Consider the following 144,179-nt stretch of genomic DNA (forward strand, 5'->3'; position numbering starts at 1 on the left):
ATAGGAGAAAGAAACCTGGTTTTTAAATCAAAAAGACCTCAGTTCACAACTTGTCTCTGATAGGCAATGGCTGTTTGACATGTGAATTAATCTATGTATGCTCATTCTAACTGGGGGGGGAGAGGGGAGGCATGCTGGAACCAGCTTCAAATAGCTTGCCAATTATGAAATTTTCAGTGTGAACATTTATACTTTCAAAATCAGAAAACCATATATCAGGGTTTGAGTTGTTGTTTTGTTGATTGTCTAGACTTAAGAAGGCTAGGTAGAAAAATTAATAATACAGATTAAACTGTGTCATGTCTACAATACTTTTTTATTTCCAGAAAAGCTGGTTATTAAACATTTACTAGCACACTCCTGGTTCTACCCAACAGACTCCAAGTTGTAGAGAAGATGCCATACCTTACATGGTAGAGGGAGGTTTTTTCTTTTTTTTCTTTGAGCCTTCTGTATAAATGAAACCACAGGTGTTAGTCTAATATTTGTTAATATTTTTTATCTTTCTTTCCTTTTTATTATATTGAATTCAATAACATTTTACTAGACATTTTGTAGTTTTTCTAGGAATTATTTCATTATCATCATATCATCTATTTGCAAAATAACAAATAATTTATTAGAATGAATCCCCATATTTTCTACAATGCAAAAAATTTTAGGCAACTTTCCTTGTGATAGTCTATATGCTTATTATCAAACTGACAAATTTTAATACAGGTTATTCTTTAAAGCTAAAATATATAAATTACTTAAATACTTTGTAAAAATAGGAAACTAATTTATCAAGAGGAAATGCAGTTATCATTCTTGTTACTCTTGATGAGGAAAGAAAACATCCTCAAGATTCCAAATACATAATAATGATAAAGGATTATGTAAATGTGTACTGTTTACATACTTTTGATCTTAATAATCATTTCCTTTCATTTATAGGTAGAATCTTATATACATGCTCTAAGTTTTTTGTCTTTTTGGTATTATTGTCACATTCGATACATGGTGCTGCCAGATAAATACTTCTACAAAATTTGACAAATGGAAAAAAGTCTTTCTTCTTCAGCACCATGAATATTGCCTATATTTATAAATTTAAAAAAAATCCACGTGTATGCTATAATTTTTATGTCCTATTGTGAACCAACTTTTATGTTTTAGTTTTAGGTCTATTAACCAAATTAATAGTGTGACATTTGTCTGATTTATAGTTTTCTTTAGAAGATTATATTAGACTAAGTAAAGTAGAATCTTTTAAACAATTTTAAGGCAAAAATCATTGTCAGAGCACTTTATCTAGCATTCTTTTTAAATATGGTATTTTTCAAAAGTATAACTTATTTTAGTTGGATCACCTGCAACAATAAAAACAAAAGGTGCCCTATTGTCTTTTTAAGTAGAAAGGAGCTTAATTTACAGAGACTTAGAAGGCCAAGACTAGATAGTAGACTTGATTGGCTTTTAGTTACTTACAATTCATACTATGAGATTACATATTTAAGACGTTTTCTGTATTCAGCTGAGAAAGTGTTTCTTCCCAAGAAGTTAAACTTTTCTGTCAAATGCACTTAATCAAATGGACAAATTTGCTTTATAAAATGGATTCATTTCAAACTTCATATATAAATCATAGATATCACTAAAGATGTTCTTTATTCCATCTTCTTGTCTTAATTGTGAAACATAATAAATCTCATGTGGCATGCAGTAACAAAAGCAGAAACAAACCATTCATTAAAATTATCCAGCGTTTTCAGGTACAAATTTTTAGCCATATATTTTAATCTATTTTCATTTTCACATATTTTCAAGAACTGTATGAGCTATGACGTGGTTCAGGTAATGATGATGATACTTAGCTTCCACTTTTCCAGCTGGCAAAAATTCCTCTTCAAAAATAGGATTATCCTGATGGCCTACAATTGTAAAGTAGAAGCTTCCAGATTTTGTCTCCAATGTACAGATGTTTTGGGCAGGACAGATACCTTCACTGGCCATTGTAGACAGTCAGGATCCAACTAGAATTTCTATAACAGTGATTCTCCTTATCTTTAATTTTCATTTTAAAAAATGAATACAAGATGATTGAACTGGATTTTAAATTTTTAGTACATTATAAAGTAGACATTTAAATTCTCCATGGCTAATGGTTTTCACCAAAAAAAAAAAAAAAAAAAAAAAAAAAATGAGACTGACACGCCTGGATTTGCTGAAACCCAGAAGAGAATTCTGTAATTCCCAATTAGCCCTTTTTATATTTTAACATCCTTAGAGAACTAATTTTGCATATCTGGCAATGGTATATTGGGAAAGAAGGGACTGGTTTAATGTAGTGTATTATGAGACCAGTTATCTCTTCTTGGCTGGCCTCTGCCCTAATGTGGGGAGCAATATCTTTTCCTACACTCTTCTTTCAGGCATTATTTTTTCCTCTAGTCACTTCTTTTATTTCTGTACCTCGGATATGACTTAAATTTTTGTTTAAGCCCCACTCTCCAAAAGGGCAAAGAGACAAATGAAAAGAAATGTCCAATGAGGCTACCTCAAAAATGCCAGCTCTCTGTTCACAAATCTCCCCAAATTAGATGCTTGTACGATCATTTTTTGGTACATAATAGTAATGCAAATTCACATTTCCCCCTGATTTGGAAAGTTATAAAAATGTGAATCAATAAAGTCTAAATAGCTCTTAGCCCCTATTATGCCAGGAAAGAAGTAATTTTTTAAAAATTTCTTTCTTGGCACAAAGATGTATTCAATTCAATGCTTCATCAATTGCTTTATCTTAGAGAATCAATAGACCAGAAAGCAGAGCAAATTCTTAAGAAACAGGGATCAGAAAATAAGTTTATTTCTCTTCTGACTGCAAGTGAAGAAAAGGACAGGACAACATGAATTCATTAGCTCTGTTCTTTGCAGAATCAATAGTGGCAAGTCACTTTATATCTGTTCAATTTGTCTTTAGAAAACTGCCACCTGCTTTGTCTTAATACCTTGACTTTTACTTTCCTTTTCTCCATAGTGATGGCAATAGAGGCAACTTGGCATGAGGGCAGATTTCTGACTCAAGGTTCCCCTTTCTATTTACCCAGTTCACATAGTTACTCTATCTGATGTTATCACTTTCAATTCTCATTCTTGCTTCTCTCTGGAGTTACTCTTCTAAGAGTTCTCCTTCCTTTAGGATGAAATTAAACCTAATTTTTTCAATCATGGCCTTATGATTTTTAAAGCTCTCCAAGGATTCAGGCTGATGGTGGGACAATTTTTGTCCTCCACAGCAGAGATTTCAGTTATATGGGCCACAATATTCTTGAATGCCACTCCTACTGGATTAAATTGAAGTTTTTAATCTGATTCTAATGTACTGATATATTAATTAAAAATAAATACTTAAATGTCATTTTTTTAGTTTATATATGGCTTTCAACAATATTTGTGTACAGTTTTGTACACCAATTTCTATTTGAGTTTGACACATCTGCTTCAGAAGATGTCTCTGACAATATTCTATAAAATATTCACTTTTTGTCTATTCTTGCTTATAAATATTGATATTATATTGAATCAGGCTAAGGAATATCTGATTAAAAGAAATTCTTAAATAAGGATAATAGTTCATTTTTGACAGTTGTCATGAATTTGAACTAATTGAGGGAGGGAAAAAGTACTTGCTTTCTTAGGAAAGATCCAATTTGGGAGGGGAGGAATAATTTTCTGTCTTCTTTAATGAAATTTGTCAGATACAAAAACCCTTACAAGTGAACAAGAGTGAGATCTACATAAAATCTATTTTCAGTTATTCAAAGATGAATTTGTCTAGTTTTATATCTTGAAGATTTTTTTTATTTAACATTTTAAGTTGATATCAGGGACATTTTACTGTTATTCTCCCTATGATGAAGTGAGCAGAAATGAGAGACTTATTTATCTTTCTATTATTACTACTGCTTTGCACTGAATAAGGGTTTGATAAATGGTTGTCCAAAAGTGAATGATAGAATTTAGTTTATATTGCTACTTATTATCATGTATAGGAAAAGGTCTGATTCAAGTAGATTGTAATAAAACTATAATGTTTAATATTAAAGTTTTATTAGCCCTACAACTGTAATTCTCATACCACTATTTTAATAATTCTCACACCACCTCATCCTGATTTCTGAAGGCTGGTATCAATACCTTGTTCAGTCATTTTTCACTCATGTCTGATTCTTCATGACATCATTTGGGGTTTTCTTGGCAAAGATACTGGAGTGGTTCATCAATTCCTTCTCCAGCTTATTTTCCAAATGAGGAAACTGAGGCAAACAGAATTAGGACTCTGGTTTACTCAGGATCACACTGCCAGTATGTCTAAGGTTAGATTTGATTTCAGGAAGATGAGTCTTCCTAACTTCTAATACTATTATCACTTAGCTGCACTCAATATCAATATCTACATCTGGTCATTTGCTGGGTAATTTGCTGGATGAAATCTAAATTAGATTTTGCTGGAGTTTGGATTTCCTCTCCCATTAAACAGTTTACACTATGGTAGGTGTTTATAAAATAGATTGGTCTAGAATCTAGATTCTAGATTATTTTTTAGGTCCCTACCACCTTTTTGTGCTGTGCACTAAGCCTTTGCTGGCAAGGAGATTAAAAGAGTTCAGGACACCTTTTCTAGTGGAGATAGAGCTAATAATATGTCACACTTATCTGGTGGTATCTTATCTTACCTTTTTAACAAGTACAATGCTCAAAACCCCAAAATGGATATAAAGGATCATGGCCAGATATTCAGGGGCAGAAATTTACATGAGGGAAAGACAGATGACTACTGAAATCTTACTGCTTCCTCAGAAGAACAAGAGGCAACTGGGTTGAAGTGGAAGAACCCTGAATTGGGAGGTAGAATCTAGTACTAGACTATAGTTCCTGCTCTGTCATTAGCAAGTGAGTTGATGCAAGTCACAAAGCTTCTCTGGAAGTTATGATATGGAAATATAAAAATAAAAATAAAAGTGACCTAAGTTTTTGATCTGTTGTTTCTGCTGACTAGATAAAATATCTCTAAAAACTAAGATCTACTTTCTAAGTACATCCTTTCCCACTTCTATGCTTTCCTTCCCATGAGTTTGCTCTATGATTTCATCACAGCTGGCACTAGTTTTCTAATACTTACAGCATGGATACCATATTAATGTTTAATAATATAATAACAATAGCAACTTTTTCCTTTAAATCATGTGGAGGGAGTCACTTGCTCTTAAAGTTAGCGCTAAGAATCAACAAGGGTATGTGTATTTTTTTTTAAGTTCTGATATCTATTGCATATTATTGGCACTTTACCTCTTGAGCAGGTAATATTGCTGTGCTACCTTCACTCCCACCTCCCAATTAATAGCCTTTATAATATTTAACTTCCTTTAAGGCTGAGTTCAGATACCATTTTGCTCTACTTGAAGCCTTTTCCTGATCATACTAGCTAACATGCTCTTTTATTTTAAATTATCTTCAGGTAATTATCTATGTGCTTGTTGTATCCTTCAATAGAATGTTAAGCCCCTTGAGGGCAGAAGATAGTTTTTGTTTTGTCTTAGTATTCCTAGGGTTATAGCAGAGTATTCATAGTAAGCATTTAACAAATACTTTTTGAATAAAAATTCAATTATCTATCATTTTAGAGAATAAGCTCTCGGTGGGCAGAAATTCATAGTTGAATGGGACTTAATAACAACATGCTATGTTGATATGTCAGTTTGCTTTCATATTCAGTTCTAATCCTAGTAATCTGATACTTTAAAAATTATTTTTAAGAGAAAACATGGTCATTTAAGATAATATATTATATTTAGCAATGATAAGTACAACATTTATTATACTTATTTGAATCATCAAGGAAAATAAGCATCAGTGTTTATAAAGTATGGGCTAGCTCCCTGGAGGGCCTTGGGGTCAGCCAGAGTCAGGATAAATTAAAGTCCTTGGTCGTTAGAGGGAGAAGTGAAGGAAGCAGGCAAGCTGCCCCGAGGCTTGCCAAAGATGTCTCCTGGATCCTGGAGTCCAGAGTCACCAGCATCTCCCCTCCTCATTCTACTGCCAAGTGACTCTGGTCCCTCTCCCTCTGCCCTCCAATCCTTGCCTATGATTATCCTAACACCAAACATTCAGCAAGCACCAATAGTGAGAAGAGCCATTTCCCCAAATATATACTTATAGAGTCATTATCTCACATCGAATGGGTAATTAGCCTTAAGTGTTTGGTTGTCTCATTCAAGCATACCTTTTTGGAGTTTCAGCCTTCTATAAGTGTTAAATATTGTGGAAGTTTTTTTTCTCTTATTTCCCATATTTTCTTGCCTCCTTACTAGAAATGGAAAAATTCATGATGGAGTTTGAAAAATTTCCAAACAATTTAGGTTTTGACAAAGCCTCAAAATATCTTCCCTTTCAGTTTTTCCAACTAGAAAGTATTCAAGAGGAAATTTCATTGAAGTCTATTACTTTAGTATATTGAACATAGCTGGTATTCATTAAATATTTTGTTGGATTCAGACTATTTAACTAAATAGAGATCTGAGCTATGCTAAGGAAGAAAACCATGGAACAAAATTAAAGTTTTGGTTTGGTATGAAATGGTGAGAATTTGCCATTGAAAGAGTGTGAGCTATTTCTCTAATGAGTAATCATTTAGAATTCTGAAAAGTGCTGCTATAGCAAGTCTGTTCATATTCCACAACCTGGTGAATGTAGGTATTTATTTCAAGTACAAATCTTTTTTATTTTCATACTCTCCTTCAAATTTTACATTTAGATTCCATACTTTTTATTATATAGTAATTTTTATTGGAAAAAACAAAACCTGGAAGCAATATTATGCCAGTTATTGTTTATTAGTCATGTAGCTTCTTAAATACTTTATCTTGTAATTAGATAAATTTCATTAGGTTCTTTTTTTTTTTTTTTTTTTTTAAGGAGTTAGATGTTTCTTATTTTCTGGTAACAATATAAACTTCAGGTTTTATCTTGGTACTTTTGAGTCACTGCCCAATCTTTATTACTGTAAAAGCTATGGGTTAAATCATCATTTATAAGCAATCCCAAAGTTTACTCAGGAAGTATTGCTATCATGAGTTAGAGTGAACTTTGGATACTTACAAAAGATAGGAAAAGTGATTAGATAAGGCCTATGCTTCTGAATTAGTGATTCAATTTAATAGAGTTATATGTGATTGTGGAAAAATAATTCTACATTTCATCCTAGGGCGTGCTTCTTCTTGGCTGCTTTTGAGACACTTTTTATATGTCTTTTGCAATGAGAAAGTTAATTTTGGGGCACTTTTAGGACTATTAAATTTTCTATTTCTTGTTAATTAAATTACTAGAAAGTTCTGTGATTCAGTTTTAGGTAAAAATTAAAAAGTTACTGTTGATAGTTCTTAAGAATGACATGTGGATATGCAATTATAAAATAGTTTGATCACATGTAACTGAAAGACTGTATGAATAGCATGTGTATATTGTACATGTGGTAAACATGAAAGGGACCAGGGATCCTTCTACCCCATAACAATACCATTAGCTTAAGAACAATAAGTATCCAAAAGCAACCACATGATAATCATGCTACTTTATTGTATTGGCTAATTTTATCAAGAATCCTTGGTTATTTTCAGCTGAGGAACAAGCTACTTTAAATAAATTAGGGGACATGTAGGAAGTAATACATTACTAATATTGCCTTTTTATTAATCTTCAATCTCTCCTTACTCTAATTATCAAAGCAGTCATATTGAAAACATATATTGTTTGCCTCATTTATGTTTTGTCATTTAGACCCTTATTTTTATGTGCGCCTGAGGGAAGAGACATTGTAACGTATATTTGTAAATCCCCCATCGCTGTAATAATATGCATATGTTGAAGGGTGCCAAACAACAACATTGCATAAATTAAGGAAACACATTCAGTAATGTTTATTGATTTAAAGGGGGGAAAAGTGTACCTGTCATAAATGAAAAAGAACAGGTCTGAAACATGATTTTAAAGCAAAAAGAGATCAGAAAAGGTCAGAACTGAAAGAGGTCAAATAGGATTCTGTATTCCAACATCTTGCTGATAAGGAAACTGAGGCAAGCAACTGCTAATCTAAGAATAGAACACAGTTCTTCAGGTTCAATTTTCTTTCCACTACACCACTGATTAGGTATGTTTTCTTTTTCTTTTTTAACCATTAAAGCACTGTAGTTGACATACTAGGTAGCAGTCAAGATACATTAGCAAATGAGAATTGGAGACTAAAGAACTGTCAGATTGATTTTTAATTTAGTGGATCTCTGCTTATCTATGAGGGCACATAAAAAGTATTTAAGAAATGCTTTTTGGTTGAATGATTAGAACAGACTTATAGCTTTCTGATCTGTATGTGCATCAAATTGTAAGCAATTAAGCCTGAAACCAGAGGGAAGGGAGATGGAGAACGTTGCCCAATTTCATAATCTCATAACTGAACTAAAATTCTCCTTTAATGGAGGCAAAAAACAAACAAAAATAGTTGAAGATCTCAACCAACAGTAGTTAATTCTTCCTTGCTGCAACATTCAGGTTCCTTGTCAATTTTTTAAATATGAAAACAGAAAAAAAAAACTTACATAAAGTAGTTTTTATATGCATAAAAAGGAGGAATATCTTATCCTTTCTTAGCACAATTTTGTTTTTCCCTGGGGAATTTGCTCAAGGATGTGTGTGTGTGTGTGTTGGGTTTTTTTTTTTCTTGTTTTATTTTGTGTTTTTTGTTTCTTGGTCTTTGCTTAGTAACAAATTGCTTGATCATAAGCCGTGGTGGTTAAAGATACAGTTCGTGCCAAGTATAGGGTGATGGTATTGGCTTTTTCATGTAGCAAAAGGACTAAGTCTACAACTAAAGGAAACTGTAATAAAGCATTAAAAAATGTGGGTAAAGAGCAGAATCTTAGCGTAGTACATCGCAACGCTACTTTTGAGGAAGGGTGCGTGGGTGAAGGAACAAGAAATATATGATGGAAGAATGTTGCAACAGGAAATGCAGTGACGGCCTAGCAGCCGAAGCCTGAGATCACTTTCAGTGGCCCCGGCTAGCGGAATCCCGCCCCTTGCTGCTGGGAAAAAGAAAAAAAGAAGAAACAACTGTCCGCGAGGCTGGGGAGCACAGCCACCCCAGCTTTTTTTTTTCTCCCCTTCCCCCCCCCCCCGGCCCGCTCTCCTTTTCCACCAGTTTCACAGCTGCACTACTGAGCCAAGCATGTGAATACTCGCAGAGCATCTCAGCTGTGTCCCCAGCTGACCACAAGCCGATTGGCCTAGGACGAGGAGGGCTCGGGTGGGGATAGGCCGGCTTGGGAGCTTCCCATTGGTGCTTAGGGAACCGGCCTCCCCCTCAGGTGAGGAGGGTTTGCGCCTGCGTGCTTCCCCTCTCCCCCTCTTTTTTTTTTTCTTCCTTCTTTTTACTCTTCCCCTCAGCCTTACTGGCGCGCGCGCGCGCTCGCGGTCTTGCTCCCCGCCCACTCTTCCCCCGCCCCCTTCAGCCTCCGGTCCTCCCTCAGCCTCCGCCTCCCGAATTTCAGTGCAGCCCCTGTGGAAAGAGGAGGGAAGCAGAGAATCGGCGCTGGTGCGCGCCTGACCAGGCCGCGGTGACAGAAATCGAAGACAGAAAGCCAGACTCATACTCCTAGGATTTTGTGAACTCTCCCTTCTTCCGGATCGCTTTGGGTTCTTTATTTTTGGAGGGGGAACGTGGTGGTGGAGTCGGGGACCGCGTGTGTCCTTCCCCTCTTTAACCGCCGCCTCAGAATTGCCTCTCCATCTCTCTTCATTCTCTCTTTGCCTCGTGTGTGAGGACCCGGAGCTTAAACCGGAGCGGACCCAGCGGAGGAAGCGCCTGGTGGCAGGGGCGCTTAGCCATGGAGGGCGGCGAGGGTGCGAACGACAAGAAAAAGTAAGTAAAGGGGGATCTAGCTGCCTGGCGCCCCTAAAGCCCACCACGCGCAGCTGGGAGGAGGAAGAGGAAGAGGAGGAGGAGGAAGATGTAGATGTGAATGAAGAGAGGAGGGGGCTGCTTGTATTAATTTCTTCCTTTCTGCCCCCCCCTTTCCTCAGTCGGGCTCCCCCCCCTACTGTCCACGTCGCCATCTTGGTGTGGGGGGTTGGAGAGCCATTGAAAGTGGGAGTCCGGGACGTTTTAGCCCCTGGTCCCCTCCCCCGGCAGCCACCGCGCGGGCGCGCGCGCACTTCCCTCCTCCAGCCCCCCCCTCCTCTTTTCCTTGCGACCCCCGCCTGAAAATCCAGCCTTGGAAAATAAAGCTGCTTACGGTCACCATACTCTGCTCCCTCCCACCTTCCCACCCCGGGCTCTTTCCCACCTTTCCACCCCAGGCTCTTTCCCACCTTTCCACCCCGGGCTCTTTCCCACCTTCCTCTAGCTCGGTTCTGTTGAAAATTCCCTCTGGAGGAAGGGGCTGCAGTTATATCTGGCTGAACCCTGTAATTTTCTCCCGGGCCTTACCCTTTTTTTGCACTGCCGTGCTAGTTTGGTGTCAGTGTTCTAAAGGGATCGTGATTGTATCTTGCTAGGCCGTGAGTGAAGGAGCGAATTGCAATGGTTTTGTTATTTTTTTTTTTAGCACCCCAACTTATTATTTCGTTTTCTCAGCTTTATTTTTTTTCCCTGTCAGATCGGTAATGCTCAGCTGGCATTTATTAAGCACAGAGTGTCTAGTTGGAAGTGAGACATTAGCAGCATAACAGAAAACACCCACAATTGCTCTTTTGTATTATTATCAAATGCTATAGGAGAATCTAGATGTAACATTTGCCTCCTTGGCAAATCTTAAGGGAAATGTGATGCAAAGTTAAGTGTGCGAAGTGACCAAAGTGTGAAACAAAACAAAAGTCCTGTAAGCTCTGAGAATTATTGGTTTTCCCCATTTTCCGTCGGGGCTGTAGTTGTGTTAGTAGTTGTATGAAAATCTTTTAATAAAAATGTTAAAAGGAATGACTATTTTCACGTAACTTCTTGAAAGTGTGGGAAACATTATGAGCTTTAATGCGAACCAAAGAATTTTTAAAATGCAAATGTTTAAGGATTTGGAATAATTTTAAAATCAGGCACTTTGGCTCCAACATGTTATTTTCTTAGGTAAAGAAATTTTGTCTGTGTTGATGTGTGGATTCCAGCAGGAAACTTTTGTAAAATATTGAAATTATGTTTGCTCTCTGTTTTGGTAAACTGGTCTTTATTTCACGATAAACCTTTCTGATCTCTATCTGAAAACTATATGTTTGTTTTATATTATCTTTTTGAGGAGATGTTTTCCTGACTCATTTAGAATAGAAACTTTTTGAGGAAGGTGAATAAGGTGTAGATAAAATAATTCAACATTTTTACAATATAAAAAAGTTAATTCAAAAAATATTTCCTTCTCTGTAAAATGAGGGGATTGGACTAAGTAGCTTCTAATATGTTCTTTCCAGCTTTAGGTCTATCAGCCTTTTTAAGAGATCACCACAGAGGCTGTTATGGAAGTTGGTAGCAATGAACAGAAATAATTATAAAGCTTTTACCTGAAATGGATTGTACAACCCAGACTAGAGAATAACAATGTATTCTAAATGTAGTTTGCTAGTTTTGTAAGTGAAAGATGCATTAAGCAAAATTATATACATTTAGTTCCCTTTTGCAAATAATATTACACTCCATTTCACTTCTGTTTTAAAAAGCCAGTAATAATATTATGGAAAGAATTGTGTATGGGTCCACTTTCTTGAGCAGGGATTGTTATGACTGTTAATTTTTTTTTTTTTTTTTTTTTTTTGCCTTTGTGTACTCAGGGCCTAGTAAAAGTGTCTTTCTTGTAGTAGGGACTAAAAAAAAATGTTGAATGTATAAGTTCCTTTATGAAAACTAGTAATTTTTGCATGTTGAGATACTTGACCGTTCTGTATTTGTATTTGTATTAGGAATAAAATGAATCCATTTATACAAAATATAACAACACTTGGAAGATTATTATTATTTCCTCAATTCTAGTTTTGTGCTACTCTTAACATACACAATTGTTTAATATAATTAGGCTAAATAGACTTAGAAAAACTCTTACTTAAAAAGTTAACATGTCTTGTTCTCTGACTTAGGCAAATTATCACATCCTTTCTAAAGTAGTATGTCCAGGGTCATAAATATCTTTGTGGATGGGAAAGTCCATAATGTTCTTCTAGGACAGGTTTTCTTAATCTGGACTGAGTCTGTGGATACATTTCAGTGAGTCTATAAACTTGCATGAGGCAGAGGGAAGAAATCATTTATTTTCACTAACCATCAGTTTCCTTTGTAAAGCATCTATTTTATTTTATAAATTTAAAAACATTTTGAGAGTTAATAAACTTAAGTTACTAAAGAGATTCTTTTTTGCTTCTCCTAAGATACTTAATTTATCTTGAAACAAATTATTTTAGTTTTAAACTCATATCTTGTTCTTCATTGGAAATGGAAAGTTTTAATATATCTCTGTACACTTGAGTTTACTGTCAGTTCTAACAGCTTGCTATAGCTTCAACTTCTTTAATTTCCTTAGAGGTCCTTAAAAATGCTTTTATTACTCTGAATTTTATTCAGATCATCAGCTCAAAAAAAGTAAAATTCAAAACTATCCTGGGAATTCAAAAAAGGACAGAATCGATCCTTTTTATATTTTTCTACTTCTAACGCACTAGTATCTAGCTTCTTTGAGACTGGGTCTTTTTTTTTTCCGCCAAGTAGTTGGCTTTTTGGTTCTTAGCATGTTTCAGCTATTATGCTAAGCCCTGGGGATACAGAAACAAGTGAAAAAGCCCTTGCCCTTGAAGAGCTTACATTTTAATAAAGGAGTAGCATTTTAAAAAGTATTTATGTAATATATGCAAAATGTATACAAAGTAGTTTGGAGAGAAAAGCCACTAGTTAAGAGCAAATTTCCTGATAATTGCTCTAGAATAATTAAAAACATCATAATACCTGGATTCAAATCCCAGCCTTGGGCAACTTTTAACTTCTTAAAGTTTCAGAAATAGGTGAAATGTAATAGAATCTCTGCTAAATATGGTCAATTCTCTCTACATACCAAGTGATGTGCTTAATAACTAAGTCATTGAATGATAACAAACCTCACAACTTTTTGTATCTTTTAAAAAAAAAACTTTTTATCCTTTTTCTTCAGTCTTTTACTTGTTTTACAGGATTTGATATTATTTTTACAAAATTTTGACACATTCTTTAATTCATCATGAAAGCACACTTAACACACTAGATATTAAGCATAAATTTGATAAACATTCAGATTATAGCCATAGGTTTTCATTGAAATTGAAATTAGTCAAGTTTCAAGACCATTGAAGCATATTTATTTCCATTTCTTGGACTAATTTTTTAATCTTTTGTGACGTGGTACGAGATTGTATTGTAGTGTAATTAGTATAGTGTTCTATTTCATTTGATAATTTCTGTAATTCTAGAATAATGGCAGAATAGCAGCATTTATCAAGAGTTTACCAGTATCATCCGGTTGGAAGTAAAAAGTTCTAAAAACTTTCAGAGTAGATATTTTACAGTCTGATGAAGATTCCCAGATCTTACAGGTTCACCTGGATTTCTTCTGAAAACAGTCTTGGTATAGACAATGAGTTTTACCAGTAAAAATGACCTTTTCCCAATCTTTAATACTCTTGTCTTTATGTTGTCTTCACATGACAATGTTGTTATTAGCAATGGTTAACAACTGATTTTTACTAGTCTTTTGCTATTCTACCTTTAGCAAGCCTACAAGCACTTAAAAGAAATCTACAACCTTTTCAGCTGCCAGACCCTTTTGAACATATTTTGTAAAGATTAATGAGACTTTCACAGCAATGATATGTGACAGTCACATTAAGTGTGCTCTGTAATCCTTCTAACTATTGCACATTTCCTTGGAGAAACATCTGTTCTTAAAGATCACAGAATTTAAAACGACATGAGAGCAATGAAATTTGTATATTTGGCATAAAATTCAGAAGTACTTTAACTCTGAGAACTAACTAAAGATGGGAAACCAACTCAGTCTGGTTTTATCTGGTTAAAGTCAGACTTCATGGGTCAGATTACTCTTAGTAGAAAGACACAGATATAACTGTTTAAAAAAAAAAATATCCTTGATATTAAAGCAGTTTCTTTCCTAGAATTTAAAGCCTTCCACAATCTGGACCCAGTCTGCTTTACATTTCTACATTCCAGCCATGTATCTTCACTTTTCAGAGTTAGTTCTTAGTAACATTCAATTAAGACACCACCACCTCCTGTGTAGCCTTTCCATGCTTATCACCTCAAAACTTGAAAGGTAAATTGTAAAATTTCTACCAAGGTTGGAGAAGGAAATGATAACTAGCGAATTTGAGTGATTCATGTTTACTGATACCATCTGAAAGGTATGACTTACATCTTCATTATTTATCTTTAGGGGTTAATCTGCAGAAAAATGCTTCTTCAGAGATAAATTTGCCACAATTCTTTTTTTCTTTTTACTTTTGTTTCCAACAGATTAAGATTGTCCTTCAAATGTTTCTTAATATCCCAAGCATATTGATTCTCCTTTAGTTTATTTTAAAGGTAACTGTCATTTTGCATAAAGGTCATTTAGTTCCTCCAACTTTTAGACCCAAGAGTTGTGAACTTTAAAGATTTTTTTGAAGTTAATAGCTAAGTATGATATAATGATAAATTAATCTGGTATTTGAATATGACAGTAAAAACTAAGGAAACATTGTGTTGATCACTGAACGCAAGCTCCTTTTTTAAAGCTCCAATTTTAAATTGTTTTTGCTCAATTTCCCTAGCACAAGCACATTACTTGATATGTAGTCAGTCAGCAAGCATTTATAAAGTGCTTACTATGTGTTAGATATTCTCCTTAGCACTAAGGATACCACCCTTCCCCCCCCCCCCCCCCAAAAAAAAAAAAAAAAAAAAAGACCAAAAAAAGCTTTGCTTTCGAGAACTTTAAAGTCTGTCTGGAGAGACAATATGCAAACAAGATATAGACAGGATAAATTGAAGAAAATCAATAGGGAGGAAAGCACTACTAGTATTTGGAGAGTCAAGAATTGCTTCTGGGACTTTAGTTGAGACTTGGTACGAAGCCAGGGAACATAAAAGGTGGAAATAAGGGGAGGTAAGAGTTCCAGGCTGGGTTGACAGCAATTAAAAGTGCCTGGAGTCAGTAGATGATATGGCTGGTGTAAGGAACAAGGAGGCCAATGTCACTGGATTGTTGAGTATGCTGAGGGGAATGATGGAGTGAGAAGATTGGAAAGATAAAAAGAGACACATTTTGGGGGTTTTTAAAGCTACAAAAGATTTTATATTTGATGCTGAAAGCAATAGGGAACCTCTGGAGTTGATTGAATGGTGCGGACTGGAGAGGTATGGTATGGTATGGTATGGGCAGATTTAAACTTTTGTATTATTGATTTGATAATTCAGAGTGAACTGGCATAGCGAGGGAGACTCAAAACAAAAGACCAATTAGCAGATTACTATAGTAGTCCAGACATGTAATGAGTACCTGCACCAGAGTGGTCAAAGCTTCAGAGGAGAAGGCAGGATTATATATGAGAAATATTAGAAAGATAGAAAAGGGAGCACTTGGAACTGATTTAATGTGGAATAATGAGAAAGAATGAAAAGTCAGGGATATTTCTAGGTTATACTCTTGAATTACTAGGAATGCATTGGTATCCTCCAGAGTATTAGGGAAGTTGGAAGAAGGAAAGGTTTAGGTAGAAAGATGGTGATTAATAAATACTTGTTGATTAATAGTAAATTAAAAACTTAATTTTCTTCATTTGATAGAGATTATTTCACTGGTTCTTTGATATTCTTGATAATGGTATTCTCTTTTTCAATACAGATTGTAACTTGTAAATATATTTTTTATTATCCTGTGTGGGTTTTTTGGGGGAGGGGTCTGGTTGTTAAGTTTTTTTGTTTTTGTTTTTGGTTTTTTTGGTCTTCAGTAGATTCTGCTCACAGGATCCACCTAGGATACTAAAGGTTCTAAATCTTTTTCATTACTTGGTCAATATAAACAATAAATTGGATTATGCATCTCTTTTTGTTCTTGTCACATGAGTGTTCCACTTTTTATGAAGTGTGTCTCCTCTTTCTAGATTACAGGAATGTGAGGCAGGGATACTGTAGAGGAGGGAGTACCTCTTCAGGTATAGAATGGATCATGGAATGGATTAGATAATTTAAGACATTGCCTTCTTACTCTTAGATTCTGGCATTAACCTTAAGTCATTTTTGATATCATTGAAAATAAACCATACCCTTCTTGCATCATGTAATTTTACATTTTTCTAGGATTATCCTTAAGTTTGATTCTTCAAAAATTATAGTATTCGAAGAAGTATAGTGAATGTAGGGAGAAAATTTTGGGGGGACATTTAGGATTGTGAAAAGCAATGTGCATTTTCTTACATGCATGTCTCTTTTGGAAATCTTTCCTTTTGGATCCTGTGTTATTCAAATCCTTATTTGAATTGTTTTGCTGCTTAATATCTCTAATCTTAGGCAAGTTCCTTAACCTTTCTAGCTCTCTTATTTTCTCCAATGAAAGGTCAGGGAGTTTGACTAAATGATTTCTTAAATTTTCTGTCAGTCTAAGATTATATCTATCTCTCATACTAGAATATATGATTTAGCAGATATCTTGTTTTTATGACTCCCTTTTTCATTAATGAGTTGAACAAATAGTAATTTACCTGGATCACCCCCAAATTATTTTAATAGATTCAAGTTTTCATCCATATTGCTAATAGAAAAATATTTATTATGCATAGATCTGGTCACATATTTCCATGTTTAAAAAAAACAAAACAAACAAAAAACAGTGTTTCTCCCTTGTCTACCAAGTAAAATCGTTGGCATTTAAAGCTTTTCACAGTCTGGTGTGATCCTATCTTCTAGACTTATCTCATGTTACTGATGGCAAAACTGCACTAATCCCTGACTCCAGACTACACCCTATCCTCTTCTGTGTTGCTATGCCTGCAGTGTTTTTACATTCCCTCTTACCCCGTTGAATTGCTCTGCAAATTTTAAAGCCAAATTCAGATGTTATCTCTAATGTGAAATCGTCCTAGATATGCCCAGTTAATAATAACCTGTTTCATGCCTTTTAAAATACATAATAAAGTCATGAACTTTTTTTTTTTTAAATGTTTTATCCTTTTACTGGGTTGAAAGATCTTGAGATATAAAACTTAGATTCTTGTTTGAAGAATTCTTTAAAGTTCCCTTTAAATCAAAAGGGTCAGTTTTTTGATATATATATATATATATATATTTTTATAACTTACATACAATGAAAACATGTAATTTTCTGGTTGTAAAGATATGCTCCCTTAAAGAATAATAAGTGAAAAATTGGTTTTTTTTTTTTCACATTTTGTCAAATATACCTTCAAAACATATTGATCATTCTCATGAAGATATTATAAAGTTAGAAAATAAGTATATAGTTTGGTAGTTTCATTTTCTTGATATTAATATTGTCCATGATTTTTTTTTTCCTAACCATTTGTTGTCTTCCCTGTTCACAGATCTTAAAAAAAAATAGGCTATCAGAGTTTTTTAAGATCATGTCACCTCCATCACAGATTTCCTTAGTGTATACCTGGACTCATCCAGTCAATCAACCAACTAGCATTTATTAAATGCTTATTATGGGGATGGTTCACAAATTTATCTTAAGGACCATTTCCTTAAATGCTATTTCTTTTGAAGATTGCATTCTTCCTTTAAAATAATTTAGCTTTTCAGTTGATCTCTGGTCTCATTGGTGTGTGTGCTCTCTCTTAATTATGTCAATAGCAACCTCTTCATACTTTTCTCATTCTGTGTGATTTTTGTCCATCTTCCTAGAAATTTTATTCATTAAGTCTACCCAAAGTGCTTTCTCTAGCTCTTTTCACATTATGCAAACCACTAAGAATGTTAGAAGAGTTGATCATTGGTTATCTTTTATTCTTGCTACATGACTAGCCTATTTCCTTTACTTGGTCATATACTTCTTTGATGTTATCTCTTATGACACTTCTCTTCTACAATTTTCATTAATAATATACAACATTCTAAAAAAAATCTCGGCAGCAGGTTTCTCTGATAAAGTTCTCATTTCTAAGCAAGATAGAGAACTGCGGCAAATTTCTAAAAATAAGAGCCATTCCCCCATATGAATAGGAAATTTTCAGAGCACATCTTAATTTATCATCAGCCATATGAAAAAATGTTGCAAATCTTTATAAGAAGAGAGATACAAACACCTTTGAGATACCCTTCTTAATACCCCAATAGATTGGCAAAATGACATAAAAGAAAGATGACAAATGAGTTTTGGGAAAAGAGGGATATTAATGCATTGTGGAGCTATGTATTTTTGTCCAATCATTTTGGAACTGCCCCAAAAGTTGTTAATTTTTCCATAGCTTTTGTCCCATTAAAATCCACCTATAACTCAAAGAGATCAGAGAGAGAGGGAAAGGACCCACAGACAAAAATTACGGATAGCAGCTTTTTCATGGTGGCAAGAAATTAGAAAATCAGAAGCTGTGTATCTGTTAGGGAATAACCAAACAAATTATGAGGTGGGGGTAGAGGGAGGTCTTTAGGGAGTGGAGGTTGAGTGATGGAATACTATTGTACTTTAAGAAATTATGAAAAGCATGAGTTTGGCGAAATATGGTTATACCTGTGTGAATTGATGCAAAGTGAAGTGAGCAGAACCAAGAGAAAAAAATACAGAACAAAACATTATAAAGACAAACACTTTTGAAAAACTTGAGAACTCTGATGAGCACTATGGAAACTAATTGTTCAGAAAACTGATGATGAAACATGGTTTCCACCCCAGATAGATGATGGACTCAAAAGTACACATTGAAGCATTTTTTTTTCTTCTTTTGGACATGCTTAATGAAAGAATTTGTTTGTCTTGGTGATATATTTTTAATAGGTTTTGTTTTTCTTGATCATATATTTTTAATAGGTTTGGTTTTTCTTATTTTTAATGGGTGAGAGAAGAGATTTTGAACTGAAAATAAAATAAAATTGAATTTAAATAAATATATAGAATCCTACTGATGTCCACTGTAGCTTTTTAATTCACTTAATTAAGTCAATGTTTTTAATTAATTAATTGGTTGATTGATTTAATTAATTCATTTAGCATCACCAGAAGAAAAAGTGCTAATGGTAGACATTTGCTTTATAGATAAGCTTGAGGTTGTTAAAATCATTGCATAATTTCCCAAGTAAATTTCTTTCTGCTATTCAATTCTATACACATCTCATCTGTCTGTCAATAGTGTCTTATCTCAGTGTAATGACCTTCCAGCTTTGTGTGTGATCTCTTGGACAATAGACATTCTTCAACCACTTTCCCTCCCCATATGTAGGTAGTTAGGTAGTTCTGAATCACTTATTTTATTTTGGAGGCCTCACAGTCTTTTGGAGCTTGAAGTAGTGAGCCATGTCATCTGCAGATAGCATCTCTAAGACCTTATTATCTATCAAAGTATATGAACAACTGCCATCCTAGTTTGTTTTGAGTCGCCATTAAAAATATGAGATTACAAATTTTCATTGTCAATAAAAATTCATTTCTGTGTTTGCTTCATAAATGGCATAGACTAGTGTGTAGTTCCCCTGCCTTTCTACTAGCACTTAATATACAAAATCTCAGCTTTGTAAAATTGATAAAGCAGGTTGTGGTTTTTGAAATGCAAGATTATCTATTTTAAAAAATAATTATATATATTTTTTTCTGATTGTTCAGACTCCCGAAGGGATCATGCAATTAAGAACTTATTTAAACCTCTGGGCCTGGTGGCTTTTTTTTTTTTTTTTTTTTTTTTTTAAGAGTTCTGTCCATTATTTGAAGATTTAAGAAAACCTTATTTTTTTTCAATTACAAAAGCATCAAACTAGGAAGCCTGAAGTGTTATAGTATTAGTTCTATTATTAACTATTTCTATGACCTTGAATAAGCTAGTTTCCCTCATTGGGTCCATCCATAAAAGTAGGGGATTAAACTAAGTATTCAAGTTTTTTTCCAGCTGTAAAATTTTCTGAGTCTAGTGAATGCTGTTGGAGAAAATTAGATATTTTTAAAATTCTGAAAGAAAATAGACTTATATAGTTTAACCTTGAGATTTATTTTATTTTAAGCAATTGTTGATAATTTCGTTCTCTGAACCTGTGTTGAACTAGACTTCTAAGTTATCTATTCCAAGACATATCCTTTAACAAAAATTCTCTTTCACATATCTAATAAATGATTATCCATCCTCCTTTGCATAAAGAACACTAGTAAGGAGGAATCGTTGTGTAAACAAGTCAGTCATTCTCCTTTTGGAGTCCTAATTTTTATTAAAGTTTTCTTTATATTAAACTCTCTGAAGCTGAGCAGGAGTCCAGTCCTATTATTTTACATGACCTTTAAATATTTAAAATACTTAAAACTGTCACGGCTTCCACTCTGCTCTCTAAATTACCTCAATTTCTTTTATTAGTTTTTGTATGGTACAATCTCGCAATCTCAAAGCTCTTTTACTGTCCGTGTCATACCTCCAGCATGGCAATATTCTTAAAATGTGGTTGCTTAGAACCAAACATAGTATTCTGAATACAGGCTGGCCAGGGCACAGAGTATTTGGGACAGTCACTTCAGGTATAGTCCCAGAACACTTTGCATTTTATAGCCTATAGTCATATTTGCTTTCTAGGTTGCCTGTCACACTGATGATTTGCAGAGCTTTTAAAATTTGTTATTCTAATCATATTCTTTCCATCTTATACTTATGAGGAAGATTTTTTTGAACTCAAGTATAAAACTTGACATTTATCCCTTGTAAACATATTAGATTCAGTCCAATGTTCTAGTTCAGTGTATAGTCTTTTATTCAAAGTTATTGATGACTCCAGTATATACACAATAAAGAGTTTCAGACTTAACTCAGAGCTATTTACAGCCACATGTAGAAATATTAGAAGTAAAATTTAGTTTCAAAACACAAACTCTGAGGAATTTGGTTCAGTCTTTTATATATATAAACCTCATTAATGTACCCAAAAATGCTAGAGTGTAATGCAAAATCATGAAAATTTGTGGCTAAATTTCCCTATGTGTGCACAACATCATAAATGCACTAGCTAGTCATCCACATACGACAGTAGAAACTTAAAACTAATCCAAACCTGTGTGACCAAGAAGCATTGACATGTATTATCTTCCATCATTTGCAGACAAGGATCTACTACAAATATTTTGTAACTAAAAAAAAAAAAATCTTCCTCCTACAAATAGCCTACTGTGAATAGGCCAGCATAAATAAACCAGATTAAAAACTGGATCACAGACTTGAATTTAGGAGATTCATTAGTAAGGTTTATCACAATTTTAAGGTGAGGAACAAATCCTCTTACTCATATCCCCCTATACCTTTCTTAGACTGAGATTGCCCTTGCTGAACATATCCATCTATCTTGCCTTTTATGAATTTTGACTCGCTGAACAATTGGGATTTATCTTCTTAACAATTTAGGAACAATCATGGGATTTTCAAGATAAAAATTTCAAAATAAATTAAAAAATTTAGATACAGTCTGTGAAAAGCAGCCAATTTAGTCTTTTTAGATCATTAAAGCTGGAAGTATAGTGATCTTAAAGTTTAGTACTTGATAATAAAAGCTCCCACTTTGTGGTAATCTGCACATTGTCTCAAGAATTTCAGAGACAGCATGACATTCAAGTTATATACCATTTTGAAAATTAGGGTAAGAATTAGGTATAAAATTTACTTAATCAACAAATATTTATTAGCCATGTATAAGGCACTGTGCTAAAAACTGGGAAACACAAAAATGAAACAATTCTTCACCTAAAGGACCTTATTTTCTATCATGAGGGATCCACATACACAAATAAATATACAAAAATATATACAAAGGAATAGGGCGAGAACCTCTTGTAGTAGGCAAGTACTGAACTGAACTTTGATATACTATAGGGATTCTAAAAGACCATGGTAAGGAGAGAACTTTTCAGACATGGGGGAACAGCTTTTGTAAAGGCATGGAGATGTGATTTGTGTGAGGACCAGTGAGAAGGTTTAACTAGACAAACTAGACAGTGTTGTATTTGAAAGGAAATAATGTTTGATAAGGCTAAAAGAGGTAGGTTGTAAAAGGCTTAAGCCAAATAAAGGAATCTGTGTTCAGTCTTTGAGGTAAATAAATAGACACTGGGGTTTACTGAGCTGGTAATGTCATTGTTGAATCTGTCCTTTAGGAATTCTTTGGCATCTCTGTGGGGAAAGGTTTTACAAGGGGAGAGATTTGTTGTAGGCAGACCTAAATTAGATAAGTAGATAGGCAGGCAGGTAGACAGATTGATGGATTTAGATATGGTTTGCCAACAAATTCCACAGTCCACTACCATATATGATTTTCGGTTTTCAGTATTTGATGTTACTAATTCCGGGTTTGTAAAAATGAGTAGGTTTTAATTTTTATAATTTGTATGTTAACGATAGTATACAATATTAAAAAAAAAAAAAGTTTAACCCAAGAGAACATGAAAATCATCTAGGCAAGCCTACTCTTTCAGCTTTTTTTTTATTGTGACAACCCTAGAAGTAATAATAGAATAATAAAAGTTGCCACCAGTCTTGAATATTCTGGATGGGCCAGATTTCTTGTCTTTGAATTGCTAACGTGTTTTTTGTTGTTGTTGTTGTTGTTGTTGTTGTTGTTGCATATATACCCAACCCTCAAGATTTGGCATTTCACATCATGTAGCCAAACACCCATCCTTAGCACTGTCTCATAAAATTTTGGGTCAGAACAACTGTTCATTTGCAAATTAAATTTAAAAATTTAAGGCTAAATTGATATATTATACATTTAATTTTAGACAGATGTCAGTGTAAATTTATTCAGATATAAGCAAATATAGAACCAGAAAGATGATTTGAATTCAAGTCCAACTTCTGACTCAGAGCTCTTTAAGAAGACTAATTTATATGCTGTCTCACAATTCTGCTTCTTTTTCAAGGAAGGAGTTCTCAGACTTTTGTGTGTGTGTCATGTATCCCTTCTCAGATAATGTGATTAACAAGAAAACCAAAATTATTTAAAAAATACTTACCAAAATATTTTTTAAAACCAAGTTCTCAGACCCCAGGTTAAGGCATAGTATCCCTATTTCATTCTACGTAGCTGTCAGCCTTGGAGCTGACATTTTTAATGTAATGTAATCAATTCCATTTGTTTCCTTGATAACTGAAATACAAATTCTGACTCCCAGACACTTAATGAATTTGCTTAAAAAATTAATATTAAGATATCTGTCTTTCTTTAAATTTGCTGTAATAATATTCAAACTTAAATTATGGAGTTATTGTTCACATTGTAGGATGTCCTTTGCTCTATCAAAAGAATTTGGTAAAGGAGATCTAAGTACCTCCTCTGTTAACATTTAAAAGAATTTTTTTTCGCAAACTTTTTAGGTAATGGGACTAAATTCAGAATGCTTACACTTGTTCATGTTTTCCTTTGGGGAGTAGAAACTATTTATTTGGGCTACATGTAGACAAATTGTTTAATACATTTGGTTATAGTTTACTTATGGCTGCATCTTTATTTTATGCCTCCTTTTTCCTCAGTAAGCTTGCCAGCTCTTCAAGAATGAAGACTTAATAATTCTTTTGTATTTCTTCCCCAAGGTTTCTGTAATTTTATCGGTCACAACAATTTATTAAGCAGAGTGCAGCATGAAGGTCTAGTACTCTGTATAGTCAGAAAATCAAGACCAATAAAAATGCCAGTAATCTTTGCTCTTTCTAAATATTTTACAAATTCTTTGGACTCTATTTTAATATCACATTTGGAGGAAATAAGGTCAAGCTTATTGTCCTAAATTTTGAAAACTGCCTTTTCCCTTTCAAAGGAATTCAGTTGAATTTTTCCTCCCAACTAACCCATGAAGCTGTGGAAAAAAAGATCTAGAATCAGATTGGATATAAAGGTGATACAAGTATACTAACATAGTAGCAGTTTGTTTTTAGGCATAGTATGCATTAAAAAGTCTAATTTACTTCTGACAGAAGGGAGATTCTTTACTTTAGTTCATAGTATAACATTTTATCATTAGTATAGATTGTTTAAGCCTTTTGCCACTTGTAGTGTTTTTTTTACTTTGTGAGTTAACAGATTCTATTACGATATAGGATCTACAATTGGTGTGTTTCTAGTAACTTATGTCTACCAGCACTTAGTTTGTGAATACACAGAATTTTGTATGCAACTCTGGTAATTGTTTTAAAAACACTAAGACTTGTACAGTTCCTTAGTAAAACTAAATCACTTGTATATCACAACTGTATATGTACCATTTAATCTAATCATTCTACTCCTAAGCCTATACTCTCTGATTTATTTGGAGGATATATAGGATATATATATATATATATATATATATATATATATATATATATATATGTATTTTTTTTTTCTCTTGAAATCATGAGAGGAGACTAGGGTCATTCTTAGATCCCTAAAGTTTAAATTCTATTATAATGCATGAAGCTGCGTGGTACATTGAAAAGAGCTTTGTCTGAATTTGTTTTCAGAGGATATGAGCTAAAAAATCCCAATTTTTCACTTACCAAGTTGGGCAAGTTACTTAATCTAAGTGTCATTTGTTTATAAAATGAGGAGATTGACATAGATAGTAGCTTCTAAGTAAAATTAAATGTATCACATATATGACAAAGTGGTATTCCTAAAGTATAGGTCTAATCCCTTTGTCCTGCTCTTTATTTGTATTTATTTTTTTTAATATTTAGAAAAAAGAAAACAAAACAACTTTGGGTTCCAATTTCTCTCTTTCTAACCTCCTGCACCTAATGAGAAGGCAAACAATATGACATCATTTATACATGTGAAAGTATATAAAATCTATTTCTGTGTTATCTAGATTGAAAAAAAGGGGAGCAAGAAAATGAAAAAAAAAATCTATATATATATACTTGTGTTTGCGCTCAATTTTTTCTCTGGGGAGAGTTCTTGGAATTGTCTTGGATCTTTGTATTGATTAGAGCAACCAACTCTTTCCCACTTCCTCATTTCCCTTTTCAGGAAGTTTTATTGGCTCCTCTGCCTCTAGAATAAAATATATTGTCTCATTTAACCTAAATCTCATGACCAAAACCAAAATTTACATGAGAGAATTGAATCACTTCTTCATCAAATAGGTTTTGATTTGAAAAGAAGAGCCTTGTTTTTGCAATATTTTCAGGGAGAGAAAAAACACATAAAAGAACAGAAGATAGAAAAAAGCAACAAGTTAGAGACAAGGGGAGAGCCTAAGAGTTCTGATATTGCAAGTTGAGAGTGAAACTTGCTAGGTTCTATTAGGCCACTTATTTCTACAGTATTTTTTACCTGAAATGGTCTTCCTCTCTTACCACTTTTATCTTTCTGCACACCTGCAAACTAATTTCTTTCAAGACCTAGTTTGTTTTTCCCTAAGACTTCTTCAACTTTTCAGACCACCCTCTAGCAAAATGCTATCATCTCCTTGAATCTTTTAGATTCACTTAATCATTTTCTACCTTTAAAAAAGAAAGAAAAAAAAAAGATATGGCCTATCTCTAAAACCATCAAATTGTAAACTTCTTAATGTAATAATTTTTATCTGTGTATCCCCTAGCAGTGAGGATAGGCCAAATGTTCTGTTTTGGTGTATCTCCTTAAGATGGGCAGCTGGGTGGTGCAGTGGATAGAGTATTAGGCTTGTAATCGGGAATAAAACAAAAAGAGCCTTGCCTTCCAGATACTTACTAGCTATATGACCCTGAAGAAGTGACCTAATCCTGTTTGCCTCATTCTCCTAATCTATAAAATGAGCTTGAGAAGGAAATGGCAGACTACTCCAATATCTTTGTTCAGTTACATTCAAAATTTCATTAACCAATTTGGAGTTTTCTTTACAAACAATCTTCTTAAGGAAAACTTGGGTTTCTGGATAGTAAAGTTGTGATAATTTCTTGAAGGTAGCTTTCTTTTATGTGTAGTATAAACATTACAGTGAATCCTGGAGGAAGGCCCTTGAATTTTTGCTTATTCTTATAGTCAACTTCCTTTTGTGATGTAATGGAAAGAATACTGGTTATGGCATTAAATGAACTGGATTCAAATCTCATCTTTTCTACTTACTTATTAAGCTTTATGATCCTTAAGCCAAGGCACTTGAACTATTTGCTCAGCAATCTGAGTGGTTGGAATAGATGATCTTCAGAGTTTATGATTTGAGAGAAAATATTTTCTGCCTCTTCAGCTCCTTTCTATTAGCTTACCACAATGTCTGAAATTCACTACATTAAGTATCCTTTTGAGTCAAGGCCTTTCAGAAGTCCCAAGTAAATTTTAAAAATTTACAGAACCTCTCTTAAAGACAGTCTAGAAGTGAGGAAAATGTATCTGACTGGTTAGAGGTGAAGCATATCACCAACAGTGCATCAAGTTTTTTGTGAATGCTTCTGCTAACAAATCTCAGATTAAAAACAAAACAAAACAAAACATTGTTCTTCCTTTTTCTGATGGGGTGAAAGCATTTATTAAAGGTTATTTTTCTCTGAGAGAGTGTCATATATAGGCAAGGATGTGGAAAGCAGAGCTATTAAGAGAATCTAATAAAAGAAATAAAATATACATTCAAACCAAGGTGTATGATAAATTTTAAGTAAGTAGGGGATAGAAACTGGGCCTGAATACTCCCAGAGGAAGAATCTCTCCTAGAAATGCAAGTTTAGGGAAAATGAGAAGGTAAAGTGACTGGCTTCCAAGGTCATAACTATCAGCATGTATCAGAATCAGAACTTGAGCTCATTTCTTCCTGGCTTCAAGCCTAGGGCTCTATTTCCTATATCAGAGCTGCCTCTTAAGAACATAGTATAGGTACATTCTATTGGTAAAGTATAGGGGAATGAGAGAGACTAGAGGTTCCTAACCTTTTTTTTTTTTTTTTTTATCATAAACCCCTTCTCAGAATATTAAGTTTTCAAATTTATAAAGTACCTAAAATTACAAGAAAACTAAAAGTTAATGAAAATAAAGATGTAATTTTCCCCAAATTTGTAGGCTCTTCTGAAATCTATCCACAAACCCCAAAGGGTACATATACTCTAGTTTAAAAATTACCTTAGTAAATGGCCCATAATCCATAATAATTCATTAATTGCCTAATATAATATCAACTTTCTTTTTTGATAGATTAGTAGAACAGGACAACACCATAAATATAGCTTGTCTGGATATTAATAGCAAGATGCTATCAAAGTGATTTTAGGATGTCTTTGTGATGAAATAAAAAGACAGAGATGTCAAACAATCTTAATCCATTTAATTGTGTTAGCTTGATCCAATGTGTGACAATTAAGGGATAAAAATGAATTGGTCACTCTTCACTGGAAGTCAGTTTGAAATTTTGAATCACAGTTTACTACCACCTTGGCAAGTCATTTCACATCTCTCAAGAGATCTAAGATTTTAGAATTGGGCTAGATGTCTAGATTCCTTCTAGTTTAATAACCTGGTCCTTTTAATGAAGTGTTGCAGGGCTTCATCCTTGGTTGATCTGCTCCACATTTTTGTCAACAACTTGAAATCATAGAAAGTAGGCTACTTAACACATTTGTAGATGACAGGAAACTGGGGATATTGCTCTGGATAACATTGTTCCTTGACTTCATGGATTTTAGAATCTTAAGGGGAATATGATACAAATACACAGCTAAAACAAAATAAAATGTTAAGTTCAGTAGAAAGGGCACAGCATTCTGTGAATTTCAGAGAAGGGATAACTCCTAGTAGAGTATCAGGGATATCTCTTCATGGAGAACATGGCATTTTGAAAAATGGAAAGAAATTAAATAAGCATAACTGAAAGGAGGGCATTCTTCAGGCATGAATATTTTTTTTACTAAAAGCGTGGTATTCTTGTCAAGACATGCCACTTTTATGGTTTATATGCCAAATAGGAAGGAACCTCTTTATTCTACAGTAGTATAGTTTAACCTCATATTTTATGGAAGTTTCATATATTCCTATCTGACCTGTTTACTTGTACTTATTTAAGTATCATGGTTAGAAATTAAATGTCTTTTTTCATCTCTAGAATTGATTAACACCTTCTCTCCCTTGGAATATGTTTTTTTCTGTCCAGATCTGATTTTATGGAACTCCCAAAGAGGAAACAGATCAGCACCAGTTTTTCAGTTTATAATCTCAATTACCTAAGAGTACGTCGTGACTTGGCCAGAAACAAATAGCTATTAAGTGAGAGAGGCAGGACTTAAACCTCCATCATCAGATTGCATGTTCAGCTTTTCAATCCATTCTGCCAAGCTGCCTCTCTTTTATAGTTAGTAGAAGAATATGAGATTGTTATTATTTTTAAAGTGATAAAGGTGCACTGTTTATTTCAAATATGTACATTTTAAGAATCTAAATGAGCAAATGTTTTATAGGATTAGCTCTGAACGCCGAAAGGAAAAGTCTCGAGATGCAGCCAGATGTCGTAGAAGTAAGGAATCTGAAGTTTTCTATGAACTTGCCCACCAGTTGCCACTTCCTCATAATGTGAGCTCACATCTTGATAAGGCTTCTGTCATGAGACTTACCATCAGTTATTTGAGAATGAGAAAACTTCTAGATGCTGGTAAGTAAATACTCCAACTATGATTTAATGCGAGTGAAGGTTGGAAAAAGTACTACCTTCTTTGGACTGGTCAAAATTTTAAAGATGTTCTATTTTATTAAGGGTTTATTTCTTCTACCCAACTTTTGCATTTGAAATTCGTCTCTTTTTTCTTTTCATTGAAGTTATTTTGTTTTTTATTTTAACCTTAGAAACATTTTCAGTTCTTAAGTAACTTATTTTGTACTACTTTAACACATTAGCATGTGTTAAAAAAAAAAAAAAAGGCTTTTGAGATAAGTTTTTTTTTAAATGATGAAGTAACTCTTTACTTTCTTTTATATTGGTCTGTGCTTACATTACTATCAACATTTGTAACTGCCAACTGGCAGTTTAGATTTCTCAGCTTCCAGGCTTGTGTCTAACCCTAACCCTGACCTTAAATTCATGCTGTCTTTAAGTAGGTGTTGCAGAAAAAATAGTATTCTTTGAATTGCTTAGGAAAATAAACCTTAGAAATACTGAACATTAAAGGAAAAGGTATATGCATGTAATATTAAGTTAAAATTTATTTATAAAATTCTTAATTACATTTAATAAACTTAGAGTGCCCCCTCTCTACATGGTATAAGCATATTTGTAGTACATAATTTCCTTATTATTTCTTAGAAATATCTATATGCTGATGTCTTGTCTGTGCATTCCTGATTTCCACCATTTTTATGTCATTTATGAATAGGATATTTATATTATTTATGAATTAGGTATAGGTCTCTATACCATCTACTTCATATTAAAAACCAACATAGTAAAAAATGAGCTAACTCTTTCTTAGATAGCTATTGTGCATTAGAACAGGAATCTAGTTTCTCTGCCAATAAGTTGGACATAAAGGCTTCTCCAAAAGTCTTAGTGCAGATTTAAGTTTTTAAAATTAACTTTAACAGTTTTTGCTTAAGCTTAACCAAGTAGGAATTATTGCTTTATACTTAGGAAGAATTGTAAAATTTGATTTAAGATATTCTTGAAAAAAATGTGCCTCAAAAATAATTATATGGGTGCAATATACCAATATACATACATATACCATGCACCCACATACATGCATGCATGCATATACACACACATGTATGTTTGTTTTTGACATTCATACTTGAAATTTTTTCTATGGCAGTATAGAATCCAAGAAATGGAAAAGGATTGTACAATAGAAGAATTTGTGTACTTCTAGGTCCCAATTAGTGCAAATTATGAATCCCATAAGATGGTGATATTATATAAATTCATACCTTATTTTTTTATTGGGTTGAAATCTATTGCCATCTTTAACCCAATTATTACTTTCAAATAGTGCAAATTTAAATCTACTTTAAAAGATTCATTAATGAATCCTTCGAAATAGATGGCATGTGTGTGTGTGTGTGTGTGTGTGTGTGTGTGTGTGTGTGTGTCTATGTATGTATGTATGTATGTATCATACCATAGAAGACAACTGGTGTCATACTCAAATAGAACTAGATCCCTGTGGCTTTGTTTGACTTTGAAAAGCACAAATTAACATTGTTTATGTTGTATTATATTTTCTTAACATTTCCCCAATGATCCAATTTTTCTTTTTTCTTTTGAACTTCTAAAAGTAAAACTTATTTTAAGCTTTTGATACCTGAAAATAATAGCTTTTGATAGCAACATGCAGTATAGAATTTAAATAATACATTGTAGTTCAGGTAAAACTCAAGTTATTTTATTTTAAAAATCTTTTTTATAGGTGATCTGGAAGCTGAAGCTGAAATGGAAGCACAATTAAACTGCTTTTATTTGAAAGCCCTAGATGGTTTTGTTATGGTTCTCACAGAAGATGGTGACATGATTTATATGTCTGAAAATGTGAACAAATGTATGGGATTAACTCAGGTAAAAATATTACAATATTGACAGGTGTTCTATCATCATTATGCCCTTATTTCAAGAAATAGAACTTATTTTTCCCCTTGTATTTACAGTTTGAACTAACTGGACACAGTGTATTTGATTTTACACATCCATGTGACCATGAGGAACTAAGAGAAATGCTTATACATAGAAATGGTAAGAAGAAGAAAAATTGTTTGATTTGATATAATAGATGATTTTCATGAGCCTTATATAGTCAGGAATTATCACCAGTTTCTATGATATTAAGCACATTTTAATTACCTATTGTGATATTTCAGTTTAAGAAAGATCTGCTTTAAAAATGATTATTTAGAAAATTAAAACAAATGGATATTTTGGTAAAGTAAATTTGCTCATCTGATATGCTACAGTATTTTCCTTTGAGACTGTCTAAATTGAAAAGCAATAGATAACAAGTTTTCTCATAAACAAGAAAATACAATTAAATTGTAGCTGTCTTGGTCAAAATATTATTTGGATTGTCAAAGATTTTCAGTTAGCTAATGGCTTATTGCTTTAAGTATGCATGCTTTACAAAACAATTTTAAAATCTTTATAAAATTTATAGTTCTACTTTGATAAAAAATACATAATGTTAATATAGACTATAATTTGGCCTTTTTACAATTCAGAGTTATTATATGAGTATAAATTACCTTAGTTCTTCAATAATTTTGTTATCAGTAAGAACTACCCTCACCAATTTAGATCACAACTATTATTAAATGGTCCTCAAAGATCGTCATGACTGAAAAATTGATTATTCTGCAGCCAAAATGGCTTCCAAACTTACCTATGCTGATGCTTGAACAACAGACACAAGTCCATTTCTAGGCCTCTGTTTAAAGCTTTGTCAATTTAGTAGTAACCTTCTTTAGGCATGATATGGCATAGCATTCAAGAATCCCAGGCCATTCTATGAAGATAAATTATTTTACTGTAATATCAATGCCTTTAAAACCCTTATTAAGGTTAAAGTCCTGTATACTGTGTATACTAGAATCCAGTAGTTTTTGAGTTCTTATGCCTGGTTTTTTTATAAATTTCCCATCAAATTTTCCATTGTCATTTTTTGTTCCTCTTACTGAAACATCTTTTCTCCACCCCATTTAGTTTTGAGGACATAGATTAAATCTGACACAGTGGTGTGTCAGAGTAAATAAGAGTACTTACTAAGAGTAAGTAAGGACTTCTCTGGATAAAGCATGTGGACTTTTTCTTTATTTGTTTGGCTATATTTTAGATAAGTAAAGCTCTAGTAGATATCTGATTTCCACATAGTTGAGTTATATGAGTAGCCAGTTTTATAAATATTATCATTACTAATATAATTTTGTTGTCTGTTTATCATATATTGATTGATTTTATAAACATAAGTAAACTTGACAATGTTCTCTCTAAAATGTAATGTTCTCTGTTGAGGTTTTCTTGGGGTCTCTGGAGGCAGCCTTCCTTTCAGTTCAGTAATCGCCACAAGTGCAGCCGGGTGTTAAAGGCCAAATCCTTTATTATCTCCTTCAAAGTCTTGTCTCCTTTTCCTGGGGCCTGGTTAGCTTTCTAAGAGGCCTATCTCTCTCCTTTGTTCCAAGAGCCTGAGCTCCTCTCTCCTTTTCTGCCCTCTGAATCTCTCCAATTCCAAAGATTTGTGCTTCAGTCTCCAGTCACCACAAAGGTGGATGATGGAATGAATCTGTCTCAGCCTCCAAGAGCTTCGAATAGCTTCTCTTCTGGCCCCGAGAGCTTCTCCTCTGTGGCTCTCAGTCCCTTTGCTTTATATGCTCCACACTGAGTATACACCAATCATTATATCACTAGGAAACCATTATTTGTTGTAGGAGTAAATCAATGCTAAACTAGATTTAACCATTGTCTCCTCAATTCCACTTAGTACCTTATTTCAAAAGTTCTGGCTTATAACAAAATTTTATAAATTTCCTTGAGCTTAGAGGTTCAGTTTTATTTAAATTGATTTCTTCCTGAAATAGAAGGCTGATATAACTTCATCTACAAATAGCAAAAATTAAGCCATTTTTCAATAATTTTTTAAAAAATGTTTGTCCTAAGTCTGAATTTATAGGAAGGAAACAATTTTCTTTCATGTCCTTTCCAATAGAAAACCCCCCCAAATTTTAATATTCTCTTTCAAAAAATTATAATTCCTTATTGAGAAAGTCAGAATTAATGCAACCATGTTCCTCCTAGCATTTTCATTTTTATTTCTGGCATGTTAACTAGATAAAAAAATGGAAAAATTTCAGTGTATCTAATTTCTGCTTGGTTACTATGTGTATATATTTCTCTAAATCAAGTTTGATTTACTTAAACATTATAAATAATATAGGTCTCAAAACCAATAATTTTCTCTGTGTGTGTATGTGTATATATATATATATATATATATATAAATTCAGAAAATACTATTAATGCAAAATTTACTGATTTCAGACTTGTGCAGAATGAAATTGATCTTAAATATAGCTTATTCATTTTTAATAGAAACAGCTACCTGTTTTAGAAATTTTTTTTGTTTTGAGAATTTATTTATATGTAGTATGTTCATGAAAAATGGAAAACTGACTATTTTCAGGAATATGATCCTGAGTTTAATTGGGTAATAAAGCATGATTCATAACTATAATACTTGCTACTCAGTTCATAAAACAGTTTTATTATAAAAATACCAATAATGAATAATCTTGATATGAATATGCAAAATGTTCTTATAAAAATGTTATATACACTATCAGCCTAATTGATTTAGTAGAGAAACCAAACATGTTGAACAAATACTACAAGGAAAACTGCATCATTCATTAGTGCTGGTTTTCTCTTTTCAATATTCAGAAATCAATCTGGTTCTATTTTGCACAAAGAGTCAAAATGATTTTCAGATATAAAAGAATATTCTAAAAATTGAAAGATATGTTCTAAGACCAAACTTTTGGGTATTTAAGCTCATTCTAGTTGTGTAATCTATCTTTGCTTTGATTATTCTCAAGTATGTGAGTCAGACTGAGAACTTCTCCAATATCACTTTGCCATATAAGTTAGGAGCAAAATAGAATTTAGATTGAGCTAATAATAAGGAAGTAAGTAAATTATTTTTGTAGGAACTCATCTGCATATTGTTTTCCATCATAATCCTATATCATTGGATTGGAAAGGGATGGATTAGTTCCTGCTTTGTTTGAACTTGATATCTGTCTTTTGATTACTAAAATGTTAATGTTTGCTACTTCCTTTTACTTAACACAGAAATAAAGAAAAATTATGTGCTTTTAGTTATTAAAAAGAACATTTCCCTCTCCAATTATAAACTGAAAGCTTTCCTCCAACTTACTATAAATTTCACATGAGAAAAAGTTTTATTTTCTAATGTAAGCACTTATATTTCATATCTCGTTTTGTGATGATCAAGTGAGTAAGTTTGTACTATAATTTGGGTTCCTCACTTTATCAGTCAAGCCAATAATGCTAATAAAAGAATTGAGAAAATATAACCAGTATAACAAGTTAACATTATGATTTTTAGATAAAAGTATATCACAGTGTGAGGTAATGTTATATCAATAAAATAACATTACAGGGCCAAAAAAAAAGTCATGAGGTTTATTTGTATTTTTTCCTTAAAAATAAAATTTTCTTTCCTTGTTTCATACTAGGTCCTGTGAAAAAAGGCAAAGAACAAAACACAGAACGCAGCTTTTTCCTAAGAATGAAGTGTACCCTAACTAGTCGGGGACGAACCATGAACATAAAGTCTGCTACATGGAAGGTAGTCAGCGTGATTTTTGCATGTGATTGGCATTTGACTGGACAATAGATAGGTTTGGAAAAGATCTTAGTGATGTGTTCTCCTAGGTATCACTGCAAAACTAGTATTAAAAAATAACTTCTTTTCATTGAATATATATTAGATTCATTTCTAGTTTAGATAAAAAGCCATATTGCTTTGAAAATGTTATCTTGCAGATAAAATTGAATATTATCTAAACATAGAAAACCTTAATCTGAACTTTGTTTCCTGTGGTTCACTTTTTTGTATTCATTAGCTGTTAGAGATATTTTTAACTTCCTTCGATTTAACCCTGTGGAAGGGCAATGGTGGTGATGGGAAAAAATTAGAATTGTTGAACTGATTGAACTTAATTTTTTTTTTCTTTTGGGGCAAAAAAACAGCTATAATTTGTGGAACATTATGGCTTTTTCCCATTTTTATTTTTTGAATAATAGTCATCTAAGGTATCCTGATTATGTATTAAAACCTTCAACAAGCACTATCTCCTCAGTCTCCTTTAAAATATAAATTTATCAATTATCTACTATGTTTAAGGCACTGAGGATATAAAAACAAAATAAGATGTCATCCCTAACTTCTGTGAAATTACAGATGAATAGCAGGGGGATGATATGTATAAAAAGAACTGTTCTTTATTATTCTTTAAGCACAATGTGATAAGTACAAAGGAAAGTTTCAGTCAGAATGCTGTGAGAAATTTAAGGAATCACATCCAGCTACGTTGTCAGGGAAGTCTCCATATAGGTACCCGAGTTGCACCTTGAAAGAAGGAATGAATTTCATCAAGCAGAAATGGGGAACAAAGAAAAAGTACATTCTAGTCAAAAGGGAAAAGTGAGAGAAGGCAAGGAAATGGGAAAAGGTAGATAATTGAGCAACAGTTCAGTTTAGTTGGATTAGATAATATTAAATATGAAATAGAACTGAAAAGATAATTTAGAGCCAGATTAACTGAGTAATTTACTTGGTAGTTGATAGGAAGCTGTCGATAGTTTTTGAGTTTACCTACTAAGTAGCAGTATGAAGGATAGATTGGAGAAAATAAGCTATAGAGGATGAAAAGACCAGTTAAGAAGCTGTGTATTAGAAGTGATGGAGGTTGAAACAAAATGATTGCAATCAGAGTGGAATTATGAAGAATAGTTACTAGATAGAGATTATGAAGATGGAATTAATAAAAAGTGACTGAAAAAAAATACCTGTTTTTAACTTGGCATCATTGCTCATTTCCCTTCCTTGAGTCTCTTTTTCTGTCCATCCTCCAGTTTGCCAAGTGCTGTTCCTAAAGCACATGTTTGATCCATCTCACACCCCTCCTCAAGATGTCCCAAAGGCTCCCATTTGCCTCTAAGATAAACTACAAAAAAGATAATTACAAGTTTCAGGCTTCATACACATTACTCTTTTCACATATTGGTTCTGCTTATTGTTTCATATAGACAAAATTCTGTCTCCTGACTCTGTCTTTATCTAGGTTGTTCTTACCAGAAGCATACTTTTTCATTGCTTTAAAACTTAGCTTAAATGCCACTTCCGTCAAGAGATTTTTCATTACACTCACCTATTTGTATTGTTCCCATCTCTCATTTGCCAAAATTATATTGTATGTACATATATTGTTAACCTCGGTAGAAAGTCTGATCTTCCGAAGAGTGCGTACGTGATTGCTATTGAGGGTTAGGGGGAAATGATTTAAATTAGGAAGATAATGCTTAATTGATTCTTTACTCTCCCTATACCAGAAGTATGTGATTAGAACAAGAAATACCCTCAAACAATTTATGTTTTTCTTAGGATTTGACTAAGGAATAGGTCACAGGGAATCACTATAATATGTAGATTTACCAAAGCAAGTAGAAATGAACCATTTGTTGAGGCAAATAGATTAAAAGGTTCACACAAAATTATGCCATACATCTCTGAACTATTTTTCTGCATTTTTATCCTTTTTTTTAGCCTTTATGTAGAATGGATAATAACTTACATGTTTCCATGTATCCACCTAGGTACTTCATTGTACTGGTCACATTCGTGTGTATGATACCTGCAATAACCAGTCTCAGTGTGGTTATAAGAAACCACCTATGACCTGTTTGGTATTGATTTGTGAACCCATTCCTCATCCATCAAATATTGAAGTTCCTTTGGATAGCAAAACATTTCTCAGCCGCCACAGCCTGGATATGAAGTTTTCATATTGTGATGAAAGGTAAATTAAGTACTCTGAAACTTAAAAATTATTTCAAAAGATTTTTGAATATTTATAAAATCATAAATTTTGACATGGTAGAGATCTCAGAAGTTATCTAATCCAACCTCCACATTTTACTGATAAAGAACTGAGACCAAGTAGCAAAGTCAAATCAAACACAGGTTCTTTGAATCAAAATCTCTGGATGATTTTGTCAATTAGTAAGCAATAAATCATAAGACTTTAATATACTAATTTCTTTGATGCTTTATGATGCTTTAACAACCTAGATTGTTAGATTAAATTTTTACACTTAGAGAAAAATCCACCTCATAAGCTTTGTGCTACTTGTATCCATTTTGTTTTACTCTTGAAAGGGTGGGATCAAGGAAAAGAACTCCAGCTTACCAATAATCCTTACTTATTTCTAAAGTTGAAGAGTAAGGTAGTAGATGAGTAGCAAGGTCACAAAGGGAGAGGGGGCAGCTTTGGTCTTGAGAAATTTTAAGTTCTAAAAAAGAAAAGGAAATTCCATTTTCCTAATTTAGAGATATCAGTTTGTATAGTTTTTTCAACTGTAAAGTTGGCGTGGGGAGTCCCTTTGTTCCTTCTAGTTCTAAAATTGAAATTTTATAGCTGTGTTTTCTTTTTCCATTTTATTACTATGGTAGCCAACCTTCTACCTTTGGTCGCCCACTCCCATTTTTAAGGCTATTACATCTTGAAAAGCACTGGGTGTTGTTAAAGAAAAAAGGAGGCCGATCTAAATGAAAGTATGTTGTGGGGTGGGATATTTTATATTCTTTGCCTTAACACCCCCCCCCCCCCCCCCCCCCCCCCCCCCGTTAATGAAATTGATTTTTTTAAAAAGTACTCCTAAAAAATTCTCAGGGAAGAGTTTCCTTTTCCCCTTTCTCTAATAAATTCCAATTTACCAGGAATTATAATAACTGAAGGCCAGCAGTCCTTGAGATACTGTAAAAATTCCCTTTTTAAATTCCTAACATGGAAATTCCAATTACAAAATAGATTAAAGAGATGATTTTTTAAAAATCACATAATTCCTTTAAGTTCCTGGCCTCTCAGTTCATATAAAAAATTTAATTTACAAGGACTCAATTTACTTTTCAGAAGCACATGTATTATAAAATATGGGGCTTAATTTATATTGAATCACAAAATTGCATAAAAATGAAATATATATTTGTAAACGCTTGAAAAATTTTATTATTTGAACACACTGCCACATGAGTTTTATTGCCAGAGTTGAAATAGTAATGCATAGAAATCAGTAACAGATAACTAATTTAAAGTTTATACTAAGACCTTGGAGAAAATTTTTGTAGAAAAACATTAGTGAAAACCACTAAAAGAAGAAAGGTGCTAAAAATAAGTATGTTTGGAGCATTTTAAAATTTGATTTGTGTTATCTATTAGACTAATTCAAGTACCATTTAAAAATGTTAGCAGTATTTCAGAATAACTTCACTCTGCTTTTCCTGATAATTCATTTTCCATGTAACAGTGCCATCTTGTGGTCATAATGTAGATATGCATAGACTTGCATTTTTAAAGCTTAAAATAATTTCATTATGATCATAATAAATGGATATGGCTTTCAATATCTAGTTTGACAATACCAAAAGTATTTTTCATTATTTGCTTTTGAGACAAAAGACTTCTTTCTCATGAGCATATTCATTATGTTATTTGCTGGGTGGCTATCCCATACTTTTTATTTTCTTTACATCCATCTCATTTGGAAATTCTAGTGAACACTCAAATATTTAGATATAAATATTCAATCTGATGCTGATAGAGAGTAGAATATTAGTTGTTTATTCTTAGCATGAATTAATATTTAGCTGGGTAATAGGGTGGGGAAAATTAAATAGCATAATTAATGAGTCACAGTATAGAATCTTTATTTCAAGTGGAATTTTAAATCATTATATGAATCTCATTTAGGATTGAATGGATGAGATGAGATAATGTAGAGTACTTTATAAACCTTAAATTCATATATAAATGTTAGATATTATCATTCAAATTATGTTTCCAAGCTAGATTTAACATTCCATACTTTATTTTTTTTACTTTTGATTTGTTTTCATGAAAATCGGAGGTGATTATTACAATTTTGTATCAAATGTTACTTGAGATGATTGACTCACAGAAGTTATAACCTGCAAAGAACTTAGTTATAACTGTATATTGACTATGAGATCTTAATTTGTGTTTGCAGGAAGAGTCTTGATTCTTTTCTTTTTATGTGAATTTATATTAAATTGCAAGTTAATTTAACTTCTTGTTGAGAGACAAGCATTTGCCCAGTATCTTGCTAAGCATTCTAAAAATTAGAAAAAAAATTAATTATATAGCCTGTGATTTTATTGACTTGCCGTGTTTCAGTAGTAGTTACTATTATAAAATAGTTGAAGGATAATATAGATAATTAAGGACGGCTAGGTGATGAAATGGGTAGAGTGTCTGGCTGGCAGTCAATAAGACTTATCTTCCTAAGACTAAATCTGTCTACAGAAATTTATTAGCTGTGTATTCTGGGCAGTTTTCTTAACTCTGATTGCTTCAGTTTCCTTATCTCATAAAATAAGTTAGAGAAAGAAATAGCAAACCACTTTAATATCTATATTCCACTATCTAATATCTAATATTCCACTATCTAATATCCCCAAAAGGGATCCCAAAGAGCTCTATGTGACTGAACAACAAAATTACGTAGTTACCACATTAATCTGAATAAAGGTCATACTCTTAAAATGAGCTTTGAAGATATAAAAACAAAACAAAACTACTTGGTACAGTGAAAAATTATGTGACGTGATACTAAAAAAATGGATTTTGTTTTTAAAATGTTTTTGCCACATAAAAATGTAAAGCATTATAGCAAATTAAAGGCAAATTTAGTGGGAAAACTTAATATAAACAAATATGGGAAGCTGGCTTTTTTTTTTTTTTTTTTGGGGTGGTCAAAGGTAAAAGCTAATACAGAGAGATCATTCACTTGTTCTTCTTACCTTTTGTCTTTATGTCTCCTGCTTTATTGGTATAAAACTCAAATCAAAATGGGGCCTCTATCCATACTGATCACATGTTGATTTAGTTTTAAAACGTGATGTTATGTATTTTCCAATTATGTTTCAATCTGGTTCAGGCAGTACCTGCAAGTGCTTTGGACAATGTGCTGTGTTTTTGACACTTTTGTCGTCTTACCTTTTTGTTTTTAGTCTTAGCCTCTTAAAATTTTGAAACCTTCTTCTTTTCCCACCTATTTTTTTATTCTTAAATATTGGACCCCATAAGACCATTTCTACAACTTTTGAATAGTAATCCAGAAGTATATAAAATATCCAAGTCAGAAACACACAAAAAATGTGGAACAAAGGTATAAATTATTGCAGGACTCCTAGTGATCACTGTATACCTACAATGATGTTTTATAGCCCCAGTAATTCATGGATAGGGATTGAGACAGGTGGAGGAGGGAGAGAGGTAAATGTTGAGAGACTTTGCAGTGTAGTGAGATCTCTCTAAGAAATTCTAAGAGGGCTTTCTTAACTTTATACAGGCACCTCTCATGTGCATTTAAGTTATTGGGGAAGCTTCTAGGATTGTTTTTGGATAAACTTAAAGCTTTACCTGTCTTTGTCTTATTAAGAGTACAATTATGAACAGCAAATCAGATTTTATATCAGTCAGATTTGGGGAGTGCTGGGAAAGTATGGCTTGTATTTAAATTCATACCAAAGTAACAACTTTCAAATTGTACTTAGTTATATTACTCATTGATTGGACAGATTATTTGCAGTTAAATTACTGAAACAAACAGTGAAAGCTTAATTTATTGTTTGTTCCAGGGTATCTCTAATTCTGAATATACTGTGTGGAGTGGGGAAAAAGAGGAAGAAGGAAGAATTAAGATTAGTGTTTTGATTATCTTTGAATTTGAGATTTTATACAAATATATAATACAAATGTATTTATAAATGTATTATCTTTAAATTTTTTTATCATTTTTCCTTTTTTGTATTTTATCCAAAAGAATTACAGAGCTAATGGGATATGAACCAGAGGAACTTTTAGGTCGCTCAATTTATGAATATTACCATGCTTTAGACTCAGATCATCTAACCAAAACTCATCATGATAGTAAGTAAAATTGAACAACTAAAGAATCCTCTAAATATTTCTCTTATTTTTATTTAACATTTTTATTAATTTATTAAGTGATAAGATATTTGTGGGTTGGATTTAGGAAATAAATACCAGTTTCAGTATAACCCAGTAAGAAAATTTGATTCATTTCAAAATTGCCAAAAAATGGCAACAGAATATGATTTTGTTCAATAGATCCTTATGAAATCACTAATCTTTGGACCTTAGACTAATGTAGTTGATAATGTACTTTTGATAATGAAATCTCCTATGGATCCAGAATTCATATATGCATAATTCACTACTAATTAATTGTCATAACAGGGTCACAAGAATGCAATTATTATTGCTTCTTATAATTTTTAAGTGAGCAAGTTTTATTTTTCTCCCCACAATGGAATTTTAAAGTGAGATAACCTCTTAAAGGAAGACCTCAAAATAAAACAAAATTGTTCCTCTTTTCCTTGGTAGCATGATTTTACTTTTGGAAATTAATCTTTGCATAAATTTACTTTTTCCATTCCTAGTGTTTACTAAAGGACAAGTCACTACAGGACAATATAGAATGCTTGCCAAACGAGGTGGATACGTCTGGGTTGAAACTCAAGCAACTGTGATTTACAACACTAAAAATTCCCAACCACAGTGTATAGTGTGTGTAAATTATGTTGTGAGGTAAGTTTAGTGCAGAAGTTTATTTGGTTTTGGGGGAACTAAATGTAGTGCTTAACTTGTCTAAAATTGAATTCATTATCTTTCTTCAAAAACTCTTCCCTTCTTCCAAACTTTCTCCTATTTTTTGTCAAGGGCACCATAATCCAATTCCTCATGCCTATAACCTAGGTGTCATCTTTTAACTTCTCAGTATCTCTTACCCATCATATAAATCTATCTGTTGCCAAGATCTGTTGATTTCATTTGTGCAGCATCTCTTGAATAATTCCACTTCTTTCCTCTGACACTGCCACCATGCTAGTGCAGGCCTTAATTACTGTATGCCTGGACTACTGTAATAACCTGCCAGTGGGTCTGCCTGCCTTAAGTCTTCCCACTCCAGTCCATCCTCCACTCTCTATTTAAAGTGATTTTTCATTGTTAAAGGAAATTACTTCAGTTTTAGTGCTCCCACCTCCTCAGAACCCTAAATAGTCTTGGACATTCAGGTTGGAATGCCGATGGAGCTGTAACACTTCCAAAAGCGCAGCAAAGAAATCTCAGAAACCTTGCAAACTCTTTATTTCCTAAAAACTTCACAGATTTCACAATATAATTATCATTCTCCACCTTCCTCTTTCTTCCTTGCCAAAATATTTTACTCTTTGCTCTCAATAACTCTATATTCTAAGTGGGAAAGATAAAATAAACATACAAGTAAATGTATAAATGTATTACACAGAACTACAAGTTTAAAAAAATTCATATAAAGAAATGTAATCTAGGGATTATTAGTAAAGATTTTTCTGGTGAAAGCAATTTAAACTATTTAAAGGAATTTGTAATATATGATTTGACAAAATAATATGTGAAGTCTTAGAGTTGAAAGTGAACAAATAATATGCAGTGCAAGGGAAAGCATATACATTCTCTTGGTTGAAACAGTCTGGGGGAAGGAGGATGATAGAAAAAGATAAACACATGAGCTAAGCAGATTGATTGGTAGAGTGTGTTGCTGAAAGGCATTTGTATTTATCTTCCTGTGGTGCTAACACAAAATATCAAAGGATTCTTAAAATCTAGCTCTCCCATTGTTTTAATTGGATGATTGAAAAAGTAGCATTTATTTCCTTAAAATTGCACCACTGATTTGGATCGTTACTCCTGATGTAAATATATGGTTAATTCTTGTATTTCTGTATATCCTGTATGTTATCTACTTGTAATTATCATTACGTAGAGGGAAAGAACCATATTTATTTAAAATATCATTGTCCTATTCAACAAACTGGCATACAGTAAATTATTTTAAAGATAGTGTACTTATGAAAAGATTATGTTTAACTCAGCAACTCTTGGGAATTCAAGTATCATCTCTAATGATTCTCAGATTTATTTATTCAGTTTTAACTTCTCCCTTAAACTGTAGACTCTAATCTCCAATTGTCTGTTGAAAATCTCAAATCATCTCTTGCATATTCCCCCTTCATACTGCCATCACCCTGTAGGGCCACATCACTTTATACCTCAACTATTATACTAGCATGCTGGTCAATTTGTGTACCCAAAGCCTCTTTTCCACTCCTGTTTATCCTCCACTTGGCTCTCAAATGGATCTTTGTAAAGTTCAAATCTAACCTTATTTTACCCACCACATCCCCCAATTCAGTCAGCTTCAGTGGTTCATCATCTCTCAGATCAAATAAGTCCTTAAACTCTTTTACCACCTTGTCCTATTTTACCTTTCTAATCTGTTATACTCTTAGATGCAGAGATATTAGCTCCCTATTCCTGTTCCTCAAGGCACTTTTACTGTTTCCCATATCTTTTTCTTCCTCATTTCCATGTCCCTAGTTTCCCTGGCTTTTTTCAATTCACAACTAAAATCCCATCTCCTAAAAAATATCTTTCCCTTATTGATCAGCTCTAATTTATCCAGCATTTCATCTTATTTGTACCTAATGATTTTTATGTTCTCTTACCATTAGACTGAGATTCTTGAGAAACGGTCTATTTCTGTATCCTCAGTTCTTACTTTGTTTATAGTAGACACTTCACAAATGCTTATTGACTATCTGATAAAGTTACAAGATTCTTTTTTAACTCGCTTCAATTCAGTCATTTGACAGTAGATATTAATTTATAAAACTGGTATTTCATTTGAATTTTTAAGGTAAATGATTTTTGCTATATAGATTAAGCTGTGAAAGTAAAATGTGCTATTAGCAGATTTTATTTTAAGAAAGATTGTCACCTGAAGGTTTTATTTACAGTATCACATGCTCATTTAGAGGTTACTAATATCTCTCTACTTTTGTTTTAGTGGTATTGTTCAGCACGACTTGATTTTTTCCCTTGGACAAACAGAATGTATGCTAAAACCAGTGGAAACAGTTGATATGAAAATAACTCGATTATTGACCAAGGTTGAAACAGAAGCATGCAGCCTTTTTGATCAACTTAAGAAGGAACCAGATGCTTTAACTTTATTAGCCCCAGCTGCTGGAGATACTATCATATCTTTGGACTTTGACAATAATGGTGGGTACATATTTAGTAATGTACTTACTACTTAAGGTAATCCATGTTTAGTAAACCATGAGCTTGTCTAGTTTTATTTATCATCCTTTATTGAACCAGGTGCTTACAGACAGTTGAGTTGCTTCAGGCTAATTTTATATACAAATATGTATGAAAATAAATAGACGTGAGTATGAAATGTGTCATTTTTCTATAATCATTAGAGCAGTGAGCTAGCTCAGCAGAATGTTGGTGTAACCACTTGTCTTTTTATTATTTTACTTGTTTTATATTGTGGGCCTTAGCCTCCTTCAGAAATTTGCTTTTCTCTCTGCTACTTTTGTTTCCAAATATCTCCATTTCTGTTACCATTCTTTGCAGTTATGCTTTAGTGTGCTCTTACTCATATAGTGTTTGATATATTTTGCTTAATATTGTATTCTGCTCTCATTTAATTTTTGAACTTGAGCAATTTAATGCAGTTGCACCACAATAAGTATTGTTTCATGAAAGGCTAAAAAAAACCCTACCACTGTTGCATGTGCCCTCAAGCTCCATAAATAAAACCTGCATTCCTAAATCAGAGCAGTATTTATGTATAGAGGATGGACAAAAAAAACCTTTCATTGATATATGCAATTAGTAATTATTTTGAACAGTATGTTAAAATATGAATAATAATATACTTAAGTATATCTGTACATCCCCTAACTTTGGTAAATTTTTCTCTAAAAGAATTTAGTTATAGAGTTTTTATTATTTGAGCAAATTAACTAGGTACATAGTAACATACTTTTTAATTTAATGAAGTTGTAAAGATAGCTTATAGATTTATTTTTCTTCACTACCATTCCAGAAGCTGATGAGCAACAACTTGAAGTTCCATTATACAATGATGTCATGCTTCCCTCATCTAGTGAGAAATTACAGAATATAAATTTGGCAATGTCCCCACTACCCACCACTGAAACTACAAAACCCCTCCGTAGCAATGCTGACCCTGCCCTCAATCAAGAAGTTGCACTGAAATTAGAACCAAATCCAGAGCCATTGGAACTTTCTTTTACCATGCCTCAAATACAAGATCGTCCAGCTAGTCCTTCTGATGCAAGCACAAGACAAAGTTCACCCGAGGTTAGTATCTTGAACTAGAATGATATTTTGTTTTCTTTCAAAACCAAACATTTTTTCTGCATAAGAACTAAATCTAGAAATTTGATTCAAATTTTATTATCAACTCAAACACTTAAATGTCTAGACATAGAAGTTCCAAAAAGGAAATAAATATGCAAACATAAATAATCAAGATAACATTTAAGAAGAGAGCATCAACTTAGATGATCAGGAAGCTAAGTATTCTGAGAGATAGAAGTGAGAATGTACTTCAGATATAGGTGGAAAAAGTGAAGATGAACGTGAAACACCTACACATTGGTTGAAATGTACAATTCATGATAGTACTAAATAAGTTTGGAAAATAAGTGGGAATCAGACTCTGCAATGTTTTAGAGACAAGTTAAGAAGCCTGTACTTTATCACAGAGGCAATGTGAAGGCATTGAAGATTTTTGAGTAGGGAAATATCATAAACAGAGCTCTGTCTTTGCAATATTAACGTGTCATCTTTGTGGAGAAGATTGTAGGAAAAGTAAATCTGGAAGCAGAAAAATCAATTAGATTATTAAAGCTGTCTAAAAGAAAGATAATGAATACCTGAACTGAGATAATGGGTAGTTTTGATAGTGTAAGTGATAGGAGGGGTTAGATGGCAAGACACATGGACACTTAAAGAACAAGACTTGATAAATTAGATATGGGAGATAAGTAAAAGGGGAGATCAAGGATAACACTTAGGTTGTGAATCTAGATGACTAGAAAAATATTTCTAGTGATACCCTAACAGATATAGGGATGTTTGGAGGAGAGTAGGGTTTAGTAGAAAAGATAATAAAGCATTTTGGATGTTGAATTTATGATATTTAAAAGTCAGGATGAATTGTTCAGCAGAAAGGTAATAAGTAATGTTTTAGGTATGTGGAATTTGAGATGCTGTTGGGACATCTACATGTTCTGAGGAAAGACCATTGGTTTTAGTGGTTAAAATCACTGGTGATCTTAGCAGTAGAGTAGTAGAACAGTTGATTAATGTTTGATAGAGCAGTAAAGTCGGAGGTCAGATAACAGGATGGAAATTAATGAAATAGAGGTTTTTTTTTTTTTTTTTTCAATCTAAGAATATGGATATGAAGAGGAAACAGAAAAGGACTGGGTAGCTTGAGTTGGTAAACTTCAGTAGGATGATAGGATTAGAAGCCAGATAACAAGGGACTAGGAAAGAAAGGAAGTGGAGGCAAATTTTTTCCTCAAAATTTAGATATGAAAAATAAAAGAGAGGACTAGTAAGTTGAAGGGACAGTAATCAGTTATCTAGTGAAAGATTTTTAAGGAAGAGGGGAAACCTGAACCATTTGCAATGCATTATGCAAGTTATTTAGATACAAAGATGAAATGATATATTTCTTGCCCAAAATACTTGTGATTTTAAGAAATTAGGTTGAAATAAAAAAAAAATTTTTTTAAGGTGAATTCTATACTTCACCAGTATTTTATGTTCAAGGATAATTAGCCAGTCAGGAATAGGCAACAGAATTGGATGTGATGCCAGAATAATTAAGATAATCTATATATAGTTTGGCAAAACTGCACACAATTTTTGAATCTAGACGTACAAAAAAAACTGTGGTGTGTGGATATGTCCAAATTTTTTAGCCATCAGTTTACAGCTGTTACAGCTTTTTCATTATTTAACTGCTCTAAATATATGACAAAAGTTCTGGGCTTGGCTAGGTTCAGAAGGACAATTGAGCACTGTTATGCTATGTCCAAAACTGGAATAATAAATTAGCTCAACATATAAACCAAATAACTTTTCTTGTCAAAAGGAGCAGAACTCACCAAAGAAATGGTTATAAAATTGTATGTTTTTCAATAATTTTTTTGCATGCATTTTATAATATAACAAAATGTGGAGATTTTGGGGAGAATAATATAATTCACTTAACTTACTTTTATAGCCTAGCAGTTCCAGTGAATATTGTTTTGATGTGGATAATGATATGGCTAACGAATTCAAGTTGGAATTAGTGGAGAAACTTTTTGCAGAAGACACAGAAGCAAAGAATCCTTTTTCTACTCAGGTATGTAATAATTTTCTGCTTGAGTTTTGAGGAAAACATTTATATTTCCCAACTTAGCATCATTTCCCAAAACACCTTTCTGTATATTAGTTATGTACAAAAAGTCTATTCTTATTCTGCCTTCTGCATGTTCATAACAGAGCAAGGAAGTTGTAAGACTTTTTTCCTTTCCATATGGTTTGACTGATAGAGTAGACAATTATTGTCCTGGTGTTACCAATTGAAAACTTTGTTCTCATGGCAAAATATCTTGTGTTTTTTTAAGGACACTGATTTAGACTTGGAAATGTTAGCTCCTTATATCCCAATGGATGATGACTTTCAGTTGCGTTCCTTTGATCAACTTTCACCATTAGAGAATACTTCTACAAGTTCTCAGAGTGTGAGCACCCTTAACATTTTTCAGCAGTCTCAAACACAACCCACTACCAGCGATGAAGTTAAAACGGTGAAAACAGAAGGTACAGATGACAATAAAATATTGATTGGTTCTCCATATTCTGTTTACGTAATTAATGAAACTGCCAGTGCCCCAGCATCAAATGATGAGAATCAAAATCGGACAGTCTCTCCTGACAGAGCAGAAAAAGAAGTAATAGAACAAATGGAGAAATCTCATCCAAGAAGTCCTAATCTGCTATCTGTCGCTTTGAGTCAAAGGTATTGATAATCTTTATATTAAAAAGCTTTAATTTTGTTAATGAGAAAATCAGGACTTGTATTATAGCATTAAATTGAATTTCAAAATAATTTTATTGAAATTTAAAGTACATGTAAAGTTGTTTTCTTAAATGTGTCTTTTCCCCCAAGTTAATTGTCATTGTCTTTGAAATAAATATTGGACTCCTCTACTACCTAATCCTCTTGTTGAATATATATCTTGGTGTTTCAGTATTATTTTCAGATTTGTCTAGCTATACCAAGGATTTATTCTTAATCTTCACTTCTTACTATTATTCCTAGCTGTTATGAACTTCTGGATATCCCAGCCTCTAGGATTTTTTCTTAGTTCACTGCAAAAGTATTTTACTCTTATTCCCAGTGCATTTTCAACCATAACTCCCAATTTACCTTTGCTACCAAACTATCATTCTCTTGTATCAAAAGGCTTTCTCTATTCTACTGCTTTATTATGTATTCACCTGTTTTTGAGATTTCTGATCTGCTCAATCTTCATTGAAACTCTTAATATTAATTTCCCCAATCACTATTCCTTTCTTGGTTTTTTGTTTTGTTTTGTTTTGTTTTAGTTTGGTAATAAGAAGAAAAATATCACAGTACATATATCTCCCTTTAAAATTTATGGCATATAGGGCAGCTAGATAGCTCAGTGGATAGAGAACTGGCCCTGAGTTCAAATCCAGCCTCAGACACTTAATAGTTCCTAGCTGTGTGATCCTAGACAAGTCACTTAACCCCAATTGCTTCAGCAAAAAAAAAAAAAAAGGCATATTATTTAACTTGAAATAAGCTTACTATTAACTAAAATATGTCTCTATGTTATCTTTTAATGCTTCAATTTCCTCTTTCTGTTTTGCTTATTTATGACTGACAAAAGTATTGCTTTTCAGTGCAAGTGTTTAAGCATTATAGCAACACTGTGCTTTAAAAAGAGATTAATTGGGTATAATTTCAGTATCCAAATTCTATTCATGGTATTTTTTTCTATGTTCTTAACTGACTTAATATCTGGAGCATATCATTTAATTAGAAACTTCCTCTTTAGAAATTTTCATTTTTAAGGGGATTAAAGATACAGCTGAAAAGTCTAGATTACATCCGATTGTAGGTGGGAACTGTAGCCCTATTTAACATGGTTTTACCATCCCTTCCATTTTTCTCCTAACTCTCTTGGTTTCTTTGAAATTACATTTTATGTCTTCCTTTCTCTCTCATTCAACAAGTATTTAAGTGTGCCAAGGTGTGTCAGGTATTATTCTAAGTGTTAGGGATACAAGTACATAAATGAACCATTCTACTTGAAAGGAGCTTCACACATTACATGCACAGAGAGAGAATATATAAAAATTGTTTGAGGAAGACTAGTAGTTAGGTTATTAGGAAAATTATTATGTTGAAGATAATAAGGAAGAGAGAGATTCTATGAGGGATTCTACGTGTGGGGGAATGGCCCATGGCAAAGGTGTCGATTCAAAGATCATGTGTAAGAACCAGAAAGCAAGCCAGTTTGGCTGGAATGCCAAGTACAAGAGAAGGATTAATGTACAATGAGATTGAAAGATAAACTGGGCAAAGTTTTCAAGGCCTTTAAAAGCTAAACAGAAGTTTATATTGAATCCAAGAGGAAATAGGAAGCCACTCAAGGTGATAAAGTTGGGGAGTTGATATGGTAAGATCTATGTTTAAGGAAAGTCACTTGGGCAGAAGTGTGGAAGATGAATTGAAATGAGGAGAACGTTTTCTCTACACACACACACACACACACAAACCCTACACACCCCTACGTGATCAGGCCCATTTTGATTGTGTCTAAAAATGTATGTCTCATTCTATCCCTTGAATGTATCACTCCTCTGTCAAAATTCATTACATTTCTTCTTTTAAAGACTATTATCTTAAATTCTGTGCTTCACTGTCCTTCCAGTCATCCAGGACTCAGCAATTTAATAAAGATTGGAAGCGTCTTCCATTTTATTTTTTTCTTAAGCCACTCACAAGTCCTGTTGATTTCATCTTTGTGATAACTCTCAAATTTCAGATTTATTGTCTCTTTTCTGTACCCCCTTCCACTACACTAATTCAGGCTCTCATCATCTCTTAGACTACTGTAATAGTTTATTGACCATTCTCCTTTTCCCTGGATTTTTTGTTCCAGACTTCATAATAATACTTCATACTATCTTCCTAATGCATAATTCTGATCACATCACTCCTTTGCCTTGTTTTTTAAAAAAAGGAAAGGATTCTTTTGCCCCTTTGTCAGCTGATAAATATACAAGCTCTCTTCCCAGGTATTTAAGGCCCACCATGATTTAGCTGTAAATTATTTATTTTAGAATTTTCTTGCATCATTCACTATTGCATTCTTGTCCTTTCTTCTATTATTATGCCTTTTTTCTAGCCATAGAGGCTAGAGAATTCAAAAATTCAATTTCCCAATTCAAATAGAAAGTTACTCTTATTCAAGGACCAATTTACAAGAGACTTAATCTTCATCCATCCCTGTAATATAGAAAAGAAGCATTGGGATCCAGGCTGTTGGCAAGCCTTGACATTGTGGTACTTAATTTTGTCAGCTATCATGTCTTCAATTCACTTTAGATAACATTTCAGGAGTAATGTTTAGTACTTAATTTTGTCTATAGCTACATGATAGCCCAGGTTTGCCTCAAACACATTTCTCTATATTAGGTATGCACTAAAAGTTCATTTTTACATGAAGTGTCTGCTACAAAATGTTTGCAAAACACTGAATTAGGCATGGTTAAAAGGACACAGAGCAAAAAAACACAAACAAAAAATCCAACATCAGCAGTGTTGTTCTAAAAAGCTTGTTCATTCATCAAGAATTTGTCTAATTTTTAACCCTTGATAGGGGTTTACATTTATAAACACAAGAATGTAATTTTAGGTTTTTAAATTTTTCTTTTTAAATTAATCTTGATGGGTTTTAAGCTATAGTTTTTATTTGAAGATAATTATACAAGACCAAGAAAATTGTAATATTTTTTTAAACTTGGGCTTATACCTATCACCTTGCCTGTCTACAAGTTCTTTATCCTGAAATCTAAATTCTCTTGAATGTAATTTAGAACCAAAAAATAAATAAAATAAAATAAACATCAAAATAACACTGAAAGTGATACTACAATAATACAGACAACTTGACATGCCAGATAAATGAGCCTGCGAATTTTAAGTTTTTTACAACTTATTCAAATTAGAATGATTTTATTTTCTCTTTAGAACTACTGCTATAGATGAGGAGCTTAATCCAAAGATATTAGCTTTGCAGAATTCTCAGAGAAAAAGGAAAATGGAACATGAAGGTTCACTTTTTCAAGCAGTAGGAATTGTAAGTGCTGGTTTGTGTATGTGTATATATATATATATATATATATATATTTCTCTATCTGACAGATTTTTAGAACTATGAGCTAGTTGATTCCCTTGTTCTTTTTCCAAATATTGAATTCCTATTTAAATTTGAAAAGATACTTAATGTGGTCTTCTGTTTTTCAAATCCTTTCCCTTGTTGATATGAGGAACAGAAGTACTAATTGAATAAATGAATACAGCTCCCATTTAAATATCTCCTAGTAAATATTTTTTTGAAATCATTTCCACAGAATGATTTTTGCATACTTAATAGTCCTTTTGTTATAGAAGTAATTTTATCTAATAATGGCATTATTGTTTGTTTTTTTTTAAATGGATAAAATTTTAGCATAGTCTAGCAGATGGTATCCTGATATATTGTTGGTTTAAAAGTGATTTCAGAGCTTTCCTGTGTAAAGATTTCATTGAATGGAATTTCATTTATTTTCCTGTTTTTAGGGATCGTTACATCATTGCCAGGATCCAGATGATCCTGGAACTACTATATCTCTTTCTTGGAAACGTGTAAAAGGATGCAAACCTAGTGAACAGAATGGAGTAGAGCAAAAGACAGTCATCTTAATACCCTCTGGTGAGTTTTTAATCTCTTTTTTCCTTTTATATCACATGAAACAAGCAACTAAAACAAATTTCAGAGACACAATGTAAGATTAAATTAATCATTTGTACTAATGGGTAGTAAATAAGGCAAAATAGGGTTTGGATTTTTATATTCAACATGTTTGAGCTCTTGGAATTAATGGCAAAATTGCAGAGCCAAATTGTGCTAAATTACATTCAAGAGAATTCAGATTTCAGGATAAGTTGTGAAGACCAGGGAAGAAATGGGGAACTATTTATTTTCCTTTTATGTTTATAGGATTTGAGCAGGAAAAAATCTTAAAGATTCTATAGTCCATTTATAAAATGTTAATAGGTAAATGATTAAATGGTTAGAAATGGTTAAAGAACAGGTCATGCTTAATCAAAATGAGACTCAAAAGACATACTTTGTGTTTTGTTTTTGGTTTTTTTAAGTATTGGAAGGGCTGTCATGGAGAGAGATTAGATGCTTTGTTCTGTTTGGGCCCAGTAGGCTAAATCAGGAAATAGGGAGAGATTTCAAGGAGGAAAATTTGAGCTTGATGTAAAGAAAAACATCATAACAATTAGAGCTACCCAAGCAACGGTTTAGCTGACTACCTGTTGGATATGTATAATAGAGACTAATTTAGTTTATAGGTTAGACTGGATGATCCCTGAAGTCTCTTCCAGTGCTCAGATTCTGTCATTCTTTCAAATGAGTACATTAAGCCCCAAAAATAAATGACAATGCTAAAGTTAATTTGACAGCCTAGAATAGAATCCATATTGACTTAACTCTAGAACTGGAGTATTTTTTTTTTCAGTATTTTGTTTTTAAACCCTCCCTCTTTACTTGATTCCTACCTGCTTAAGCAGGTAGAATAATATGTAGGTACTTAAACATCGCTATTTTTCCCCTTCTTGATATATCGGGAATCCATACTGCCTCAGATTTATATAAATTATATCTAAGGCTTTCCTCCAGTTTGTGTATATTGATGACTACAAAAGTAACTAGGGAAAAGTTCTATCAACTTGTTATGCGATATTGTTACATTTCTGCTTTTCCTAAGAAATGTTTATTTTTCTTTAGATTTAGTAAGCAGACTCTTGGGCCCATCATTGGATGACAGTGGACTACCACAACTCACCAGTTATGATTGTGAAGTTAATGTTCCTATACAAGGAAATAGAAACCTACTGCAAGGGGAAGAATTACAGAGAGCTTTGGATCAACTTAACTGAGCTTTTCACAATTCTCATTCCTTTTGGACACTGGTGAATCATCACCTATAAAGCAGTCTATTTATATTTTCTATATCTGATTTTAGAAGCCTGGCTACAATACTGCACAAATTCAGTTAGTTCAGTTTTGGTCCCCTTTCTACTTTACTTTAATGTCTTTAGTATGTTCTTTAATGGATCAGAAACAGTGAGTTTTATAATTCTTTGGTATTTAAACCATATAGTACACTATCGTAGCAATGTTAAAATATGCACCTTTTTATTTATTTATTTTTGGCTAGGGAATTTGTCCCTTGTTGAATTCTTATTAATGAAATGCCAGTATAGTTAATCTGGCACTAGCTTTCATCATGATCATAGGCAGTTGAAAAATTTTTACAGTTTTACTCAATTTTTCATAAACAATAATGCTTTTATCAGCAGTACATGTAGCCATAATCGCACAATATATTTTCTTAAAAAAAAATACCAGCAGTTCCTCATGCAATATATTCTGCATTTATAAGACTAGTTTTTAAGAAAATTTTTTGTTTGCCTATGAAGTTGTCAAATCTGGAGTATGTCATTGTTGGTCATATAATAATGGTTATTAAATGCTGCATGGCTTATGATTAAAAGGAGTGAAGCTATTTACATGGTATAGAAAAACAGGGGTTTTATCTGGAAAATCCTAGCAGCGTTTATTTGAACAAATTCTCTTCACTTAGAGATGTCTGTAGTCACTGCCAGTTCAAAAGACAACAAAACCCTATCTGTAGTTGTGCAAGTTTATGCTAATATTGTGTTACAGATATTCTAAATGTTCCGCTTACCCTGTGTGGCATAGGTGATATTTTAAGCAGATTGTATAAATAAATAATAAATCATGCGTTGTTAGCAAAGTTGCTCAATATTTGACATTTTGGTTTCATGCACTTTGTCGCTATTAACATCTTCATGTTTTTATATAGATTTCAATAATTGAATATATTTTTAGAAACCTTATTTTAGGAATATATAGTTGTCACATTAAACACCTTGTTTTTCTATGGGTATTGTACAAATTTTTCATTTCCTTATTCTTTTTGTTGTTTGTGGTTGGATCTAACACTAACTGTATTGTTTTTGTTACATCAATAAACATTTTATGTGGACCAGGCCCTCTAAGAATTGTTTCATCAACAAACAGTATTTGAATCCTAATGTAGTCACAAATTTTAAAATTGTTCATTTGCCTTTAAATATTTTGCAAAATCAAATCTGTCTTGACTTTCTACTGTTAAAGGTAAATATCCCTTCTTGTATTATCATCGTAAGTAATATTCTGTGAAATCTTTACATGTCATGTTGAATAATATTAAGTCCTATTATCCTAACACAAAGGATGTGTTTTAGAGAATATTGGTTTAGATATTTTAAAAATTATAAATATTAAAATGATGTAATGTCAGTACTTTGGCTGGGGTGAGTCAATAAGAAATAATGGGTATTGTATATATTAATAAACTCAGAACTAAAAGGCACATTTGTGATTATCTAGTCCACAGGTTCTTAACCTTTCAACTTTTTTCATATTTTAATAACTATTTCAATATAAGTGGTTTCTTTTGTATTTTTTTCATGTATTTAAAACTTTATTCTGAATAATGAGTCCATAGGCATCATCTGACTACCAACGAAGGTCCATCCATGACATTCAAAAAAAAAGTTGGGAACTGTTCTTGTCCAACAAATAAGGAATCTAAGCCCTACAGTGGTTATTACTTGCCCAAGATCAGACTGTTAGTGATGGGTAAAAACCCATGCTTCTGAATCCAAATCTTGTACTTTCTTACCTATACAGCTGTATTATGCAGTATGACCTAGACTAGAAACCAGATTTCCTGACATGAAATACAATGATAATGTGCCTTCTGGAAAAATAAAGGTATTCAGTGCCAAAGGTATTCAGTCCCTTACTTCAGATTATTAAGTCTAATGTATTCAGTCATAGATCAAAAAAAGTCAGGATAGATGTTTGATCCATACACTAAAAGGAAAATAAAATGTGATAAATACAAATCAAATGTTTTAGACTAAACCTTCATACTTAAGAACAGTACTATTAATTTTGACCAGATAAAATTTTTATAAACTTCACTGGACCTATGAATAAATAATAATTATTTTGATAAACAAAATACATCAAGCTATCTTGATGTGGGCATGGATTGACATGAATTGCAACCCTTATGTGAAGACTTAATAAGTTGTCATAGTCCAAAATAAGAAAAAATTTTTAATAATCTTGAAGTTAAGCTTTGGGTAATTAGCTTTTCTGAATTTAGGATGGTCTTCAGATGATAAAGCCATGATGTCTTGCCAACCCTGTTCTAAAGATTTTCCATCTTGGCATCACCTAAAGAGCTTGTGCATTAGAGAATCCTAGGTTACTTTCATTTAAAAAAAAAAAGAAAGAAAAAAAAGAAATAAATTGAAATTCTTAAGGGAGGAATAAACAAGATCTGGAAACTAAATGATATTCAACAAATTCACTCAATTTAGGAAGAAAATTGACTGTATCTTATAATTGAGTGTGAAAAAGATATGGAAGCAAAATTATATTTAGTATTTTCAATTCGTATGGGAATTAAATTGAGAAGTAGGTTTGGGATGAAGATTATAACTAGATTAAAACGTTAACAGAGGTATTAGATTTGGAGTTAGGAAAGCTTGAGTTGAAATATGACTTCAGACACTATTTAAAGGGAACTGTGGGGAAAAAACAAGGGCTATACTTTTGGGGAAAAAATTATTATACTGTTTAAATCCAACTATATGTGATTAAAGGTTATTCACAACCAGAATATCATTTGACTCCAGTAACTCTGAGAATGCCTGGGGTGACTACGAAGTATTTCTGATTGCCCCAGGCCCCAAACCCACCCAAAGCATTTTTGTTTTAAATGATCACATCTAGTAACTTCAGAGGGGTCTACTTCAAGCTTCAGTTTGGGGTTACAATTACAATGATCTCAATCTATCTTGTTTTTAGGCTGCTTTTGGGGCAACATTGCTTAACTGTGTAAGTGAAGTACGGAGGTTCCTGTGTGGAGAAACTTTTTATCAAAATTCTACAAAATGTAAATCTTCCAGAATCTGGGTAGAGAGGCTACTCCCTTTCTAGCTCACTCTCTTCCTCTACCAAATGAGTTATATAACTCATTTCACTAAATATATAAATTTCACTAAAAACTTATATCTGTTCTCATAAACAACACACAGTCATCTAACTTTTCAGCCTTAATATCCTCATCTGCAAATGGAAATAACATCTATATCACAGGGTCCTGAGAATTAAACAAGATTAATGAGATAAAAATGTTTTCCAAATCTTAAAAGTGCCATTTTATTAAAATAAATAATAATCATGGTAGAAAGAATTGAGTAAACAGGATTCCAAGCTTCGTTTATTCCTTAAATATACTATTACCTTATAAAAGTCAACGAACACTAGTATTTCACAAAAAAAGTATGATGTGGTTTATGAAATCTTATATGGGCCACTTTTACTAAAAGCACCCTCAGGCGCTCTAGGCCTTTTCATATACCCTGCACCTAAATCCTACTAGAATTGTGAGCAAGGAGATAACTCGATTTTCCATTTGTACCCCCAGTGCTTAATGCAGTATTTTGCCCATAAGGGCTAATAAATACTTTTTTCATAATTTTCATACTATAAGCATTTGATTATAAATTAGTGTTCAAATATTAAATTAACATGTTTGGAAAAGATCATAAGAAGGGGAGAGCAAGAGATTAAGGTTGGAGCAGAAAGATTAAAAAATAAGGTAATGGCTGGAAGGGAAATAGCCACACAAAGTCCACTATTATTCAAATAGGAAATACTAGTTTCTTGGTCTCATTTAAGTTTAATCTGTTAAAAATAGATTGGTTCCAAGGTGCACTACATTACCTGATAGATACTTTACATTTTACAAATAGCCTAACTTTTGCTTCTGGGAAATTTCCCTATAAAATGCTATATGTAATAAATGAAAAGCCACAATAATATCTTCATTTTTCAAATGAATACTAAAATTTGGTTAAGTTTTTAAAATTCAGTGAGTATAAAATCACAGTTTATATTATTGCATCAGATTTTGAGTTTGTTAAATGTTTTTGTTACTACTTGCTAACATCTGATTTTTCTATAAATTCTTTGAGAATGGTGGTACAAGTGTCTTTATTTTACAAACTAGATAACAAGCTCACATTGAGGTAATTTGCCTAAAATGACAACTAATTAGGAGAAGCAGAGTTAAAACTCAGGCATTTTTGTTCATTGTTAAGTACATTATAGTTGGCTCATGAATGCTTTCTGAGTATTTATTCTTCCCTATTCTCTGCTTTGTTCAGATTTCTTCTGATGAGACAGCATAAAAATAGTACTAGTGTTATGCAGAAATTGTAATATTTAGAGTCCTAGTTGGGTAATTTTTTCTCCTTTTTCCAGATTTCATCTAGTCATCTTGTTTTCTTTGTGTAGTTTGTTTCAGTGACATTAAGATAGCTGTTTTTTGTTTTTACTTTAAATTTATCATAACTATCACTACCATTCCAAGCAACAAATTTTTACAGAAAAAAAAAATCTTTTAAAATGGACATAAAACCTTAAAAGTCAAAGCACAAAATTTTTAAAAGAAGTAATGTCCCTAAAAGTGCACTTTCTTTTGAAAAACTTCCCTACTTTTTAATGGATTTTGTTATATCTTTGCAAATACAATTAGTACAAAAAATAATTGCCTCAACTTTCCCCACATTCTTTAAGTAGTTACATAATCTATGAACGTTTTTTTTACCCCTGCCTGAAAAAAAATAAACTGAATAGTCCAGGTGAATGTTCAGTTGGCACTTATCTAGTATATAAAGGTTTAAAAAAGCATTTCCATTTTCTTACTTGAGCCTCATAACAATCATGTACCACACACCGATGTTTCATCCCCATTTTACAAACCAGGGAATCTGCCTGCCCAGAGCGGTTAGATGGCTTGCCATGAGTACAAAGCTCGTGTCATGCCCAAGACTGGACCTCTGGCTCCAAACCTACCGGTCTCTCGCTGCACTGCAACACATTAACTTATAAAAGATAGAATTTAACTTGGAAGGAGGATTGTTGGGTTCAGCTTGACTCCCTTTCAATGGTGCATACGTAGTTTTATTCTTACCTGTGGTTGACGAAGAGATATGGTTCTTGGCCCGACGTCCTACTCCTTCCTCTCAATATTTTAAACTGCTCACTCTTCGACTCCTCTTCACTTTAGTGACGGAAAGACTTGTTTTGGTAAAGTGATCCTGGCCCTCATCTGGACAATACCCAAAACAAAGGCGCAAGTGGGTGAGGATCTCCCCGATTCCTTCAGTTGCAGGGAATATTGGATAAGGATGCTAAACACCAGCCACTCTAGGCGACTCACTCGTGGCTCCGCCCTGTCCAGCTCCAGGCCACGCCCTTGTACGTGCTTCACCGCAGCACAGCAGCCCCTTCCCCTGCCGCTAGCCCCTTAGGCCCAGGGCAGCTACCATTGCAGCCGCTTCTGATCTGATTGCTGTTTCTTAATGTGCCCGCTCCAAGCTTCCTGGCCGTCTACGTGTGATTGTGCATGTTGGGAGTGGGCTGTTCACTTATTCAGCTCTCTGGATGGAAAGGGGCGGCGAGGGGGTCAAGACCACCTTTTATCTTTGGTTAACCTTAAGAATCTGATGCGGCCTCTTCCTCTCAGAAACTCCATTCATACAACAGATGGTGAGGAGCCACTGACTTCAAAGATAAGGACACAGAGAAGCTCCTTCTATTTCCTAATCAATGATCGGTGTACACAACTGATGGTGGTCAGAAAGTAAGGATATCGGAAAATTCCTAAGGATTTGAATCTTAGTTATTTGCATTGTATTCAAAAGCATTTACTTACTGAGAAAACAGAAAGTTAGACTTATTCTGTAACTTAAGGGAATATTTATAGAAATTGTCCAGTCATAATTGCCAAACTATGGCAAAAGCAGGTGGGAAATGTCTTGCCATTTCACCTGCCTGTAAGTTCAGTGGAATTATTGAAATAAAACTCTTGGTATATCAGAGTGCATTCAATATAGCAAGTATTAAGGCACTGTTCTACGTGCTGGACATAGTGATTAAAGGAAAAACAGTACTTGCATTCCGGTAGATATATACAGGATAATTCAAAGAGGGAGAGAGTACCAGTAACTAAAAGTTTCAGAAAAGGCATCTTGTGGGACCCATGGGCTGGATCTTAAAAGATCAAAGTTTCAGTTTTTCTTGCCTTCAATGTATTTAAACTACCTATAACAATAATAATAACTCATTTCTATAGCACGTTGCTCTCAGCAATCATAACAGGCAGCTAGCACAAGTATTTTTTATCTACATTTTATTGATGTGGATTAGTTTAAGTCAGTAAAAATTTATTAAGTACCTGCTATATTTCCAGCATTGTGCTAAGCTGTGAGGATATAAAGGTAAGATTGTCCCTTGAGGAGCTCACAATTAAATAGTTCAATTCAAGGTCATAGGGTTACTACATATTCACTTGAAAGTCCATTGTAAAATACTCTTGTTGATAAGAAAATAAGTGCAATGTTACAGTTGTAGGAAAGGTAATACTTAAAGATTTGTCTTAATTTTCATGTTTCTGTAATTAGCATTGTAATTGTATAATTTTTGTTACAGTAAAAGCTCAGGTAATAATAAAATACTTTGCACATTGTAGGCCCTTAATTAGCCAATAAACATTTAATTAAGCACCTATCACATACCAGACACAGTGCTAAGTACTGGGGTTACCAAAAGAAGCAAAAAAGTTCCAGGATGCTAACCATCTAGCAGAAGAGACACAAGGCAAACAAATATATGCAAAGCAGGCCACATACAGGATAAAGAGGAAATCATTAACAGAAAGGAAATCATAGGATTAAGAAGGATTGAGGAAGACTTTCTCTCCAAAATAGGATTTAATTGGAACTGAAAGGAAGTTAGCGGGGTAAGAGCCAGGAAGAATTGAAGTCTTGTTCATAAAGTAGCCAGGAGGTCAATATTTTTGGATTTAAGAATAAGTGTCAGAGATTAAGATGTAAGAATACTGGAAAAGTAGGAGAGACCTAGATTCCGAAGGACTTTGAATGCCAAAGAGAGCATTAAAAGTATATAAAAAAATCATCATCAAAAAATCAGACTTTTTCTCCCAGAAAGTACAAGTGTATGAAAGAAGTTTGAATGGTTTTGAAGAAGCAGATGTCAGAGGTTAATATGTATTCAACCATGGAGCTTGAACATTTTAATTTGCTAAGTGTTCCTTTAGTTTCCCCAAGTTTGAGAATAATCCTGGAATTAAATTTTGTAGCCTGAGAAAGGATTTTTTAGGCAAAATGACATCAGAATGTGATCTTCAGGACAAATAAGGGAAATTTTTCTATATAATATCATTTTAGGAATTTTTTTCTTTTTCTCTTCTTTTCCTTTCTTTTCCTTTTTTTTTTTTTTTTTTTTTTTTTTTTTCCCCTATATAACACTAAGTTCAAGAGTTTAGGGATCTGGTATTCTGTCAAGAGAAGGAGAATTACCCAAACACTGTGCCTATTAGATAGAAAAGAGTATGATATTTTTGGCTTGGTATTGGGAAGACACATAGCAAGGAAATAAAGTCATTCTATAAAGAAGCAATGATTCTGTACTTTGCAATCTACCATTATAGTAAGTTTTTCACATGGCTTAAATCTGAAGGAAAGGGTGTTTACCTGAATAGCATTCATAAATTGTGGTCCTTCTAGAGATAGTTAATAATATCATAATACTGACTATTTATGCATCTTTGTAAGATAAAAGAGGGGTCCCTGGAATGTGAGTGATGTTTTTTGGGTTGCTGCTCAAAAATGCATTTCTTTCTGGGGGGTTCCAATCCTGATAGTACTATAGCTCTATCATAATTGGCTTGCTTTATTTAAACATATCAGGCAACATAATGACTCCTAAAGTTCACTCATTTCCTTTCTTTTCTGCTTTAGGTAGTTTACTTTAGATGAACAGTTCTGAGTAACAAGTCACCAGTTAGAGGCATATGGTGGCTAGATAAAGTGATGGACCTGTAGCCAGGAAGATCTGAGCTCAAATTTAACCTCAGACAGTAGTAGCTTAATGTGGACAGCTAGGCCTGGAGTCAGGGAAGATTCATCTTCCTGAGTTCAAATATGGCGTTAGGCATTTACTATCTGGGTGACCATGGTCAAAATACATATCCCTGGTTGCCATAGTTTCCAAATCTGTAAAATAAGCCAGAAAAGGAAAAGGCAAGTCACTCTTTGCTAAGAAAATCCCAAATGGGGCCACAAAGAGTTGAAAATGATTAAACAACTATTGCTAGTTATGTGACCCTGACCAATCATTGTTTGCCTCAGTGTTTCTTAATTGCTTCTGCTTTGAAGAGGGATCCCCAAAAACTCTGAAAATCCTTAAAGGAGAAAATCTCCTTCAACTCTGCCTCAGTGAGGGTACTCCACCCCAAGCACAAACAATTTCATCTTTGTTATCTGGGTGGGGTTGGTTCAGTCCCGAAACCCTTTGAATTCAATTCAAATTCTAGCCCTAGCTGAAACCCATCGAGGAGCCAACCTGTGATTCCACCCACGAGCCCCTTTCAGCTTGTAGCCAAAGCCCCCTATTATAAAAGTGCCAAACTAAAACCCTCACTTTGCAGAGATTTCAAACATGCCAGCACATGTTTGGTTGCTTGGCACCCCAAGGAGCTTCTGCTTTTCCAGTGCCCTCTTCTCTTTATCCTTACCTGTTTCTTTAACCAGACTTTAACCTTACTTCCAATCCCCATAATAAACCTCTTTTATCAATCTAGGTTTTCGGGTCTGTAAATTCTTTTACAGAGAACCTCTGCACTGCCAGAAGGGAGTCCCCAAAACTCTCTACCCTTGCGTCACCACTAGACCTTATTTAGCTCCCTGACGACCAGAAACCCTAATTTCATTTGGGTATTCCAAATTTAAACCTCATCAATATCAAACCAATGTAAGCTTGGAATGTTCTGCCACAGATTGGACACTAAAAGTCCCTATGAACATTTGGAGTATTTGCGCATTTCAAGGCACTTAGCACAATCCTTTACACATAACAGGTATTGTATAACCCAAAGAAAAAACACTGGGAAATGAATGTAAACTGTTTGCATTTTTGTTTTTCTTCCCGCGTTATTTTTACCTTCTGAATCCAATTCTCCCTGTGCAACAAGAAAACTGTTTGGATCTGCACACATACATTGTATCTAGGATATACATATTAAACATATATAGGACTGCTTGCCATCTAGGGGAGGGAGCGGAGGGTGGGAGGGAAAAAATTGGAACAGAAGTGAGTGCAAGGGATAATGTAAAAAAATTACTCTGGCATGGGTTTTGTCAATAAAAAGTTATTATATTAAAAAAAAAAAACAGGTATTGTATAAAGACTTATTCACTTTCCTCTCTCCCTATTAAGAAACTTAGTAACAGGTAGATAGAGTAGGTTTTCAGCCTAAATTAGTTCCTATTTTCTTTGTGGTTGAGGCAAAAGTCAATTTATGGAAACAGTGTATATGTATATGTATATATACATATACATATATAGATAGTATATATGATATATATATACATATATATAGATAGTATATAGATAGTATATATGGATAGATAGGCCTCAAATGGGGAGGTTGAGGAAAGGACTGACCTTTCCTCAGGAGTGCCTCACCCTGGGACCTCTACTCTGAAGATGCCTATAGAGCCAATGACTCTCCTTGATATCTACCTTCTCTGCCATATATATATATATAACTAGAGTTATAACTAGAGTAATAGAGTATAGAGTAGAGAGTATAGAGTAGAGTAACTAGAGTATAACTAGAGTTATAAGTGAGCATTGGTGTTATATTCCAAGATGACAAAAACAATGTTATTGGTTCCCTTTCTTTTTCTTCTGGGTTATCTCCCAGAGTGCTCTCTGGCCCTAAGGGAGGTGTGAATTCAGATATCTCTTTCTAATCCCTAAAGTCTCCCAAACATCTGAACTCCATTGAGTACTTAGATACTTATGAGCTCTCTAAAGGTGTGAACACAAGCATCGGTTCTATCAGTTGTACTTAGTACTTGTTTCAAGTTCAGGCCCAAAATATCTCCTTCTAAGATCAAATCAATCATATTGAACCATGCCAAATTAGATAATTATTGTCTCTCTATCAACTCCAATGTCAACACTTTGTAAAGATTCCAACATTTTCTTATATTTTCTTAAGAATGTATTTACTTCATTCTTGATATAATATAAAAAGCTAAGTTAATTGTTTTAGTATTTATACTGGCAAACAGAAAAAAATGATATTTCTATTTTTTTTTTTTTGGTCGGGTTGGTAGATAAGTGCATTTGAATATTTCACATAGAAAACAACTATTTCTACATAATTTTAAAAAGGGGGTCCTTTGTGGTTCTTTTCCACAAAGAGATGATTCAGGCTAGTTACAATGATCTTGTGATGATGACAACCTTCTACAACCAGAGAGAGGATTGTGGAAATTGAGAGTGGATCACAACAAAGCATTATCACTCTTTTTGTTGTGGTTTGCTTGAATTTTATTTTCTTTCTCATTTTTTTTTTAACTTTTTGATCTGATTTTTCCCGTGCAGCAAGATAATTGTATAAATATATATGCCTATATTGGATTTAAAATATATTTTTATTATGTTTAATATATATTGGATTATATGCCATCTAGGGGAAGAGGTGGGAGGGAGGGAAAAATTGGAACGCAAGGTTTTTCAAGGGTCATTGTTGAAAAAGTATCATTGCATATGTTTTGAAAATAAAAAAAAAACTTCAATAAGAAAGAAAACGAAAAAAAATAAATAATAAGGGGGTCCTTGTGAGATCTGAACAAAAACATTGACATTTGTCTGACTTTCTTCTTTTTCAAAAATAAACTCTAGGGGCAGCCAGGTGGCTGTGGATAGAGCACCAGCCCTGAAGTCAGGAAGATCTGAATTCAAATTTGATCTCAGACACTTAACACTTTTTACTTGTTTGACCCTGGAAAAATCACTTAAATCTAATTGCCTCAAGGCGGGGGAAATAAACTATAAAGTAAAGGAGGGAACTGAACCAATGAAAACACTGTAGCCCTCAGAGATGACTTTTTATACTGATTAGTAAGCTAATGAGTTTGAAAATCCTTGGGCTCTGATGAATGAAATACTTTCTACTACAGTACTGCTTCTTAGAAGAGTGAGATGATCATGAATAGGATCAACTTTAACCTTAAAGGACTCAACAGGCATGCCAGGTGGATCAGTAACCCTGGACCTTGTAATTTGATTGGATAATATAAGCCTCAGGAAATGTGAAATGTCTATTCCATAGCCCCACAAAGTGCCTTTACCTTTTAAAGAATTATAATAGTGATGGGCAGTTGTTCATGTTTTAATTGTTACAACATGTTTATTAGGCCTGTTTTAAGAATTTCTTTTATAATACTTATAGCAGCTCTTTTTGTGGTGGCTAAGAATTGGATATCTAAGAGACACCCATCAATTGGGGAATGGCTAAATAAGTTGTTGTGTATGGTTGTAATGGACTATTATTGTTCTTTAAAAAAAAAAAAAAAAAAAAAAGATAAGCAGGCACATTTCAGAAAAACCTGGAAATACTAACATGAACTCATGCCTACTTTTGTGAAAAGAATCAGGACAACATTGTATACAGTGTTAACAGCAATATTGTTTGTGAATGACTTAGATTTTGACTCTAAGGTCATAGTGAATCAGAGTACAAGAGAAACCTGACTTCTCTGAGGTCAGGGAAGCTCAGAATAATTTAGGTTTCAGTTAGTCAAAAACATAAGCCTCTGATGAGAAAGAGATCCTACATAAATGTACTTAAAAAAGAATTATCTGGTCCTTTGATAAGTTAAATGACTTGTTCACTCACACAGCCAATATATGTCAGAAACAGTACTTGAATCTAGGTTTTCTTGACTGTAAAGGTAGCTCTCTTATGTATTACACATTATACTATGACTATAGGAGTAATTTCTTACTATTTGCATTCTAGTTAAGCTAGCTTTTTCACCATTCTCAAGTCTTGATTAATTTAGGGGATGAAAGGTTCAGGCTGTTTATGCCATAGCCTGGTTGCCAAAAGTGTAAAACAGGCAGGAGGAGGGCTATGCATGGTCTGATGCTTGGCTGGCCACATCAAGACGGGTGGTTGACAACTCAATCAAATAAAGTGAATTAATTCCTGGGTCCTCTTATATCTTCATTGAATATCTTTGCTAATTTATCTCATTTTGTTCCAGTATAAAACATAAATGATTCAGGGACTAGCCTGAATTCAACCCAGCCCAGAAATCTGTTTTTGCCTGGCACATGATTTAGTAAATGATTTTTGATTGATTTGTTGTTTGTTTTTGGACTCCTTTATGTTCTGAAGTTTTTGTGTCTTCTGAAATAAAGCCTTTACTTGATGAATTTTTTTTTTTTTAAATCTTAAGTACTTCTCTAGCTATATGGTCATGATGAAGATCATTCAACTATTTTTTTTTTCTCTTTGCCCTACTCACCATACTTGTGCAGGTAGATTTCCCAAAGTAAATATTCCTTTGCTAATCTGTAAAATAATATCAAAAGATCTGCAACTCTCTTTATCCTTTTGTTAACTCTGAGGCCCTAGCCAGGGACAGGGGTCCTAACAAAAACACCTTTGTGTTAGATTGATATTTACCTCTCTTTTAGGGTCAGTAAGTCAGCCTGGCTTGCTTTCTCCCAACTGTATTTATAAGCTTTTAATACTATTTATAATAAATACAAGGTAACTGTTTAAAACAAAAGAGAGGTAAATGGACTTTCCTGTGGACAGAGGTTTAACATTTCCAAGAAAGAATCCAAGGAGAGAAAGAAATGTAAGATTACCACTTTGGGATCTGCAGTTGAGGGTTTCCAGTCACATAACATTGATCCTAACACAGTTTATGACAGATTGACCTATTGTGCCAAAGTTCCCTTTTAATGTTGTGACCCAGTTTCTCCAATTGTCCTATTTAGGTATTCTGCCTCAGGTTATAACCTTTCCCTCTTAATGTTGGATGAGATAAAAGCCTACCTCAGTTGCTCTGCCCCAAAACCCCAGGATATAATCATTCTCTCTTAAATGGTTGATGAGATGAAGGTTTTATATCTTTATGTTATATACATACCTTTTTAATGTTTGACAGATAAAGATTTATCCATTTTAGATGTCATTAGAATATCAGTGACCTCCCTCCATTGTGTCATCCTAGGGGCCTCCCCCACCATTAGGTTATCCCCACCTAGGTACCTCCCCCATTATGTCACTGTTCTTGTTATCCCATAAAAAAGCTTGCTGTCCCAGTACTCTTTGAGATGATAGTCTTGTCCAGCCCTGGGACTAAGCCTGGATCCATTGGTCCCGGTATACCTCTCCATTTAATAAACTATTGAATTGGTCTCTAATCTCTTGTCTTGCTCAGTTTCTTTGGCATTACAGACCCAATGACCCTCACACCCAAAATCCAGGTTACTTTCTTTGTTACAGTTATATCTGTTTGATTACAGACAGCTTTAAAAACAAACACCACAAAATCTCACCTTTAGAAAATTACTGTTTTAAATTTTATGATTCACTATATAAACCATGGAGTGAAAATATCAAGACTGAAGTATACAAAGGTGAATTTAAAAGTTTTATACTGTGAAATTCCATAATACAAAATTTTGTTTACCTCGAAAAACTTTACAATGTTCCAAGATTTTTTTTCTTTGAAAAAAATCAGAATGTCTTTCAAATTACTATCAGAAGGAATTAATTAGGGATTAGAGGGGGGAAAATGGCAACTTGCAACATGACAACATCTATTAAATATATATTTTATATGTAGTATGTGTATATATGAAATACCTATAAATAAAACAAGAAATAATCAACCATATAGAAAGTAAAAAAGACATTTCATTACAAAATCAGTAAAATTTGGAGATAGAAAGCCAGAAACTTACATTTGGTTACAACTTGATATTTGGTTATAGAATTAGAACTGTATGTGTAAATGGCCTCTTTAAAAAAAGAAACAGAAACTTTAGTTAAGGAAAAGTCCATGGTGAAATCTTTCAATATGAAAAATTTTTAAATTCAGGTTTTTATTGACTGAATTTATATACAGAATAGATTGAAATCTTTCTGTTGATAGCATCAGAAGGATTGGCAAGAACAAAAGCTTTTTGAGATCTAGTTATAACATAAGCCAATTTTCCTCCCAGCCAGGTATTACAATGGATAAAGCATTGGGCCTGGAGTCAGGAAGACCCGAGTTCAAAACCTGCTTCAGACACTAGCTGTGTGAGCCTGAGCAAATCACTTAGCTTGTCTGCTTGAGTTTGTTTCCTCAAGTGTTGGGTGAATATAATAACAGCACCTTCCAGGGCTATTGGGAGGATCAAATGAGATATTGCATGTAACATATTTAACATCCTTAAGAAATGCTTCATTTCTTCCTTTAAAAAAAAAAAAAAAGATCTACTTGTCAAATCAAGCAGATACTGCCATTTCTTGCCAGGATGGGAAAGATAAAAGAGATTTTCCTTTTGGCCAAGAAACCACATTTTCAAATATTCAAGTTTTTTGCCCAACAGGATCTACTTCTTTATACGATCTGATATTTAAAAGATTTAATAGTCACTCCTCCAGAGTTTAATCGTTTTATCATTTTCTAATGCAGCTGATGCAATTATGTTTTCTGTGGGGTGACAAGCTGTGGAGATTACAACATCTGTATGACCTTGTAATTTCTGCACAATCTCTTTTGTCTGAAGGTTCCAAATGTAAACAAGATTATCTTCTGATCCGGACACAATCCATTTTCCACCAGTGACTAAAAAGTTTGCAAAAATACAGTATTTCTCATTCTTGTGACCAGTGTATGTCTTTAGGCACCTCCCCTTGCTGTAGTCCCATAGCTTAAGAAGGTTATCCAGAGTTGCCGTAAGAATGTATTTACCATTCGGAGAGAATTTTACAAAAGACACAAGAGGATTATCATCACCAATAAGAGTTTTTAAACATTGACCTGACGCAGTATCCCAGATTCGGCAGAGACCATCATAACTACTCGACACAATCAAAGATCCGTCACTATTAAAATGCACAGCTGTTACTGGGTCGGAGTGAGCCGGCAAAGTCTTGAGGCACTTTCCTGTTTTCACATCCCATATCCTTATGCTTTCATCAAAAGAGCCGGAAACGACGAGGTTGGATAGGGGATTGAAGCTACAGCAAAAGACGTAATTACTGTGTCCCTTCAGGGTTTTTAGACATTTTCCCGAGCTCACATCCCAGATTTTAAGAGTTTTATCATCTGAGGCAGACACAAGAAGGTTGGAATCTGAAGACCAGGCAACATCAGAGATTTCTAGTTTGTGCCCAGATATAGTTTTCTCACATTTTCCATCATATGCTCCCCAAATTTTAATGAGCTTATCAGCAGAAGAACTCGCTAACCATTCTCCATTGGGGCTAAATTTTACCGAAGATACAGCTTTTGTATGCCCCACTAATGTAAATTTTAATGTGTAGTTTGGATTGGGAGGTGCAAGCTTGCTTTGATTGGTGGATGAAGGTGTTTGCTGTGTTCTCGGGGCTTCGGTCTCGGGTTGCTTTTCTGTAGCCATGAGCAAGTCTGACGTGGGGTGCTTAAGGGCGATTGGGCTGAATGAAGGCACGGTTCCTAGCAGGAGGCTTCTCTGCAAAAAGGAAACTTGCTTTTGGGAAGTTTGTTCTCACCTCCGTTAGATTCCGCTGCAGGGATCGGGGCGAAACTTCCCCAGGTCTGGAGGGGATCCCCAACTCGGAGCAGTTTAGGAGAAGACGGAAGCAGCACACAAAAGCTCCTCCTCCAGGCACCACGCCAATAATCTCTAGCTCTCCCTGGCTCAGCCACACTCGCTTGTTATTCAGTAAACCGATTTTTAAAGCGAAGACCATTGTTCCTCATTAAATCTGGTCCTTTCTCCGCTCCCCATTTACTGATTCTTTGGCTTCTTTTAAGTCCCAACTAAAATCGTATTTTCTTCAAGGTTTCTTCAACCCCACTTAATTCCAGTAACTTCTCTTTTGTTAATTACTTTCTTTTTATCCCATATGGAACTAGTTTGTCTACATTTGTTTGAATGTTGTGTTTCCAGTTAGACGGTAAAATCCTTGAGGGCAGGGACTGTCGTTATTTATTTTTGTATCCCCAGTTCTTAGCACATTGTCTGGCAAACTGGGAGGTACTTAATAACTTATTGATTGATTGCTTCCTTTTTGATTCATTTCAAAGATTTAGTTATATCTTTCAAAAGGATCGCTTAGCTCTCTGTCTTTGGCAGCTAAACACATCATTGTTAGGTCCTTTTCTCATTAGGTCTTTCAGGGACCATATTTGTATTTATATGGATGCTAAGAACCTTTTGGTCCTCATTAATAGAGAAGGAGATTTGAACTTTTGGAGATATCCTGGAATAAACTTTAGAAAGATGTGATATGAAATAAAGTATTTTGGGAGATCCTTGCAGACTGAAACCTGATTTGTATAAATTCAGATCCTGAACCATAAATATATACAGTATTGTTATTGAAGGTTTTCTTGTTTAAGTATCATTGGATAAAATTAGGTATATTGGGATAATCCTATTCTTAAAATCTGTCGTGGTACTCCATCTCATTTCCTTTTTGTCTTTAATAATTGACCTCAGATATTTCCTTATTTCTCACCTTGGCTGCACTACTTTGGGAGTTTTCTGCCTGATTTCTCCATTCTCCTGTATCTTCTGCTCCCTTTTCCATTTTCAGGTTCGTTTGGTGTGTCTTCCTCTTTCAGATTGTAAACTCCTTGAATACAAGGACTTTTTAAAAAAATTTGTATCCCCATAGTGTCTGGCACATGGTAGGCAAACAATTTACTGACTGAATGACATCCAAGGTACCTTCTAACTTGGAGAATCTTTTTTTTTTTTTTTTTTTAAATTTGTTATTAGCATGTTTTTAAATATATACATATATATATATATTTTATATTCCAAATTCTCTCCCTCCCTCCTAGCTGCTCCCCCACCCACATATATGAAATCGTGCAAATTCATTTCTATATTGTTGCCAAAAAAAAAAAAAAAAGGCAAGAAAAATAAGTGGGAAAAAAGTATACTTTGATTTGCACTCAGAGTTCATCAGTTTTCTCTCTGAAAGTAGATAAAAATTTTTCATGGGTCCTTTTCTTGTATCATTATATTGATCAGAGTAGCTAAATCTTTCACAGTTAGTCATCCTAATAATACTTCTGTTAACTGTGTTCAACTATTTCCTGGTTCTGTTCACTTCACTTTTCAGTAGTTCACATAAGTCTTCTTATTTTCTGAAATTACCCCCTTCATCATTTCTTATAGCAGAAAAGTATTTCATCACAACTACATACCACAACTTCTTCAGCATTCTCCAACAGTTGGGTACTCAAATTTACGATTTTTTGTTATAAATATTTTTTTACATGAAGATTTCTCCTTTGTTATACAGAATTAGTAGTGATATTTCTGGGTCAAAGGGTATACACAGTTTTATAGTTCTTTGTTCCTTATGCCAAATTGTTCTCTAGAATAGTTGGGCCAATTCACAATTCCATCAGTAATGCATTAGTGTCCCTATTGTTCTATAGCTTCTCTATCGTTTGTCCTATTTTTTGGTCATGTTAGCTAATCTGATAGGTGTGAAGTAGTACCTTAGAGTTTTAAGTTATATTTCTCATCAAAAGTGATTAAAGCATTTTTTTCAGGTTATTATTGATAACTTTGATTTATTCTTCTAGAAACTGCCTGTTTATGTCCTTTGACCATTTATTTTTTATTTTTATTTTTCTTTGCTGAGGCAATTGGGGTTAAGTGACTTGCCCAGGGTCACACAACTAGGAAGTGTTCTGTGTCTGAGGTTGGATTTGAATTCGTATGCTCCTGACTTCAGGGCTGGTACTCTATCCACTGCGCCACCCAGCTGTCCCCCTTTGACCATTTATTAACTGGGGAATGGCTATTTTTAAAGATTTGAATCATATCCCTATGTACTAGCGAAATGAGGCCTTTTCCTGAGAAATTTGCAGTAAATGTCCCCCCCCCCCCCCATTTTGTGCTTTCTTTTTCATTTTGGCTGCAATGGTTTGTCTGTATAACTTTTTATGTGTTTTTTTTTTTATTTTATTTTATTTTTAATTTTATTTATTTATTTTTTATTTTTTCTGTATAACTTTTTAAATCAAAATTATTTATTATACTTTCCATGATTCTATCTTTTGTCTGGCCATAAACTCTTCCCTTTATAGATCTGGCAGGTAAAATTTTTTAAGTACCCTTCATCTGCTTATGAAATCATCCTTTACAACTAAATCATGTACCCAATTTAACCTCATTTTGGCATAAAGTGTGAAATATTGGTCTATGTCTAGTTTCTGCCAAACTCCATTATTTGTTAAATGGTGAGAACAAAGCTTAGGTCTTTGGGCGGGGTTCTTGATAACACTTATCATAAAACACAGCGATAATATTTATGATAACTGAATCAAAAAAATTAAAAGAAAAAAACCCTTGGCATGATGAGTTCACCCCTTTCATCATTTTATCGATTCCTTTTGAACAAATTTTTCAGTTTCTATATTCCAGTGACAATTCCCAGATACACCATTTTTACTTTTTGATGCTAATTTTATTATATACTCACTAGTACAACGTAAATAATGAGCAATAAATTAAACATAATTCCTTATTTTTAGGGTAGTTGTGCAAATAAACGCTTCTCCCCCTGCCCCCCTCCCCCCATTCCTATCTCCCGCTCTGTGGCTCCCTCTGAAATTATATCTTAATTAATGGTTAGTAAGGTTTGCTTAATCCTTTCCATGAGCTCATAATCTTGGTGATTATGTAACTTTACGATCTAAAAAAAATTCAATTAATAAACTTACTAATGTCTCCTCGTGTGTGTCAAACACAATAAAAAACAAAACCCTTACAACAAATATATGTCGTTAATCAAAACCAATTCACATACTGGGAAAGACCGAGTATTTCGTACTCGAATCTCTTCTCTCGCTTTCTTCTGTTTCTTTTTAACCGGCTCTTTAAGAAAGTAAGCGTCGCGAAGAAGAGAAAGGAAGCGGAAGTCTCCGCGTGCACCGTAACCTTAACCTTAACCGGCACTTGTTCCGGTATCTTCAGGGCGAAAGAGGACGTGGAAGTACTTTTCCGTGATCCGGCGCTTTACGAGTGACGAGCGCGTTTTGCGTCATGGCGTAATCCTAGAGCGACGTCCAGCGTGCTGGATTTGCGTTTCCTCGGAGACTAAAACCTGTTAGCACCTAGAGCGGGGCGTGACTGCCGAGAGGTGGCAGCAGCATGGGGACTCCCGGGGGCCTGCACTCGGACTTCGAGACGCTTCTCACGCGTTTCCAGGAGACCGATAGCGTCCGATTCGAGGACTTCACCGCACTATGGAGGGACATGAAGTTTCATACTATTTTTTAGTGAGTATTTCTCCCTCCACCTCTTGTATCCGGGCACAAATTTACCCGCTCTTCCACAACCCACTCCCGGTCGTCCCCTTCCCCCTCCCCTAGCATTTCTCTTCCCGTCCCCCGCCTCCCCCTTCCCATTCTCTAGCTTCCTCCTTCCTATCCCCCTGCTTCCTTCTTTTCTCCCTTGGTTCGCTCCCTCCTGCTCCCCATTTGCCCCTTCCCTCCTCTCCGGTTTCCCTTTTCTGGTCCCATTATTCTCTGCCCCCCCTCCCCAATTTTCTCCTCCCTCTTCCAGTCTCCCCTCCCCTGTTCCCTCCTCCCCCAGCTTCCCCTTCTTCCTTCTCTTCTACCCCTTCCACCCTAATTTAACTACGGCAAAGTTATGTAATGGTTGTCACTAATAGCTTTCGGAGAAAGTCATAATGGTTTATGAGGTTGACTTGAAATCAACTTTTTCGGGGTTCGATTCCTTCCTTCCTTGCTTGCTTGCTTGCTCGTTTTAAGCCGTTCCTTTATCCATCTTCCTTCCACTCTCTCTTTCCCACCAACATTCCCAAAGACAGAGCTTGGAAGCAGACTCTGGAGTTTTCTAGGGAAATCCCCTCAATTTACAGAAACCGCGGGCGGCCGGCGGCGTGCTAAAGCAGCTTGCCCACGATTGTGCAGCCAGTTAACGGCAAAGGCAGAATCTCAATTCAGTTCCTAGCAGACAGAAGTCAGGATCTGACTTCTGTTCTTAAGACATCCAAAAGCCCCGTTGAATGTCATAATTAGAGTGAATAAAGGACCTTGGCTTGGAGGGACCTGATGCCCTTCGGGTGATGCTGCTATTCCAGTTCAGCCATATCAAAAAAAAAAAAGAAAAAAAAAAGTGAAGAGATTTAACGTGGTTTTTCTAATTTTTTGTTTCGAGGCAAGTTGTTTCTGGGCTCCAGTTTCTTTTGTAAAATGGGAATAGCAATATTTGAATCGCATTGTGCCTTGCACTTGGGTTTTGGGAAGATTTTGTAGATTTAAAGTTATTATAGAAATGTGAGTTACTGTTATTAGGATCCCCTCTGATTTAAGGGAATTTTGATGCTTTATCATTATCACAGGAAGTCATCTTCTGGTTGGTTTATTAGGTTCGTGTAGTGATAAAGATGGAGTAAATAACGTCAAAGATACTGTGCCAAACCTCAGTCCCAGGGAGAGCACATTCTACAACTCTCTATCCCCTTTCCCCATCCATGAAAAATAACTCGTGACTGCGAAGTTTTTCCCATGTTATCTTAAGAAAAGAAAACTCATATCATATTTCTGGATAACATGGATGAGGAGATAAGGATTCAAAGAATATTAGAATTGGAAGGAGCTTAAAAATCATTAATACCAAACTCTTAAAATGAGGAAGCTGAGGCTTGACTAAGGTTCAGTCACCTAATTAGAGGATGAGATAGGTTGCTCTTTACATTGTGCCACTCATGTTCTTGGTTCATGAGTACCTGGGTACAGCCTCTTAGTGCAACTGAGTCGATCCATAAATTAAAAAGAGAAAAAAAGATACTCATTAAATAATAGTAGTATTTTACGTGGACTTGGCAGTTTCTTGTTCTGAGTGTCAGCAGAGTTTATTCTGTTTGCAAATAGTATTTATAAGATTTTGTTTTGTCACTCTTATTTTATTGGATTAAGTTATGAGAATATGAAATAGGTTTATATTTTCCTTCATTTGTCTCTAATATTTTTTCAAGTTACGTTTTTTTTTTCCTTCTGTAAACACAGTACTATGTTTCTTTATTTTGTCTTTATCTTTCTTGTGGTGGTCCTATTCCTGTTAGCTGACTCCTTTTCACCTCTGATTCTCCTTTTCTCTCTCTTCATCCTTAAGAACATCCATCAGTGGATCCCTTCCCATTATGAAAGCAAAGCCTCCTTTTGTCTCCCCTCCTTTTCAATTTTTCTTCCCTTCTCACTACTTCTCTTTCTGAGAGACCCTAGGGGTCATTATCCCCTCAATGCTAGTGCTTGCTTGATTTGACTTGACTTGATTTGACACATCACACACTCTTTACTCTCAAGTTGCCTTTTACTTTATAGTATCACAAAAAACATTGATTCAGCAATAGTCCAAGTGTTTTAAGGGTCTGTCCATATTGCTTCAGTCCAGCCTTTCCACTTTTAACACTTCCAGACTTAGGCCTTCAGCTCTATCTTCTTGTATACATTTAGAAAGAAGGCTCTTACTAGTCTCTTTACTGTCATGATTTTGCTGTTGTGGTCAAGGCCTGTTTCAATTTTTCATCCTGCTTTCTGCTGTCTGGTGTCTTTGAGAAGCAAATAATCTCTTCAGGACTTGTTTTTCCCCTTAAGAATGATTCAAATGCCTTTTTATTTTTTAATATGAATCTTTTTTCATTTGTGGGTAAGCTCAGGTTCACAGAATAGATTACCTTGTACTGCCTTGATTGGCTGGAGATGGCCATCTGTCAGTAAAAGTTCATTTATTACAGGAGTTCTTAATATTTTATGTTATGGATTGTTTTGGCAGTATGATGAAACCTACAGATACTTTCTTTTTATATACATAAAATATATAAGATTGTAGATAGTTCATGGCTAAACAAGGGATAGAGAGGATCACTGAAGATAAAATTTTGGTTGTGTAAAACTCTTGCATAAAGTGGAACTCTGTCAGTGTCCACATGAAAAAAAATTTCAAGTCATTAATAGATTGCAAATTAAAGCAACTCTGAGGTAGTACTTTATAGCAGATTGACAAAGTTGACAAAAAAGGAAAATTCCAAATATTGAAAGAACTGGAAAAAAGAGTTGCATTAATGTACTTTTGGTCAAGTTGGGATTTGGTCCAGCTATTCTGAAAAGTAATTCAGAACTCTCCCCAAAGTTATTAAATTAAATACCTTAAGATCAGTGATGTTACTACTTGGTTCATCATCCCAAAGAGTTAAAAGAAAGAGGGGAAAAGGAGCCAACTGTTTAAAAAAAATGTAGTAGCTCTTTGGTAATAGCAAAGAATTGGAAAGTAATGGAAGGGAGTGTTCATCACTTGGGGAATAGTATATGAATATAATGGAATTAAAATTTTGCCTTAAAAAATTAGGGAAAATTGGGAAGACAGAAAAGAGAAAAATAATTTATAAAATACTACTGTAAAAAAATAGAACTTTTAAGTTGCAAAAATTCTGTTAAATGCTGTGACTGACCATGCTTCCAGAGAATTTGATGATAAAGCATGCTATCCACCTTGTGACAGATGTGTTAGAAGCAAGGTGTTTAATGACTTTTTTTTTTTGACAAGATCATTGTGAGAATTAGTTTTGCTTGCCTGTTCATATTTCTTACAAAGGTTTTTCCCCCCTTAATAAATGGGAATGGGAGAGAATGAGAATAGATTTTTGTTGACTGAAAAATAAAATTGAATAAATAAAATATGTAATGTTACAAAGGAGACCAAAGGTTAATGAAATAAAGATGTTCTTTTTTTCCCATCCAAATTTATGGAATCTCGGAGAGAAGTTTTAAAAACCTTGATTTAAGACCAATTGTGTTCCAGTCACAGAGGATACACATAGAAATAAAATGTTCTCTGCCTTCAGGGGAATTATTTTCTTATTAGGATAAATGATACGTATATTTTATAGATAGACAAAAAATTAAATTAGATGACTTTTAGAGGCAGATGAAAGTATCAGAAAAACTTAGGAAGTTGCATTTGAATTAACTTTTGAAAAAAAATGGGATTCTAGAAAGCAGAAGTAAGGAGGGGACATATTATCAAGGGAAACAAGACAGCAGAATGTTTTATGTGAGGAACAACAAGAAAGGCAAGCTGGATGGATGGTGATGTGAGTAAAAGGATGATAAGCCTGTAATATTAGAAGTAAAATGTAAAGCCTAAAATAAAGGATTGAGAAATGGAGAAGCAATAGGAAACATGAGGAGAAGGAAGAGTGGAGAGAAGAATGGAAGATAATAGTAGAGGTATTAATTAGAAACAGCAGAATGGGTGATAGGCAGTAAATTAATGGTAAGTGCTTTTAGAGCAAGATCATGTCTCATTTAGTTTTGATTCTCCTCTAATACTTCAATGGTGTTTTCTATGTTTTTCTTGCCCTTGAGAAAGGACCAGGCTTTTGGTTGACTGTAAACCTTTTGCTTATGACATGCATTTGGATTGGCAACTTGCAAAATACATGTAACCCTCAGTATGTAAATCTGTTTGATATACCTGTATGATAGTTGGATAAAAATTTGGACTTGGAGTTAACATAGGATAATAAACTGGATGGCCTTTGGAAAACAGAAAATTTCCTTTAAGAACCCCAAGCTTCCCATGAAAAGAGATGCTTAGAAGCTTTTTTTTTTTTTTTTTTTTTTTTAAAGTAACATTCTGCTAGTATTGCTGTATGGTTCCAAGACGTGAAAATCAATAATTTATGAAAAATTTAAAATAAATATTAGAATGCTTTGGAGAATATGATAGGTGTGAACAGACTGCAATATATAACCAGTGAAAAACTGTTAAAAACAAATAAATGTCATCAAGGAAATACATTATAGGAAGAGAAGTGGGGGAGTAGTCTCTTGGTAAGGGTAGAGGATAACAGGGTGACAGGTAAAGTCTTACACTGGCATCTTTTCATTATCACAAGAAATAGAGGAAATACTCCAGCATTTTAGATGGTGAACTTAAAGTAGAAGGTAGACAGGACTCATCTACTAAGAGTGAACTTTGATCTCATTGGGGAGGGCGGTGCCCTCAAAATAAATGAGATCATAGACCTCAAGATTCAGTTGAGTTTCTGAAAAGTTTCATTCTATTAAATCTCATCAATAAATGTGAAGTGAAATTTGTTTTTTTTTTTTTTTTTTTTTTAGGACCTAATCTTTTTTGTTTCTTGTGATTTATTAGACTTGGTTTAGTTTTTTATTGTAAATTGTAACTATTTTAAGGTTTTTGACCTGAAAGTTTTCTCTTCTTTCCCACCCTATTTTTAGTAAACTCTTTAAATTAGTCTTTTAAGATTCGGAGCAAAACATTTTCTACCAAATCTTTTTTAGGTATACTATGTCCCTGACCAAGAACCCTTCTTTGTATATTTTAACCTGTGTTCTAGAAATACAGTTGTCCATTCTTAGGTACTTCCTTAGTTTAAAGCCTTTCTCTTCTGAAGGTTTCATCTTTGATTAACAGAAGTGATTAAAAAACAAAACAACACATTTCCCATTAATATTTTTAGTTGTTTGCTAAGGACTTCATAATCTTAGCTATGTTTTCTTAATGTTCTTTTGGCATATCATTTATACTCATATGAATCAATAGAACCATGTTATTTTTCTTCTTCTATCGTAAAAAAAGATAACCTGTTTAATTATTTTTAGCCATAATATGCTTTCTTGTTTTCTAGTGGTAGAACAAGACATATGGAAAAGAACAAGTTTACAAAAGAAGCTTTATCTCTGGCTTGGAAATATTTTCTACCTCCATACACCTTCCAGATCAGAGTTGGTGCTTTGTATCTTATGTATGGACTATATAATACACAACTCTGTCAGCCAAAGCAAAAGGTAATATTTTATAAAGTTCTCATAGAGTAATTGGAAACAGATACAATTTATAAAATATATTAATAGCAGGCAGTTTTCAGCCAGAAAGGCCAGTGTTTTAATTTTGTGTGTATAATATATATTGAAATATATATTTAATAACAGTTTTCTTTTTCTTTTGCTTTTAGATTAGAGCATGCCTTAAAGATTGGGATGAAGTTATGAAATTTCAGCAAGATCTGACAAATGCACAACATTATGATGCTTCTTATATTCTTCGGAAGCTGCGATTAGACAAAGCCTTCCATTTTACAGCAATGCCCAAACCTGTATGTGAACATAGTATATATAAATCAATTAAAAATGTTTATTAAATCTCTGCTATGTGAACAGTATTGTTCTAATCAGTGAGGTGACAAAAAGTTAAGATAATACATAGTCATTGCTTTTGTAAATCTTAAAATCTAGTAAAGAAGGGGAAGGGAGAAAGGAATAATAAGCATTTATAGATTGCCCAGTATGTGCTAGGAACTGTGCTAAGTGCTTTGCAACTATTATCTCATTTGATCCTCACAACAACTCTGTTGTTGTGCTGTTATTATTTTCCTATAAAAATTGAGTAAGCTGAGGCAGACAGGTTCTGTGACTTGTCTAAGATCACACAGCTATTAAATGTCTGAACCTGGATTTGAACTGTAGCTTTTTGATTCCAGGCCCAGCATTCCATTTTACTGTGCCACCAAGCTGCATAGTCAAGTATGGACTTAAGAAGCAGAATAGACAACTATGTTATACAATTTTACATGAATGTTTTAGAATTATTTTACCATTCTGTTATAAACATAGATTAAAACAAATCTTTTGAGGGATGATTTTTTTCCCCTTTTTTCTTCTTTAAATTCATTTATTAGTTTATCAGATCATCTCGAGTCTTCTTATAATGTTCCTTTCTTATTTACAATTAAGAATTACTGGAAAGAATTCCTTTCTTCTGGTGATTCCTTTTCTAATTTTTTTTGCCTCATAGGGTTCCTTCATTTTATCATAATTGCTTTTATTTATTCACTTGTTCAGTTTCTGTGTTCTTTTTTAGTAAGGTCTTTATTTAAAGAGGGTTTCATTCTCTCTCTCTCTCTCTCTCTCTCTCTCTCTCTTTTTTTTTTTTTTTTTTGGATTGTTCTTTTGTCTTACTTTAGTGAATATCTTGTTTTATATCTTAGAGGAAGTGGACTTAGGAATGACAATTTATTCAGCTATCTTACTAGGACACAAAAATGATAAAGTAAAGTGTTGCTTGAAGTCTCAGGTCTGCAGTGGAGATAGGAGAGATATGCTGGAAGGCTTCTTGGAGGATGTGGCATTTGAAGAATGGTTAAAATTATAATAAGTGAAAAAAGGGAGCAAAGGCATGACAGGAGTTGGAAATAGCCTGGGCAAAAGTATAGAAGAATGAGTATGCAGTTTTTGTTCGAGGGCTAGAGAGTTGTCAGATTAGGTGAGACTGTAGAGAGCTAGGAGAGGAGTAATAGAAAATAAGGATAGAAAAGAATTGTAAGGGACTTTGAATGCCAGGCAAAGAAATGGGACCTCTGCTAGTTAGGCTTTAAGGAGCTGCAGAGGGGTGACCTGACCAATTTTATGAGTCAAGAAAAATTATTTAGATAAAATGATGAATTTGGAGGGGAGAGAAACCTATGGAGGACTTTTGTGATATTCCAGATAAATAATAAGAAAGTCTGTACTAATTATAGTGAGATTAGAAAAGAGGGAGCAAAATTGAGAGATTCATTGATAGACTTTATTGGACTTGGTAATTAATTGGATAATACAGGAAAGAGATAGGAAGGGTAAAAAATAACTCATTTTATAATCCAGGAATATTTATATATGGGACTGATTTTCTGATTGAGAGAAATAGTGAAATCAGAAGGAAGAATAGTTTAGGGGGATAAGATATTGAACTCTTTAGACTTGTTGAGTTTGAGTTGCTGGTGGCATATCTAGATCAGGATTCTTAAAACAGGAACTTTCATTTAAATTTGGTAACTATTTCAACTTAACTGGTTTCTTTTGTAATCTTAGGGATTTAATTTTATGCCTTTTAAAGCATTATTCTAAAGCATATTCTGACTTTATCAGGCCACCAAATAGGTTCATGATTTAGCTTGAGAGCCTCTGACAAAAATGGAGACATGCTATCCTCAGGTGGAGATATCTATTTGTACTGTGTTTCCAGAGACTGCATATAAAAACAGATATACCTACTATAAGGTACAATCCAGATGATGCATTTATTTTACCCTGAATCTTTGAGTATAGTTTTATATTAGAAATCATGGAATAATGGATATTAAGTGAAGGTCATTTAGAGGCAGTTTTAATTGAGCAGAATAGCAAAATATGACTATTTGAAAGTCATTTAATTATATAATCATTCTTACTTCAAAACAGATTTGTTGGACAAAATATTTACATTTTGATAGTATATTGGGTTTCTCATGAGACTTTAATGTAGCATCTTTCAGTATTTCTAAATATGACTATATTCTGTGTTACTAAAGGACATATCAAAGATACAGTGTGAAGACTGAAAGACAGGATTCATTGAATAATAAATCGACTGTATATAGGGCTATTTTTTTCTTATTTTTATTTCCTTTTGTTATTTACTTATTTTTTATTGTTAAAGCTTTTTATTGACAAAACATATGAGTAATTTTTCAACACTGACCCTTGCAAAAACATCTGTTCCAACTTTTCCCCCCTTCCCTTCACCTCCTTCTCTAGATGGCAGGCAGTTCAATACATGTTAAATATGTTAAAGTATATGTTAAATACAATATAGTGTACATATTTATGTGTACATATTTATGTGTACATATTTATATAGTTATCTTGTTGCACAAGAAAAATCGGATTTTGAAAGAAAGTAAAAATTACCTGGGAAGAAAAACAAAAATGCAAGCAAACAACAACAGAAAGAGTGCAATTGCTTTTTGTGGTCTTATTTTTATTTTCAAGTATAGTATTTTTATTGGTATCCTTATATCAGTACTATTAATAAGCTCTTGTTTTCCTAAACAGCCAACTGTATTAAATTCCTACCATTTTATGTAGCTTTCATATAGAATGAAGAAAAATATTCCAAGAACTGAAGTTACAGAGGAATTTAAGGAACCAAATGACCGAGTAATGAAGCTTATCACTGCTGACACATTAGAGGTAATTTAATTTTTGTTTTCCAGAGGATTAGAGAATTTTAGGAGGAACTGTTGATTTTTCAGATTAATTTAACTCATCACAGTGAAGTACTATAAATATTATCCCATATGCTCATTTTTACTATGAATCTTGAAATTTGACAGAGTTTAATGGTAGGTCTTCAGTTAAAATCTGAAAAACCCAAAATTAATGTTTAATGTTTTTCTTTGATTGTGTAGTATTACCTGACTAACATGGCACTCCCCAAGGGAGTTTGTCAGGCTATTTTTATGTATTTATATCAATTTCCTATATATTTTTGATATCAGGTCTTTATTAGATTTGCTATAGATATTCCCACTAAATTGCTTCTTATTCTAGTTGCATTGATTTTGTTTGTTTGGCCAGAACCTTTTAAATGTTATGTAATCAAGATGTTTATATTTTATAATTACTTTTGTCCCTTTAGTTATATCTCCTACCATTTTTCTTTAAAATGTAAGGTGCAGAATAATTACAGTCACTGATCTTTATTGTTAGAATTTCCTCACCAGAATTTTTTTTAAACTAATGAAACTTCCAGTCAAAACTAAATATGTTAAGATTAATATTTGTATTAAACCTGACTGATAGCTTTTTCAATTGCTTAATATTTTCTTAAAAGTCTTAAGTACTTAGATTCTGTTTTTTTTCTACCCTTTTTACAGAGGACTAAATATAAGGGAGAGATTAATATAGTCTTCTTGGTGATCTATTCTCTTGCTCAAATCTGACTTTCCATTTGAAAGCCTGAATTTTAAGGATTTAAAGGTCCTATCGACTGTGGGTCTTTTATTTTTGGATGTAAAGTCAGACAAATCTTTCCTCGTTTCTCTATCTCATTCTGAGTATGCTTCTTTGATGACCTTGGACTTGGGATTCTGTTACTTCAGTAGAATTAAGGGAATAAGAGCAAAGTGTATTCTTGGCTCTAAATCACTGAATCTGGTCAAAGAGGAGACATTTTGGCAAGTGAGCCAAATGGATAGGATTTATTTTATGAATAGACCACTGCTTTAGATTCTTGCATTTAAAGCATGAGCCAAGCCTCAGCTATCTAAGTAAGGCTTTACTGTAGAGATTGTGTGTTTCAGATTAAACCTTGATAGCCATTTGCTCACTTTCTGATGACTCTTTACATGCCAGAAACACTTAGAAAGACTAAGTTACCCCAGATTTCAGAGTGATAATATAAGCCTTATAATTTCCTTTACAGTTGGCACCTATTTATGCTAGTTGGTCCCCAGAGGTGGCTTCAGTTCTAGTTGTCTGATGATATCTATTCTTGATTCCTCTCATTTTCATTTCTAGTCTTTTAGTTCTTCTTTTCTTTGATATTTAGGCTGTAATTCAGCTGGATAGGTTTTTCAAACATGATATGTTATTAGGGGGCAAGGAACTTAAAAAGCTTAAAAAAATCTACATTATTTTAATTGAGCTTCCTCCTTGGCCCAAATGACCTTAAAATGTGAATATTTTTTCCCATCAAGAACCTTGTACTCTGCCTAACGTTTAGTGCTTGCAGTACTCTACACCCTGTGAAGGGATCTAATATCTCAGAATCTAACTTAAAAATTCTAATGGCTTCCCAACAATTCCAAAGTTACTGACTAGGTAACTGTAAAGTGTTTGCTTGCCAATCACACAGGCTGTCTAAATATGTTCCATTACATAGGTGAAGGGCTGCATCCTAAATACTAGATGGAATTGTCTCAATAACCTGGTGTTTTCTCCCTTTATTTCTGGGAAACAGAAGGATGTGATTGGTGACTCCAAAAGAATTAATAGATTGAGGAACAGTCAACAAGACTGATATCATGCATTTGGACTTTCTGAAGTTATTTCCTTAATCTCTACACTGCCCCTAGCCCTCCATACAGAGTGATAGAGTGAGAGAGCCTCCATAGTAATACTGGTGGTGTTATTATCTTAAGCTTTACTGGCCAGTGTCTTCCCAAAGTAAAACTAGTTAGAGCTCAGAAACCCATGATTCAGGTAGATTTTATAACTTTGTATCAGTTTTGTTTTTTGATATGGACCTGGGTAAAGGGATATAGAGAGATGGAATGAGCCTCAAAAAAGATACTACATAGTTATGGAAATAGAGGGAGAGAGTCTGAAAGCAGAGGCAGTAACCAAGAAGAAGGTTGACATTTTCTTTAAGTCTATTGTAGAGAGCTTGGTTGTATAAATTTGTGAAAATCAGAAGTTGGGAAAAGATTTAGGATAAAAAAAAAAAAGATTATTAATAACAAAGTGTAGGGGTCTTGATATGGTGTGTGGAGTGCTAGGCCTTTGATGAATTGGCAAATTTGTTGTTCTTTGTTTATTTCATGCCTCTGTGTCAAATCCTAATTCCATTTCTGTTTTTAATTCTAATTCCATTTCTAATACATTGGTCAATAGAATGGGGAGAAAGAGGAGGAAGAAAGTATTTTTATCTCAGTAGCTAGGAAATCTGTGCCATATAATTTGGAAATTTTTTTAACCACGTCAAAGAATCCAGCTCACCAGGATTTTTTGGATGACTTAGCATGGTATCCCTCTGGAGATTTATTAATCACTTTCTTTGACTTCTCACTCAAAATATGGGGATCTGGGAATGGGTAGGTGGCATGTGAAGTTAGCAGAGTTCTGGTCAAATATATGGAGCAGTAAACACCTGATGAATGACATGAATTGATCTCAAGCTTGACACCTGCGAAGTAAAGTCATTCCAGAATTCTGAAAGTAGTTCCAAAAGAAAACATTGTCAATGGAGCACTTCCCCTTATGCTCTAAATCACAAATGAATATCTTTATTTTCTCTGATGTACATCAGTCCCCTTTAGTGAAGATCCTTTATTGCTACTCCTTAAAGCTTAAGACCCCTGCTGGGTGTCCTTTTATCACTTTTTTGGGTGCAGTGGTGTCTATGATTCCTTCCCCTCCATTGTTTTAATAAGTTTTCCTTCCTAAGTTATCTTGGAAAATAAGATTTTATTTGTTTCATCATGGCTTTCTTTGATATGTACTTAGTTTGGTCCAGCTGTTCTTCCTGATTTTATTTTCTTTTGTTTTTTTTGCAACTTTATCATTCTCAGACCCCTATATTTACATTTTATATTTTACTTTTTCTCTCTTGGCATATCCAAAGTCGTTGATCTACCCAAGAAATTTAAGAGATGGAGTTTTACTGTGTGAACATTTTTGTGTTTTGTAGAAAATTTCAAAAATATATGGCATTTATCTTTTGTTTCCAGGAAATTATGAATATCCATGAGCATTACCAGGAAATGAAGCAAATAATTTCAGCAGATAAGTCCCAGCCTGACAAAGCCCTTAGCTTGATAAAAGATGAGTTTTTAGTCAACATTAAAAATCTGGTTTTAGAACATAAACAGTGGCATGAAGACAAAAAGGTATGTAATTGCATCTTTAATAGCTCAGTTAAAAGTATGAAGGAAAGTAGTAACCAAAGAGAATCTGAATATGTAATATTCATAGATTCTATAATATGAAGTTAGCAACTTTTTTGTTCATGTTTTTGAAATTATGTTTAAATTCATCTTAGTTATTAACACAACTTCACATATTAACTCTACTTCCCTTTCCTCAGCTTCCCTACTCCCTTTTAATCTGATATTAAGGCTTACTGATTTTTCTTTTGTAACACCTCTGAAATATTCTTTGAAACCTTACTTTCTAGCCTGCATCACTCTTGCCTAGATGACTATAACATCCTATGCGTTCAGTCTCCATGCATTCAGACTCTGTGCTCTTTGTTCCAACCTTCACACAGTGCTGAAATAATAATACTGTCATGTAGTCCCTCCTCTCCTTCCTGCCACTCTTTTTCCCACTTACACACTCTAAATTGTTAGTGGTTACCCACGTTTGTTAGGATAAGGTACAAACTCCTCAGCCTGGCCTCACATCTGCCCTTTCAGCACTATTCTATACCATACTAGTATTCTTAATGTACTTTTTTTTTCTCAAAAAAATTGCTTTATTTATTGTTCTATGAACTTGACACTCTATTTATTGCTCCCTATATCTAGAATATATATTCTCTGCCTCAGGAAGTCCTTCTTTCTTCTTAAAAACATAGTTCAAGTGTTACTGTTTCCATTTCCATGAAATCTTCCCTGAATCCTTCTTTACCCCTTCCATTTGTTATCCTTTTCTTCCAAAATTACTTTCTGTTCCTAGCAAAATGCATTACATATAATAGGTGCTTAATGAATGTTGTTGAATTGAACACCATAATATATTTTCTAGGATCGAATTACTTAACCAGTGTTTTACCCAAAAACTGCATTGATTGGTATTATACCATTCCTAAATTTCTAGAAATTATCTTTTTGAGGTCCTTAGTAGATATTTATACTCACTATTTAAATTAATGTAAGAATTCTGAAGCTGAAGTTTTGAATTATTGAAGCAACTACATCCAATGTCAACTACAAATTCTTCACATTTTGATAAGTATCTTTAGGTTCTATCTCTTATCGGGTAATATTTGTTTTGAAAGGTGGAATTTTCAAAAAAATTAAAAATAAGGTTTGATTTTATATGCAGCATGTATTTTGAGTACTGAACATTAAATTTGGGACATTTGTGTTGAAAAATAAATGATTTTTCTTTTTTCAGGTGATCTCCTATTTTCACTTAACTCAATTCTCCTTTCTAATTTTGACAAAGAACATCTGGCTTTGGGATTAAGTTGTAGGAACTTTCTGCCATTTAGGATCCTTTTATCTAAAATGCTGGCTTTTTTTTTTTTAATTCTCTTTTAAAGGCATTTTAGTTTTTGGATTCAGGATATAGATTGGTAGCTAATTAGACATAGCAAGCAAGGCTAATGGTGCTATTGGGTGCCACTCAGAATCATAAAATTCAGAGGTAGAACCAACCCCAAATCCATATTTTAAAGATAGAGAATGGACCCAGAAGAATATTGGTTTAGTGTCATATAGGTCAGGAGCAGCAGAATCAGATTGGGGCTCACTTTTCAGAAGCTTTTCACTTTTCAGTACTGTCTGAAGTAACTTTGTAGAATTAAACTAACAACTTTGACTTATTTAATTTTTCCCAAATCTTAAACACCAAGATTTTTTAAAGTTTCATTTTTAATACTGTTCTATCAAATCATATTAGGTGATCTAATCAAGCATATAATTAGTATTCTTTCTTCTGAGAATAAGGTATTTTTATTTTAAAAGGTATGAAAATGAACAAACATTCTGGCACTTCAAGAAATCAGAAGAAAAAAGTATATTATAATCTGATTTCTTTTTTTAGGATTAAATTGTAGTTGTTTTTAAATATTTCATGTTGCTATAAATTAGAAATAATTTACTGTGCTGAGTGAAGTTTAACTGTGAATTTCAGATTGTGGAGGATCCTTGAAAACTAATAACTTTTAAAATACTTTAAATAATCATTAGAAATAATTGTTTCTTATTCTAAAGTTTCTTTATTCTCAAGAGTTATTTACCTTTGTTCTAAGTTTCTTTGAATTATACAATGTTTTTCTGTGTCACAGAAGCTGTTCACGAAAGTTAAAAATGAAGATGACCAAAAAGAAAAGGAAGGAAGTTCACAAGAATTGGAAGTAAGAAATATGTTCTTTAAGATTTAGAATTAACTTTAATCTTTAAGATTTAGAATTAACTCTGTACATACAATTTTCAGAGCAGACAAGAATAAAGAAGGAAAAAGCACAGACAATTGGGTAGATGGGATAGGATAAACAATGGGATTTGAACTGTCTTGAAAGATTCCATGGAAACTAAGAAGTAGAGATGAGGAGAGATGGCATTCTAGGCCTAGAGGATGGCCAGTGCCAAGGGAAGATAGGTGGAGTGTCATCCTTGCGAAATAGCAAATAAGCTAGTGTAGCTTGGTCATAAAGTATGGAAAACAGAGTAAAGTGTACTAAAGCTTTTAGAAAGATAGGCTGGAGCCAGGTTATAAAGACTTAAGTGCAAAGGACTTTTAAAATTTATCTAGCGATAATAGGGAGCCACTGGAGTTTGAATAAAGGTGATGTGTTCAACCTAATATGTAAAATAATCACCTGGGAAAGAGTAGAGGATAGAGGGAAAGGGGAAGAAAATTAAGGCAGGAAACCAATTAGAAAAGTAATTAAACTCTATACTAGGATTGTGGCTGTGATAGTATAGAGGAGACGCAGTCAAGAAATAGTAAGATAGAAGTGACAAAATTTGGAAATGGAGAGTGAGTGAGAGTAAGGATTGGGGGATGACACTGATGTGGTGAACCTGGATGACTGTTGTTACCAGCATAATACAGATGGGCTAGTGGTGGTTGAAAATAAGGAGTATGGGTTTGCTGATAATTCAGCAATCATTTATTAAGAGAAATCATACTGCTTATGTATCTTTAAACCATATGTTATTATGAAAGGCATTGTTCAGTGGCCAACCCTGGTTTCTATTTTCTATAATCTAACTCTCTGAAACATGTCGTTAGTTTTTAGGGATTCAGTCTAATGTAAAGTTCACAATGCCTATTAATTGTGCCAGGACCTGATGTTTTCTCATGATTTCAAACTTAAATGCACCCTTGATTAATCTTTGGAGGAGGGGAACATCTCAGTTACCAAAGTTTGTGGCTTCTTGAGGGTACTCTACAGATAATTATTCCTACATTCTCTATTATTAGAGGGAAAATAGAGAATTCATGGGGAAAGATAATTTCAGTTTTGAACATCTGGGTTTGAGTATGGACACACACACACACACACACACATGTTAGAGAAGGCCCAAGACAGATCCTTGGGGAACACCCAGGATTATTACTGAGGATGATTACTGACATGGATGAAGTGAAGAAGACAGAAATCATTGAGCAAAGAATAAGGAGAGAACAGTGTCAAGAAAAAGGAGATGATCCAGGAGGATAAAATATTGAATGTTGCAGAGATATTGAGAAGAATAAGATGTGAGGGAAAAAGGTCATTAGATTTGGCAATAAAATGTTAAAATAACTTTGGATAGATGAGATCAGAAACCACACTGCAGAGGGTTTAGAAGAGAGTGAGAAGAAAAGAAGTGGAGGCACCAAGTATACAGCTTTCTTGTATACAAACGGAAGGAAAGACTGTGTGTTCTCAAGAGGCTTATGTTCTAATGTGGTAAATAAAGAACAGGCAGCCCACAAGAGCTCTGATATGGAGAAGTCACACAGGGGCCTTGTTCCAGGCAAGATAAATAAAGTGAAGGCTTATTTGTCAGAGACCATGCACCCAAGGGGACATTCCAGGGTTTTTGTGGGACATCAATGCAGTTGATGGATTGAGTGCATCTTTTTGCCCTTTTTGTCTTGCTTGGAAATGTTTGTGAACTTCAGTGATCTGAGAGTGTAGCTGTTACTTGCTTGTGGTTATGAAAAAGGAAGTAGTATGAGTGATTTATATATAGGTATTCTATCCCAGTATAACGTTGTAAATGTTTTTATGTTTTGAGTTAATTTTTAAAGTAGAAGTCATTTGTGAAGGAGGATAGTTAATTATATACATTAAGGATATTGGGTCTTAAAGTCTTGGTAGAGTTTAATAACTTCATTAATTGATATTGCCTAAATACCATTTCTGATACTAGTTGGATATAATTTCTTCTAGTGATGTTACTGTTTATTTTTATTTCTGTCCAATTTTTGTTTGTTTCTTTGCAGGGTTCTGAAAGAGCAGGAGCATTGGCTAAAATAAAATCCAAGGCCTATTCAATTGTCACTCAGGTAAATTTGTTTTTTTTTTTTTTTTAAACAAGATAACAAACATTTTTAGGAATATTTTGGTCTTTTTTTTTTTTTTTAATTAAGGGGTGTTAAGCATTTTAGCTATACATTTGAGTATTATCCTTTTTGATTTTTGAATAAGGGGTACATTGCTAGACTTTTAAATAATGTTATTTATTTAATAATCTTTGAAATCTAGGGGTGTTTTTAAAATTCCATTTTCAGTTATTGTAAGCAGTAGATTGGTATATCAGTATGGTGAGAAATTTATGTGTGTGGATATAAATATAGTTATGTATGTTAGGATTTTTCTTACATTCAACTTCAAAACAATTACCAATTAACCTTAGTTTGATAGCTATTTCTCTATGGTAGTCAGTTATATAGTATTAGTGGCAGGCTCTCTAATAGTCTGCTCTTTTATATGTCAGTTTACTATAGGTTAAAAAAAAAAGTGCTTCCTTCAAGTTGGTCATCAGCCTTAATATTTATTGGTTTCTTGGTTAATAGATCATTTAAAATCCTATACTTGAACAATGGGTCATTTGCAGTAAGTACTGCAATAAACTTTATTTGATGAAAATTTCTTAGCTGCAGCTAATGTCATAGAATTCTTTGATTATATTAATATTTTTATTATGGTATTGATTGACTCAGTTTTGAGAACCTCATGGAATTCATAGCAATGGAATTTGACCTTCAGAGCTTGAAAAGAGACCTATTTGTTACTACACAGTTATTTTTTATTTTCATAACCCTGTGGCCAAAATATCGCTAATGTCATTTTTATAATTATAGCATCACAGATTTAGACCTAGACTGGACCTTGAAATCATCTAGTCCAACTCTTTCACTTCAGAGATGATGAAAAGGAGATCCAGAGTTTAAGAAATTTGCCTGAGATTGCATAGGAGTAAATGGCAGTAAACCTGAAATTTGATTATAGACTTTCTGACCTCATAGAGAGTAGTTTACTACTCTACCATGCGGTCTCCCAAGTACAAAAACTAATTAATTTTTAAAAAAAACATTTTATTAACCAAAACTACTCAGTAAATATGATCTTTTCTATTGTCTTGTGATAATTACTATCATAACATTGGGATAAAGTACCTAAGGATTTAGTCACTTTAAAGTGATGAAATGTCTTCTGATTAATCAAGGAATGATTAAATTTTGTTTGAATATAATTTTAGTATTTTATGTTTTATAGCATATTAAATTTTTAAAAATAATTTGTAATCCATAGAAGATAAAAACTCCATATTAATGTGCTTAGAGGGAAAACAACTGGAGTTGAAACAACTTGGTTTAGATTCCCTTACTACCAACTCACTTAATTGTATGATGTTAGAATCCTAGTGTTAACTCAATGGAATTGATACAATGCTTATTGGTTCACACTTTAGAGCAAATCCTTGCAAGGTGTTAAGTCACTAGTATTGATAGAAACAATGCTTAAGTTAACACCTTTGAGAGTTCACACATTAGTTCACACATTTGGGAGATTTCAGGATTCAGTATGAGATATCCAAATTCACACCTCCCATAACCCCACTCTCAGAGGAGGAGTCAACCTTTGAGTTTACACCTCTAAAAGAGCATAAAAACAGCTGAGCTCAGTCAGGAGAATTCAGCTGAAAAGATTGAAAGGGGAGCGTCAGTTGGAGATTGAGAAGCCATGAGTCGGAGGCAAAAGCTGGAAGAGCTCTTAGAACCAAGGCGGGAGATAGGCTTCTAAGAAAACTAACCGGGCTATTTTGGAAGAGACAATAAAAGATAGGCTTCTAAGAAAACTAACCGGGCTATTTTGGAAGAGACAATAAAAGACTGTACTTAAATCCCTGGCTGCGTTTGAGGTGATTATTACTTGGAACTGAAACTAAGGCTTCCTCCAGAAAACCTCCCCCAAAAAACCTGCTCCCAGAGAACCATTATATATTAGAAAAAGAAAAAGAACAAGAACACCACAGTCTAACTTTAGACTAATTAATTATCCTGGGTGGTTCTGTTTCATCATATACATATTGGGGTGGAGTTGGACTAGATCTACAAAACCCCTTCTAGCTCTAAATCTTTGACTTTACATTAACTGCCATGTTTTCTTAATTATAACACCTCCTTTTCTAACCAGGCCAGATAGAGTTTATTAACTATTTATGCTGCCTTAGAGTTTGAGCAACCAGAAGTAGTCATCTACCTTTTAAGAAACTGAGATTACACTTATAATGTGTGCTGTTGGTTTTACATTTATGATATTATTGATGTCTGTCATGTTGCATGTTTTAGTGCAAGTTTAGAGCACTTTAGGAAATCAGAGAAAGGAAAGATTTCTCTGGAGTAATCAGGAAAAGCTTTGTGGAGGAATTGGGTAGGATTTAGTTTGGTAGAAGGGGAGGATATTCTAAATGACAGTAATAGTGACGAGTAAAAAGCATAAAGGCTGAAATGAGCATAGCTTTTGTGGAGAGAGTAGGAAATTAGCCTGATTAGAGCAGAGGGGATGAGTGTGTTGTGTTAGGTTAAAAAAGAAAAAGTATAACTTACTTGAATCCAAGCTTCTTTGGATAAGGATAATATCATAGTGTGGTATATGTTAGATATGTATAGTATGCATACTAGGGATATTACTAAAATTTTAAAAATATAATTTTTCTGAAAAAATATCTTATGTTTTGATCATATCTTTTGACTTGTTCTTTGTGTTGAATTTTATGTTTCTATTCTGTGTACCTGTTAAAACCAGAATTCCATGTAACTTAGTAACTTTAATTCTTCAGGCATCCAAGTCAAGAAGACACCGTCAGGTTAAACTTGAACCACTTGAATCAGAATTAGTTAAAAAGCTAGGCAAGACACCTTGTAGTAAAAGAAATAAAGAAAAATTGGAATCAGAAGAGGAAACATCATCTCAAATTAAAGGTAACTTATTAAGATCTTTATAGAAATGAGAGATAGTGATTTATATCTTTGTTGTGAACCAGACTCTCTTTCATTGTACTAAAGAACCTTGTATACTTTAGAATCAGGAAATTAATTTTTAGAAGCATGCAGTTTTAGAGTTGAATGACTTCTTGAAGGTGACCCAGTCTATCTTGCAGATGAAGAAACAAGACCATTGCTCACATATACATAATCATGACTGACAGAGTATAAAAACTGACTTGAAGCTTAATATTAAAAAAAAAAAAAAGATCTGGGCAACTGGGCTCTACACTTCTAGCAAATAGAGGGATAGGAAATAGAAGCAGTGTTAGATTTTATTTCCTTGGACTCAAAGATCAATGCAGACAGCATTAAATTAAAGACAAATTAAAAGACAAACCATGGGAAGAAAGCTGTGCAAAATCTTGATGGCATATATACTGTCCCCCCGCCTCCTCTTAAATATACTCAAAACTTTGGTTTTTCTAATAGAAATGTTATGACTGTAAAAGTTGGAGTATCAGGAAGCTGAGTGCTACAGATTTGACACTTGGAATTATAGTGCTGAAAAAGACTTTTGACAATCTCTAGGATAGCAAGGAGATAAATCAGTCAATACTTACAAGAAATTAATTCAGGCTATTCACTGGTAAGTCAGATACTGAAGCTGAAGCTTAAATATGTTGGCCACATAATGGGAAGATTGAACTCATTGGAAGAGACCCAAATGTAAGAAAATATTGAAGGCATGGCAGATGATGAGATGGATAGATAAACATCATGGGAATAATGAATGGGAACTTGGACAGACTGAGAGATAGTAGAGGATAGAACAACCTGATGTGCTAGGTCCATGGGGTGATAAAGCATTGGATGTAACTGAATAATAACAAAGTGAAACAGGATTTTTAAGAAACCTGTTATAATGCCATCTGTTGAAAGCTTTTGGTTGAAAGCATATGTATGGTTGTGCCATTATAGCCAAAAACTGTCTCAAGAAATTAAGAAGAAATATACATTTTTTTTTTTTTTTTTTTTGGTCTTTTACTCTTCATACTTGTTATTGTCTTTAATAATGACCTCATATAATTAAATCTCCTTTAATCAGCATGGTGGTTTGGTCAAGTAAGGTTTCTAGGTAAAAGAAGTTACTACTTTATATGTTTAAGCTTTTAGTAATTATTTTTTAAAATTGATTTCTTACCTCTTTCCCCTACCTCCCAGTTCTCCCCCAAGACATATTACACAATTTCTCTGACTTTGGAAAAAGAAAATGTAATTATATGTTGTATTTTTTGAAAAGGAAGTTTTAGGGTAATGGATTTAGAGCTGAAAGAGATCTAAGAAGCCTTTTTATTTTAAGTTTATAGCTCATAGTTTGTAGATTTAGAATTAGAAGGAACCTTGGAGACCTCATTTAGCCCAGCCTTATTTTTCAGATGAGGAAACAGAGGCACCTAGTGTGATATATTCACTGCCACATACAGAATAACTGAATTGGCATTTAAACCTAAGTTCTTTGATTCCAAATGGCATTTTTTTCCCACTGTTCCCATCTACTTGTAGAATTTCAAGCCATGAACCTCTAGAATAGGAGATTTTGCTCATTTTGAACTATTAGAATTTATTTCCACCAATCTAGGATATTTTTCCTGCTTTGCTCAGTTCTTCTCCCCTGATTCTAAGGTAGCCAAGTAGTTTATATTTGTATGATGAGCTCTGTCTTTCTGTGGTATGTACCAACAGTTACCCAGATGTTACATGTGTTTTAGAGTTCTATTTTTCACCATTTTATTCGTTTTTTGGAATGCTGTTTTGGAGAGACAGCAGATAGAAAAGTAGAAAGCTAGACCTGACATCTGAAGACCTGAATTTGAGGGCCTTTCTGACCCTGCTTTCTCCCACTATGAAACATGCAGGGATAATGTTTGTGCTGTCTATCTCATAGGATTGATCTAAAATCATATGAGCATTAGTTCACATATAAAAGTGCACTATGTGACCTATTATTATTTCTTTCCAGAACAAATGTTACTAATGTTGTTTAAGTTTCTTTAGCATCTCATGAAAACCTGTTTTAATTTATAATATACCTTAACCTTGAATCCAATCATGGTCTTTTTCTATCAGGACAGAACAATTCTTTCTCTTCTCTGAGAGTGTAGGGAAGAACTTCCTTACCCTGTTCTCTCCTTGAACATAGCAGGATAACTTTCTTGTCTCTCACTTTTATAATACATTGAGTTATAGGAGACTATGACTTAAAAACTCTAGTTTTGAGTATAAGAACTTCCTAATTTAATCCACCATGATTGGGAACTGTCAGTTTTTTGAACAGCAATTCTCTTGGTGGTGGAAGCTGAAAAGATTTCTACAGGAATACTGATTGCAGCAATTTTGGATCTGTAGAGGTGGGGTAGAACTTTTTCTTGTTGGTCCTTGAGTAGGAAATGAAGACTTTGATGACAGGAAATTTTAGAATTGCAGCAGCAGCTCTGGTAGTGCTGGGAATAGATTTCTGACTTGTAAAGGCTCTACAGGCATTGGGAATTTTGGTGGTGGTGATAGAGTAAGGGTTCTCAGAAGCAGGGTCTCAAAAGAAACCTTTTAACATGAACTTAACGTGTTAATGTCAGTGAATAAATTTTAAGTTTGTAGCTCATAGTTTGTAGAGTAATAATTAAAATGAATAAATATGAATATTTCCATATACCAAGAAGTACAGAAAAAAAGATGGTTATATATAAAACTAAATCTCTACACAGGGCATTTTTTTAGTGTAATACACAACATGGTAGTACCAGAATTGCCCTTTTCTCTATTTTAAAAATATTTTTCTCTTTTTACTGGCATCACTGTTTCCCATACCTTCCTTTCAGAAAAAAAAAAAAAAAAAGTTCTTCCTTTATTTAGCAAAAAAAAAAATTCATACACTGACTGGATCTAAAAATTTATACTTCAGTCTAATCTCTAACCTGTTACCTCCTTCAAAAGGTAAGAGGAATGATTTATCATTATTCTTTTGGAATTATAATTGTTCATTGATTAATTTTCCTAAGTCTTTCTAGTTGTTTTCCTTTGCCATGTTATGTTGTTATTGTTCAGTCAGTTTTAATTTATCTTAGTCCCATGTGGGGTTTCATGGCAAAGATACTGGAATAGTTTGCCATTTCCTCCTCCAGCTTGTTTTACAGATGAGGAAACTGTGGCAAACAAGAGTAAAGTGACTTGCTCAGGGACATACAGCTAGTAACTTTCTGAGGCCAGATTTGAATTAATGAAGAGGAGTCTTCCTGACTTCAGGCCCAGCTCTTTGTCTCCTGTATCATGTATCTATCTGCCCATCCTAGGTTTCTTTGAATCTGTTCCTTTCATCCTTTCTTTATGATTCAATTTTACTTTACCTTCATGTGCCATCATTTCCCATTTTATGTGTATCTACTTGGTTTAAAGGACTTTGCCACAATAGAAAGTGTTATTGTAAATATTTTGTGGTTATGAATGATTTTCCTCTTGAATTTCTTTGGGACTTTTTTCCCCCTTTAAATTACATGTATGTCTGCAGATGATTTTTTTTGTTGTTTATTTTTCTAGTTACATAAAGTAATTCTTGAGTTTGATTGCGATAATAATGACTTTGTAAATTAGTTGTTATTATGGTTGATTTTAGTATATATCTTGGCATGGTCCAACCATGAATAGTTAATGTCTTTCCAGTTATTTGAGTGTTTTGTAGTTGTACTTATATTCTTTGTGTATCTTAGTAGGGATATTCTCTATTCTGTGCTAATTTTAAATGTAATCTCTCTGCTGGGTTTTGTGACAATACAGAAAGACTGTTGATTTTTGTGGATTTATTTTTTGCACTTCAGTTTTGCTAAAGTTATATATTTTTCAAGTAACTGTCGAATTTTAGGTTCTTCTGAGTAAAATATGTGCAGAGTGGAATTTTTGTTTTCTTTTCATGTCTATGCTTATTCCTTATTTTATTTTTCTTTTCTTTTTGCTAAAACTGGTATTTCTAAGAGCTATGCTAAATAGTAATGACAATGTACTGTTTTATTGGAAAGATCTCTAGTGTTTCTTGGTGTACTTGGTGTACTTGTTTCTTAGTGTACTTGGGACATAGTACTTAATAAGTGTTTATTCTTCCTACCCTCTTTTTAAAAGAGCTGCTGCTCCACTTGGATAAGCAAGTCATATATAGAACCACTGAAGAACCCTAATATTTGCATATTTGTTTTTTTCTGTGTATTAGAATTTCCCATTTTAATGCAAAAACTCTGTTGATATAACTCGTAGCCTTTCACCTAAATTATGAATGATTAAATTTTGTATATCAGAATGAAAATGTTGAATGTAGAGTCACTCTGAAGGAAAATTTCAATTGCGGGTTAGAGTTGTAGTTTCTTAGATTCTTGAATCATTGTATTGAGGTTAGACAATTTATTTCTTTATTGTTATTTAATATTTTCAGTATTACAATAAAAAAACCTGTATTTAACTTAATGTATGTTTATATATAGCATAAAGAAATAAAGGTACCCAGGAAGCCAATTGTCAATTATCATAATAAATATGCTTATCTTTATGTTTTGGGGTCCTAAAAAATAGATAATACATTACTGCTAAATTTAAGGGAGCATTGTTTATTTTCTTGTGCTATCTATTAGTCCTAATGAATTTGTAAATTTTGTTATGCTTTTGTAGATTTCCCAGCACCTAAGAGGAAAAGAAGATGCTGACCCAAGAACTTGGACTATATACTTTTTATGAAATTTGAATTTCTGGACAGTTAACATCTTTATGTGGTGAACATAAAGATTGAAAGTGTTAAAATCAGCTGTTCCGTATTTCTTCTGCACTACCATAGCAATTCTTCATGGAAAACTTGGTTTCTGCTGGTCTTTATATGGTTTCAAAATTGCCTTAACACAGTTGTGGCCATGTTAATTATTATATATTATTATTTTAAATTAAACTTTAATTTAGCTGGAATGTGTATTGCATTGTACTTAGTGATAATTTTTGACTTGAAAGGAATCATCATATATCTAATATAGATGGGTAAGTGCAATAAATATATTTTTCTTCAGTACTACTAGATTATAAATTCAATGAGATAAAGTCCAGTGCTCAACACAATGCTTTGCATATTGTAGGTACTTAATAAATGTTGGAAATATGAGTAGCAAGTTCTTAAAAAAGGTTGAATTGAAATGTTTTGATTTATTTTTACAAGAAACTCCTATTGATAGTTCCTACTGACAGGATCATAACTCAGTTGCTATTTTATTATCAACCTAATTTTATTGTATGCCATTATCAGTTAAAGTCTCCTTTGTTTTAGTGACCTTTAAATATCCAGATCATGAAAATAATATGTTGACTAATCTTGAGTACAAGGATATTTTAATATATATTATTTATTAAGGAGTTATTAAAGCCTTCCAAATAAAATTTTTAAATGAACAAAAAAGATTATATGGTTGATCATGCTGGAAAGATTTCTTTTATGTTACTGACAATGGTGTGTCTATTTTCAAAGAAAAAAGGCTTTTAAAAAAGAAGCTAAACTAAGAATGGAGAAATTTCAGTAATTCAGTTACTTGGTATTATGAATTTTAGGGGGCATGGGAATCCATAAAATGAATAAAAAATTAAAATGCCCCTTAGTACTTGGGGACCTTTTTTCATATCTGTTGTGATGGTAATGATGTTGGACAAAGTGCTAAGAATTCCAATATTTTTAGGCAGTCTATAAAAATTAATTTAGCTGTTGGTTTCTTAAATGTGGAATAATTATCTATTGACCATTAAGTGAATAATACTACTTGAAGAATTGAATCATAATATTGACATTTTCATTGTAATAAAATTAAGAGACTTTAATTTTAAGTAAAAGATGACTTGGTTCTTCTTAAGTAAGGAAAGGAGCTACTTGCAGTTGATTTTTATAATGTGTCCTAAGCCATTTATAGCATGGAATATGTGGTTACCTTGCAGTGCTCAGATAAACATTTATAAGACTATCTTGAAAATAATTGTCCCATGTACTACATATATTGCTTTAAGATCAGAAATTGAAAAAAATTCTATGAAAAAAACTCATGATACTTACAAAATTATATTAGTATATATTTGGTGACTTCAGGGAAAAGATAAGGTGAACATATAAGGAGAGTAGCAAAAATTGTGTTGGAAAAGCATGATTCAGTGTTAAATAGAAGTCTTGTATGAAATACTATTTTCAAGAAGAGAATTGAGAAACATTTACCATGAAATGTACCAAATAATATCACAAAAATGAATATTGAATTTATTTAAATAGGAATCTACTACTTGGCAATATGGGAGTTATTTTTGAAATAACCCCATACCTTCCCCAGGGATTGATTTTCTTTAAAAGAAGACAAAGCTTTCTCAAAGGTCTTGATGCAACTTTTTGATCACCTAAGTATATAAATCTATTTGTGTGGTATCTGGGTTTCTCAGATTTGGTGGATACCAATTGAATACCATTTGAGTCATATTATTATATTCTGATCTTTTTCATAAAGAGGCAAGAGAGGCCATTTCTACCATAGCTGAAACTGTGTTACTTGTTATATGTTCCTGCTATGTTGGAGCAAAGTAAACTTTCCAACTATTAAATGACTTAATTCATCTCCAAATTGAACCTGAACTAATAAGGGGATAGTGACAACTAGGTGGCAAAGTGAATAAAGTACTGGAGCTGGAATCAGGAACAATCTTCAAATTTGGCTTCAGCACACTAGCTGTATGACCCTGGATAAGACACAACACTATTTGCCAGTTTCCTCATCTTTAAATTGAGCCCGAGAAGGGAAAAGCAAACCACTCTAGTATCTTTGCCAAGAAAAGCCCAAATAAGATCATGAAGAGTGAGACGGGATTGAAATGACTGAACAACAACCCGGGTGCTAGCATTATGTTCCTTATTAATTTGAAATAGTACTTTTGACAAGAATGCCCAGTGGCTTACATCATGGCTGAGTTGAGGGAAAGGCACTGAAAATCCAGAGGATAGGATGTTTGGATGGCCAAACACCAACCAGTGATTCATGATTACAAGTTCTTTTGGTCATAAATGGAGAATCTTTTCAATGAGTAGACTTTGGATGTAGAACAGTAACTCAGTAGATGGAGGAAACTGACAGGCAGGATATTGATAGTATGTATTAAGTAAGTAGAAACATTGGACCACTTCACTTTCAAGGTTAGCAGTCCAACTTGTCTGATGGCACAACTTCTACTGGATAGCCAATAATAACTAGGGAATACTGGACTTGATACTATCAAGCTCCCATAGTCCTCTTTCTGAATGCAGATGGTTCTCTCCATCACAAGTATCTTGGAATTGGCCAGAATCACCTCATTGTTGAAAAGAGCCATTTTTTTACTCACTTCACTTAGCATCAATTCATGTGAGTCTCTACAGAAGATAGGATATTCTGAAATATCCTGCTAATTGTTTCTTATGGAAAATAAATGCATCCATGGACTTCTCATTTTTCCATAATTTCTTACTAAGTAGAGTTTGGTTTGAAAAATAGATTCTATTGGTCCTTCAATAAATATTCAATACATATATTTATAACTTATTCAGCCATTCCCCAGCTAATGGGCATGCACTCAGTTTCCAGTTCCTTGCCACTACAAAAAAGGGCTGCTGGAAACATTTTGTACACATGGGTCCTTTTCCTTTTGTTATGATCTCTTTGGGATACAGACCCAGTAGAAACTCTGCTGGATCAAAGGATGTGCACAGGTTGATAGCCTTTTGGGCTCTCATTTTCAATCAGTAAAAATGAGCTGTCTTCCCTCCCCTTAAGACTTTCTTCTACAAATTAGAATTAAAGAAAAACAAATCCCATTACACTCAATCAAAACACATTTCTGCGTTGAAGGTTCATTTTTAACATTAATATTCTAGTGATGCTGAATATTTTAGTGGCATGAAATTCAACAATGTTAAGTCTTTAAGACTTAAATTTGAGTGTTATTCAAAGAATAGAAGAGGTTCATGGTGGATGACAGAAGGTTGCAAATTGTTACTAATGAAGAATTGCACTAAACATTGTAAACATTGGTGTGCAAAAGAAAAGTAACTGTAAAAAGATGGTGGACTGGTCATGTAGCAAGAATGAGAGATAGTTTACAATCTCCTCTGATATCCATTCACTGCTAATAATTTAGAAGAACACCTCCATCATGTTTGGTGTAGCACATGTTGAGGTTTACTGGAAGGTCATGAACAAGAGATGTGCAAGATGAGAGAGTTGTTGAAAAAGATATCCATAGTTATGAGATCACAGATCCATCAAAATAAAAAGGTGTCAATATTAACATAACAAGACACAACACTATTTGCCACAGTTTCCTCATCTTTAAATTGAGCCGGAGAAGGAAAAGGCAAACTACTCTAGTACCTTTGCCAAGAAAAGCCTACATGAGATCATGAAGAGTCAGACAGGACTGAAATGACCAAACAACAAACCCGGGGCTAGCATTATTAACATGACAATGTTCGTCCAATAATATGTCCATTTGTTAGTTATTGAACAATAATTTCATATTTAGAGTATCCATAATAAGATGTTTATAGATAGTCTGAAAAGTGTCTTTTCCACTATTCAGCCATTATCACTGTGGAATTAGAATTAAGACATATGATATCAGAGGGACATTTTTCATTTTCCTTTGTTTCATGTGTAGCTATTATCAAGGTATTCATCATCTAATGTTCAACTTACTGGTGAATGACCTCTATGTGATTAATTATTGGGCCTTGGACAGCAAACTGAGTGTGATCTTATAGGAAGTCCTTTGAAAATACAAAGACATAAATACTGAATTTCAAATCCAATCTTATTTTGTTAGCTATGAGCCCTATAATAGCTGTGTTAAATAACAAGGAGAGTAAGATTATTGCTTTATATAGCAGTCTTTAAAGGAATTTCTTTTACTGATATGAATCTACAATGTGTGTACATCATTAAAGTCATATTTTAAAAATTCAAAATTTATACCTATTGCTTATATTCAATGTAAGGAGCCAACTTGCCTCTTGGCATTTTCAAAAATTCTAAATGCCTTTCCCCCTCCTTGGTATTTTATATACCTGATTCAGAAGGATGGAATTTTCTGGAAAATGGAACCTTGAAATGTGGTTTCATTGCAAAAACATTTAAATTCTTTTTTTTTAAATTCTCAGTGACTTAAAGGTAAAGGTTATTTATGATTTGTCCCTAGAGTTCTCAATTCCCTGTAATTTCTTACTAAGAACGTAGTTTGGTTTGAAAAATAAATTTTATTGGTCCTTCAATAAACATAATAAACATAATAAAACCACTGATGTGTAATATGTGTTTTCATCAATACTTTTTGGTAAAATTTCATTATTATATTTCCTTCTATGCCTATCATTTAAATAAAGAATAAAGATTTGGATCTTTGGAGATAGAACTCTAACTCATCTGATCTCCATGATGTCTAGATCACTTGTGTTTAAATGTCATTACAACATTAGCCTAGTATTTCTTGATTGTTAATATTATAAATTCAGTTAAAACAGCAACATGGAAATATTTCGAAAAATTGCTTGTTTAACATATGTCAGATTGCTTGCTGTCCTGGGGGGGGGGGGGAAGAGGAGAGGGAGAGAAATTAGGAACATTAAGGCTTGGCAAAGATGAATGAAAAATTTGTATTTGGAAAAATAAAATACTATTTAAAAACCCCGGGACAACAATAATGCTCGAATACATTACTAGGAGAATACTGTGTAATGAGATGCTTTTACCATCAAGATGAGCTCTGATCCAATCTTTACTAGATTACTGAGTCTGGTTTCTCAGCCTCACAACTTAGAGAAAGGTAGTTAACTATCCAAGGAAACATTAAGAGTCCAAAAGATGTTTAAAGTTTCATAAAACATCTATAAGAGTCTGACTAAGCTGGGTGGCGCAGCAGATAGAATGCCATATCTGAAGTTGGAAGATTCATCTTCCTGAGTTTTACATCTTTCCTCTGACCTTAGCTGTGTGACCCTGGGAATGTTAACTTTGAATACCTCAGTTTTCTTATCTGTAAAATGAGCTGGAGAAGGAAATAGTAAACCAATCTGGTATCTTCCAGGAAAACCCCCGAGATGGACTCACAAAGGGTCAGACATGAGGGAGCAACAATAGACTGTACATACTTTTTGATTCAGGGATACTACCGGTAGATCTACACCTCAGAAAGATCAAGTAAAGAACGGGAAAACTCATTTATACAAAAATACGGACAGCATTATTTCTGTAGTAGCAAAGACCTGGAAACTTAAGGGGACCTCCATCATGGAATCACTAAATAAATTATGGCATATAAATGCAATGAAATAATATTGTATTGTCAGAAATGATGAAAAGGAAGGAGAAATCTGGGAAGATATGTATTAACGGATGCAGATTAAAATGAACAGAACCAGGTCAACAATTACAACATTGTAAACAACAAACGACCTTGAAAGACTGGAGTATTCTGACGAATGTAATGAGCAGTTAAATTCCACATGTCCTTATCTTTAGGTAGGTACAAGCAGAAGACGTGCCACCTCTTTTCTCAGCAGGATTGCGAGAGGTTTGGAAAGCGATGCTGGGAGGCATCCTCAAAAATTCTGGGGCCAGAGAAGCCCTTAAGAATCTCTCAGTTGTTGCATTGTTTGGGGGCGGGAGGAGGGGACGAAGAGATGAAAGGAGGAGAGAGGATGCGAAACTGGAGAGATAGATCCCTTACTGAGCTAACCGAGTGAGATGTCTGGCGGCATTTTCGTGGGGTCAGTTCCGCTGTGACCACTGGGTCTTCCTCCAGCAGCTGCGACCCAGGGGAACTGAGGCTGCAGCGGCCGCTTTTAGATACCAGGAAAAGAGTGCAGAGCAGGACTAGGAGGAAGCACTGCTTGGCGCTTGGCAGCGGCCGAGAACTAGGGAAGGAGAGCTCGCGGCGCATAAACCCCGGCGGCCTTACGGGCGCCGAAAGCCCAGCACTGCGTAAAGTCCCTTACTAGGGAAGCCATGGCTACTGACAGTAAGTGTCCGGATAACGCAGAGTTGGGGTGGGGGAGTGATTTGGGTAGGTGGGCGTCGTTGAGATGCCTTACTCTCTCCAGTTAGTCAAAGATAAATCCTTCCACTGGTCCCTTCCCCCATTTGCCTCCAGCTCCCCATCTGCCTCTCTGCCCCCGAGAGTATGAGAAGCGAGCTAGAGATGTACTACTTCCCTGGCAACCAGTGCTTGGCACTCCATCTTCGTCACCGAGACTGCTCTGGCCCAGTTGCATCTAAGTGTAGGATAGTGCTCGGTCCTTTGGGGTGTGTGTGGAGGAATGGGGCTTGCAAATTGTTGCATGCTTTCTACGGAGAAGTGGAAATGGCTATATGTCGTTGGACAGATAACTCTGGTTGGTCAGCTTCAGAAGCTGCAGTGCCTCTGAATGGCAGGTCCCCAAGAGGCCCTCCTATATTCCCACATATCAGTTAGATTCCCGTTGTGTATTTTTTTATTTTTAAATTTTATTATTATTATTATTATTATTATTTTGGTTTGAGGTTTGTCTTGGGCATAGAGAATTCTCTTTGGGTTCCTTGTCATTGCTTTTTTAAGCTAAAAAAAAAATTGAAAGTGTGACACCTTTGAGCATTGCCTAAGGTACAAGTGACAGATCCTAAATTCGGCCTCGTAACACGCTTCTCCCCTCCCCCCCCCCCCCCCCCATGCCAGGATCTTGTTGGCTAAGAAATGATTAATAGTGGCACGTAGAAACAATCAATGCTGAAACTACTGAATGAAGGAAGGTGAGGTCATTGTGCTGGCAAAGACTTTGCTGGCACTTAGCATCATAGGTTGTTTTCAGTGCTTTTGAAAATATCATCAAATTTATAAAAGCCCATTAAGTCAGAAGCTTATGGGAATTCCCTTAGCCTCCATACATCCATACAAGAAACATTTATTATGATCCACTATGTCAGAACATCTAGCTCGCTGTAGGGTATATTAAAAAAATGAAACAGACTAGTGTTTTGCTCTAACGGTGCTTATACTTCAGTAGGGGATAAAACACCGACCTAGATAAGGTTTAGTATGCAATTTATATAAGGACCAAGAGTCCCCATTTGTTTATATTTATATAAATAGGGACAAAGTAAGCTTCCTCTGTGTAGAACCTTAAGGGATAGTTGTTACCCATTTCGGGGCTCAAGGAAGCCTTTTGAAGGAGCCTTTTTTCAGTGTCAGGAAGAACTGATTAATTCAAAGAAATTTGGGTATTATTCCCTACTGTTGTTAAACTGGAAACTTAAGCATAGATGAGAACTGAAGTTTCTAGGTATAGGCTTAAGGAATTCTGAGAGTGTCCAGTTATTGGAACAAGCCATCTTGTGGGAGAATCTATGTGCTTCTAGACTTTCTTAGGATATTCTGTTTTAATCAAAATTTTCACTTTTTTTTTTTTTTTTACAAACTTGATGAGCATCAACAAACTTGCACATTTCAATATACAAAGAAAAATATAAAAATAGGATTGTGTATGAAACTATGTATGGATATCTTCTCTTATATATGGATATCGTTTTACTAGGTACAGCTTGTGAATTTTTTAAACATAACATGGCAGCTCAAACATTGCCCTGCTTGCCTGTATTCCATTCTGAACTTCTTTCTTTTCTCTGTTTATTTTAAATGACTCATGTATGCTATTTTCCTTCTTTTTTCCTTTTTTTAGTATTTCTAAATCTCTTCATTTTGTTCTCACATCAACCCTGCAAGGCAGGTACTATTATTCCTATTTTATAGATGAGGGAATTAAGGAAGACAGAGGGTAAGTGATTTACTCAGGATCAAACAACTTATAAGTTTCTGAGGTTGAATTTGAGTTTATTTTCCTGGAACAAATCCAGTGCTTTATACAGTAGGCCATCTACTAGCTAATTCTATTACTGACAATTTGCAACATTTTTTTACATGGTTGTAGATACCTTGAATTTCTTCATCTGAGAAGTGACTTTTCATATCCCTTGACCATTTGTCTATTGGAGAATGGCTCTTGTTCTTATATATTTAAATCAATTCAATATATATCTCGAATATCACACTTTTCATTACTATGAGAATATTAAGATGTTTATCTTCTCTTTTTAACTAGATTAATTTTATTTGTATCAAAACTTTTCAAGGTTGTCTAATCACAATTGTGTATTGATTAACTTCTATATTTAAAACTATCATAGTTCTAAAGATTATTGCTGTAACAGTATAGCATTACAGATTACTGTAACACAGTTTGAGATCTAAGTCTTTCACTTTCCTCTCTTTAGATTATTTCCTTTGTGATTCTTGATATTTTATTTCTCTGCAAATTAAGATATGAGAAGAAAATACAGGCTGGGTTTGGGAAACAATATTCTGTAGAAGACTACAGCTTTACAGTCATATAATTGACAAAAGTGATTAGGGAATGCAAGATTCCACTGTGATTGTTGTTTATTGATTATTAAAAATTTTTGATTTAGGTAGATCAAAATAGCATCTTAAAGGCTCTCCTGCAAGCTGACTCAAGCATATTTCAAAATAATATAAGACTCTGTGAAAGATGTAAAAGATGTACAAGAAGGGGAAAAGGGTTTATCCATATAAAACATTTATAGCAGCTTTTTTTGTGGTGACAAAGAACACACTAAGGTGCTGCCCATCAATTAGGATGAATATCAATAAATTATGGTTCAAGGGAAAAATCTGATTCACTGCCTATTTTGTAGCATTTGAGAAATAATAATGATTTTTACATTTTAAAATGCAATGAAGCTTAAAAAAGTAAAAACCATTCTTGGTTTGTAGGTAATCCAAAAGCAGATAGCAGGACTATTTTTGTGATATTGGGTAAGTAAAGTAACTCCAACTTTGTCAGGTAAGACTAGGCCTTCAGATTGTAGTTTGATAACCCTTGAATTAGAGAATGCCTGATCAACTTATGGGATATGAATGTAATGGAATATTATTTATGCTATAAGAAATGATGAGTTTTTAGAGAAACCTGGGAAGACTTATATAAACTGATACAAATTGAAATGATGAGATCTTCCATACCTCAGTTTTGGGAAGGGACCTAGCCTAGTCAAGCTTTTTTCCTTTTGAGCTCCTAACTTTCTAGGCTTTAATACTATGTTCCCAAATGAATACTTTCTGCTTTCTTTCCCCTTTTAGCCTTTTTACCAGTATTGTCTTCTCCCATTAGAATGTATGCTCCTTTAGGGAAAAGATTTTTTTTGTTTGTTTGTATTTTTATCTTCAGTGCTTAGCACAGTGTCTGGCATATAATAATCATTTCATAAATACTCATTCCCTTGCTTTGTTGTAACTTTAAAAAATTAAATTTAGAAAAAAATGTAAAAATGTCAGAGAAAACAAAACTTTTAAAATGCCCCTCTAGTTGTTAATATTAATCAAAGTGTACATCAGGGATGCTTGAGCTATTATCAAAGAGCATTTGCAGAATCCAAATAGAAGAGGGAGTCTCTATAGATGGTAGGTCCTACTATTTTTCCTGTTTTCGGATACTATTCTGTTGATTTCTTGAAGCCTAAGAACATTGTAAAGCCTCCTAAGTGGGATCTATAATGATTCTGAAGAGTGCAGTTTTATTATCCACCCAAGAAAAAACAATATGGATAAAGAATTCTTAGAGCATAACAAATTCTGTTTTTCTCAATTTAACTCTGAGAATTTTTGTTTCAAGCATATTTTTAATAAACAACATATTGTGAATGCTGTTTTATAATTCAATCTGCTACACTTTTTCTTTTTATGGATGAGCTTATCCCAATTCACTTTATGGTTAAGATTAGTTGTATATTGCTTCTTATAATTTTTTTTCTCTCACCCTTCCCCTTTGCAAAGAAGAGAAAGAGAAATCTGCCAACATTAGTAATTGATAATTGAAGTGTTTTATATCTCCTGTTGTCCTCCCTTCTTCCCTCATTCATCTCTGGATCTTATACTTTATTTTTTTTTAGTTGCCTTTTATAATCAATTCTCTGAAATTAAAGTTGGAGTTTGTTGTGACTGTTCATTTCTTGGATCCCCTTCTTATAATAGCCTGTTCTCTTTCATAGTTCTCTCATGTTTCCTTGTTTTTCTGTTGAACTTAATGCATTTCTATACAAATTCTCTTTGTCTCAGATTTATTGTCTGTCTGTATCTGTCATCCTAATTTATCCAGTTCAAATAAGAATAAAGTTATCAGAATGCTATTCCCTTCAACCTGTCCTCCATATTTGTATTATCTTCTTTTCATGAACCTCAATTATAAGAAAAATAAGTCCCTCTTATTTCTTCCTCATTTCTTCTTTATAGTGATTTCCACCCTCATTTTTTCCATGTCTTAAAACCAACAAAAAGAGCAAAATCACACTTGTTCCCAATGTTTGCATATTTAAATCCCTTTGCTGCTTTTGAAGACATTAGAATCTTAAAGGAACTCTTATTCTTCTTCCTTCTTGCAATCACCCAAGTGGATTACTTTTCTAGATTTTTCTTGCTTCTTGAGTTCACCATTTACTCAGTTTTGGGCTTTAGCAGAAAAATATTAAAGTCCTTGATTCTATCAAAAATCCATTTTTTCTTCTGAAAGGTTTGAATAATTTACAAGCAATTTCTTACTTGGGTAAGGTTTTTGTTCTTTCTTCTTTTATCTATTAATACTTTCCCTTATAATTTTCCTCCTGAATTCTAATTTCATTTGTTGTTGTTGTTTATCCTTCATTTTCTAAGAAAACCAATGACATCCGAAGGGTTATGGTTTTATACATACATACATATATATATATTTTTCAAAGCTCACCCATTATTTCTTCTAGTCATTTTTGTAGTCTTGATGTCCACATCATTACTTCCATTGACATTATGTTGTATAGAGGATCATAAAGCATAAATTTAGGAATGGAAAGGATCTTAATTAGAGGTCATGTAGTCCAATTCCCCCATTTTATAGATGAGGAATTGCAGCTGAGAGAATTTGTCAATCAACTAGCCTTTGACTTGCTCATTGTCACATAGGTAGTAAGTTTCTGTGGAGGAATTTGAATACAGGTTTATCTGATTCCAAACTCAGCATTCTATCCATTTTGCATTGGGATTTCTTCAGGCTTTCCACTATAGAATCCTCCTGGTATTGGTACTTTCCCTCTCAAGAATGGATGCTTTTTCCAGAATTCTGAATTCTTTACTTTGCTAGAGTTACTTTATTTATCAGGATCACTGCTCATTGTTCTGTCCTTAAGGAAGAATACAGAACACAATCTCAAACTGTGACTTGGGCTTTTCTCAGGAATCACATGTTCTTATTGATATGTGCTTGTATCCACCCTGCCACAAGGTGTGAAAGGGAGAGAATTCTAAGGAAGAGAAAGTTGTTGGATATGTTCTCAAATACAAATAGTTGAAAGAGAGAGAAAAGTTGGAGTCATTTCTATTTTTTATTATGTCATTGTGTGGAGGGAGACAGAAATAGTTCTTTCTGCTTCAAATGGCAGTTATTTTCATGCAACCCCAATTAGTAGCTGTGTCCTCCTAAAGCACCACACCAGGATATATGTTCAGTACCACAAGAAAATACCCCTTTCTTACAAATTTTTATTACTGTAATTTCATCAAATGCATTTAGAGATGAAATTGATTAGGGGTGAGAAGGTTCTCTTGTCAACCTGCTATATGTACTTAAAATATTTTGATGGCAACTTGTGCTAATAAAGAAAAAATATAACACTGGCAAGATTATATTTATATGTCCTATATTATGTTATTTAAGAGTAAGTTCAAGGGTAGAAATTGAATTTGTAAAGAATGTTCAGTTCTTCAATCAAGATTTTTTTTTAATCACTTACAAGAATTATCTTTTTCTTTTGAGATATTTGACAGTCCCTGATATTTTTATTGAGATAAAAAAATTAAAAGAAAAAGCAGAAGAAAAGGGATCAGTAAGTAAATGGAAAGAAAGAATTATCTCTATTGTAAAATAATGTTTCTTGAAGTGTTAGAACTCCATATGTTTCCTAGTAACAAGTACTAATAATTTTTTTGCTTTTAATAAGACTTCAAAAGTCTTCTTCCTTTTGTAACATTTTTGAAATAGCTTTCTTTTTTTTTTATTTAATAGCCTTTTATTTACAGGATATATACATGGGTAACTTTACAGCATTAACAATTGCCAAACCTCTTGTTCCAATTTTTCACCTCTTACCCCCCCCCCCTCCCCTAGATGGCAGGATGACCAGTAGATGTTAAATATATTAAAATATAAATTAGATACACAATAAGTATGCATGACCAAAACGTTATTTTGCTGTACAAAAAGAATCAGACTCTGAAATATTGTACAATTAGCTTGTGAAGGAAATCAAAAATGCAGGTGTGCATAAATATAGGGATTGGGAATTCAATGTAATGGTTTTTAGTCATCTCCCAGAGTTCTTTTTCTGGGTATAGCTAGTTCAGTTCATTACTGCTCCATTAGAAATGATTTGGTTGATCTCGTTGCTGAGGATGGCCAGGTCCATCAGAACTGGTCATCATATAGTATTGTTGTTGAAGTATATAATGATCTCCTGGTCCTGCTCATTTCACTCAGCATCAGTTCGTGTAAGTCTCTCCAGGCCTTTCTGAAATCATCCTGTTGGTCATTTCTTACAGAACAGTAATATTCCATAATTTTCATATACCACAATTTATTCAGCCATTCTCCAACTGATGGACATCCATTCAGTTTCCAGTTTCTAGCCACTACAAAAAGGGCTGCCACAAACATTCGTGCACATACAGGTCCCTTTCCCTTCTTTATAATCTCTTTGGGATATAATCCCAGTAGTAACACTGCTGGATCAAAGGGTATGCACAGTTTGATAACTTTTTGAGCATAGTTCCAAACTACTCTCCAAAATGGTTGGATTCGTTCACAACTCCACCAACAATGCATCAATGTCCCAGTTTTCCCACATCCCCTCCAACAATCATCATTATTTTTTCCTGTCATCTTAGCCAATCTGACAGGTGTGTAGTGGTATCTTAGAGTTGTCTTAATTTGCATTTCTCTGATTAATAATGACTTGGAGCATCTTTTCATATGACTAGAAATAGTTTCAATTTCTTCATCTGAGAATTGTCTGTTCATATCCTTTGACCATTTTTCAATTGGAGAATGGCTTGATTTTTTATAAATTAGAGTTAATTCTCTATATATTTTGGAAATGAGGCCTTTATCAGAACCTTTGACTGTAAAAATATTTTCCCAGTTTATTGCTTCCCTTCTAATCTTGTCTGCATTAGTTTTGTTTGTACAAAAACTTTTCAGTTTGGTATAATCGAAATTTTCTATTTTGTGATCAGTAATGATCTCTAGTTCTGCTTTGGTCATAAAGACCTTCCCCTTCCACAGGTCTGAGAGGTAAACTATCCTATGTTCCTCTAATTTATTAATAATTTCATTCTTTATGCCTAGGTCATGAACCCATTTTGACCTTATCTTGGTGTACGGCGTTAAGTATGGATCAATGCCTAGTTTCTGCCATATTAGTTTCCAATTTTCCCAGCAATTTTTATCAAACAGTAAGTTCTTATCCCAAAAGCTGGGATCTTTGGGTTTGTCAAAGACTAGGTTGCTATATTTGTTGACTGTTTTATCCCTTGAACCTAATCTATTCCACTGATCAACTAATCTATTCCTTAGCCAATACCAAATAGTTTTGGTAACTGCTGCTCTATAGTATAATTTTAGATCTGGTACAGCTAAGCCACCATCATTTGATTTTTTTTTCATTAATTCCCTTGAAATTCTTGACCTTTTGTTTTTCCATATGAACTTTGTTGTTATTTTTTCTAGGTCATTAAAATAGTTTTTTGGGAGTCTGATTGGTATAGCGCTAAATAAATAGATTAGTTTAGGTAATATTGTCATCTTTATTATATTTGCTTGCCCTATCCAATAGCTATAGCAATAAGAGCTGAGAAAGAGATTAAAGGAATAAGAATAGGCAATGAGGAAACCAAATTATCACTCTTTGCCGATGACATGATGGTATACTTAGAGAACCCCAGAGATTCTGCTAAAAAGTTATTAGAAATAATCCACAACTTTAGCAAAGTTGCTGGTTATAAAATAAACCCACATAAGTCATCAACATTCTTATATATCACTAACGAAATAGCTTTCTTTATGGGTGTTTATTTCCAAAGTCACCTTTGTCTGTTTATCTTATTTAAAAAAATTAAAACATGACAAATATATGAAGATTTTCATATAAAAGAACAGAAATGTAAGGTTATAAAACAATGAATCGTTATTGAAATGTATCTTTTAAAGATATATAATAATTTAAGTATATCTTAGGTTAAAAGTCTCTAGGCTCTACTGTCTTCTAGTAAAGATAATACTAATGCTAGCTTTTATATATTTACCATATTAAGGCATGGTCTACTTATTCTTGTTATTTTTGTTCTTTCAGTGACTATATTAATATAAATTATTCATCGTATTTCATGACCTATGGTGCCTGGAATAATAATATAGTTTCCTTTCTTACTTCTTATATCAATGACAATTTTTATTACTAGACATGTGATCTTGGGCAAATCACTTCCTATCTTCCTCTGTTCTCGTGTTTGTAAAATATGGTTAATAAAATCAATTATCTTCCATGGTTATAGTGAAAATAAAATGAATTGATATTTTCAAATCACTTTATAAACCTTAGGTCTCTCTATAAATCCTAGCTATTATTATTAATTGTTCTTTTGCTGTTGCTTTGTCTGACATCATGATTGCTACTCCTGCTTTTTAAAATTTGCCTGAAGCAAAATACATTTTGTTCCAACCTCTTATTTAATTTTGTGTCTATTTTTCAAATATGCTTCTTGTAGATGATATGTCCAATAACCATCTTAAACCAAATATGTCTAAAATTGAACTCTTTTCTCTTCAAATTCCTCCCAGAAATCCCTTCAGATTTTCCCTATTATTGTCAAGGATTCCAGCAATGGTTCACATTTTAGATATCATCAGTCCTCAAGCTCTATCTCACTCCTTTAATCTGATCTGTTCCCCAAACCTATGGATTTCACCTTTGCTGTACAATATGCTCTTTTTCCTCTGACATTGACTCCACCTTAGTCTCCATCCTTATTATCTCCCATTTGGCATTGTTGCAATAGCCTGCTCAGTAATTTCTTCCCACTATCAGCCCCATTTTCCACTTAGCTGCTAAAGTAATTTTCCTTAAGCACAGTTACAACCATGTCATTCTTGAAATGGTAACTTAAAAAAAATTACCAAATTGTTGGGTGGGAGAGCAATTTTGAAGTAGTAATTCTAGAATAGTGGTTCAAGATTCATGAAACAATTATGAGAGATATTTATTACAGGACAAAGGTTTGCCATTTATTATGTGAAATAGCTCACGGACTTAAACAAATATGATCAGGCAAGGAAGAATCATAATATGATTAATCAATAAGTTTAAAGTGAAGCTGAAGTTTAAGGGAGTAAAAGGAGGGATTGGAAAGGAGATGGGGGAGGGACCTGGTGGAGTTTACTTTTGACCAGCCATTTTATCTGGCATTTATCTGTTTAAAGATATGCTAATCAAGACTGTGTCAGAAGTTGGTTTATTTCTTCAAGGAGACCAGATGGATTAGAGTTACTGATTAAAGATTTCTGTTCTACATCACCTTCCATACTCAATAAACTCTAGTAGTTCTCTATCACCTCTAGGATTAGATGGAAAATCCTCTGTTTAGCGTTTAGAGCTCTAGACCACATTGCACCATCTCACCTTTGCTCTTTTTATACCTTACTTACACATTTCTATCCAGTGACACACTGGCTTCCTTGCTGTTGTTTAACAAAGACATTTCATCTCACAGCTCTGGGCATTTTCTTTGACTTTTCTCACTATCTGGAATGTTCTCCCTATTCTTCTGTTCCTCATGGCTTCCCTAGCTTCCTTTCATTCCCAATAAATCCAATTTTCTACTGGAAACACCTCTTAATTTTAGTGCCTTCCCTTTGTTGCTTATATTTTCTTTGTCCTGAGATAGCTTCTTTATACATAATTATGTGCATCTTGTCTCCCCATTAGCTTGTGAATTCCTTGAAAGCAGGGACTTTTGCTGCCTTTTCGTATCCCCAGTGCTTATATGAATGCCTGGCATGTGGTAGAAGCTTAACAACTGCTTATTTACTGACTGATTGGTTCCTAAGCTTTATGATCCCTGCTGGTTAAGCTAGAGAGGTATTTCTACTCCCTTTCTCTCTGCCTTTCTATTTTCTACATTTCTCTGTTGGAATTTAGACAAGACCATGCAAATTGCTGAAGACATCTCAAAAAATTCCCAAGAAGAAAGAAATAACAGGTCAGGTCACCTTTAGGGAGATAAAATGATTTAACTAAGTGAACATGTCAAAGGTTCATTTCTTTTTAACCCATATTGTGATTTTCTTTCATGTCACATTACATCTTGGCATGTATTTTTATGTGCTAATTTTTCCTGATGAGAAAAGAGAATTTGGAAAAGTGCTAATACTATCTAATCAAAAGGAATATTCTCCTGGTACTCAAAAAATCTTGTTTTGTATTGACCAAGATTGTGATATCAAAGACAACCTCTTTATTTCCACATATGTAAGATATATATGTATATATATATATAATATATATGCACAAACATACATATAATGCACAGATATAAATATAAATAAATATTATATATGTATATATTGTTCTTCAAAAGGACCAAAATTACATCAGTATGTTGGGCTCAAGATTGTCTGATTGTGGATGATCATACTAATAGGAACTCAGAAGTCTCTACCTTAGATCAGATACAAAAAGTAATGGTTTCTTTTACTTAGTCAAAAACAAACAAACCAAAAAGTATAGTCCTTGAGAAGAAGACCTCAAGATATCTGGCTAGAACTAAAACAATTGCAATTTACACTCATTCTGAGTTATCAAAACCCATACAAAGCTGAGATTTATTATTGGCCAATCAATGAGGGGCAGAATAATTTGGTTTTAAGGCATAATCAAGTAACTTTATTTGAATTCCAGTGGGCTTTATCTAAGCCTCGTTTCCCAGAGCTTTGTTTCAAGAAATGTTTATTACTTTAATCAGAGCACTCACAAATAAGTATATGGTTCCCTATGAGGAGGAAGGAAGAAAAGGAGGAAGAGAGGGGGGAAAAAGAGGGAGAGAAGAAGGAAGGGAGAGAGGGAGGGGCTGAAGGAAGGAAAAAGGGATGGAGAAAGAGAAAGTGAGAGAAAGAAGGAAGGAGGAAAGAAGGGAAGGAAGGAAGACAAGAAGGAAGGAGGAAGGGAAAGAGCACTGGACTTGGCCAGTTGGGTACCAATTGGAGCAGCTATTTTTGCTCAATGATTACTTTTATCAATCTCACTTTCCTCCAGAGGCATCTGTTTCTGAGACTCTTTATGGAGGAAAGAAATAAGCAAGTGCCATTTATTAATAGGCTTGGAGTGAATAAATAAAACCTGAGGGAAACGATGCTGTTCAGGAAGATAGGTTGTTTTGCCATGAGACTTTTAAGCCCACAGAGGCAATAGTCCAGAGAATAGATCCAGTAGAAGAATATTGTAGGACTCAGAGCAAAAGTATGGGAAGGAATGTATAAAATAAGATCTTGAAAACAATACAGATGGAAGAAAGGATCCACTTTCTTTTATAAAGTATCTTTGGATACGTTTAATCCTTCTCTCTCTCTCTCTCTCTCTCTCTCTCTCTCTCTCTTTCTCTCTCTCTCTCTCTCTTTCTCTTTCTCTTTTCTCTATCTCTCTGTCTCTCTCTGTCTCACATTTTCAATCTCTCCTTTATGCTCTGACACCTTTTCTGAAGCCTACAAAGCATGCCCAGATTGCTTGGTTAGTTAAATAACCTAAATTTGATTTTGACACCCCTGCCTTTGGCTGTGATTTTTCTTTTCTTTTCTTCCTTTTGCAGCCAAAGTCCTAGAGAAAGTTTAAAAGACTTTCTTTATTTTCTCCTTTTCTATTTTTATAATTTGACTTCTGATTCTGCCATTCTATCGAAATTGGTCTCTAGAACAATATATCTCTAACATGGGAGCTTTGTATACCAGGGAGTGTATGAGATGATCAGTAGAGGATGTAAGACAGGCCAGGGCCCTGTCCCTCTTAGAGCAGTTTGTTGTTGGAGGACATGACTTATTCCGCCCTTCTCTCAAAGGTCTGTGTGGTAGCAAAGACAGATAGAAGTTAAGGAAGGGGCTAAGGCAGCAGGAGTGGCAATCATGGACTAGACCAACAAGTAATAATAATAACTCTCATTTCTATAGTGCTTACCATGTGCTTTATTGATCCTTACAAAAGCTCTGAGAGGTAGGTTCTTTTATTATCCCCATTTTACAGGTGAGGAAACTGAGGCAGATAGGAGTTAAGTGATTTGTACTAAAGTCACATAGCTAGTAAGTGTCTAAGGCCAGATTTGGTTTTTCCTGACTCCAGACTCCAAGTTCAGTGATCTATAGGACAATTATGGAGGGGGTTGGTCCAGGGATATGATGGAGACTAGCAGGTGGTAATGGCATGTGGCCTATCTTGGAGTTGGCCAGTTACTATCACTCTCACTTCTTTCCAAAGATTATATTGGCTTCAGTAGGATGTAAGCCCTATGACTAAGGTGTGAACAGCAGTGATTGAAGAATTTATAGGACAACTACTGGAACACAGAATCTCTGGGGCAACTACTATAACACCTAGATTAGAATGCAGAACCCAAGGAGCCAGTGAAAGGGACAATGAATCATTCTCCAAACACTTATTAATCACCTACTATGTGCCAGAGAATTTTTTAGGCAACTCCCTAAGACTAGAAATTATAGCAAAGATGCCAATCTGTGTAGGGAGAAGGAATCTCCTTTACCAATGAAATCATAGGTCCGGTCCCTATCCCTCTCCAGATGCTAAACACTGTAATAGGTGCTTCTCAGGATACAAAAACAGAAATGAATCAGTCTTTGGCTTCAGGGAGCTTATATTTCATGGGAGAGAAAACATGTCTAGGTATATTCAAAATGCTTATTTTATTGCACAAATTAAAATAAAATAAAATTTTAAAAAAGAGATAGACGCAAGATTTCTCCACTTTTGAAGAGAATATGGAGAGATTAAGGAAAAGCTTCTTGTTACTAGGCTTGAGTTGAATCATAAAGGTGACCAGAGATTCCATATTATAAATAGATACTAAGGATAACTAGTAAGAAGATTCAGGGAACAGATGGAATATTGAGTATGAGGAATAACAAGAAAGCTTATTGGATAAGACTGAAGAGAAATGCTGTGTAATAAGTTGGACAGGTAGATTAGGTTTAAGTTGTGAAAACTTTAAATGCCAGACATAGGACAATGACACAGAAATTTATGAAAAAAGAAACAATGAAGGGGGAAATTGTTTCAAAGAAAAGGTAGTTTCTAGTAGAAATCGTTATCAAGAATTTGAGAAAAAAAATTGAAAATGAAGGAAGACAATCACCAAAGGGGACAGATTTCAGTGTCTTGTTTAGCTTTCAACAGGACCTGCATATGCCATAGATTTTAGGATTGAAAGAACATTAGAAGTTATCTAAAACTAACCCTCTAGATGAGAAACTGAGAACCAGAGAGGGTTGTGATTTGTCCAAGATTATATAGATCGTAAGTAGGTAGCAGTTGGAATTTGAAATCAGGTCCTTTGACTCTAAATCTAGCATCCTTTCAACTACCTTCTTACAATTTCATTTTGAAGAGAAAAAAGTGACACACTAAATCATCATTTCCTACATGGGTTTCAGCTTTCCATATGGTTTCTGAGTCACTGATTCAAGTTTTTCATGAACTATCTCTAACAAACATTTTAGGTAAATCTTAATGCTCAGGCTGGATCCTTCTAGAGTTCTCATAAATGAAACCAAAGAAAATGGAAAATGGCAAAAAGTTGTTTATATACAGATAAAACAGACTTTGGAAATAGTCTTTGATGCTATAAGCTGTGCAGTCTCCTCAGGTAAAATTGGATTCAAACAGAGGTGTGATGGAGCCAGCTCAAGAGCTGATTGTTAAAATTTCAGGGTGAGCATTTATCCTTCAAAAAATCAGCAAACACTATAAGTCAGGGCTTCATTTGTTGTTTTGTTGACTGTTTAAACTTAAAGAAATGTTTCCTTTCCCTTCCCATCCAAGATGACTATTAAACATTTACCAGCACATTTTTGGACTTGTGGAGGCTTGTCAGAAAATTATTCCTGCATTGTGATCAGCCATGGACAATTTGAAGGAAGAACTACATTGCCTGGTCCTCTAAATCAGCATTCTATCTCATATCTCCGGGCATTTGCCAAAGCTAAGTTCCTGTCTCCTATACAAATTCTTAACTGAATCTCTCCAATTGTTGGTGATATAGTATTCTCTCCCTTAAGAGGATTTAAAAAAATGATAAAAATGATTTTGTCTTGGCTTATGTTTATATTCCAAATACTTTTGCCTTTCTTCTTTTTTTCTCTCCTCCCCCTAAGCTACTTAAGGACAGACAATGTTTGAATCCTCTTTTGGATTGGACTGTTATTCCTAGGGATTTCAGTATTATTTTTTCCTCCAGCCCACCCTCATAGACATTGTGATACACAAATATTCTTGTAAGCCAAATGAATCCTGAATAGAGGATTCATTAATAACACCTACCAAATTAATAGGATTTGCTAATGGTTTTAAACTTCGATGTACATATGTGTGTTATTGTTTATTTATTTGTGCATAGTTATTTAAATAGTTATTAAATCATAGAATTTATGTCTAAAAGCAATCTTTCTTAAGCTTTAGAAGATAGGGATCTAGATTTCCACTTTTCCCCATGCCATTTTTGAAAACATCAATAATCTCTTAATTAGATTTTTTCCTTTTCGCTATTAAATGAAAATCTTCAGCTATTTAGAATTTTTTTTTCCTGAGGCAATTGGGATTAAGTGACTTGCACAGGGTCATACAGCTAAAAAGTGTTAAGTGTTGGAGATCATATTTGAACTCAGGTCCTCCTGACTTCAGAGCTGGCGCCCTATCCCCTGCACCACCTAGCTGCCCACTATTTAGAATTTTAAAGAAAAGGTGATAAGGTACATAAATCTTAAAAATCTTCTCTGATCTTCATATAAATTTAGATGGGGGTAGGCCTACATCGTTCTTAACCCTTTTCTCTATCCCCATCATCATTTTCAGACTAATCTACTTCCTCCAGATTTTATCTCTGGAGTCAACAGACCTCAATTATGATTACATTAAGAATAACTTATAATTGCATAATACTTTAAGAAATCCAAACGCTTTTCTTGGATAATCCTCAGAGGCATGTAATGCACATATAGCATTCTTTCTGAATATCATCTGCTTTAAACTTGTACTGCTGGAGATCAGATTCTTACTGATAAGCTAGCCCTATCCTAAGAGAGAAGGAAAGCAGAAATGATATGAGAGATAATAAACTGGGTAAACACAGTCATTTTGTTTTCTTTTTTCTCTCTTTTAAAAATAATATTTTATTTTCAAAACACATGCAAAGACAGCTTTCAACATTCACTCCTGAAAACCCTTGTGTTCTCAAATTTTCTCCCTCCCTTTCCCCAACATCTCCTCTCCTAGACAGCAAGCAATCCAATATATGTTAAACATGTGCAATTCTTCTAAAAATATTTCCACATTTGTCATGCCACACAAGAAAAAAATCGAGGGAAAAAAATGAGAAAAAAAGCAAGGAAACAATTACAAAAAAAAGTTAAAAATATTATGTTGTGATTCACATTCAGCAATCATAGTGCTCATTTTGGATGCAGAGGGCTTTCTCCCTCACAAGTCTATATTGGAATTAGCCAGAATCATCTCATCTTTCAAAAGAACCACATACATCAGAGTTGATCATCACATAATCTTCTTGTTTGCTATGTACAATGTTTTCTTGGTTCTACTCACTTTATTTAGCATCACTTCATTTAAGTCTCTTCAAGCTTTTCTGAATCATCCTGCTGATTGTTTCTTATAGAACAATAATATTCCATAACATTCATATACTATAATTTTAGCTATTCTCCAACTGGTGGACATCTACTTAGTTTCCAGTTCCTTGCTACTATATATTTTTTTCACATGTGGATTCTTTTCCCCTTTTTATGATCTCTTTAGGATACAGACCCAGTAGAGACTCTGCTGAATCAAAGGATATGCAGTTTGAAAAGTAGTAAACTACTTTTCATAGTTCCAAATTGCTCTCTAGAATGTTCAAATCAGTTCACAACTCTACTAACAATGTATTAATGTAGATAGCAGCAAATAGTGGGGGAGCTCTGGGTAATGTATAAGACCCTTCACCCCAGAGGGAACCTGCTGACAATGTCTGGTTTGGCTCCCCATTTCCCTTTGGTGCCTACCTCCCTTCCTGAGAAGTCAGGGAGGATGTGACCTCCTGTGTGCTACTTGAAGCAAATAATACTTATAGTAAAGAGAGGCGTTTACATATCAATAGCAGAGTGCTTATAGTTAGCACTTGCACAATGTAATGGTTCTACAGTTGGCACATGCTCAGTGTGCTGTAGTGATGTAATCATACTAAGGTATTTAACGGATGAGAGGACTTGAAATAAATGAACTTCATCTTTGACCATCCTTGTGAATCTCCTGACTTTATCACTCCTTTACCAAGACCAAAGACTCAGTCTAGTCCCAAGGTCCTCCAGAGAGCTAGTCTGGATGGTATATTTTGGCATCCCAGTGTGGAGGCTCTAGAAAGCAACGGTACGTTTTGTCACCCCAACTTAGAGACTCTAAAAAGCACACTATATATTAGTGTTCCAGTTTTCCCACATCCCCTCAACATTTGTCATGATCATTTCCTGTCATCTTAGCTAGTCTGAGAGATGTGTAGTGGTACCTAAGAGTTGCCTTCATTTGCATTTCTCTGATCCATAGTGATTTAAAGCATTTTTTTTTCATATGACTAGAAATGACTTTATTTTCATCATCTGAAAATTGTCTGTTCGTATCCTTTGACCATTTATTATTTGGGAATGATTTGTATTCTTACAAGTTTGAATCAATTCTCTATATATTTTAGAAACGAGGCCTTTATCAAAACTGTTGGATGTAAAATTTCCCCTTCCCCCCCAATTTTCTGCTTCCTTTCTAATCTTGGCTGTATTGATTTTTTGTATTTCATAGTTCTCTAGTTATTCTTTGGCCAAAATTCCTTTCTACTTCACAGATCTGAGAGATAGATTATCCCTTGTTCTCCTAATTTGTTTATAGTATTACCCTTTAAGTCTAAATCATGAAGCCATTTTGACCTTATCTCAGTAAAGGCTGTTGGTCAATGCCTAGCTTCTACCATACTATTTTTCAATTTTCCCAGCAATTTTTGTCAAATAGTGATTTCTTAACCCAGAAGCTGGAGTCTTTGGGTTTATCAAACATTAGATTATCTTGGTTATTGACTATTGTGTCTTGGGTCATTTTGTTTTTTAAACATTACCACTTCTCATTCATAACCATCTCATTTCTAACTTTTATGTGTCATTGTACAAATGCAGTGGAGAGATATAAAAGGTGAATTACTGAGAGAAGCTGTGACTAGCTGACTGTCACTAAGAGGCAAGGGCCTTCTTTATTTTTCCTTTCTGTTGCTTATTATAGCTCAGTTTGAAAGTATAATAGGAACAATATACACATATAAGTGAAGTTAATTTTTTTTTCCTTATAAAAGGGAAGGCATATTTCCTCATCACTTAATTGGTCTAGGAGGTTAAAAGGCCTGAGTTTTGTTGACTCAACTTTCTGCTTACCTGTGGTTATAAAAAAGACCAATCTATGAAAAATTAGTGCCCCTTAAACTTGACATTATTATTTGAATCTCCACAATTTCTTTTTTTTTCTTTTCTTTTTTCTTCATTTTTAACATACATTGCTTTATGAATCATGTTGGGAGAGAAAACTCAGACAAAAGGGAAAAACCATGAGAGAGATATAAAAAAACCCGGGAAAAATGGGAACATAGTATGTGTTGATTTACATTGTCTCTTTCTTTTTCTGGATGCAGATGACATTTTCTGTCCAAAGTCTATTGGGATTGCTTTAAATTACTGAACCACCAAGAAGAACCAAATCTTTGATAGATGATCATCACACATTCTTGCTATTAACGTGTACAATGTATTCCTGGTTCTGCTTGTTTCTCTCGGCATCAGTTCACGTAAATCTTTCCAGGTCTTTCTAAAATAAGCTTGTTCATCATTTTTTACAGAACAATAATATTCCATTATCTTCATATATCACAACTTGTTCAGCAATTCCCCAATTGATGGGCATCTACTAATTTACAATTCTTTGCTATCATAAAAAAGAGCTGCTGCAAACATTTTGCACACGTGTGTCCTTTTCCTGCCTTTATGATTTCCTTGACATATAGACCCAGCAATGGCACTGCTGGGTCAAAGGTTATGCACAGTTTTAGAGCCCTATGAGCGTAGTTTTAGATTGTTCTCCAGAATGGTTGGATTATTTCACAACTTCACCAACAATGCATTAGTGTCCCAGGTTTCCCACATTCCCTCCAACATTTATCATTATCTTTTTCTATCATCTTAGCCAATCTGAGAGGTTATCTCAGAGTTTATATGCTAATAATTCAGATTCAAACATAAAACAAAGTGAGACAGTATAAAGCATCTGACAACAAAAGAAGTCTATTTATCTATAACATAGGAAACACTCAACAAACATAAAGAATTGGTTCATGTATACATTCCCTTCTCTAACCTATACCCCATCTCCTAATAATATTGCATTTTGTCATTAGGATTTAACAAAGTGTGAGGATCAATTAAGGGCCAAAGGATATGAACAGACAATTTTCAGATGACAAAATTAAAGTCATCTATAATTATGTGGAAAAAATGCTCTAAATCACTATTGATTCCCATTTTTCCCTAAGTGCTTGTGTATTGTCTTAGGTTTTAAATTCCTCATGAGCACAGACTTCATCTGTTTTATGGACTTTGTAGTACATCTAATTTAAAAAAAATGTGCTGTAATTCTTCACACTTAGGTACTTTCTTCATTAGACTTACTGTTAAGTGCCTGCTTTCTTAACCATCCTTGTCAATAGTATAATTTCAACTGGTGCTGATTATCTTCTTGATGTTTGTGATAAAGGGAAAAAATAAATCTCTTGTTCAGCTCTGGCCAGAACAATAAATGGGCCTCAGTGAGACTCATTTTGAGATCTAAGAAAGCAGCTTTCTTTTGTTAACAGGGAAAGATACTGTTGATTTAAAAATTAATTGCATTGACAAGGCATGTTTATCCTACCTCTCAGATGTGGCAAAGAGTTTGAGAAGTAGAAGCTAATCCAGAATGAGCCTTGGAAATGAGAAAAAAAGCATATGATGAAATATAAATTATGGGAACATTGAGAGGAAATAATGACTCTATCAAAGGGGTTATAATGTATCAATGGAGAACATAATGTATCAATGGGGAAATAGCCTAACAGGGATACACTAGAACCAGCTTGTAATAAGTAGTTCTCTGATACATAATAGTTAAATTTTTAGTGTGAGCCTTTGCATCTTGGAAATCAACAAATGCTCCAAATCAGGGATATTGCTGTGTTTATTATCTAGACTTAAAAAATGATAGAGAAAATGATAATAATGTAGATTAAACTTAAAAATTTGTCATAGATACATTTTTATTTTTGGAGAACCAGATATTAAACAATAGCGTATAGACACACATGATTTTAGTAGAATGGATTTAAAAGAATTCAAAGAAAGGTTAAGTAGAATATTTTGACCTTAAAATAGGATCCTTTGTCCTTAGAATTAGGTATATGTAGCTACCCAAATGTTGTGGGTATTTCATTCTGAAGAATAAAATTCTGATGACAAGGAGTTCCTAAGTAGATAATCTGGGAATGTCAAAGAATTTTCATTTGTTGATCAGTTTTGATTTTAAAAGGAACATGGAAGTAAAGAAAATGGAAAGGCAGGTATTTTGAGTACAAATATAAAAGACTGATAATGCTGTGAGAATAAATCTGGAAGCATACTAAAACTCAGAAAAAATGAGGCTGCTAAGGACAACAAAAAACCTTTTGTATTTATTTAGTGAGCTTTTTAGAGATAAAATGATCAAAGAAGGATAGGATCACCACTAAGGGAGGCTGAGATGAAGATAACTGACAAAAAAGATAGTAGTTTTATCCAGTTCATATTTTATGTCTGTTTTTTTCTTCTAAGGGAAACAAAATATTCAGACTTAGAGGACTGAATAAAAATGACCAAGAGGGAATTACAATCCAAAATACATGAAGAGTTGGTAAAAAGAATACTGACATGTTTTTATTTGGCTATTTGACATCAGGTGAAGTGGTGTTCAAGGCACTGGAAGAGTGAATGTGAACACGATGGCTCATTTATTGTTAATTGTTTTTTTTTAAACTATGGAGAATATGAATTGCTGAATGTAAGAGTTGGAAAGGACAATAGAAGTCATCTAGTGTAACCACGCCTGCACAAGAATTCTTTCCACAACCTACCTTTCAAGTGATTATTAGACATTTTCTTGAAGACCTCCAGTGCAAGGAAACCTCCTACTTCTTTTTTTTTTCTCAATAATATTTTATTTTTCCCAATATATGTAAAGCTAGTTTTCAGCATTCATTTTCATAAAATTTTGTAAAAATTTTTCCCTTTTTCTCTTGTATCTTACTTCCCCAAGACAACAAATGATCTAAATTATATACATACCTATTTCCATATTTATGTTGCACAAGAAAAATCAGACTAAAAGGGAAAAAAACACAAGAAAGAAAAAGCAAGCAAGCAAAGGAAAAAAGATGAAAATACTGTGCTTCCCTTCACATTCAGTCTCTATAATTCTCTCTCTGGATATGGATGGCATTTTCCATCTCAAGTCTATTGGAATTTTCTTAGATCACCACATTGCTGAGAAGAGCTAAGTCTACCATAGTTGATGATCACATAATTTTGCTGTTACTGAATACAACATTCTTCTGACCCTTTTTCTGGAGACAGCTCATTATCATTTTGAATAGGTCTAATTGTTAGAAAATTTTTTATTATATGAACCCCCAATTCTTTTCTTTGCCATTTCTATATATTACTTATATTTCTGCACTCTGGGCCAAAGTAGAATCAGTTGTTATTTCATGTTATATCCCTTCAAAAACTTGAACACAGATAGCATGTCTTCCTTAAGCAGGGTTATTATGAGGCTCAAAATAACATAATAGATATAAAGCACTTTGCAAACTTTAAAGTACTATATAAAGGCTACTTTATTATTATTTTATTAGCCTTTAGTAACCAGGCCTCATATCTGCATCCCTTAAACCTTTTATTACACTACTGCTGACTGAGCTCAAGCAATGTTTATAAAGCAATACAGAGGTATGGTAGTAAATTTTAGCAACCAGATTCTCCAGAAACACCCCCTCTCACTTTTAAACTTACTTTGTACTTTTAAAAAATCTAGATAATCCCTATTTATGGCAATTACTAATTCATACTGAAGATTTAACAATTGATTTTTAGATCAGGAAGTCCCTAAAATTTCTCTTCTCCAGTTTAAGACTTCTCATTTCATTCAAATGAATCTAATATAGCATGAATTGGAGGCTCTTTGTTATTATGATTGCCTTCATACCTTTTTTCATTCAAATCCATCTTTCACAACTGTAGCAAAGTGATATTCCTAAAATCAAAGGTCTTATGTGGTATGAAGTTTGTTTTGTAGAATGTTTGTGAGGTTCTGTGACAGTTTTGAGATGGCTTGTAATACACATGAACAGCAATCATCATTTTTAAGCATCCTGATTATGTATGGAAAGAATGCAAATATTCATAATATCTTGATCCTGTGTTTACACAGCTGATGAGGCATGATCTTAGAATGACAGAGGGGAATGAGGGATTTATTCTGGTGCAGTATCCAGAAACTGAAGTTGTGTTCATATACCTGAACTTCCATTGGGAATCAGTTTGCATTCAACCATGTGGCAGTTTGACAACAGTTTGATGACAGGTTGAGAAACTATAAGAATTTCTAGTCAGAAGCAGTTCATTTGATATGATTATTGCACAAACACCAACATCACTGTGCATATGATTATGTTAGTTTTGAACTGCTGCAGAATATTTCAGGTATACAAATGTTTATTGTCACAGAGAAAAATATATGTGTATATATATACACATATATATAGCATAAACAGGCAATTACTTAATACTTGAGGCACTCCTAAGGAAGTATAATGTGAATTGGCCCTTTGTCAAGAATCTGCAAGGAACTCATGAGCTATTAAACGAGAACCACTGTCCTACAGCATAGTATTTGTAATTTTTCCATTTTTAAATGTCTTTTAGGAAGATCTATAATTATTCAGTGATCTTTGCACATCTTATCCTCAAGGTCATTTACTTTGACATATATGGAATTCATGTATTATTTTAAAATTGTTGACTTTTGCTTCTGCCAATTTTTCCTCACAGCAATATTTTTATGCTGACAAATAGATTATTCTTTGTTTTAGATATTCTTTCTTTAGAGGGATTATTGTGTGTGTTTTTAATTAAGATTTGAGGGCTCTGATTTCTCCTAAAGTTTTTTATTTCTCTTTTGAAACATTACAGATTTTCTTATATTTGTTCTTTGGTATCTGGGAAGCCTGAAAATTCTCTTTTGCACTAGATAATTTTGGTTTATAATTTTCACAGAAGAAAAATTGTTTATGGATTTCCAGGATCTTTTACCTAAAGAACTAATCCTCCTTTTTTTTTTTTTCTATAGTTGGTTCTGTGGCGTTCTGTGTTTCTTTCATTTTTTATTTTCCTTCTCTTCTCCAGTTGCTTTTCCTATTATTGGGCGAACTCAATAATTTTTAGCCCATTTGTATAAAGGATGGTTCAGATTGAATTGGAGTAACTCTGACTCCTACTCCAGAGAGGTAGAGGAGGGCCAGTCTCTGTTTTGTGCTGTTTATAGGGGGAGATAAGACTACTAATTGGCAGAGAAAACCCTGAGACAAGACTACATTTTTACTTGAGGGGTAGAATTGGTGTAAGAAATTCTTCAGAGAAAGACATGTGGGGTTTCAGAGATTCCAGAGAAAAAGAGGAAATAACGACACAAAATACATATAAAAGAAGACAGCCTTTTAACATGTTTCTGCTTCCCTAGAAACTTCAGAGGGAGAATTTCTGCTTGGGTGAAACCAGGGCCTTGATAAAAGGGTTCATAAACAATTAGGTATTTGGAATGGTCTTTTGTGTAATTTACATTTCATCTGATACACTTTTCATAGGTTGGATAAAAGAACGTCCAGCCTGCTGGTATCTGAGGTCCTCCCTGGTATATACTGGTTCCCTAGCTCTTCTGCAAAATGAAGTGGAGAAAGAAATGACAAAATATTCCAACAGTTTTACCAAAAAAAATCCCAAGATATGTACAACAACATCAAAATTTCTGTGCATAATAAAGGCTTTCAGTGGGGTTTGGTAGAAGATTAGTTTGGAACTGAATGTCAGTGAGAAAATGGGATACAATTTTACAACAATTTACTTTAGAGCTAAGAGATGGCTTACATTTCTTCAGTAAACCAAGAGATATTATTAACTATTTAGGTCATATTCTTATCCAAAGGTTTGCAAGGGGTAAAACTAGAAATCTTTAATTCTCTGAATTTACCTTCTGAACTTAAACTAAACAATTACCACACAATCAAAACTATAAGAACTCTTTAATGTGCCCTGATGACTTAGTTATAGCATACACCTTTTGACTTGTATACTTGATAGTGGATTGCAAAGTCAGCATAGCCTTAGTCTATATCAGACAAAAAAAAAAAAAAAAAAAAAAAAAAAAAAAAAAAAAAAAAAAAAAAAAAAAAAAAAAAAAAAAAAAGACAACATCAGCATGTACTCTATCATGTTTGTATTGAGGTAACAGAGTAACAGCTGTGACTTTCCAGTGGCTCAATTTGTTTGATAATTGCCTGGTAAAAATAGCTCCCAGATTGACTATTTCAGGATGACAGATGGTATTCTAGATAATTTTCTTGTATCTAGAAAGGATAGAAGTCAGAGTAAAAAAAATAACTAGCATAATTTGAGAAAGAAAAATAGACCAGGAGAGGGGGGATATGATAATTTAAAATTTTCTTCATACAACTTGATAGGAGATAATAGTCGAACAGTAAAAGGGAAATAAGAGAAAAGTTCCTGCCTGAACATATGATAGTATGGAAAAGAGACTGCCTACTGCATGGGGATAGAGCTTCCCTGATCTGCTATATAGGCTCAAGAAACCAAATCATTTGCATTTAAAAGTTCCAAACACAACTGCATTGCTGCCTGAGAAGCTTTTGAAGCATGCCTTCCTATCACCTTCATGGAAGATTTTCTTTATTAGAGCCTACCCAGCCATTCTAAAGCTCTTCTCTAGTCCATTGCCTCATTCCAAAGTCAGCACTAAATGAAAACTGGGTATCCCTTAGGAAATGATTTTTCCTCTGTAAGTAGTTCCATTTATATAATTTTGTGTGAATGGTGGATTCATCTTGACATTGATATAGCTTGATAAGATTTTTATTTTATTCTTAGTTGGGAGTATCTTAATATGCTTTCAGTTGAGTCTCTCATTTCATCATCTCTTGAATATCTCCAGTTGAGTGACAGACAGAAATCTAACTACTTTTAGATTTATCATTTCCTTTTGCTCAGGTGGAGGTTTCTTAATGGGTCAAGGCAATTTTGTCAGATTTCCACATTTCCTAGTGGTAATACCACAATATTAGTATTATATTATAATATTATATAATATTGTCCTTATTATATAATATTACCATTAAAACCTTGGCCCAGGTTAGCTTCATATTAATCCTCCTCTGAAACAACTGTTACGAGGATTGGATTCCTTGATTCTCTTATATTCCTAACCCTAATTCTCCTAGCAATTCCCACAAAGTATAGCAAGGGGTAGTGATACATGATTTTGTTAGGAATACAATTGCTATCTAGGATTACCCTTCTAGACTACCCATTTTCTCTATTCCTTGAGGATCATTCTCTATTGATTATCTATGTTGTGTTTTCTAGGAGCATCAGTATTTTGAAGCAGGATTCTGTCTCCTGGCCGGAATACTGTTGAACAGTTTGCTGTTCTTCCTCATTGCTCCTCTTTCATTCTCAAAGAGGACCAATGACATCTGTAGGGTGATATCTTGATGTGCAAGTAAGGTGGATTTAGGTCAAGCAGAACTGTACAAAGTCATCAGTTTCCCTCTCTGCATGATCTTCAATCTATTGACTTCCTTCCTTGTTGCAGCCCTAATTCAGCCCCGTGAGATGATGGAGATGATACTGACCTCTGGCCTTCAGCTTGGCCTTTCTGATAGTTTGCTTTGTCTCCTTTTGTGTCTTCCATTGCTCCAATGGGTGCCTAGATGGGTCTTGTTCTCTTTCTTACCTGATTCAGTTTGAACTGACCAGTGGCAGATTTTAGGTTTAGGTACTTTATTATTGTTATTATGATGACTCTATTCAAAGCCTCTGTTAGTTTTGGGTTTGCTTGTGAGAGTTTACATTTCTTCCCTTCTTCTTGTTCTCTCTTGGAGCTATTCTTTTTTTAAGCTTCATTTATTTTATTTAATTTTTTTATTTTTTAAAAATTGAACTGAATATGAAATAAGAAAAAAATAGAATAGAAAAAGAAAGACAGAAAAGGAAAAATAAAAAACAAAACTAAACAAAACATTGTCATGCACTAAGCAGAACATCAGGAAGGATTTAAAATATATAACATAAAACTTCATTTCAAGAAAGCATATATAATATCAAAATAAATTATATTCATCTTTGCTTCCTTGTAGGTTATTCTTTTATTCTCTGCATTTTACTCTATTCTTTTTTTCCCCTTTCATCCCCCTACAGCTCCCCCAAGTAGGCTACAGTTAAGCATAGATATATACACCTATATATTCACACCCACCTACCCACCCACCATAGACTTATATCTTTATACACACATATATACACCTACATGTCTACATACTCACTTATATGCACACACATACATATATAAACATATATGTATATATACACACATACACAATGCATTTACCGTTATATAAACGTGCATCTAAAACAATGTTAGTATGCCTGATATATAATGTTGATTTCTCACTTGATTGAATCTTTTAAGTTTGACTTTGTCTAAGATCAGTGATTAGTAGCCAAACTTTTTCTTTTAGTAAATTCTATTCCTGATCCTTGTAGTGTTTGTGTATATCTCTTATTTCCTATCCCTGCTAATCCTCCTACTTTAATTCTTTTTAAACTTGATCCTTTCCCCTATCTCTCTTGCTTATTAACTTTAGCTAGAAACTAGTTTCCCTAATTTAATTTCTCTCCCCTCCACTCTCTTTTTGTGAAATATTGGGATGAGTGGAAGAACTTATTTCTATTTTGTTTTAATATTTCTTTTTCAAAGTTCTGTGAACCTTGTTATATTTTTGTTGAGGTTTCATGGAAAAGTTGGCTTTTCTATGACTTGTAACATCATCAATTTTTTTTTAACAAGAAGTGGTTTCTACTGCTTATTTTTATTGAAATAAATCATTAAAAATAAACATAGAAATATCTGTTTGAAATGAGACTTCTTTCTCTTTATCCTAGAAAACACATCTAGAAGCAATGGAAAAAATGGAGAAAGGCACATTTTAATAGAAAAAAACTTCCCAACAAATACAATTGTAGAGAGATAGAGGCTGAGATATTACAGAGGGGATTCTTGCTTGGGAAGGCATCATAGTACAGTAGGAAGAACACTGCCTCTGGATTCAGAAGTTGTATGTTTAAATTATGCTTCTGATGCACTTAGATTTCCTGGTTTTCTTATTTATACATAGGAAGAGTTAGACTAAGGCCTTCAGGGAGCATCCATGAATTTGTGTAAGATATGTCTTATTTCTGATATGCCTTTCTAACTCTTATATTTCTCTCTGTTTCTATGATATTCCATTGGCAAAATATTCTTGATTCCTTTAAATATTCTTGATATGAGAATGTTTTGAGTCATCTCCACATCACATCCTTCTTGCACTTCTTTGGACAGGTTCCAGCTTGTCAATATCCTTTGTAAAGTGTTATGCTCAGAAGTGAATGCATTTACTACATGAGTACATTAGAATCTTAATTTCCTTCATACTAGACACTATTCTTCTGTTAATGTAGTTCATGATCACATTAGCTCTTTGGACTGCCATGTCATCCTGTTGATTCCAACTGAGCTTGCAGTTCAGTAAAATATAGAGATTTTTTTTGCACCATCTACCATCTAGCCACATATTCCTCATTTTTTCCTTATATAGTTGATGGGAAAGAGAAATAACTCTTCCCACCCTTTGCAGCAAAAAAAATCAATAAAACACACTATCAGAGTACTCAGAACATGGTATTGAAATATCTCAGGCACACTGGGGACCCACTAAATGCCAGAGAACTATAGGAAATGAAGCTTAACTTTTCTCTTCTTGATATGAGGCCATACTGTAATGGAATGTATTCTCCCAGGATAGATTGAAACTTTGATGATTTCCATTTCTTTATGCTTTTATGATGCACCCAATTTCTCCTTTCCATTTAGGCACACTTTCTGGTATTATCCCTACTTCTACATTATCAATTTAATAATGGATAAGGCCACATTAAATTTGTGAATATGGTTAGTATAGAGAGATTGCTGTAAATTTTCCTTTGACTTTTCTAGAAAACATTGAGAGCTAGTTCTACTTGTAAATAATGCCTTTGGATGGAAGGATAATTGCATACAGGTGCAGATCTATGTTCAGCAAGTGGTCACATGAGACTTGGCAAAAAAGGAAACATTTTTGCAGTGGAATACATTAAGAAATGAAATCTTGGTTTAAGGGCTTTAAAAATGAAAAACAAAGCTTTTGAATTCTAGATTTTAAAATATATGATATAGCATGATGTGTTTCTAAATTCTCTTATAAGTGTTCTGTTTGGACAGCCATTCTATTAGATATATTGTTAAAAAAAAGAACTTGTAAAAATATGGATGTGATTAGATTATCAATTGAGCTTTTAAAAGAACGTAACAGATATTTGAAAACTTACATATTTAATGGATATATACTTTGTTTTGAAGCAGGCAATAATAATAATATTAGTTTATTATAATAAACAGTGAGTCTTAATTTGAAAAATTTTGGCTATCATTTATAAAAATTATGAAAAAGGGAGCCAAGATGGTGGAATGAAGTCAGGAAGCTGCTTGAGTAGTCAGTTTCCCTTGAAAAATACATGAAAACAAGGCTATGAACAGAGTCTAATGGAATGAAACCATTCTCCAGTTCACGGTAGATTAGAAAAACTTCCAAGAAAGCCTCATTATTATGAAAAGGGTGTTCAGTCCAGCTTACGATGGTGTCTGGGAAGGCCAGTGAGAAGGCCTTATCTCAACAGTTGAGTAACTGAGACCCTCAATCCTGGCTCAGTAACATATCAGACCAGTGGGGTAGCCTGCAGTCTCAGCATAGAAAACAAATTGCCAGCTCTGGAAACCAGGCTGTTGCTTGAAGAGAACAAGTAGGGCTTCATGTTCTATGAGCAAGACACCAAACACAAAGACTCAGAGTGACGCATGAAGCTTGGGATAGTGTCTCCTGTACTTCAGGAGCAGAGCTCAACCTTAAAAATCACAAACAGACAAAAAAGAAAGAAAATGAGTAAGAAACAGAAAAGAACATTAACTATAGAAAGCTATCATGGTGACAAGGAAGGCCAAAACACTAACTCAGAAGAGGACAAAATGTCCAAGTGGGAAATCTCAAAGGGTGATCCAAGTTGGTCTTAAGCCCAAAGAGAGTTTTTGGAAGTGCTTATAAAAGATTTTGAAATGTAAATAAGAGAGGTAGAAGAAAAATTGAGAAAATGAACAAGAGGCATGCAAGACAGAGTCAATAGCTTGGAAAAAGAAGTGAAAAACACTGACTAAAGAAAATAATTCCTTAAAAAATACAGTTGGCCAAATGAAAAAAAAATCATCAAAGAAAACAACATCTTGAAAAGTAGAATTAATCAAATGGAAAAAAGATACAAAAGCTAACTGAAGAAAATCAAACATTAAAAAATAGAACCAGGCAAATGGAAACTAATGACTCTGTGAGACATTAAGAATCAGTTGAACAAACTAAAAAGAATGAAAAAAAATGTAAAATACCTCATTGGTAAAATAGTCGACTTAGAAAATAGATTCAAGAGAGACAACTTAAAAATTATCACTCTACCTTTAGGCCACAACAAAAAGACAGAGCCTGAATAGCATCCTTCAAGAGATCATCAAGGAAAACTTCCTTGATGTATTAGAACCAGAGGATAAAATAGTCATTGCAAGAATCCATCAATCACCTCAGGGAAGAGATTCCACAAGGAAAACCCTAAGAAACATTATTGCAAAACTCTAGAACTAATATTTCAAGGGAAAAATACTGCAAGCTGCCAGAAAAAAAAACAATTCAAGTATTGAGGAGCCACAGTCAGGATTATCCAAGATCTAGCAGCTCTCCAGGGATTGGAGGGCTTGGCATACCATATTATGGAAGGCAAAGGACATGGGATTACAACTAAGAATCAACTACCCATTGAGATTGAGAGTAATCTTTCAGGGGAGAAGATGGATCTTCAGTGAAGTAAGGGACTTGCAATCATTTCTATTGAAAAAATCATAACTAAAGAGAAAATTTGATCTTCAAACACAAGAACTCAAGAGAAGCCTAGAAAGGTAAACAGGAAAGAAAAAACAAACATGATATTGTTTAAAGGATAAACTGTTTACATCCCTAGATGGAAAAAATGATACTTATAACTCTTGAGAATCTTTTATTAGGGCAGTTAGAAGCAGCATACATAGACAGAGGATGTGAGTATAAATTGACTGATGTGATTATACTAAAGAAAAAAAACATTAAGGGATGTAAAAAGGCTTCTATTGAGAGAAGAGAAAAGGGGGGATAAATTAGATCACACAAAGAGGCACCAAAGACTTATTACAATAGAAGGAAAGAAGGGAAAGAAATGAGCATTGTCTGAAGCTTCGTCTCATCACTTTTGGCTCAAAGAGGGAATAACATATTCACTTAGCTGGATAGAGAAACTTATCTTACCCTATATGGAAGTAGGGGGAGAAAGAGGAAAGAAAAGGGAAGGGCTAGATAAAAAAAAGAGAGCAGAAACACTAAGAGAAAAGGGTAGGAGATGAGAGGAAGAGTGATAGAAGGGAGGGAAGGTTGGGGGAAGAATGGGTCAGAAACAAAATACTACTAAGGAGACACAGGGTGGAAAGAAAGAACAAAAGTATATACAGTAGATAAAATAGGATCGAGGGAAATATACAGCTGAAAATCATAACTGTGAATGTAAATTAAAAGAACTCTCCCATAAAATGAAAGCAGATAACTGAATGAATTAAAAACCAGAATCTTACAGTATGCTGCTTACAAGAAACTTATTTGAAACAGAGAGATATATATAGAGTAAGGGTAAAAGACTGGAGCAGAATTTATTATGTTTCAAGTGAAGCAAAAAAAAAAAAAAGTGGAGGTAGCAATTCTGATCTCAGATCAAGCAAAAGCAAAAATAAATCTAATTAAAAGAGATAAGGAAGGAAACTACATCTTGTTAAAGGATACCACAGATGATGAAGTTGTATCAAAACTAAATGTATATGCACCAAGTGATATAGCATCCAAATTCTTAGAGAAATTAAACCACTTACAGGAAGAAATGGACAGTAAACAATGTTCATGGGAGATCTCAACCTCTCCATTTCAGAATTAAATAAATCTAACCACAGAATAAATAAGAAAAAAATTGGGAAGATTAATAGAATCTTAGAAACTTTAGATATGATTGTGTTCTGGAGAAAATTGAATAAAGATAGAATGGAATATATTTTTTTCTCAGCAGTATACTGCATGTACATAAAAATTGACCCTGTATTAGGGGATAAAAAACTCACAATCAAATATGGTAAAGCAGAAATAGTAAATGCTTCCTTTTCAGATCATGATGCAATAAAAAATTACATTCCATAAAGGACCAGGGAAAATAGACTAAAAACAAATTGGAAATCAAATAATCTAATTCTAAAGAATGAATGGGTCAAACAACAAATCATAGAAATAATCAACGAATTCATCCAAGAGAATGACAATAATGAGACAACATAGCAAAATCTGTGGGAAGCAGTCAAAGAGTGATTAGGGGAAATTTATATCTCTAAATAGTTACATGAAAAAAAATAGAGAAAGAGCAGATTAATGAATTGGACATGCAAATAAAAAAGCTTCAAAAAGATTGAAACTAAGAGATGAATTTATGAAAAAAAACCCAACAAAATAGATAAACCTTTAGTTAATTTGATTAGAAAATGGAAAAAAAAGCCAAATAATCAACATCAAAAATGAAAAAGCTGAACTTACCACCAATGAAGAAGAAATTAAACAATAATTAGAATCTATTTCACCCAACTGATTGCCAACTAATCTGACAATCTAACTGAAATGGACGAATATTTACAAAAATATAAGTTGCCCAGATTAACAGAATGATTTAAATAACCACATTTTAGAAAAGAAATTGAACAAGCCATCAATGATCTATCTAAGACAGAAATCTCCAGGGATAGATGGATTTACAAATTAATTCTACCAGACATTTAAAGAACAATTAGTTCCAATATTATGTAAACTATTTGGGAAAATAGGCAAAGGAGTTCTGTTAAATTGCTTCCATGACATAAATTTTGTGTTGATACCTAAATCAGGAAGAGTCAAAACAGAGAAAGAAAATTACAGACCAATCTTTTTAATGAATATCGGTGCCAAAAATTTTAAATAAAATTTTATCAAAGAGATTACAATAATTTATCATCAAGATAATACACTATGAGTGAGTTTCATTTATACTATGAATGGAGAGCTGGTTAAACATAAGGAAAACTATTGGCATAATGAACTATATCAATAACCAAATTAACAGAAATCATATGATAATCTCAACAAATGTAGAAAAAGCTTTTGACAAAGTACAGTACCAATTCCAATTAAAAACATTAGAGAACATAGTAATAAATGGAGTTTTCCTTAAAATAATAAACAGCACCTATCTAAAATCATCAGCAAACATTATTTGTAATTGGGAGAAGGTAGATGCATTTCCAATAAAGGGGGAAACAGGATACCCATTATCACCACTCTTAAATTGTACTAGAAATGTTGACTTCAATGTTGACTTGGGGGTTTGATAAACCCCCAAACTCTAGCTTCTGGGATGAGAACTACTATTTAACAAAAATTGCTAGGAAAACTGGAAAATAATATATCAAAAATACAGCATAGACCTACATCTCACATTCCATACCAAAATAAAATCAAACTGGATACATGATTTTTGCAGAAAAGGTGACACTAAAGAAAATTAGGAGAGCAAAGGATAGTTTACCTATCAGATCTTTGGAGAAGGAAGGAATTTATGGCCAAAGAAGAACTAGAGAACTTTATAAAGTGCAAAATTGGCAAATTTGATTACATTAAATTAAAAATGTTTTACACGAACAGAATAAAGATTGGAAGGGAAGTAGAAAGCTGAGAAAAAAATTTACAGCCACTGTTTCTGATAAAAGTCTTATTTTTAAAATATAGAAAGAACTGACTCAAATTTATCAGAATAAAAGTAATTCCTCAATTGAGCAATGCTCAAAGGGCATTACAGACAATTTTCAGATGAAGAAATTAAAGTCTAAAGTCATGCTCTAAATCACTATTGATTAGAGAAATTCAAATTAAAACAACTCTGAGGCACAAACTCATACCTCTCAGATTGGCTAAGATGACAAGAAAAGATAATGATAAATGTTGGAGGGATGTGGGAAAACTGGGACACTAATGCATTGTTGGTGGAATTGTGAACTGATTCAACTCATTCTGGAGAGCAATTTGGAACTATGCCCAAACAGTTATAAAACTGTACATGTCCTCTGATTCATCAGTGAATCACTGAATCTATATCCTAAAAAGATCGTAAAAGAGGGGAAAGGACCCACACATGCAAAAATGTTTGTAGCAGCCCTTTTTGTGGTGACAAAGAATTAGAAAATAAATAGATGCCTATCAGTTGGGCAATGGCTGAATAAGTTATGGTATATGAAAGGAATGGAATATTATTGTTTTATAAAATGATGAACAGGCTGATTTTAGAAAGACCTGGAATGATTAACATGAACTCATGTTGAGTGAAACTAGAAGAACCAGGAAAACATTGTGCATAGAACTGCAAGATTGTGTGATGATCAACTATGACAGATTTGATTCTTTTCAGTGGTTCAGCAATCCAAGGTAATCCCAATAAACTTTGGATGGAAAATACCATCTGCATCTAGAGAGAGAACTATGGAGACAGACTATAAATCAACATATGTTACATTTACTTTCTTAAAAAAACATTCTTCTGTCTTTTAAAAGTATCATATACTTTAAAAGGAGGAAATAATTTTATTTTCTAATTATTAATATAATTTTATATGTAAATTCTTTAATTGAATTTTAAGTGTATGGTTCTTAGTGAAGTCAGTCTAATCCTGTTGCTTTCTCAAAATTTTACTATTCCATTTAATTAGAAAGCTTTTACACTACATCTTTGTTCTTATTACTTTATTTTATTCCCCTTTTAGGTGGATATCATCCCTATATTATAATTTGACCACAAATACAGTTTAAAATCATATAACTTTTTTTCTCTCATGGTTTTTCCCTTTTGTTGTGATTTTTCTCTCCCAATGTGATTCATAAGAAAATATGTAAAAAAATAATGTACATATATAGCAAAAATATTGTTTTACATGTAACTGGCTAAAATAAAAATTATTAAAAGGTATAGGGTTGTTTAAAGATGTGACATCAGTAAATTACTATGAGACATGTATTAAATATTTGCTGTATGTATTTGCTGTATATAAATACCCTAGTATATGGTTGGTTTTAATTTACAAGTATAGGATAAATTAAATGTAATTGGGAAGGAAATATAAGAAATTAGTAATATTAAAACACTAAGTTATAGCTAGTTAAAATTTTCTACTTGAAATAAAAACTCTTGGGAGTTTTTATAACTTACTGTTATTTTGAGATTTGATTAGAGGGATAGTTGTTTGTCATGAAGTCAATAGTAGACTGCAGTTTGAGAACTGTCATAGGTGGGTATCTGGCCATGGGAAAAGTTGAGGTGAATAACCTAAGGAAGACTTCTTTTGACTCAATTTTCCCATTGTGCTAGTTTGTTCCTGAACAAGAAATTTCCCTATCTGATTAATCCTGAGCCTGATTTTTGATATTCTGTGACAATATGTCAGGTATGACTCATGCCTAGAATCAAACAGAACTAAAGGAGTTTTCTCCTTGCTCTAGTATGTCATCAGTCTGTCCTCTTGAGAGGATGGGTCTTGACACTTGTATAACTATGTTCCTACTTTCATGGAAAATTTCTATTGTCAGGACAGGTGAGCAGTAAAAGTTTTGTAACTATAATACTAAATCTATTAATTAATTTATTGATATAGGATCATCTCTGAGTTACTATAGAATGAAATTTTGAAAAAAAGTCATGATTTTAAACTGCAATGAGTTTTCTCACAATTATATGTCTCAAAGAACTGTTATCTGAAAACTGTCCCTGTACTGATTAACTGATTAATCAGTTATGTTTTCCATGTTCTTTTGATTGTTTATAGACACTTTGGTGGGTTTATAGACACCTCTTTTTTTTTTTTTTCCTGATTTCAGGCAATTGCTGTTTATTTTCCCTTTCCCAACTTGGAAAGTCTTTAATCTTTCCTTCAATTAGAAATCAGATTACCTAATTTGGAATTCTGGTTAATTGTTTTCTTTTAATTCTTTAGTTTTAATGAATAAAAGTCTGTTCCCTTCTGAATACCCTTCTGTATTCAGGGTGCAGTTCTAACCTGAGGAAGGTTCCTGTTCTTGATTGTTAGGTAATTGGCATGGATTGCTTAATAAGTCAATATGTTCAGAAATTCAAACCTTTGTTTCCTTAGTCATTTCATCTTTTACCTGCCACATTCTCCAGACAAAAACGACTACTTTCTACTTTCCAAAAACACACATAGCTATTCTATCTGTTTCTGTATTTCTGGAAATCTTACCATTTCTTTTTTGTCATTGACTTCCTTTTGTTGTTGTTATTATTATTGTTCAGTTGTTTCAGTCATTCACAACTCTTCATATTCCCATTTGACTTGGAAAGATACTGGAGTCATTTGTCATTTCCTTCTTTATTGAATTTCTATAACCTTTTAAAGGCCAACTCAAACACTACCACATCTGTGTAACCTTCCTTGTTTCATCAAATCCTGATGATGATTTTTTCTTCAAACTTCATATTGCTCTTTTTTGGGGAAATTTTAAGGTAATATTTTGTACAGTGGCTATCTGTGCAGATATCTAATTCTTCTCATAGACTGTAATCTTCTTGGGTCCTTGCATCTCTCCCAGGGCCTAGCATAATCAGGACTTATGCGGGAGTTCTCTGGAACTAGAAGATGATTGTTAAATTCATTTATACTTTGGGAAACTGGCAACCACTGTAAATGAGTCCTTGATTTATTATTTTGTTGATTTTCTAGACTTAAGTGATGGAAAAATGTTAATGTTACACATTAAACTTAAAAATATGTCCACAGGCAATTATAAATACCAGCATATCTCTAAGAATATTACTCTGTACTTACAAACATTTGCTATTTTATAATCCCTAGCTCCAGATTATTTCTATAGGATCACAGATTTATAGTAATGAGGAGCTTTATTATTATTTTTTCCAAGGCAATTGGAGTTAAGTGACTTGCCCGGAGTTCACACAGCTACGAAGTGTTAATTGTCTGAAGCCAGATTTGAACTTCCTGACTCCAGAGTCAGTGCTCTACCCACTGTGCCATCTAGCTGTTCCTTACAAGGAACTTTAAAGTATGTAATAAGGATCAGAGTTGGGCAGACCCTTCTATTCCAAATCTAACATGTTTGCCATCATACTTTACTGCTCTTCTTTGTGGCCATAAAATTTCTACAAAGGCCATATCATTTCCTTTCCTTCACTACATTTGGGACCACATTCCCAACAAAGCAGTTTTGTATTACAATAACATAAAAATTCACATAGATATAACTATTCCCTTTCTCCTTATTTTTTGGATGAAATGAGCCCATAATACAGATTGTTCTTGTACTAGATCCCACATTTTGCAGTGGCTTGGAGTTCATGTCTATGTGGAAGATTAAAGCCATTATTGATATATTTAGTACCAATTAGCATTTAATTATGTTGCTTATAGCCCACAGAAGCCACATTCTTTAATGCGATCTCTGGCTCTAAACTCTATCAGATCTGATTTCAGTCTCTACAATGTAACAGATAAAGCATTGGACTTGAAGTCAAGAAAATCTGCAATCCAATTCTGCTTCAGATACTTATTAGCTGTAAGATCTTAAACCAGTTATATAATGTTTATCTCAATTTGCTCACCTGTAAAATGGAGATGGGACAGCCAGTGTTCACATTGCGCCAGTGTTCATAGAGTACTGGTCCTAGACTCAAGAAGACATCTTTCTGAGTTTAAATCTGGTCTTAGATGCTTCCTAGTTGTGTGACTCTACATAAGTCATTTAATCCTGCTTGCCTCAGTTTTCTCATTTGTAAGATGAACTAGAGAAGGAGATGGCAAACTACTTTATCATCTTTGCAAAGAAAACCCCAAATGGAGTCACAAAGATTTGGGTATGTCTGAGAATCAACTAAACAACAACAAAATGCATAACTCATGCCTAGGGTCTTCTCTAAAAAGGACCAATAGAAACCATCTAGAAAAGACATTTAATGTGTAAAATAGATTGCAGGTGTAGGATAACTGTTTATTTCTATCACCACAAAAGAAACACTTAAAACTCAAAAGACTCATAAATGCACATTGACAAATGCTTAAACATGAAATTCTAATTCATCATTCCTATTATATTCTCCCTGGGGATAAAGACAATTTTATAAGCAGACATTTAATGATGATATCATGTCTGTACTGTCTAGCCACTCACAACTTCATATCTTCTGGCCAGATAAGTATGGCTTCTCAACTTTTTGAACTTCAGTCTGAACACCAGTCTCCTGGTGAATTTTTTTACTAAACTAAAAAGTTTTTGAAAAAAAAAAAAGAAACCATCTTCTGCTGAGCAGTCTACTTTAAAGGTTATCAACTAGGCTGGAAATGTTCATTTGTCAGATTCGCGTCTAGTTTGGGACTGAGGAAAAGGAACATGAAACAGAAGAGCCAACCAGAAACTTAAGATCCAGTCCCAGGCTTACTTGAGTAGGCACATGTTATTTTATTTTATTATTTTTTTGGAAGGCAGTCTGGGTTAAGTGACTTGAACAAGGTTATACAGCTTATAATTGTCAGGTGTCTGAGGCCAGATTTGAACTCTGGTCCTTTTAGTTTCAGGGCCAGCACATGCTCTTATTGGCATGGACTTTCAGTCATCATTGATTTTAATGGGAAAGGGGAGAGAAATCTCTTTTCCCTCACTAGAAGTCCAAGGAAATGCTGGCAGGTACCTTTCCCTTTTCACAGAGCTTAAGGTCATAAGAATATGAAAAAGCATCAACCAACAGCTGCTGGTGATATAGCTACATTGGTGGTTCCCTATCACCTCTACTACATATGTATAAAGGTAGGAAAGAAATGAGCCCCTGTATTTACATTGAACAATTTCCTTAATTTCATCATATTGTGTAAATAATACACTATAGGAGGAGAAGGGGCTATATGATATGCTTACTTTCGTCTCTCTATATTTTTAAAGGCCTTTTGCCAAAATGTCTTTTTCCTGCCTTCCCATTAATGGACATAAAGGTGTGTGAAACTACTTCCTTTCCTCTTAATTAGGCCATTTTCCTTTTTTTCTATAATTAAATTAATTTCTATAATTAAAAAGTCTAGATTAAAAAAAGAAATGGAATCAGAGACAGTCAGTAAAAATGTTCAGAGTTGAGAGATAGAATATTTTGTCCAAGGAACAGAAAAGAGGCCAGTGTTACTGGAATCAAGAATATGGTGTATGGGGAGTGTAAGATGTGAGAAGGGTGGTGGCCTGGCTAGGTTATGAAAGAATTTGAATGTCAAAAGGGGGGGTTTACATTTGATCCTGGTTGATAGGGAACCGTTGAATTTTGCTGAGTAGAACATTTAGGAAAATAACAGCTGAATAAAGGAGGGACAAAAAAAAGGGAGACTTGTGGAGGAAAGACTAACCAGCAAGCTTTTGTATTATCCCAGGTTTTTGGAGATGAAAGCATATACCAGGGTGGTAGCAGTATCAGAAGAGAGTGAGAATCATAAGCAAGAGATGATACAAAAGTAAAATTGGCTGGAGTATATGGGAGGTGAGAGAAAGAGAGTGTGGACTCAGGGATGACTCCTGAGTTGTAAGCCTGGGTGATGGGGAGAATGATCATGTCCTCCACAGAAAAGGGAAAGGATTTGGGGGAAATATGAGTTCAATTATATAAATATTGAATTTAAGATATCTATAGGACATCTCATTCAAGATATTTAATAGGCCATTGGAAATGCTAGAGTGGATGCTAGCTGAGATTAGGGTTGGATAAGTGAATCTGAGAATCATTGGCATAGATATGACAATTGGATTCATGGGTGCTGATGAAGTCACCAAATAAGATAGTATAGGGAAGAAGGCTCAAGATTGAGCCCTGTGGGACACTCATGGTCAGTAGGCATGGCCTACATCAAAATCTTGAAAAAAGAAATTGAGAATGATCAGATAGATTGGAGGAAAACCAGAAAAGAGAAGTTTTGTAAAAACCTATAAAAAAAAGAGAATATAAGGAAGAGGCTGTGTATAGGTATATGAAAAAATGCTCTAAATCACTATTGATTAGAGAAATGCAAATGAAAACAACTTTGGTACCATTCACACTTGTCAGATTGGCTAATATGACCGAAAAAGGAAATGACAATGTTAAAAGGCATGTGAAAAAATAGAGACTCTGATGAATTGTTGGTGGAATAGGTGAACTGATATAATCAATCTGTAAAGCAAGGTGATTGATCCTCTTTTAGTCGTTGGGCTGAAAACTCCTAAAGCTGTTGCTACTGCTACTGGCTGTATTTGACAGCCTGTGCTGTGTTCCAGGTCACCCATCACTCTGATGAGGCAGACTCTTCTTGTCAATCTTCTAAGTTGTTTTGGGGTGGACAATTTTTCTTTCTTTTTTAAAAAATCACTTTTAATTTAAAAAAATACATGCAAAGATAATTTTCAACATTCCCCCTTGAAAAATTCTGTGTTACAAGTTTTTCTCCTTTCCTTCTCCTCATCCCCTACCCCAGAAAGCAAGTAATCTAATATATGTTAAATATGTGCAAGCATATTTTATGCTGCACAAGAAAAATCAGATCAAAAAGGAAAAAAAAATGAGAAAGAAAAAACCCAAGCAAACAACAAAAAAGGTGCAAATGCTATGTTATAATCCACATTCAGTCTCCATAGTCCTCTCCTTGCATTCAGACAACTCTCTCCATCACAAGTCTTTTAGACTTGGCCTGAATTACCTCATTGTTGAAAAGAATCAAGTCCATCAGAACTGATCATCACATAATTTTGTTGCCACTGTGTACAATGTTCACTTGGTTCAACTCACTTCATAAAGCATCAATTCATGTAAGTCTCTCTAGGCTTTTCCAAAATCATCCTGCTGATCATTTCTTATAGAATAATAATATTCCATAACATACATATACCATAACTTATTTAGCCACTCCACAACTGATAGGCATCCACTTAGCTTCTGGTTACTTGCCACTACAAAAAGGGCTGCTACACTTTTGCATACATGGGTCCTTTTCCTTTTTTTATGATCTTTTTGGGATCTCTTGGGATAGAGACACTGCTGGATCAAAGAATATGCTGTTTGGAATATTCTTTGGACATAATTCCAAATTGCTTTCCAAAATTATTTGATCAGTTCACAACTGGAGTGGACAATTTTTTCATCCTAACATTTTGTTGGTTTGGCTGCTCCAGAATTCACTTTGAGGCATTATTTTAAAATCATTTTGAGGGAAATTTGGGAAAGTTTAGGTGAGTTTCTGCTTCTACTCTGTATCTCTCTGCCTCCTACTCTCTTACTGTTTTTTTTAATGCAATCTTCATTTAATTATTTTATTAAGCTTTAAAGCATTTTAAATTTCTTGTGGTCATTTCATTCTGTATCTTTAGTTGTAATGTTCTTTTCTTTTGGAGATTTTGCTTCAAAAATTTTTAATCTCACAGTATTTAATCAGAATATTTAATAGAGGGACAACAGAGCCTATCTAATCTAAGTTATATATGTAAAATAATTTCTTTTCAACATATCAAGCAAATGGTCATTTAACCATTTTCTGTAAGAATTCTAATGCGGGAACTCATTAATTCCTGAGGCAGCCTGTTTCACTTTTATATAGCTTTGATTAATAGGAAGCTTTTACTTATATCAATTCCCTCCCTCCCTGCTTTTTTGAAACTTCTATTAATTGCACTTGGTTTGAGAGTTTGCAAAAATAAATCTAATCCCACTTGTATATAACAGTCCTTCAAATTCTTGAGGATATTTATCATACTTTCTGTAAGCCTTATCTTTCT

The 144,179-nt window shown here is 33.7% G+C and overlaps 2 protein-coding genes, 1 long non-coding RNA gene and 2 pseudogenes across 3 annotated transcripts; 2 read left to right on the forward strand and 3 right to left on the reverse strand.

The window, feature by feature from the left end:
- Nucleotides 1–1,512: 1,512 nt before the first annotated feature.
- LOC100935008 lies at nucleotides 1,513–1,995 on the reverse strand (annotated as a pseudogene).
- Nucleotides 1,996–9,543: 7,548 nt separating this feature from the next.
- HIF1A (hypoxia inducible factor 1 subunit alpha) lies at nucleotides 9,544–54,642 on the forward strand. Its single transcript, XM_003756329.4, has 15 exons — nucleotides 9,544–9,955; nucleotides 28,621–28,811; nucleotides 30,559–30,704; nucleotides 30,794–30,878; nucleotides 34,388–34,500; nucleotides 36,531–36,733; nucleotides 40,779–40,885; nucleotides 41,419–41,566; nucleotides 43,869–44,086; nucleotides 44,922–45,199; nucleotides 47,139–47,261; nucleotides 47,527–47,921; nucleotides 51,189–51,297; nucleotides 51,780–51,912; nucleotides 52,999–54,642. The coding sequence occupies exons 1-15, from the start codon at nucleotides 9,921–9,923 to the stop codon at nucleotides 53,148–53,150; spliced, it is 2,436 nt and encodes an 811-aa protein (XP_003756377.1). The 5' UTR covers nucleotides 9,544–9,920; the 3' UTR covers nucleotides 53,151–54,642.
- Nucleotides 35,137–72,451, reverse strand: LOC100932410. The gene is made up of 3 exons (XR_147278.4): nucleotides 72,293–72,451; nucleotides 35,724–35,881; nucleotides 35,137–35,283 (listed from the first exon to the last, which is right to left on the reverse strand). It is a non-coding gene; the product is annotated as an uncharacterized LOC100932410 (long non-coding RNA).
- On the reverse strand, nucleotides 66,902–69,107 carry LOC100932149 (annotated as a pseudogene).
- A 90-nt stretch (nucleotides 72,452–72,541) lies between the features above and the next one.
- On the forward strand, nucleotides 72,542–97,211 carry SNAPC1 (small nuclear RNA activating complex polypeptide 1). The gene is made up of 9 exons (XM_003756330.4): nucleotides 72,542–72,764; nucleotides 78,167–78,326; nucleotides 78,494–78,634; nucleotides 81,423–81,527; nucleotides 84,788–84,946; nucleotides 87,073–87,141; nucleotides 89,226–89,288; nucleotides 92,069–92,210; nucleotides 96,924–97,211. The coding sequence occupies exons 1-9, from the start codon at nucleotides 72,637–72,639 to the stop codon at nucleotides 96,956–96,958; spliced, it is 1,002 nt and encodes a 333-aa protein (XP_003756378.1). The 5' UTR covers nucleotides 72,542–72,636; the 3' UTR covers nucleotides 96,959–97,211.
- Nucleotides 97,212–144,179: the final 46,968 nt, after the last annotated feature.

This window comes from Sarcophilus harrisii, chromosome 2 (genome assembly GCF_902635505.1).
Source record: "Sarcophilus harrisii chromosome 2, mSarHar1.11, whole genome shotgun sequence".
In the NCBI taxonomy this organism is placed as follows: Eukaryota; Metazoa; Chordata; class Mammalia; order Dasyuromorphia; family Dasyuridae; genus Sarcophilus; species Sarcophilus harrisii.

What these genes read in the sequence shown, in the direction of transcription:
- SNAPC1 (XM_003756330.4), top strand. Translation starts at nt 72,637, where the DNA reads ATGGGGACTCCCGGGGGCCTGCACTCGGACTTCGAGACGCTTCTCACG. An exon ending in AAGTTTCATACTATTTTTTA is followed by an intron (nt 72,765 to 78,166) that starts GTGAGTATTTCT and finishes CTTGTTTTCTAG; the next exon opens with TGGTAGAACAAGACATATGG. An exon ending in TTACAGCAATGCCCAAACCT is followed by an intron (nt 78,635 to 81,422) that starts GTATGTGAACAT and finishes CATTTTATGTAG; the next exon opens with CTTTCATATAGAATGAAGAA.
- HIF1A (XM_003756329.4), top strand. Translation starts at nt 9,921, where the DNA reads ATGGAGGGCGGCGAGGGTGCGAACGACAAGAAAAA. An exon ending in AATGTATGGGATTAACTCAG is followed by an intron (nt 30,705 to 30,793) that starts GTAAAAATATTA and finishes TTGTATTTACAG; the next exon opens with TTTGAACTAACTGGACACAG. An exon ending in TCTGTCGCTTTGAGTCAAAG is followed by an intron (nt 47,922 to 51,188) that starts GTATTGATAATC and finishes TTTTCTCTTTAG; the next exon opens with AACTACTGCTATAGATGAGG.